Source organism: Schistocerca piceifrons, chromosome 3 (genome assembly GCF_021461385.2).
Source record: "Schistocerca piceifrons isolate TAMUIC-IGC-003096 chromosome 3, iqSchPice1.1, whole genome shotgun sequence".
NCBI lineage: Eukaryota > Metazoa > Arthropoda > Insecta > Orthoptera > Acrididae > Schistocerca > Schistocerca piceifrons.
Genome location: NC_060140.1, coordinates 134,383,705 through 134,527,883, shown reverse-complemented (window position 1 = coordinate 134,527,883; position 144,179 = coordinate 134,383,705).

Here is a 144,179-nt window from a genome sequence, read left to right as displayed (position 1 = left end):
AACTCCTAAAGAAACGGAGGCTACTGCATATGAGGTGTAAAACAAAGCTCAGGGCTAGGGCTAGGTGAAACGCGTCTGTCTATCAAGAGAGAAATAAGTGAACCTTTATAGCCACTGTAGCAGAAAGTATCGAAAGATACCTCACAAAATGCAAATAAATTCTGCTCACATTGAGACTGTTGGTAGTAACAAAGTTAATGTCCAGACACTCATGGACGAGACATGGACTGAAATTGAGGGTAGCAAAGCAAAAGCAGAAACTCTGCACATGGTTTTCAAATGTTCCTTTACAAATGAAAATCGAGGGGTATTGCCCCAGTTTAATTCTCGCACCGCTGCAAATGTGAGTGAGGCAGATATTAGTGTCAGTGATGGTGACAAAAAGCTGAAATCCTTAAAATTGAACAAAGCTCGAGGGACTGATAAAATTCCTACCAGATTCTGTAATGTATTTGCGGCTGAGGTAAACCCTCTTTTAACTTTCAACTACCTGTCCAGAAAAAAAACATGTCACAATCTTCCACAACAAGCGTAGCAGAAGTGATGCACAAAATTACCGACAATATCTTTGACAGCCATTTGTTGTAGAATTTTAGAACATACTCTGAGATCATCAAAACGAGATATCTCGAACAGAATGACCTCCTCCATCCCAACTAGAGCGGATTCCGAAAACGTCGATCACGTGAGACTCGACAGGCACTCTTCTCACAGATATTCCTAAATCCTTGGATCAAGGCAATGAGGTAAAACCAGTATTTCTTGATTTCCAAAAAGAATTTGACTCAGCACCACATTTAGACTTATTATCAGAAGTATGATTGTATGGGGTATCAAGCGAAAACTGTGACTGGATTGAGGATATTTATGTAGGAAAGAAGCAGCAAATTATTTTGGATGGAGAGTCATCGAGAGATGTAAAAGTATTTTCGGGAGTAACCAGGGAAGTGCATAGGGACCCTTGCTTTTCATGTTGTATGTTAATGTCCTCGCGGACAATATGAACAGTAACCTCAGACTGTTCGCAATTGATGCAGTTATCCGTACTGAAGTGCTATCTGAAACAAGCTGCAAAAATATTAAGTCGGATGTTGATAAGATTTATAAGTGGTGCAAATATTGGTAACTGGCTTTAAATTGTAAAAAATGTAAAATTGTGCACTTTAAAAAAGGAAGAAAAAACATCATTCGATAACTACAGTATCAAAGAGTTACAGTAAGAGTCGGTCAAACTGTGTTTACGAGTTTGTCGGGATATGAAACAGAATGATCACTAAGGCTTTGTCGCATGTAAGGCATGTGGCAGACTTCGGTTCATTGGCAGAATACTGGGAAATCTAATGGTTCTACAAAGAAGATTGCTTACAACTCGTGCAACTCATCCTAGAATGTTGCTCAGATGTGTAGGACCCGTACAAAATACGACTAACACGGGATACTGAACATCCGTAGCAAAGGGCAGCACGAATGGTCACAGGCTTCTTTAGCCCGTGGGAAACTGTGACGGACGTACTGAAGTAACTGTACCGGCAGACACCTGAAGACAGATGCAAACTATCCTGAGAAAGTTTACTTAAAAAGTTTCAACAGCCGGCTTTAAATGACGACTAGGAATCTACTACAGCCCCATACTTATCGCTCCCGTAAAGATCATTAGAACAAAATTAGACTAATTACAGTGCAAACAGAGGCATTTAAACAGAAAATTTTCCCGCGCTCCGTACGTGCAAGGAATGAGAAGAAGCTCTGATGACTGGTACAGTGGAATGTACCCTCTGCCATGCACCCCACAGTGATTTGCAGAATGTGGATGTAGATAATACGGGTTCCACGCGCGTGAACAGCGTTCAACTATGGGTAAAATTAGTGGTATGTATATGCTCAGATTTGTAGACAAATTCAGTTTCCCAGTAACATGCCAATGGACAGTAGACTTCCATTTGCTCTACTTCACAAAATAACCTTACACATTGTTATTCACAAATATTTTTATAGAGTGACTGACTCTCGTTAATCCTGTAGTCAAAGGATATCACATTTTCACATTACACGAAATGCACAGTTCTGCATTTCCCTATATAAACAGCATCTATTTAGGATTTTTGTCAAGATTTATCTCGATATAACTGCAGTCTTTACAGCATGAACTTTCCTTATAGATAACTGCATCGTTTGCGGAAAACCTGAGATTACAGCTAATCCAAACGCAATGTCATTGATATAAAACATGAACAGCAACGATCCTGTCAAAACTCTCCTTTGGAACACCAAACGTAACACCACTGTCTGTAGATGACTCCCCATCCAGCATTACGTGCTACATCCCGGCTGTCTGGAAATATTCAACCCACCCACAAACCTGGTTAGACATAGTTAAACATAATTATTATGGGAATTAATTTTTTTTAGAAGCTGTCAATGTGTTATCCAAAAGAAAGCTTTTCGAAAGACTGTAAATATATAATCACAATTGAGGGTACGGTGTGTGAAGAGCGCCAGTTCTGAAGCCGAGCTGTTTCCCAAGGAGAAGGTTTTTATTCCAGCTAGATCAAGAAGAGAGAGGATATAAAATGTAGACTGGCAATGGCAAGGAAAGCGTTTCTGAAGAAGAGAAATTTGTTAACATCGAGTATTAAGTGTCAGGAAGTCGTTTCTGAAAGTGTTTGTATGGAGTGTGGCCATGTATGGAAGTGAAACATTGACGATAAATAGTTTGGACAAGAAGAGAATAGAAGCTTTCGAAATGTGGGGCTACAGAAGAATGCTGAAGATTACATGGGTAGATCAAATAACTAATGAGGAGGTATTGAACAGAATTGGGGAGAAGAGCAGTTTGTGGCACAACTTGACTAGAGAAGGGATCGGTTGGTAGGACATATTCTGAATCATCAAGGGGTCACCAATTTAGTACTGGAGGGCAGCGTGGAGGGTAAAAATCGCAGAGGGAGACCAAGAGATGAATACACTAAGCAGATTCAGAAGGATGTAGGCTGCTGAAGGTACTGGGAGATGAAGAAGCTTGCACAGGATAGAGTAGCGTGGAGAGCTGCATCGAACCAGTCTCAGGACTGAAGACCACAACAACAACAACAGATCATATTTGTTTCATGAGATGACGTAAGGATATTTACAGTACTGTATTGAAATGATATTACATGAACTATTCAGTTGTATTTTACCACATAGTAGAGATATGTTGTGATCTTAGCATCCGTACCATCTAGCAGTGCTTTTAAATATACTCTTGGGCTGTTTGACTTGTACCTCTGACAGAATAAAACGTATCCGAAGAAGCACACGTGAAGTTTTGGTGCTGTACTGAACATAGGCAGCAGTTTTTGGAAATAATGTAGTTTTTTTTCTACTATTCTGTTTTCGTTCTAAGTTTTAGCAGAATTTCATGGTGACAATTGCCAAAACTAGTTACTAATGAATTTAAAAGTGCGATCTAGATGGAACATTGTATAAAAATCACGAAGAACATATCTAGAAAAGACTGTCACCTCTATGCTGTGGCTCCTCCGGCTGTGGACAGATAGCTTTGATTACGGACAAGCTCTGATATGAAAAAAATGCACCATTAACAACTCAGTAAGTTTCCCGAAAAAGGATTGCCGTGGAGTAGGGTACTTGCGGTTTTCCTGTTTCGACTTTATACAGCTATGTGTCACATAACGGAAGACGACCAGACGTAAAGCGCAGAAGCGTGGAGCGTGGCCCTAAAAGGCCAGCGTGACATCACGAGCGTGCGGTGCGCGGGACATCCCAGCAAGACTTCCGTTCCGCGAAGAGGAGGCGCGTTTGCTTGGCCCCTAAACTGGCTGAGGCAACTGCTGATAAGCCCGCTAAGTGGGAAATTGCTCTACACAGTGGTCGCAGAAAACACGTTTTTAGAAGATCCGTATGTCTAAACGTACAAAGATAAAAACAATAAGCGGCAGTATGGAAGAGAAAGATCTTGTAGAGGATCTAGTAAAGACGAAGACTACGAGTACTAAGGGCGATCTGAAACTCAGAATGAAAGTAGTAGAAAGCACGGATATTCTGACTTCACTGAAATGAAGGGCTTCAGTAATACATGTGCAGATAGTTATTGTTGGATGAAATCAAAGAAATTTCAAGAAACGCTGTACAACTGCGGTGCTAACCAGAAGGAGTGACTTTTACAGCTCACTATAGTACAGGGAGAGCTATGCTTCTTTCTGTAGGTACGTGAGTGAGGGCTGTTTGATTATAAGAGCTGAGCACGGCTGAATATTCGGTTTGAAACATATTGTTGAAGAAGAGTTCAAGCTCTGGACATCGAGATGATGAAATATCTTAGCTTGAGTCAGTTGATGAGAAGAGACAGCAATAATGACATATTAGTGCCAATAATAGATATTAAGCCGGCCGCTGTGGCCGAGCGGTTCTAGGCTCTTCAGTCTGGAACCGCGCTGCTGCTACGGTCGCAGGTTCGAATCCTGCCTCGGGCATGGATGTGTGTGATGTCCTTAGGTTAATTAGGTCTATGTAGTTCTAAGTCTAGGGTACTGATGACCTCAAATGTTAAGTCCCATAGTGTTTAGAGCCATTTGAACCATTTGAATAGATATTAATGGCTGCACAATAAATGAGAAATTCTGTAAAGCTCTTTAGGGCCCATCTGGATAATAAGTTAAACGGATTCTACACATAGATGTGCTAATAAAGAAGCTCAGTTTAGTGTGTCATCCATCTATCACTGTGTTGTGATAAAGACAAGAGTTTGGTTTGTTTTCAATATTTTCACTGCCTTACGGAATTTTGTGCAGTGTACATAAAGTAATTAAAGTTATTGTAATTCTGTCGAAAACTGACGTTTTGCGTCCATGGATGTGAACAAAATGTAGGTTGATTCTTTCAGAACAGAAGACAGCAACCGATCAATGTTCATAATGGTATTTATTTACACAAATAAGGCCGTAACCGATTTCGAAGCGACAGATTAATATTCAGACGGCTGTTCACGTCAAGATGCACATTTAATGTCGCAGGATTTTCAGCAGCACAACCATACCAAGATTGTTACACAGCAGGGAAGAATAAAGAGCAAAAAACTTACGCAAACTTCAACAAATGTCCATCTGACGTGAACACCCGTCTTACAAGTGAACCTCTCGGTTCGAAACCGGTTACGGCGTTATTTGTGTAAATAAATAGCATTATTAGTAATGATTAGATGCTGTCCTCTTCTTTGAAAGTGTCTACAAGTAAATAAAATTAACTGACCCTTCCGTATCTTCCTGATAGAACGGCATTGTAATAAATGGAAATCACTATATTGCTTATATTCTATAGGATTAATTTTTCAATTAACCGGTTTTCGGCCTCAAGGCCATCGTCAGACTTTAACTATCGTCGGAAAATCAGTTGTAAACAAAAGTGGAAAAAAATGTTGCTTATCTAGAGTGAGGCACAAACACACAGTAAACGCAGTTTAAAAGATAAAAAGCTGAACACTAAATAAATATAAAGGGAGCAAACCCGAAAAACATAAGCACTAAATTTGAAAACTGTGCCTATATAACAGATGGTATTAATAAACAAACCCAATAAAATAAGATAAAATTAGTACTTGACAAGACTTTTTCAAGAGATATGAAAGTCGGAAAGTGATACAGAAACCAATTAAAAGAAAGATTAACAACTGTAACAATCTAATTATGGAGTATAAAGGCAACCACAATAAAACAAAAAAAAAAAAACATTTGTCTCAGCTAAATGAATTTCCCTGCGTCGTTGTTGCAACATCACAATTGACCACTTTCGACTATTTTGGCATTATCAAGTTCATCAGAAGGAAACTTAGCGCCTTTTCTTCGGATTTGGGAGGACAGCGATTTGAAACCGCGTCTTCCCACCAAGATTTAAGTTTTCCGTGAATTCCCTAGATTGCTTAAGAAACGAATACATACATGGAAATGACGAAATAAGTAGGAATGAACAGTGAAGAAAGTAGTGGAAAACTGAGAGGTTATGTGAATTTTGTAAGAGATGAAGCATTAAGCAGGTATCGTCATTTAAGATTAAGGGAGCATTGTGGGCTAGATGTTTGTTGATTTCCAGGGCTTCGAACAGGTTGCGTTTCTCGGTTTGTTGGTTCGGTTGTCCCAATTGTAAACTCTTTTTAACCGGTGTCTGTATAATTATCTTATTTTATTTGGCTTGTTTATTTAATGTAAACTGTTATATACGCACGGTTTTCTAGTACAGCGTTAATGTTTTTCCTGGTTGCTCCCTTTATGCTGTATTATTTATTGTACAATTTTTTGTATTATAAATTGTATTACTTTCGCATTACTATGGCATTTACTATGTATTTACTATGTATGACATTTACTATGTGTTCCTTATACTCCTCCATATTCCTGTATTTATTCATTGCTTTTTATCTTATTACGATTGCCTGTGTACTTCATATATTCTGTTGTTACAGTTTTTAATTCTTTCTTTAACTGGTTTCTGTATCACTTTCTGCGTTTAATACCTTTTGGAGCAATCTTGTCAATTACTAATTCTGTTTTATGTTATTCGGTTTCTTTCTTAATATCAACTGTTGTGTTGGCACAGTTTTAGAATTTAGTGTTTGCTTCCTTTAGATTTATTTATTGTTCAACTTTTTGTCTTTTAAACTGCGTTACCACCACACTGTCGAAGATGAAGTTTACTGTGTGTTTGTGCCTCACAAACATTGTTTCTTCTTTGGCGACGATAGTAAGTTAAAGTGTGATGATGACCTTGTGAGCCGAAAACTAGTTAACTAGTCAGTAAATTAATCCTGTAGAACATACGTAGCATAGGGATTTTCATTTTTTAGTATAAAATGTGTTTATTCAGCAGACGCAAGTAATAATAATATCGTGTAAAGTTGATAATTGTACATTTTACAGTAGCCGTTTGAAAGGAACTTGGAATTCTTACACTCGTTTCCCGATACGTTTATTCCTTTATGGTTTCCGTTGCTGAAAAAAAAAATGATCATCTTAAGCTGGTAATTTATACAGTCAAAACACGCGACACAAAAACAGTTTTCAAGCAGACGTTGCTTCCATATCTTAGGTTTACATTAGAGCTACGTACCTTGAGTCCAAAATATTCAACAAACTCGCATCTAACATAGACCAATAAATGGGGAATTCCAAACAATTCAAAAGAAAATTAAAAAAATATATCTCATTAAACATTCTTTCTATAAATGATACGTGTATCTACATTCTGGGATTGCAAACCTTTGTTAGTTACATGGCAAACAGCAATTTTGATTGTAAAGCTGCATGAATACTAGTAACGTAATAGACCTCACTTTCGTTACAATATTCCATTGTTATGAAGTAATATTAAGCTACCTGCAGCAGACAAACAGCAGTTATGTAGTATAATTGAGGAGGCAACAGCTTTTTCAAAGGATCAGCCTTCTATTTAATCTATTCGATTAAACTTATGTATCATAACAATGAATAGCATTAAGCACTACAGTAATAATTTGCTGTTACTATACTATACAGAATAAGTTTCTATGACTTCCATGTCTGCTATTAATGTTTATCTTGGCTTGTTCCACACTGCTGACGGTTTCTGCTTCTTGATGGGATCTAACGAACAGGCTGAATGAATGAATGTGTGAAATAATAGATGGAGTAATTTCTCATACTCCTATCAGGTGATGGAAAAAGCAATCTATCGAGAGCGAAATTAAAAAAAAACTAGACAAAGTAGAACCTCCGTGGAAGGCAACAGGACGCTGAAAGCCTAAACATCTGGCATTCGCCAGCCTACCGGTATGGGAGAGATGGTGTTGCCTTAAAGGTCACACATGCAAGAAGCTTGCCTTATCACTAGTCCCAAATTGAAGCATTTATCTTTGCCGATGATTAGCCCCAACACAGTAACAGCATCTTATTAAACTAACGAACATAAAATGTGTAGTGGTTTCTCGCTTTACAGAGTCGAAACGGCTACGTTCGACTATACTTTTTGTATAGTATGAGAGACATAATCGCAAAAGCGAAGGAAGCCTTTTATCTGTGGACACTGATCCATGGTCCACTGCTCCTTCAATTGCAGCTCGTTCAAATAAGGGTAAAGAGCTTCGCGTTCTCCAGCTAGACAAGTTTTCAATGGCCACATGTAGGCCACTACTCACACGACTCTTCTTGTGACTTGACTGTTTTCAGAAAACCTGTAGCCCGACCGCTAGAGAGGAAATTATTGTCCACTAGTGGCCTCCATGTGGCTCGTAGCCGTTTTCGGTCGTCAGAAGAGAAAAGTCTTGGGAAACCAACTGCAATGTGTCGCACAACAATAATCACTCTAGGTTTCGTATCTCGCTCACCAATAGTCCAAAAATTGCACGTAGTGCTGTCGTTCAGAAGATACTAACTCAATTTAGAAATTGAGAACTGCAAACCACAACCAACTTCGCTCTGCGCCTTGCAGCACGTGAATTTTGCTAGCTGAACTTGGGAATACCGACTCCTCGATTTTCCGAGTACAGTGTAACTTCTCGAGTCTTTATTTCTTTATCTATAGTTTGCCTTTCTGTCATTCAGTCTTGTGGCTACAAACTGGTTAACATTTGTTTCAGTTAAATGAATTTTCCTGCGTCGATGTTGCAACATCACAATTGACCACTTTCGACTATTTTGGCATTATCAAGTACATCAGAAGGAAACTTAGCGCCTTTTTTTCAGATTTGGGAGGACAGCGATTCGAATCCGCGTCTTCCCATCAAGATTTAAGTTTTCCGTGAATTCCCTAGATTACTTAAGGTGAATGCCGGGATGCTTCCTTCAAAAGGGCACAGCCGATTTCCTTCCCCTTCCTTTCCCTTCCCTGTCCCTTCCCTTCCAAGAGTCCTCGTTCTGCAGACAACACCACAGTTTTTTTCTTTTATGTGTGAACTAAATTAAGATATTTTCGTGTCAATCAGATTGATATGTTCTTTAAATCTTGTCGTGAAATTTCCTCCAGTTTGTTCTATGTACATTTTATAACTTATAAACAATGAACGGGCAAATTTACAGGATTGGTCTATGCTGTCACAAATTTACGATCGTAATGTTTTGTGTGTTCGGAAGCTTATTTGAAGGTTGGTTTTCAGAAGAGCAAATGTAATAGCCATCGTGTGAGTGTGTGTTTCTTTTTGTATGTAAATGACTGGAGTGGGTGATTTGCACAACATGTAGTGAGTGTATGCCTATGATGTTCCCTGGTTAAATGGCAGTAGATACCAGTTACGATGTGTCAAGACAAAGGAACTGTAAAATAACTTCCCATACACTGGATATTCTAGGACCTGCCAAAACAATGATGGAAGTGTATAAATTGTTCCCATTAATTTTAACAATAAATTGAGGGGTGCTAATCCTGACAAGACGTGTACACGAAATTTGGAAGTAATAGCGTCACAAAACAAAAAGAAATCTTCTACCGAAGTTTCATCAGTATAAAATATGGTAAATTAACACATATTCGTTGATCTCTTCACTGTTTTGCACTTCAGAAAAGATTCCCGTTGTTAGCAAAACGTTGTGTAGAAAGCAAAATGAAATGTTATGCGGTGACATGCGGTTATGCGGTTATGACCAAGCATAGATAAGAGCAAGTTTCTACAATATACGAGATATATCCTGAACGCAAAGTTAAAATAACTGGAAACTTATTGATTAAATTGGCGTTGACTGCGTGTCTATTTATCTCATTTTTTGGCAGATACTACTAGAAAGAAATGTGTCAAAGAAATATGTCTACAGCGTAAAAATAATTTTTTTATTTACTTGTTTTTGAAAGAATAAGTACGCTTCGAAACCTATGGTTTCGATAATAATATCGTTCATGTTCAACTGTTTTCACACATCACCCACTTCACAGCCTCATTCCACCCCTAAGTGTCCTAGAAGCTTCTTACCGCAGCATTGTTTTATTCCAGACACTAAGTCATTCAAGTACCGCTGAATTGTTGCAGATGTTCCTTACATTTTGCGGTCTGCTGCTGCCATCCACACCCCTAGTGGTGAATTGTGATCAGGACAGTAACCATTCAGCCTAGCAATTCCGAAAACTGTTCGACACTAATATCGTTTGTTTTCATTTACTTTTACAACTCCACCGTAGCCGTCACGGATGTTTAACCCGATAGTATAGTTCTTCTCAAATAAGTCATATTCACACCAAGTTTTGTTGAAATTACACGTCAGCACTATCCCTCACTCATCCCTCCAAGTAGAGTTGCAAAGGTTATTTTACCCCGACAGCAACTGTTTCGTGCTACTAAGCCACACTTGGCTGAAATGGCTTTTTGCGTTTAAGAACTGTACTGGGCTACATATACACTTCGCTTTATAGAGTTAAATAAACGTCTTCAAAAATCAAAATAACTTTTTTCTTGGTAAAATAGAATAAAAATACAAATTAGTATGATAGAATACCGCTATGTTTTTCTTGTTCAAGAATGATATTTCCAAACAATTAAACCTTATTTTGCTATTGTTCTTCGCGTTTTAAATCATAGTCTATTATCCGGCAAATAGAAGAGACCAATTCTGCTTAGTACTGGATCCTAATAGCCCTCAGGAACTGTTACTGACTCGGAGTTATAGATACTTAACTAGACTGGGACAATACAGGTCACTACGTTAAGTGATGTCATCGTCTCGCTTAGGTTAATAATTGCTGTTTTGTTCTAATACGTCTATCAGACGCTGGTGGAGACGAGCAGGAAATTAAAATATTGTGATCAGTTCAACATGTTTTTAGTTTAAAAATATCGTTCTCCACATACACTGCATCTGTGGAGGACTCTATACCTCGCAGCCACTTCGTGGGAGCTACACGGAAGGTTCTTCCAGTGTCATAATCATTTCGTCGTTTTCTATACCATTAGCGGAGGCTGCTAGAGAAGAACATTTGTCGGTAAGCTTGCTACGAGTTTGAGTTTCTCTAATTTTGCCATCATGATCATATCGCGAGACGTATTTGGAAAGAAGTACTGTATTACCTGACTATTTTTGGACTTTCGTATTCGAAATTTCAGCCTCTCCTTAAAGCACAAAACATCTCTGTCAGCATACGTCACCGCAGTCTGTCGTGCATCGCCGATATACTATCGCATGCCAAATGTTTTGTTGATTAGGTTCAAAATTACACGACGCTAGCGTTTTTGTATTAAAATATTCTTTTTCGGGTAACTGTGAATCAATACGCTGAAATGTTGCATGAGTTAGAGAGGATGGAAGAGGCATCAATAACGCAAAATAATAAAACCGCATCTTCTGTTTATTAAAATATTCGTGGAGAATAATTATTTAGTTACTAGAAAGGAACATAAAATACCTGTACATTTTAATGGAATCCACAATATGCTTGTTCTCTTAATATTGGGTTCCTGCATAAGTTCGAAAAGTTCTTCTATAAATTTAATAAACACAACAGATACACGTAACAAAGACTTTAGTCACCTGTAACAACAGTGCTCATCACTGTTTACCAGTCTGCTAAAGCTGGGGTAACTTTTCGATTCCGCGACTGTAGATATCACGCGGTTTTGAGGCGAAGAACTCGCCGAGCCACTTCCGGAGCGCATTTTCATCCGGAAAGGAAGTTCCTTGAAGACTGTTCGATAGACAGCGGAAAAGAAAATCTGAGTGGGCAAGATCAGGTGAATAATACAAAATGAATTCCCGACCCAACTCATGTATAGTGTACCAGAAAGCGGCCCGGCGTTATCGTGGCGTAGCGTCACTTCACGGTATTCTAGGTCGTTGCTCTTGGATGGCGTCTGCAAGACGTCATTGTTGCTGACAATAAATATTAGCAGTGATGGTTACATCTAAGGGAAGCAGTTCGTAATACACCACACCATCACTGTTCCACCAGTTGCATAACATCATCTTCCGTGGACGCAAATGCAGGTGTTTTTACGGGTAGTTGCTGCTTTGTTTGGGCTCAACAATTCCCTTCTTTTCCTTATGTTAGCATAAAGACACCATTTCTGGTTACCAGTAACGATACAGCATAGGAATGGTCGGTGTTGTTCACGAGCTAATTGATGACGAACAAGCAAAGATGGACAATTGGCCACCCGCTGATTTTTGTGGTTTTGGCTTAGAGCATGCGGCAACCCTACATTTAATTTTTGAACTTTCCCCACTGCATGCAGATGTCGCATGATCGTGGAGCGAATGTCTAAACGATCCTCCTTAACACGAGAAAGCCGTTTTCTTGCCGTGCTCTGCCAGATGGCATTATTCCCATACACGGCGCAAATGTTTCTAGCTGCTGTCACCGCTCTACTGAACTCAAACAAAAGAATATGTCGAACATGTTCTAATTTCTCCACCCGGCACTCAGTTTCCTAGAGCCCACAGCTACACTAGCTCCAAATGACAAAACGACGTTGTGTATAGTCAAATAGCAACAGTGAACTACAATTAAAAATGACAATTGACAAATAAAACCATGTCAACGTGCAAAACAAAAACACTACGGACTTATGCACCAATCTAAACATGGAATATTCTGGGTGCCATGTTGGAAACTATTTCTACTGTAGCATCTGAGTCATGCGGTGCCGGGATCTAACAACAAATGTACACAGTTAATTGATAAAAACGCCGTACACGAACCTGACCATCAAATGTCTACCACCACAACTTACTGTTCTCTGTAAACCACCTAACTGTATGTGTTCGACTGACATCTGTCTCCTCTTGGATTCTATTCTCGAGTGTTGCATGCGACGAAAGATGTTGTGTACACTTGTATCAAAGTCGAATTTCCATATTATTAATGAGCAGAAATGTTGAATTCCGTCTTCAAATGGGACTTCAGAAAGGAAAATCCGTGGTTGCTTCCCACCATTAAATATCCGTATCGCTGTTACAGTCACTAGTGGTGTTGGAAAATAGCTTAGCCCTTTACCTATCATTGGGCCTCAGAGGCTCGTGATGTTTAATATCCTCTCTATTAGTAAATGTACATTTTATTTTAATGAAATTTTATGACTTTTCCTAAATTGCTAAGGTAGTCATAATTTTAGAAAAAAAAATGAAATCTTACCTATGGCTTTGTATTAAAGTGTTGGTGCACGTTTCCTCCAATACGGACCTCGCAAGCCGGTGTGATTAGAAGCAATTTTTCAACAACCTGATGTCTGTCTACGCAGCGTGTGTTACGTCATTTACCAGTTGTTATTCTTTCAGTGTTCAACAGTCCTCGTTGAGATAAACACATGTTTATTTTGATGCATTATTTGATGACAGTTGTATGTTCCACAAACTTAAAGTGTTACGGGGAGAGAACTGTCAGATGAGGAGATAAGGGAATTGTTGGAGCAGTTTTCTGATTACGAAAACCCACATAGTGAATGTGAAACTTCCAATGATGACGATGATGAGATAGATGTCGCTGAAAACTCAGAACCACACGATGATGAGCATGAAGAATCCCTTTACGAAGATGGAGAAAGACAATGTAGTACAAAATCTGCTGAGTGTGACTTATTGTTTTCTCGTAATGGGAATAAAATATAGGCCACAGCTCCTCAGGCTGGTATTTCAGGTAGGCGGAACAAAAAGGATGTATTCGATTAGGAACTGTGATAATGAAGAATCTTGTCTTATGTTGCTCTTTCGTGTTCCTCTCATTGACACATTGTGTATGTGGATCAACGTGGAAGAGCGAATCGTTTATGAGAGCTGGGTAGATATAGACATGCATGAAATGAAAAGGTTTCTTCTTTTTCTGATCCTGGCTGGATTTTACAAGTCGGGAAATGGAAATAATAGTTTGCCTTCGAGTGTTTAGAATGGTCGACCACTGTTCAATGAAATTAAGTCTCGCAACTGCTTCCGTGCTATCTTGAGAGTGTTGCCCTTTGACAATGCAGCAGCCCGACGTGAGAATAGGTCAAGTGACAAACTGAACCAGTCAGAGAAGGTTTTGAGATGTGGAAAACTATCCTTAGGGATGCCTATATTCCAGGATGGTGCATGACTGGATGAACAGTTGGTCACATTATAAGGTCACTCTCCATGTCGACAACACATCTCATCAAAATCTGGTATAAACGGAATTAAGTGCTGGACAATTTGTGACAATGCTACAAGCTACTGCTGGAAGATGAAGTGTATTTGGGGAAAGAGGATAAAACCACGCCGGCCGGTGTGGGCGAGTGGTTCTAGGCGCTTCAGTCTGGAACCGCGCGATCGCTACGGTCGCAGGTTCGAATCCTGCCTCTGGCATGGATGTGTGTGATGCCCTTAGGTTAGTTAGGTTTAAGTAGTTCTAACTTCTAGGGAACTGATGACCTCAGATGTTAAGTCCCATAGTGCTCAGAGCCATTTGGACCATATTTTGTGATAAAACCACAGCTGTGGGACTTGGAGAGAATGTTGTGAAAACCCTGGTGATTGAACTTGAAAAGTTTGGACATAATATGACTGTAATGAATTTTTTACATCTCTCCATTTAGCTCATTATTTGTTGCGAAAAGATCTGATAATAGTCGGTACTATACGAAAAAACAAAGGTGAAATGCCTGAACGATATGAAGCATACTCTACATTATTTTGTTTTCAACCAGATGTGAGGCCAGCCTCCTAAGAAAAACAAAGTTGTTACCATCCTTAGCTCTTTTCTGATCAACCAACGGTGTCATCATCACAAGTAAGGATGGCTGAAGTTATGATGACAAACAGTGCCACAAAGAGCGGCGTTGACACCGTGGACCAGAGGACGCAGCACTACAGTGTGAAGAGAAAAACAAGGCGCTGGCCACTAATGGTTTCTTTCAACATGATCGATGTATGTGTAATGAAAGCACACACAATTTGGGTGATGCTGGTACCAATAAAAATATTTCATCATCAATTTGGGAAAGCAACTATCAGGTATAAAGAAGTCAATGAATTCATTAGTAGCGCCGGATCCTGGAAGGGCAGTGAAACCACCAGCTAAGAAAAGGAGAAGATGGGCGTATTGTGTAGAGAAGAAAGATAGAAAAAGTCTGATTACATGTTACACGTGCACCAAACCTATAATCCATTGTCTGTAGACCATGCGCAAATTTGCAATAAGAATAAAAGCCACCAGAAAAAGTATAAAAATTGTGTTATTTAAAATGTAAACTTGAAATAAATAAAATTATTTTAAAATTATTTATACTTCAAAAGTACTTCACGTCATAATTAGTCAAAATAGTGTCAATATATATCAATTTAAACAATACAAGCCTGAGAGGGCCGACTGGCAGGCAGCGCTGCACAGATTTTCTGCTAAGAAGAGGATTAAATCGCTAAAAATTGGATGTTGATTGTCACAGTTTCAACTTTCAGAATTATCCTTTCTTCCACGTATTTTGAATAGCTAGCATATCGCAAGGATGTTCTGTACCAAATGATCAGGTACTGACTAGCTGGGTAGAAGCACAGTCAGCCAGTGCGTGCGTGTTCTCGTCGTTGTGATCCGTTTGAATGACTGAGCTTTCTCGTCGGTTTCTGACTGCGTTTCCGGGTAGTCTTCCACAACCAGCTCTGGTTGTTTCTTCCACGATTTTGGTATGGGCGGCAGATGTAACTGAGTAGCTTCCTTTGAAGTTGCTTTCTGATGATCATTCTCGAATAACGAGCTACGAAAGTATGATGAGATTGTGGCTAGCATTTTCAGGTCATTCATGTTCATTTACCTTTGTTCTGACTTAATGTTCATTGGTCAGTGAGGTAGTCAGTTTTAGATGCATCTAGGTCGATACAGGATCTTCGTTAATCCAGCAAAATAACATGCGTGTTGAATACATCACATTATCGTTTTTCTAACATGTCTACAATTTCTCTTTGTTCAATTCCTTCTTACGTGGTGGCCTTGTATGCTACATAGTATGGACAATTGTAATGTTTCCTGTATCCATGTATGTAGTTTCATTCTTAATAATTATACACTGAACCGAAACTTTTACGAATTATTTACATTCTCATGTCACTGATGAATTCAAGTTTAAAATTATGATTTGTTAAATGCAGTATATGAATTTTATACTCTGCGAGTAACTTCGTGTATGAACACTCATCTTTCTTCCGCTTTCGAAAAGAATGTTACTTATCACACGCAGTCAAGCTTGTTCATTGCACAAGTATCTCATACAGGGTAGATCATACACAGGGTGTTTCCGTAAAAGCGTGCAAAAATTTAACAGCACATAGAGTATGCTCCATTGAACAATTGGAGTTGGAGAAAGCAGCTTAAGGAGATAATATGAATAGAATCACATTTCTGTGTACTTTTTTATTTACATTAGTTACAGTTAACAGCTAACACCAAATTAAAAAAAAAATAAAAGCTTGTTATTCTTTGACTTCTGAGTTAACGGGTCACAACAAGAGTTAGTCATGTGGCTGAAATATCTTGGAGCAGCAACATGTAGAGATAGAGAGATGTGGTCCGGAACCTCCACAAGGAGTGAGTTGCAGGTAAAGTTAATGGCCGGTGCGATTCACTCGTAAGGTACTAGAGAAATGCAGCTTGTCTGCCGAAGTGCCTGCATACAAAACACTTATACGACCCATGCTTTAATACTGCTCAATCATATGGGACCCATAACAGGGAATACCGAGTGCATCCAGAGGAGGACGACGCGAAAAGTGACAAGCCTTTTTTTATTGGCGGGAGAGTGAAACAGAAATATCTAAAATCTTGATTGGCAGGCACTGGTGAGAAAACTACAATCTCTTAGGACAGAAACTGTAAGTGTACGTCATCTCCCTATGTATCCGCCCTGTAGCTATCGCAAAGACATAATCAGACAAATAACAGCTCGAACAAGCAGTTATACTTCACACACCACATCAGTGAGTGGACTTATATTTATTATTATTATTGTTATTATTGTATGCGTCAGTTACAACAACACACATTTAATACAAATGTATCCATGTGTATCTATTTACACGGTATAAACATTCAACAGCCCAGACTGCACACGAATGTTGAGAGACTCAATACGGTGGAGCTCCTCATCGGATGTTTCGCACTGACTCCTGATACCACCATGAAAACCTCTGTTACAGCACTCGTTTACAACGTGACTTATTGTGTGCATATCACTACAGTCAGATCGATGGCGAAATGGAGGTGACGGTGAAATTTCGATAAAGCTTTCCATAGGTGTGTTGGACAGTCTGTGTAGTATGCCCCGTCGATCGCGTCACGTCTCTCTTTCCAGTTTTGAGCGCACAGTGTGCACGAAAAGATGCCTAGAGCACTAGTGTCTCCCGCCAGATATGAGTGATTGTGACGGATTTCACCGGATTTTATGCAGTCCACACAATGCAGCTGTCATTCATTTCTTTCTTCATGAAAATTCTCGTTCGCACACGGCAAGGGCAATGAGGACGCTCCTGCAGCGTGCCTTCGACGGAAACTGTTTGATCGCCCACCATACAGTCCAGACTTGGGTCTCTCTGATTTTCATCTCTGCCCAAATGAATCGCTGACCATGAGGCAACATTTTGGTACAGACAATAAGCTGCAGAACAGCCTAGAGAAATGGCAGAAAGTACAAGCGGTTGCCTTCTATGGCGAGGATTTTGGAAATTTGGTAAAATATCACGACAAATGGCTCAGTCGGAGCGCTATATAGAGAAGTAGCTAGATGGTGGAGCTAAAAGTTGTAAATAAAACTTTTGTGATTTTCACTGTGTTTTTAGTTTCGCGACCGATCGGATCTTATTTCTGAACAGGCCTCGTATTTGCATAAACCTACTCCAGTCTGGAATCTATTAAGCTGTACTACCTCCTCCCTATAGTAATGAAAGCCTGGAGCTTTAATAGTTGGATTGTCAATAATCCGTGATTCCAGGTTTTCGTGACTTGCCACTCATGTTTCCATTCAGTATCCCCCTTGAACCACTTGGAGAGCATTTGGGCACCTCCATATGTTGCTCTTGTAAATCTGAGGCGTTTCCTACGCAGTGAGAATAAATCTTCGTGAAGAGGTATTGATTCATTTTTAGAAATTTGCTGGCAAAGGTTGTTAGAGCCGCCTTTTGGCGAAGGTGAATCATACGGATGTTCGACGTATTGGTGTATGTAGGTGTATATGTCTGTGTGCCACTAATGATTCTCATGGCTGCATTCAGATGAACATCGACTTTCTCCATGTGAGCGCTGCGGAGTCTAACTGGTGCGCAGTATTCTAACGCAAGAGATTCACCGCGGAGAACTGGTGTGTTTACTTCCTGTGTACTACATGCCAGCTTCTTCACCAGTTCTACTCGTGCTTGTAGCTTCTTAGCCGTTTTGGAAATACGTTTATCGAATATCAGAGTTCTGTATAATGTAACACCAAGGTAGTTTGGTTTATCGTTGAATTCGACTAGGGCAAGATTGCCAAACCGTGGGCTGTTCTTTGCTGGCACTAGACGATTAGAGAGATGGAAAAAAGGTCTAAGTCGCCATGTCATAAAGTATTCAGTTTGGAGCCTGTTTGTCAGGTTTTTCTCACATTCAGAAAGGCCTTTGGAGTGAAACTGCAGGGTCATCTGCATACTGGAATTTCCGGCAGGTCAAGTTCGGCAGGGCTGCTGTGTAGAGACTGAATAACACCAGAGCAAGCACAGAGCCTTGAGGCAAGCCATCGCTGAATGAACGTGATCTACCCTTCGCTTTGGTGTGATACTGCCGATTCCCCAACGTGTTAATTAAGTGGGTACCTGGTGTCTTACAGGGCATTGTTTTCATAAATTTGTATATTAGACTTTCGCGCCACACCTTGTCATGAACAGTTGAAGTTAACCAAAACCATCCTGGTCTTGAGTTTCTTCTGGTAGCCAGCGTCTGTGCGAGTAGACATGGGGAGCCTTGCTTACAGCAAGTTCTACGAGGCGTTAGTGGTATCACATAATTAATCTGGTTTTGTATTCCAATGAATGTAACTTAATATACAGTAAAGTAAAACGTACGCGTTGTCGTACGTTTCACAGTGATTCGAATAGTATGGATGTAAGTGCAAATGACTTTCATCGTTGTCAGTAACCAAGAAGACGAATGAAATTGGTCTCCTCCTGAAACTTAACAGATCAGCTTGAATAGCAAATTGAACGGTTCAGTAGCACAAGTCTTAATTCAATTAGCACATTTAACAGTATAATTATAGCGCAAATAAAATATCAGCGCCAGTAATATCTAACCTGTGAATGTTATGTGATGTATATGATCTTGAAACAACAATGCACCGAGTCTATAGAACTCGGTTAATTGAAACTGGCACATTCAGTTGTAATTATCAGAACGTGAAATCGTGTTTTTATGAGTTGTTCATTTTCAATTGTTAGGCAAAAAAGCTTAGATTAAGTTTACCTAATCTTGTGTACAGCTACTATTCATTTGTATGATCTAGATATGTAACGATATTCACTAATTTTCGGAATAATTATGAAACTCATATGAGTTATTGTCTGTCAGAAACTATAAACAAACTACTAAAACCTACTTCTTATTAAAATATCAGAACTTCTGATAATAGCTGGTAAAAAGGTCCATTCATTCAAGCGCCTCAAATATGAAACGAACCTGTACGTAATTTATTTACTGTGTGATTAACAAAACTATAAAAAGCATTATTTCTGTTGATATTTGATGTAAATTCTTGAGGTAACTTCCTTTCCGGACTAAACTTTGTGCATTGATCGAATGATAACAATTGTAACATTTCCAGTTGTATGTTAAATTAACAAGAACGGAAGTTTTTTAAATTGTAACTCGTTAAAACAACGCTATGAACAATGTTCTAGTTGTCATGAAATGTATATACACTATGTGATCAAAAGTATCCTGGCTGAAAATGACTTACAAGTTCTTGGAGCCCTCCATCGGTAATGCTAGAATTCAATATGGCGTTGGCCCACCCTTAGCCTTTATGACAGCTTCCCCACTCGCAGACATACGTTCGATCAGGTGCTGGAAGGTTTCTTGAGGAATGGCAGCCCATTCTTCACGGAGTGCTGTTCTGAGGAGAGGTATCGACGTCTGTCGGTGAGATCTGGCAAGAAGTCAGCGTTCCAAAACATCCGAAAGGTGTTCTATAGGATATAGGCCAGGTCTTTGTGCAGACAGTCCATTACAGGGATGTTACCGTCGTGTAACCACTCCGCCACAGGCCGTGCATTATGAACAGGTGCTCGATCGTGTTGAAAGAAGCAATCGCCATACCCGAATTGCTCTTCAACAGTGGGAAGCAAGAAGGTGATTAAAACATCAATGTAGGCCTGTGCTGCGAGAGTGCCACGCTAAACAACAGATGACGTTCACCGAGCATTCGTCACACCCACACTCTGCCATCGGATCGCCACATTGTGTAATGTTTTCCACTGTTCAATCGTCCTTACACCAGGCGGGGCGTCGTGTGGCATTTACTGGCGTGATGTGTGGCTTATGAGCAGCCACTCGACCATGAAATCGAAGTTTTCTCACCTCCCGCCTAACTGTCGTAGTACTTGCAGTGGATCCTGATGCAGTTTGGAATTCCTGTGTGATGGTCTGGATAGATGTTGCCTATTACACATTACGACCCTCTTCAACTGTCGGCGATCTCTGTCAGTCAACAGACGAGGTCGGCCTGTACGCTTTTGTACTGTACGTGTCCCTTCACGTTTCCACCACTATCACATCGGAAACAGTGGACCTAGGGATGTTTAGGAGTGTGGAAATCTTGAATACAAACGTTATGACACAAGTGACACCCAATCACCTGACCACGTTCGAAGTCCGTGAGTTCCGCAGAGCGCCCCATTCTGCTCTCTCACGATGTCTAATGACTACTGAGGTCGGTGATATGGAGTACCTGGCAGCACAATGCATCTAATGTTAAAAACAAAAACGTACGTTCCTGGGGGTGTCCGGATACTTTTGACCACACAGTGTAAGCAATCGAATTATGAGAGCTAGAGCCCACTCTTGTTCCAACTTCCCGGACGTAAGAATATTCAAGAGCCATCCAAACGCAAATAGAAACGTTGACTGTGAATGTCAATCTCGAAGTTTCAGGTATTTTGCTTAGTGATAGAGCCGAGTATCCGTAAATGACGAGACAACCAATAGTTTATGTGTGCCATAGCATGGCAGAGCAACTGCAGCTGTTATTTGTTGCACAGGACCTTTGGTCACAGCGGCAACCGCGTTTGATTTCCCAGCATTAACCGTGCAAGGAGCCGCAGTAGTGAGACAGTGGACTTGTATTTGGCAGCACGGCGGTTCAAATGCCCCTCTGGCCACCCAGATTTAGATTTCTTGATTTTGCTGAACGCTTCTGGTGAATTCCCTGTTGGTTCCTTTGGAAGGGCTCGATTGATTGCGTTATCTATCCTTCCGTCCTTTCCCAGTGCTTCGGGCATGGATGTGTGTGATGTCCTTAGGTTAGTTAGGTTTAAGTAGTTCTAAGTTCTAGGGGACTTATGACCTCAGCAGTTGAGTCCCATAGTGCTCAGAGCCATTTGAACCATTTGAACCTTTCCAAGTCCCGGCTTATGCTCTGTCTCTCATCAAAATGCCTGGTAAACCCTAGTCTCCCTTCCTTCTTTCTCGAACAGGCACAGTTGTCTTAACACTGGCTTTGTCTCCATGTCTAGTAAACGACAATCAATCCTTAGATGCCGTGAGGAAAAATGCAGGTATCCACGAGATGGTACATAGGTTGTGACTATCCAACAGTTTGAAGTTAACAGTGAGGATGTACACCTGAGACTTATCCTCAATGTTTCACACAAACGTGGAGAGGCCCTGGCGGACGTTACGTCTAGCCCTTACAAAGAAAGAGTATAGAATTAGTCAGTTAATATGACATGTATCCAAAGATTCTTACAAGAGAGGAAATTAAAAATCCAGTGGCTGCGGTCACAAGTAGCTTGTGTGCACATTTAAAAAACAGGGGATCTTGGTAAGCAAATTTACACCGTAATTTCAATTTTTCTCGGTATCTAGAGTCGCAGATTTGTCACTGAGGTACAGGACCATTGAATAGTGAGGTCAAAATAATTTTAATATCCGCCAAGCGTATTGTCTAAGACAGTGCAAAGATGTCGTGAACCGCTGAAGAGAAGAGCCGCTTAGTTCAGAGTGGCTTTGCAGCCATACCTCCTCATATTGGCCTGCCTAAGAGCCAGGGAATCACCCCCAGTCCACCGTCAGAAAATCCACGGGAGGGTTCAATGCAACCTCCCCAGTAACAGGAACTACTTTTCTACCACGGGCGACACACTACCTGTGGTATCGTCCAGAGATCGTGGTGCCACACCAATGTCGCCAACGTGAATCGATACCACAAACATTAGCGAGGGCCCGCTCCATTCCGCAACAACCAATGGGAGGCACCCCAGAAGACTATGTCTCCCTCTCAGGATAGCAGTGCCTTCACAGTGAGATCAATAAAGTTCGAGCCAGCACGAGCTCTAACCAGTTCATGACCTCATCTCAAGGAGTCAACATCATAGTGTTCGACCAACGAAATGCTAAAGTTTCAGATGAACTTGTACTGTTGCAAATGCTGAACTTCGCATCTCAGGAGAACAGTTTGTTACTTGGTGCATCAAGTGATGCTTTCATAATAAATGACAGTTATAAATTAAGCAACAATGCTGTGGAAAAGAAGTCTCGTCGCAACATGACCAGTGAAATAAAACTAACAGAGATATGACATTTGTTATTTACATCGTTTGTATGAATTAGTGCGGAAGATGTCGCCACCTTTGCTTAACGTTTTCTGTCTCAATTACTTTTGAGTCAGTTGTGTTTAGAATCATACTGGCAAGAATCTGGTGAAGCCAGGAGAGGATTCACACAACCACCACGACCGCACACACGTGACTGCACACCTCACACCGATGCTACTTGGGTAACATAACAGCTGCCACACACGTCGCACATGTCACAGCCAAGAAGACAGAAGGTTTTGATCTGTTATCATTTATTTGTAGATACGGGAAGAAATAGCAGTTTGTATATCGAGCCTAACAGTCACCATTTATCAGGTTACCTTCCATTCGGAAAGTGGGTGCACTCAGCGACCGTTATATGCCTTATAAATTATAGAGTGCAGCAATCAGTGGTCCTTTTTTAGATTTTATTACGCAAATCCAGATTTCAGCTAGTGGCTAGCCATTCTCAATGCACTATTTTCTATTCTCGATGCATGTCTGTTATTCGGGCGTCACTCACATTTCTTTGAATACTACTACTCAAAGAAATGTGACTGACGCCCGAACAACAGGCACTTACATACATCGAGAATAGAAAATAGTGCATTGAGAGTGGCTAGCCACTAGCCGAAATCTGGATTTATAATAAAATCTAAAAAAGGACGACTCATTGCTGCATTCTATAATTTATAATTCATCATTTAGTCTAAAAGAGGAAACCATTTAGCTTTATTATGCAAGATGTCATTACTGGACCATGAATAAGTATCACATTGCTTGCCAGTTTCGGCCTTTGACCACTTTCAAATGACTGTTAATACAAACCAAAAGAACAGTAAACAGGTAAGACACATTGGTAAACATCATTTCGCTTGCATTCGCAGTATCGTTGATCACCTGCATACAGAGCGCTGGTGATGTGTGTGTGACATTTAAAAATCTGTTTCGTGCTATTTATGAACAGATACTTCTTCCTACACACGCACATCGAACATTTACTGTATGGTCTTGCATATCACAACCTGCTTCCAAGCATGCATTATACAACACTCCTTGTTAGTAAAAACGCTGCTAACAACTCACTTCCTGGTCCTTGAAAATTCATTTAAAGGCACAATGTTTCCTTTTGCATATTATGACCGATGTGTTTACAGATGACAAAGCAAAAGGACACGTTGCGCTTACCTGTTTACCGTTCATTTTAAAACTGCCATCCTCCCGCCGTCCGGTAGATTACGAATGGCTGTCGGCATGCCGGCCAGCTTGAATGTAATTTTTTGGCGGTTTCCCACATCCCAGTAGGTGAATACCGGGCTGGTACCCATGTTCCGCTTCAGTTAAACGATTCGCAAACATTTAGAGAACGTTCGGAGTTCGGGTAGACATATTCGGTCCTTGGGGATGGGGGTTGGGAGAGGGTAATGAGGTGGCAACAGGAAGGGCGTCTTAACCATGTCAAATCAAATAGTAATCATGCAGACCCCACGTAGATTAGGAACGAAGTCACATGAAATGGAAAAGCAAATTTAAAAATAGACGTAACTGGCCAGTAACGCGATGTACGAGGTCTGTTAAAAAAAATTCCGTAACTTTGTTCACGAAATATTTCTGTGCTTACCTTTTACTTATTGTGCGTGTCTCCTTTGAAATACTCTCCTCCACAGTTGCTCCTAACATCGTTCCCACTTCCGGAAGCAGTCTTGGTACGCCTCTTGCTGCATCGCGTAAATCACCGTCTACGAATTTTCTTTTATCTCGTCAGTCGTTGCAAATCTTCGTCCTTTCCATGGGGTCTTGAACTTTGGAAATAAAAGAAAAGTCTCCAGGGGCCAGGTCTGGAGAGTACAGAGGATGTGAGGCAGCACAGTGATTTAGTTTTTTGTGCAATAATCACGTATGTACGAGTGCGTTATCGTGATGCAAGAGCCATGAACTGTCTCGCCATACTTCAGGCCGTTTCCTTCTCGCACGCCACGATAGTACCATCGTTAACTTTTGTCGCTGTGGCACAAATTCATGACGAACTAATCCTTCAAAGTTAAAGAAAACTATCAGCATGGCTTTGGCATTTGACCTGACCTGACGAGGTATTTCTTGTCTTGGAGAATCTTTCCCTACCCATTGTGAAGACTGAAACTCGGTCTCATCATCATAATCATAGACACACGTCTCATCACTGGTTATGATTCTGTTAAGGCACAACTCGTTCTCATTTGCGCGATTCAAAAGCTCTCCACAGATTGCGAGGCGCTTTCTGGTCTTGGCTCATGACCAGTGAGACGAACTTGCCGGCAACACAATACATTTCAAGATGCTGTGTTAGGATTTCCTGACATGATACCACTGATATGTTACATTCTTCTGCAATCTCTCGGGCAGCCAGTCTTCGATTAGCACGCACAGTTTCGTTCACGTTCCCGACATGAGCGCCGTCGGTAGACTTCAAAGCACGTCCTGAACGAGGACCATCTTTAACTTCCGTCCAACCATTTTTAAACCGTGTGAACCATTCGTAACACCGAGTACGGCTTAAGCACTCACCACCGTAGGTCCTCTGCATCATTTGGTATGTCTCTGTAAAGTTTTTCCCGAGTTTCACAAAAAATTTAATGCAGACGCTTTACTCCTCTAACTCTGCCATCTCGAAATTCACAAACTGTGTGATGCAACGCTCTACTCAATGCAGAATTTTTTGGACAGACGTGGTACACATAAGGTACAATAAAGGCATCTTACATAATAAAACTGACAGTCGAAGGTGATTTTTAAAATGATTGCATCATTTAGAAGTCACGTTCAGGCTTTGGACTCATTTATGAATAAATTAATAGCATTTAATCTGATTATCTCTGAGAAGTCACTCTATTGAGGCTCACTTGCCCCATGAAATATTCGTTTGATTACTCATAATAACAGACGTCCACTGGGTACAAACATTCTGTACTACAACGATAGCTAGAAGATTGTGCTTTATAACATGATGGCGTCAACAGCAAAGCATTTACTCGTAATAAACTCACAAATGTCAGGGGATATAAGCAAACAAATGTCTTGTGGTGGCTATTTTCTCAGCAGCTGTAAATAAATTGCAGTAGTTCAAAACACAAATGTCTTTTACAAGCTGTACATTTGGTTTTTTTCGTTTCGCCTTAGTTGCAATGTATCTTCAGTAAGTGTCCTGAAATATTATACGATCTTTCCGTTTGTACATATAGGTTAACGGTTGCACGTATTGGTTATAGATTTAAAACAGTTAACTGATGTTTTTAAAATGGAAAAGTACTTACAGATCGCCGGCCGAGGTGGCCCAGCGGTTCTAGGCGCTACAGTCTGGAACTACGTGACCGCTACGGTCGCAGGTTCTAATCCTGCCTCGGGCATGGATGTGTGTGATGTCCTTAGGTTAGTTAGGTTTAAGTAGTTCTAAATTCTATGAGACTGATGACCTCAGAAGTTAAGTCCCACAGTGCTCAGAGCCATTTGAACCATACTTACAGATCAGAGTCTAATTCATTATTCATTGTTAATTATAAAGAAAGTATATGTTCGCAACAAACAGTGATTTTTTAAAATCTCGTTTCTGGATGGAGGAAGAAAACCAGGCGTTTTGGCAGGGCGTAACTGAGAGAGCGTATTCCTTGAATGCGTGGGACAGTATCTCTCAGACGCTTTGTTTTTTCTTGATGAACTGGAACCGACTAACTGGCACGTGGCGGTTATCACAGTGTCTGGAAGACAGCCAGCCGATATTTTTTGAGCCTTTCACTCGAATCCTCTCGCTCAGCGGATTCCTCGACATAACATGGATGTATTCTCGGTATATTGGGTAGATCCCAAGGAAGAGACACTTGCGCGTGAAAGTCTAGTAACATTATCGCACAGCACTTCGCTCTGAACTTGCTGCTCCTGAGCCGGCTTCGCAAATAGCTTTTGAGGTCCTTGTAAGAATGAGTTCAGACAATCGCTGTGTTCTTCCTCCTGCCACGTGAGTCGCATCCTTCCCGTAGATTGAACAATTATGCTGCCTGTAGGAGAGATCGCTAACGGTGGACAATTGAAGATCCTCGATTTATCAGATACTTTTAATTTATTGCTGTGAACAGATCGCTCATGTTATCACATGCGTTTGTTACGCTAAGGGATAGAAGGCATGTGTGGTTCCTATCTGCAAATCGTCTGAATTTGTTCAATGTGAATTTCTGTTTGAACGCGCATTTTTGTTGTTGCAACTACAGAACAGAAATACCCTCTAGATCTGTTTGAAAGGTTTGTGTATTGTGCATCTTGGATACAGAGAGTGAGGGAAACTGCCTAAGAACCAAACCTAGACAGACCAACAATAGTTTATCCAGCGTACCGCTGCGACCTGAATCTGGCTTACCTGCCTGTCTCGCAAATGAGCGGACTGTGATTTACGCTACCCGTGTAATTTATCACATAGTGTGAAGAAAAATTCCTGCACCCAGAAATTTCAACATACTGACAGTACAGAAATGTTTGTAACAATATTTGGAAACGCAGCCTCCATTTCGAGCATTTTAATCCAGCACACTACCCATTTCACAAACCATATTGCGTTGGCACACTGCACTGAACGAAGATACTTGCACCTGTGACTACATAGCTGCAAAATTTCCATTCCTTGATATACGTCGTCAAAACATGTACATGATTAAATTCTGTTATAGACATTTTTGTACTGCTTGTATTTAAGGAAATCACTGTGTAGTCCGGGGTGCTAGTTTTTTTTTCGCTTTCCATAATTGTAGCGCTTCATTTTTCTTTCAGCGGCGATGAAAATCCTACTCGATAATTGTTACTGGTCGAAATAATTCACCACAAATATCGCAAATTAATATTTACAGTACTTCCACGACAAAAACTACTAACTTTCGATACAGATTTGACTGTTCAAAATGACGCCTAAAACAGAGGGGCGGATATCCCAGGAGACGAGTTCGCAATGTGCCGCAGTTTCTTTAATGGTATTCATTGCGGGTACGACATAAAACTCGGAGCTTGATTAAAGAAGAGGTCGTAAGAGTGCAAAGCAAGCGCACCAGACACCACACTGAGAACCGCAGACGACATAATCCTGCAGACTGAAAGCATGGAGAAACTTTGAAAAATCATTAAACTGAGTGGTCAGCGTACATAGAAGACAATTGGGAAAGTAATTCGAAAGTAAGCATGGTAGACCGTTCTTGAAGAGTCACAGATAATATTTTCTCTCACCTACTCGATAAACATTATTGCCTGATACAGCATTTTCATGTGACACTGGCGCTATATATCAATATTTAACACGCTGCGGCGCGTTTGTGTAGTTTAAATTACGTACACTGTTGTGTTGAAAGACTGGCTTTGTTTTGGTAGATTAATGAAATTTTGTCGTTAATTAACTTTAACACAATTATTTCGCGCAGTCGCGTTATTTATACTTTTCTACTATGAACGCAGTGCAAAATAATTTCTGAGCCAGCTTCTTAGAAATCCTCACGGAAAGAAGCTGTATGGTTCGCCGTCGAAATGTTTCCATAGTTGTCTCGCATTCAGTTATCACCTGACATCGTACGCGATACAGTATGGCTCCCAATATTGTAACGCAAACGTCAGTAATAATTAAAGAGCGGGCCTGCGCTTTAAAGTTTACTCTAAAACTTAAGATAGTGCCTGTAAGTATCTGGTTGGTATCAAAGAAATATGTATAACACTTACTTTGATATCGAAATATGCAAATCTCAGTCAAGGGCAACAGAACTCTGTGAAAATTTAGTTTTGAATGGCAATATGCGGAGCTCACGCTTCACGATGGGAAATTCAAACTAGCCGGTACATCAAACAATTTGCATGCAAGTAAGCAATCCGTTTTCAGTGAAATTTACGTATGCTGTCTCACTGCAAAACAAGTGACAGATCAAAATGTCGGCCATAAAAATTGATAATCTTTATCTTTAGTCTTGTAAGCAATCACTGTACCAGAACTGTTATTGTAATTGCAGGGCAAATGAACATAAAAATTAATTCTGATAAAACTGCTTGAAAGTTTACAAGATAGAGCTTTACTGAAATCTGTTACTAGTATTAAGCCTCAGAACTGATGTGACATTTTCACAAAAACACTCTGACAATCACTGTGCCTCACAGTGTACATGAATTTTGATGCTAATTAAACTTATTGGCCCACCTACGTGCATGTAACGCTCGTCTGCTCTGCAACCTGTCACTATTAGGAACAGACTGGAGTTGTCAAAAATCAAATTTCGTTTGCCGTAATTCCGGTGTGCGATGCAAGACGGTATCTTACCAATTTTCATTAAATGCTTCTCAGTACACAACTCACGATGTGCAACGCGAGTGTGCGAACACAGTCATGGAACTAAAGAATGAAAATTGAGGAACTAATCTTAATGACTGATAAATGAGAACAAAGACTCCAAGTGTAATTATGCTTCATTAGACCGTAACAACAATACACCTTTTCATAAGGTTCTAACATCTAGACTAGAAAGCAAAAATATTTCTTAATAACTATCTTTTGTACAACTTGTTTGACCTATAAGACAAGTCCATTTGCCTCACTATAAAATATCTACAGAAAACTAACTGAATTCAGTCGTCCATATTTGTAACTGTGTAGTTAAATATTGGCTTTATCGTTCTTACATTCATATCAACCCATTTCGTCAAAATTTTCCTCGAAACATGTTATTACAAAATACTTTTTAAATAATATTGCCTACACTATACGGCAGGCCAGCTTCCATCCCTTTCAAACCAAGTACGTAGCTAGACTGCAACATACACTACTGCTATTCTCCTCAAAAGAAGTAACCTCTCTGACGAACATCTCTGGTCTCAAGAACGGACTTAAAAAGAATATGTGTATATCGATGCTACAGAGGTTGAGTGCATTTATCAAATACACAACTTCATTCACTCTTATGGTTAAAATTCCTTGAGAATTGACGTGGCAAATACGACAGTCCCATTTCACGCCCATCCCATCAACAAAATCATGACGAACCTAAATTTCACCGGCAAAATTTCGGGGGTTCTTCGCGGATATTTCTGGGTATTTTGGTATGAGCTTACCCCATTTTTCTTTGTATCTTCACTGCTCTGAAAATATCTGCCTAATTGTGCAAATGCCGACGGTATGTGCGGGGTGCCTTGTTTGTAAACAGTTTTGTTCCACTCACTCTCGGTATTTTGCTGCTGCCGACAGTAGTGCCCAGTACACCGGGCGATCCAAAAAGAAAGAACGGATTTCAACTGTTTATTACAGACAAACTATAAAAAGATAGAAACGTATTGCGCCTGTCAATGGGTAGAAGAAGGTTTTGACACAGCTGCGCTGTTGGTTTTTCGTAACAGCTTGACGACTACATCACAAGAGAAATCAATTTGTGTGTCGGAATTAGCACGAAGTCAATCCATTGTCCAAATGCAAAGAGCATTCCGCCTTCGATTGAGCAAGAACCCGCCTCTGCACAAGGAGATTTATAACTGGCAGACAAAATTCTTGGAAATTGGTTTCATATGCAAAGGGGAGTGCAATGGTCAGCCAAACACGTCTGATGAAAACGTCGTATCCGAGATGCGTTCACACGGAGCCCTCGGAAGCCCACAAGCCGGGCAGGCCAGAAACTTGGAAGTCTCCCAAACAGCGGAGCGGCGTGTTCTGAAGTGACGTCAGCATATGAGGCCTTACAAGTTGCAGTTACAGTAGCAATTGCGTCCCTGCATAACAGAACGACTCATTGTTTAGCAAAAAAATCCTGGCGTCGTCATGAACATGAAAGAAACTCTCCGAAACTGAATCTGTTTCCTGACGTTTGTGTTTACAAAGTTTAAGACCCTTTCATTTTTGCAGAGGGAGCTATGACAGGAATTTCATGCCTGGACATGCTGCAGAATTGATTGTTCCCAGTGATTTCATTTTTATGGGTGACGGCGCACCGCCTCGCTTTCACCCTGAGGTGTGGCGTTATCTTAACAACACCATCCCCCAACGTTGGATTGCAAGAGGTGGACAACTAGATCTTATTCATTGCTTTTGGGCTCTCGGGTCACTAGACCTCACACCTTACGATTCTTTTCTGTGTGGGTGCAGAAAAGACAGAGTATTTGTCCCATATATGGCAGCTACTCTTCAAGAGTCGAGAAATCGAATTGTTGAAGCTGTCGATTCAATAAAGAGGGACCTGCTGTTTCGTGTGTAGAATGAAATGGAGAAATGGACTACCGTTTTGAAGTTTCTCGAGGAACGCATGGTGCTTATTCTGAGAGTATGGTATTGTGTCTGTGCGATAATTAAACTTGAACCTTCCTCTTTCCAGTGACGTTCGCAATGTGTTACTCTCTTCCGAAGGTTGTCTGTAATATACACTTGAAGTCTGTTCTTTCTTTTTGTATCTGTATGTATTCCTCGTCCGCAATCTTGCGTTCAGTATTGCTCTGTTCTCTATCGGCTTTGTTCTCCCGGCAGTGTTAGTTGCGCATTAAGAGTTGCACACAGCGGTACAATGGATATGTTTACTGATGAACAGTTGGCCGATATGCACCTCGTGTATGGTTTCACCGAACGTAATCGAATAGCGGTTAGCGTCGCTACGCTGAACTGTTCTCGCAGCAACGGGAACCACATCACAGTGCTTTTACGTCCGAGGATTTTGTGATGCGCGCGTTTGTGATTTCATGTTACAGGCTGCTGCCAAGGCACTTTCACAGAAACAAAGATATTTGTGGTAAAAACCGAATACATAATAATAACTACATCGTTACTCTGTAACGAGCCACGGGAGACCCATGGGCCCTTCATACCAAAATGTCACTGCACAGCGTCCGCAATTTTGTTCAGCCCACAGCGTGTTGTCGATGGTACTTCGTGTCAGATTTAGAGATTTTGTCTCCTGTGTCATTCGCGTGTTGAAGGACAGAAAAATTACTCTGTACTCACCATAACTTCTCTTGTCTTTTTCTCCGAATACGAGACACACACGGTGGCAGGAGTAGAGTTGTCGCACGGTCTTCCGTAAGTACAGGTTTCCTAATTTTGCCAAACAAGGTTTCGAGAGAACAAACACACCGTTCTCCCAGTAAATGAAATGTATTTCCAGTTGTGAATACTAACCACCATCAGCTGTATAAGGGAATGACGACAGTGAAAATTTGTGCCGGGTCGGGACTCGAAACCAAATTTCCCGGTGACGCGAGCGGTCGTCTTAGCCGCTTTGACTATCCGTGCACGAATCACGGTGAGACCAAACCTTTAATACGTTGTCGTTTCTGCGTCACAACGTGCACGCGGACACGCTTTATGGTACAGGGAAGGACATGTTTTCGGCGGCTAAATACGACATTGCAGTACCTGTGCTGTTAAAAAGAACACAGGCAGTGCAGCGTCGTAGTTTTCACACGATTACAACACCTTTGACTAGCTATACCGACCAGCTACGACCATAAAACCGCGTCTCTGAATTGCTTGGACGTACGCTGTCGTGACCACTTGATACGGACTCCAGACGTTGGACTAATATTCTAGACGAGGTCCCTCTAGCGTCTAGTAGGAGATTTACTTTGCAGATGTGAAGTTTCCCGGAACTCGTCGGGCAAATCTGAGTTTGATATCGGCATTTAAGCTTTTAATTTTTAAGTGTTCGTTCCGCTTCATTTCGCTTCACTGAATTAGCTTTAAATAGATATTTAAACAACATGAGGTGCTCTAGATGTTCTTCTAATGTAATCGGATACCAACCGACTTCGTCACTTTGTTGTCGGTGTTAACTTACATGTATTCTTATTTAAAGAGAACTTCCACTCATTAAGCCAAAAGATAATTTCGTTCCATTCTTTCAACATTCCCTCAGGATCGTCAAAAATCACGCTTATCTGTGAACAACGTCGTCAGCGAACTGCCCACTAGCTCTGCTGACTGTCAGAAGAAGCCTTTATTTATACTGAGAACATCAGAGATCCTCTTACGATTTCTTCGGGAGCACTCGGTGTTACTATCATTTCTCTTAGAAAATCGTCTTCCGATATGATTCATGTCTGAGCTTATAATATGCTCTATGATGCTACGACAGAAATGCATCAGCGAGATTGGTCTGTAATTCTATTTTTTTTTTTTTTTTTTCTTTTGCCAACCTCAGTACGCAAAGTATTGAGAGATGGGCATTTGCCTTTCTTTGTGCCCATATTTCTTTCATCCTCTTCCTGTGGACCTCCTTTCTCTCTTTACACTATGTTGTGTCAGTTTACTTCTTTGGTGTTTCCTCTTGGGTCAACTTGCCATTTGCGAATTTTGGGCCTGAAGTTTCGCGGTTTTGAACGGACATCCTCTGGAGTAATCTCTGCCAATGTCAGATCAGTTTTGATCTTGCCAACTCATTTCACCGTTTCCGTTTTGGCTTTGCTCCTCTTATCAAAAACATATATATATTTTTCAAATTTTGTTTGTGACAGAAGAACATCAGGGCTTCTGCTTTCAACAGTTCAGAGTAAGGCATAAATTTCAATTTTGTTACGAAAATAAATTAATAGTGTTTGTTCCTAGAAAAGCAATTACGAGGTACCTTCAACAAATTCCAGAAGTTGACATAGCTAATATTTCTATTTTTACTGATCGAAAAAACTGCAGTCAAATTTGGAACATTTTGAATAAATGTCATAGAGAAAGATCTCCTTCAAATACCTTTCGTGAAAATGATCAAAATATGAATATAACCGAAATCGTTCATGATATAATCTGGAAAAAATGTGATGAAGTTTGTAAATTCAGTTACGTAGGTGAAGTTATTGTGATTATTGAACTAGAGAAAGGGACCAACGTATTAAATGCTGACGGTTGTTACAGCAGCCACCACAATTAGAAAAAATATTTGCTTTTGTCTACAGTCGCACTTTTGTTTTGTATACCTGTGGTGTTTTTTTTAATTTCGTATTTTTTCCAACCGGTTTCGGTCTTAAACTATCATCCTGGGAAAAATAAAAACAAAAACTCCCACCACATGTCGTACATGATAAAGCACAAGGGTACCATCCCTATTGCAATTTCTACTGAGAACCGGTTTCGGTACCAAGTACCGTCATCAGGTAATCCTACCTTCAATACAACGCAGTACATTGTTAACATACTTCCGTAACATTATGAATTAAACACATACGACACTGTTGTAATGTTCTTTAAGTAACGTTCACAAAGTATTCATGCTTCGTGATAGCAAGCAAATGGAACACAACATTCCCGTACTGATCGCTAAAAAATCTAGTAGCATGCCTGTGAATTGCTTCGATGTTCTCTTTAACTGGATCTACTAGAGATCACAAACACCCGAGCAGTATTCTAGGATTGTTTGCACAGTAGATTGTTGGCTGGTTTGGGGGAGAGGACTAGACAGCGTGGTCATCGGTCCCATTGGATTAGGGAAGGACGGGGAAGGAAATCGGCCGTGCCCTTTCCAAGGAACCATACCGGCATTTGCCTGGAGTGATTTAGGGAAATCACGGAAAACCTAAATCAGGATGGCCGGACGCGGGATTGAACCGTCGTCCTCCCGAATGTGAGTCCAGTGTGCTAATCACAACGCTACCTCGCTCGGTGATTTTTCGTACAGGCATTCTGAAAGCGTTCTCCTTCGCAGGAGTCTATTATATCCCCTCTTCGTTGCAACAGGAAATGTCTGTAAGGTGATAATGTTATCTGGCTTGGATAATATAACGTCACGAGTCTCACGTCTACTATTTTTAGAACACTTAATTAGCATGTCGCCTCTTTGCGTGAGGCAAGAGAATATAATAGAACATTACTTGACTTCGTCCCTCCGTAGCCACTTTATCTGGGACACACAAAATTTTGAATGGATTAATAAACGGAAAAATAACGGAAGAAGAATTGTTTTCACCTTTCTGGTTTTGTATTGCTTCCGGCACAAAATTTAACGCAGCTCCAGGCATGCATTTTTTTAAAGTTCTAAATAAGTTTGACGTTAATTTCTGTTTCCACCATAATATTCAAATGGTTATTCCTCTTGTAATGGAGGCTAATTATATATGGTGTAACTCGTCATAAAAAGGTCATAAAGACGAGTTGATGAACGTACACTGTCGTCTCGGGTGTCATCTTCGCGTCGGTAAAGAGGAAGGCAAGTGAGCATTGCGAGAGCAGAAATACGTCTGTGCCTCAATCAACAGCGTGGAGGACAGTGTCTTTAAAATTACCTCGTAAAAACTCGAAACTGTCTACGCTACAGGCGTGAAATGAAGCTGAGATACCACCTGCGCTCATTCCATGTCACATCGTTTCGCAACTATACTCTTAGATTTTTAACTGACGTGGCTGAGTGAAGTAGCATATCAGAAATACTGTACTCCAACATTACAGGAATGTTTCCCCTAGCCATCCGTATTAACTTACATTTATGAACATTTAAAGCAGGCTGCCATTCATAACGCCCAATAGAAATTCTGCCCAAGCCATTCTGAATCCCCATGTGCTCAACGATGACACTTTCCCGCACTCGACACTGTCAGTAGCAATCTGTGTCAGAGCTCGACAAATCGTTCATGTACATGGAAAAGAGGAAGAGGAGCGGTCGTATCACCCTTCCCTTGTTAACATATATTTCTTTATGTCTGTAACTGTTTTAACTTATGGAGAAACGGGAAAACTTGTTATCTTTTCTTTATATTGAAAGCATTCGATTTATTGGAGAGATGTTCAGATGTGTGTGAAATCTTATGGGACTTAACTGCTAAGGTTATCAGTCCCTAAGCTTACACACTACATAACCTAAATTATCCTAAGGACAAACACACACACCCATGCCCGAGGGAGGACTCGAATCTCCGCCGGGATCAGCCGCACAGTCCATGACTGCAGCGCCTTAGACCGCTCAGCTAATATTGGAGAGAAAACACTTTTTGGAAAGATATATTTAATCCACGAAGAAATGTGGTGGAATATCCCAGTTGATATTAAAACTTATAATGACTGTTTTCTTCATTTGTCAGTAAATTTGAGAAAGATGAAAATGATTTAAAAAATACAATTTAGCGAGAGAGTGCGGAATAAATTCGCGGACTCTCGCAATCTGACAAACACGCGGTTACGATGCAGATTTGCTCACAGATGCCGCCCCGGATGCGCGATCTGCAGAGTCACCGAGATGACGCGTCAGACTTGGTCGCGCCGCATCACACTGACTCTGCGTCTGACCTCCCTCCCTCCCCCCTCCCCCCTCCCCGTGCTGCTGTGACGAGAAACACGCGGCCGCGTCCAAGGCTACGAAGATCACTCCCAGATAATCCGCGCGCTCAGAGTACACATTGACTCACATTGTACTTTCTCTATCATATTGTGTTGTCTTAATCTAGAGGCGTGCAACTTTCCTGATACAACCGCATCGGATTATCATTCCGTGACGTCTCTCGACTAGCTGTGAGCGCGGAATTTGCCGAATCATTGCCGCTTCCAAACCTCGTGCTAGAGACCTGCATGGTTGCTCTTAAATTTTATTATACCCGTCTTGAATCCTGCGTCCTTATGCCGTGACGCACAGAAACACGCAAATATTGCGATTTTGATTGTTTTAAATATATTGTTAGATATATAATAACATTACAACAATTTTTTCATTTTCTGCAACTAATGAAATTGACAAAAAGTCGCCATTTCAGATAAAGGCAATAGAAAAAGAAAAGAAAATGGAAAAATTGTTGTAATGTTTAAACGTGTGTTATCGCTGGTATTACACAAGTTTAAATAATAACTATAGTCACAGTTTGTAAATATTTTGTCGTAGTTTGCCATTCTGGAACATGATGCGTACAGCCGGCCAGAATTAGGGATAGTTCGGATGGTATCAGACAAAAAGACAAAAATGATATGATCGCATGGCATTGTTGGCTGGGAGGCCCCATCTGGGGAAGTTCGGAATGCAAGTCTTGTTGCAGTCGACGCCACATTGGTCGACTTCCGTGTCGGTGATGACAACACAACACCCAGTCCATGAGCGGAGAAAATCTCCAACCCGGCCGGGAATGGAACCCAGGCCCCCTGCGTGGAAACAAGCACGTTACCACCTTTTCAGCTAAGTAGGCGGACGGTATTAGGCACCTAAGCTTTTTCGAAATATTTTTTTAAGGTTGTACTGGAACATTCTTTGCGCTAATCAATACTATGATACTTTAGTTAATAGAACTTTCGTAGTTAGCCATTTTAATGCATTAAGTGTTCAGCTGGTTAGAATTAGGGATAGGTCGGGTAGTATCAGACATGTAAGCGTTTCCGAAATAATAATTTTTTAAAGGTTGTAGTGGAACATTCTTCAAGCTAAACAATACTGCGGTACGTTACCTAATATAAATTTAAATTAATAAAAAATAAAATAGATTAAAATTTTAAAAAACAACTCAGTGTCGTAAGTATACGTTCGTTGGTTTCTTTTTAGTATTTCTTTCACCTTCCGTAGTTTGATAGTTTGCTTTTTTGTAGGGTTGTATCGGACATAAATTTATAATGCGTAAGAGAAATTCATTTTTGTTACGAAAAAGCTTTATTTGGACGGTAAACATTAAGCTGAAGTAAATAGAACCTATACATGTTAGTACAAAAGTGTCTACTTCGGGGTAAAGTTGACTCAAATAAACAAAAATTTCTAATAACATCGTTAAGTTAAACATTTGAACAGAATAGGCCTAAATCAAAATATTAGCTTAATCTAGGAAAAAAGTCTCTTCAGCTCTATATAAGTACAATTTTCATGGGTGAACCCTCACAAATATAGCACTGAATCTATTCTTCTTCGAAGGTATCATTGCAAATTATGCAGATGTTCATCTTCTTGGCTTTTTTTTATCAAATTTCAGTTTTCTTTTGGTTTTTTCTTTGAGAACTTGTATCATTTTTCTTTCGTCTCTGGGTCACTGGTTTGGTTTGGTTGTTTGGGGGAAGAGACCAGACAGTGAGGTCATCGGTTCCATCGGATTATGGAAAGAAGGGGAAGATAGTCGGCCGTGCCCTTTCAAAGGAACCATCCCGGCATTTGCCTGGAGCGATTTAGGGAAATCACGGAAAACCTGAATCAGGATGGCCGGACGCGGGATTGAACCGTTGTCCTCCCAAAGGCGAGTCCAGTGTGCTAACCACTGCGCCACCTCGCTCGGTTCTCTGGATGAGCTTTAGCTTTCTTCTCTTAGTAGTCTTTTTCCATTCTCCTTTTCTTGTTTTTCTGCTCAGACTGGACTTTCAACAGTGCTGAAGTGAGGAGTTCACTTTTTTCTATAAGATTTTTGCTGCTTATAGATTTTGTGATCTACCGGCTAGGAAGTGATGAAATCGTCTCTAAAATTTGTTTTACTGCAATCGTTTCATAAAAAGTCAGCTACAGGGCTCTTTACTCCTTCAGCACAACCTCCTAATTCTTCATCCTGTGGCTCTTCCATCTGTTCAGCTGTTCCTGGTTCTGAAGACACATCTGTGGTGATAAACTAGAGGATCAAAATAGTTCAAATGGTTCTGAGCACTATGGGACTGAACATCTGAGGTCATCAGTCCCTTAGAACTTGGAACTACTTAAACCTAACTAACCTAAGGACATCACACACATCCATGCCTGAGGCAGGATTCGAACCTGCGACCGTAGCAGTCGCGCGGTGATAAACTAGAGGGACCAGAGAAACTAAACGTTGTCTCAGACGGCTGTGTATGGTCGGCCTATCTTGATCATATGTAGTCCTATTGTGGTGGGTGCGTAGGGAACAAGATAGACAAAGCTCACTCGTTCATTGACAGAGCATAGTCCATTTCGCTGAAAACAGTTTTGTCTAATGACGAAGTGCCCATGTACCTGAAACCTGGCTGTGCCAGTTTTATTCGACATGTTACAGAAAACGTGATATTTGCCATTCCAAATGTGTCCTTTACGCCAATTTTCAAGTTTGGATATTCTTGCAACTAGAGTGAGCATGTCTCATGGTACACATACTTGAAGGAGTTCACAATAGTCCTATCAGGTGGCTGCAACTTGTGTGAAGTATGAGGAAATCAGACTTCACAAGTGGATATTGTTGTTGGGCAAAGGTTATCACTGCAAGATCTTTGTGGCTTGAACAACCATCGCAATAATTAGAGCAGGTGCTTTCTCTGTTGGATTAACCCGATCTTTAAATAGTTTCAGCTTCAGAAAAGCCTCAGCAGTTATCAAAACATTTGGTTGGGTATCCAGCTCTCTTCCTTATGATGCATCCATGTTCAAAAATGAGGTATAAACAAGTCGCCAGAAGATTCGGTAAAAGCAAAAGTGTGGTGTTTTGGCCTCATCGATCGAAATTAGTTTTTCTACTTGGTTTTGGTTTTGCGTTTACACCTGTTGGTATAAAGACAAGTTACATTAGTTTCATGGCATTAAAATTCTTTACAGGATTGAATTTGAACTTATCTGTCAGATCACCTTTTTTGTCAAAAAATATCAATCAACTTGCCCCTTGCTGGAACCTGCTGCTCGTTGCAGACTTGTGGATTCAGCTGTTCTTAGCGTTGAGTTTGCATGACTTTTCATAAAATCATAGTAAAGGTCTTTACCGCTTTCTTTTTTCTCTTAATGAAACAGTACTTTATTTTCAGTTGCTCTGCAAATTTGTACTCTTGAGTTAAGAATTCATCGTTACTTAGGCATAAGATAGCTATCTAAATTTAAGCTACGTTCGCGTAGCGAAAACCACAGTAGAATCAGTTACCTTCTTGCCATTGCGGAACGCCCTGTCGCTTTGATTCAAAATCGCTTGAATGATCTTGTTTCTCCATAGTTGACACTAAAGTGGCGTGACAGGTGCTGCCCCTAGCGTCAGAGTTTAGAAACAGCTCTCCTCCGGTACATTTAGCTGCTCAATGTTACGTAACCTCCTCCTGCCTAGTGTGGAGAATATTGGATGTTGTGATCTTTAGTCTGAAGACTGAGTTGATACAGCTCTCCACGCCGGCATATCCTGTGCAAGTTTTCCCCCTGCGTAGTTATTGCAGCCTGAATCTATTTGAAGCCCCTTACTGTATTCGAACCATGGTCTCCTCCTATAACTTTACTGTCCACACTGCGCTCGTTTACCAAAGTTGGGAGTAGCTTGATGCCTTGGGGTGTGTACTATCAACCGAACCCTCTTTTAGTCAGATTGTGCTACATATTTCTTTTTTTCCCAATTCGATTCAGCACCACATTAGTTATTTTATCAACAGTCGCTTAACGTGCAACATTACGTGAGTGCTTATTATAGTATATTGTGAGGCGAATATGAAGTACATGTTGAAGGGTAAAGAAATGCGGATTCGCTAACATAAACAGTCAGGTACAAAAATTAACGAACCGAAAGGAATCCGCTATTTTTGGTAGAGAAGATCCAAAATCATTTAGCAACCGAATGAAGGCAATGAGGTTAAGAAAACTGAACTTATAATTGTGAAGCGATGCTCAACACGTCAATGGAAACTAAAACAGTAACTGCTCCGTTAATAATAAATTTTCAGTTGATCGAATTGCAGATTGCCTATTTATAAACCTTCTCGGAAAGACGCTGCTCTCTTAATACTTCCCAAGCCGTTTACTTGGCACTATAATTTCAAAGGATCATTATCGCAAGAAAAAATAGTGAATTATTTATGTACAGAGTATGATTAAATATAATAATAACAATAATTCTGTGTCGCACAATGGCGTAATGCAACTCTTTCAAATGGACGCTACCTCGGCGACTTGCGTGTCCCTAGTTGATCAGGTCTGACATATCATTAAAAACGTCGCGTGCAGTGTGTTGGGCCTTGCCCTCGTGGCTTCGGTATTCCAGGAAATGCAAGACGTCGACTAAGCGTTATATATAATTTATGCCGAACAACGATTACAGCTGAGGTAGACGAAAAACGTTATCATTTTTCTAACGTTATGTAACCTCAGAAACGTCTCCGTCGTTCAGATTAAACATGAGAACTTTAAAATTAAAAATTCATTAGATGGCAGTGTTCACGGGAACGTTTCTGATAGGAATCAGGTTGGGAGAGACCAGGAAGATAAGAGGAGAAAGCTTTTTTTTCTATATTATTGTCTTATCGCTTACTGTAAATTGTACACAGGAATAGGAACCAGCTGGATCATCTGCAACTTGCATCGGATAAAAAAAGACCAAGTTTGCCACGCAAAAAGGTCTCTTTCACCACTATAATACACCATCCGACACTTCAGCGATAACAATGGCGAAAGCGCATGAACTAAGCTTTGAATTGGTTTTTCATCCATCCTATTCACAAGACTTTGCCCTAAATGACTGCTTCCTGTCCCCAACTTGAAACTCTGGCTCGCTGGAAAGAAATTTTCATGAAATGAGGAAGTGATAGCTGAAGTGAACACCTATTTTGCAGAGTTTGACAGAACCTATTTTTCCGATATGGTGATAAAGCTGGAGCGTCACTGGACCAAGCGTATATCACTCAACGGAGACTATTACGAGAAGTAATGTTAGCTATGTAGGAAACAAACATTTTTTCTTGCTTTTTCACAAGGCGTATCAACCCACCATTGTATCAGGTTTACTTTAGGAATTTTATACACTCTATTAGACTTGTTAATGCTTATTTTTCCATTTAAAATTTGTATGTGACGCAGTTCTAAAACATTCAGTCTATATTTCTTCATTTTTATCATTGTGCTCTGTGCAATATTCTACCAGGCGGTTTCCTCTTTTATTCCGTAGCCCCAGTCCGCATTCACCTACTACTTTTCCTTCTCTTCCTTTTCATACTCTCGAATTCCGGCACCCATGACTATCAAATTTTCTTCTCCCTTAACTATATGAATAATTTCTTTTATCGCATCGTACATTTCTTCAATATCTTCAGCTGCGGAACTAGTTCGCATATATACTTGTGCTACTGTGGTAGATGTAGGCTTTGTGTCTATCTTGGCTACAATAATGCGTTCACTGTGCTGTTCGTAGTAGCTTATCCGCGTTCCTATTTTTTATTCATTACTAAATCTACTCCTGCATTACCCATATTTCACTTTTTATTTATTACCGTGTATTCAATTGAACAGAAGTCTTATTCCTTCAGCCACTGAACTTCACTAATTCCTACTATATCTAACTTTAATCCACCTATTTCCCTTTTTAAATTTTCTAACCTACCTGCCCGATTAAGGGATCCGGACCGCGCCCGGAGATCCGAATGGGGGACTATTTTACCTCCGGAATATTTTACCCAAGAGGACGCCATCATCACTTAACCATACAGTAAAGCTGCATGCCCTCGGGAAAAATTACGGCTGTAGTTTCCTCTTGCTTTCAGCCGTTCGCAGTACCGGCACACCAAGGCCGTTTTGGTTGATGTTACGCGGCCAGATCAATCAATCATCCAGATTATTGGCTCTGCAAGTACTGAAAAGGCTGCTGCCCCTCTTCAGGAACCACACATTTGTCTGGCCTCTCAACAGACACCCCTCCATTATGGTTGCACCTATGGTACGGCTATGTACATCGCTGAGGCATGCAAGCCTCCCCACCAACGACAAGTTCCACGCTTCTTGGAGCAGGGTACTTTATCATTTTGTAAATACAAATTTGGTGTTATTGCTAACGCTACCCCAGCGTCTATATGATTAGCTGAATAATAATTGCTATCACTTGTCTACGTACGAATTTTGTAAGCACTAATTTAGATATTTTTTTGCTTGCATTTCAACATATTTTCAGTTAATGATTAAATATCACAGTATATTGATGATATTTCATGTTAGTTATTCTTCAGACGAGTTAATTTGGTCAATACAGTTAATTAACAATATTACGATGCATGCTCATACATTTAGATGATTTTGTGTAAACTTTGCGATGTAGTATACACACGTCAAAATAGCCGGACTCGCAATTTTCGTTGAATGTCATTCTATTCCACTACTTCACATTATCACCATATATAAACGTACAAGATGCATTTAATAAGAATAATAATAGCACAAAAGTGTTAGACAGAACTGGAACACTCTGAAAACAGTGGCCAGACCAGAAATACCCTATGCAATGGAAACTTAAGCTGACTACGAAGAGACTGCCGGAAAAATTAGAGAAAGCTGAAATGCGAACCCTCAGGAAAATTACTGGCCATTAAAATTGCTACACCAAGAAGAAATGCAGATGATAAATGGGTATTCATTGGACAAACATATTATACTAGAACTGACATTTGATCACATTTTCACCCAATTTGGGTGCATCGTCCTGAGAAATCAGTACCCAGAACAACCACCTCTGGCCGTAATAACTGTAAGTAGGCTGTTTATGTTTTCTCTATGTAAGTAGGCTGTTTATGTTTTCTTATTGGCAACGTTACGTAGCGCTCAATATGAAAATCACTGGCTGTGCTGTGTGCAGTCTGTGGCTAGTTTGCATTGTTGTCTGCCATTGTAGTGTTGGGCAGCGGCAGTTGGAGGTGAGCCGCCAGCAGTGGTGGATGTGGGGAGAGAGATGGCGGAGGTTTGCAATTTGTCATGAACTGATATATATATTATGACTTGTGATGATATTAAGGTAAATACATTGTTTGCTCTCTATTAATATCTTTCATTTGCTAACTACCCCTATCAGTAGTTAGTGCCTTCAGTAGTTTGAATCTTTTATTTAGCTGGCAGTAGTGGCGCTCGCTGTATTGCAGTAGCTTGAGCAGCGAAGATTTTTGTGAGGTAAGTGATTTGTGAAAGGTATAGTTTAATGTTAGTCAGGGCCATTCTTTTGTAGGGAATTTGGTAATATTTCTTTTACAATAAGTTGTTGTGGTGCACCACTTTAATTACATAGATATTAAGATGTGAATATACATTTCCCTTATCTGCATTGTTGTTTTTACTGTATTATTTTTTCTGCTTGAGCTATGTCATGTTTAGATATAAGTTATTGCATTTGCTGTTGCTGTTTGCCAGGCATAGTGCTACTAAATTTCACATTACATTACTCTGTTAAGCCAGTTTTACAATTGATTTTTTTTTGTTGCTGCTCATTGGCTCATATTAGTTGTAATTTTGCATTTTATCTGTTAATTTAGATTTACTGTAGCTTGCTTTGCAATTTTCCAATTTTTTGGTCATTGCTGTTTGTGTTACTTATTTTGCGCTGCTGCATTGCCTCGTCCCTTAGTTTAGCATCTGAGCTCAGTAGATTTAAGTTAGCTTAAGAGGGGGTAGCCTCTAAGAGAATGGGTTGCGATGAATTGGAAGAAATGCATTGAGAAAACAGGTTTAGGTAGGATTTTCTTGGAAATAAATGTTGAGGTAAGAAATGTGTGAACATATAAATACAGAAAGCATGCTTAGATAGAATTTTTTTTGGTGGAAACAAAGGATGAAATAAGAGGAAAGATATATGAAGTTTTGGGTTGGACTGCAGTACCAAATGTTACACTGAAAACGAACCCTGTCCTTTCCTATTGGTGTTATCCCACTATGTGTTTGTGTACCCTTGAGTATTTGTTTTCTTCCTGTCTCTGTACTGTTTCATAGAATTTTTTTCTCTTCTAATACTAAGCTATATTCACTATGAGGAGGAATACTGTTATCCTCAAATATAAGTTGCATTAATAATATGTTATTTTCTTTGTAAAGTTGTTTACAATTCTGTTCTGTTTCAATGTTCATGTGTGAAATTAATGTTTCGAAAACTATTCTCATTATTTTATGTATGTACTTATGTCACTATTTTTGTAACACTGATGTATATGTTTATTTCTATTCTTTTGTAAAGCCTGTACTACAAATGTTATCTGTATTATTATGTTTTTAATGATGTATTTTGTACCTTTGTAATTGTATTCTTATGTTATAAAATTGTAATTGTCACCAGTTCATGACATTATTAACTTGTAAGTTACATTTCACTGCACACGTTTCTGTTGGTCATAGTATATGGATAATATGTGAGAAGTTGGGACTGTGAGTGTTTGCACGTGTGTTAATAACTCAGCAAGGGACTGGATAACAGCATTGCTGGATCTAAGGACAATTCCAGAAACTTTGTGAGTGCACAAGTGGTGGTTTATGGACTTGCTATATTGTCCACAAGACTCTTCGATGGTGATTGTGCACCTGCACATTTGCAACAGATGGCTGCTGGCCGTCTCTACCAGGACTACAGTGGGTCTGCATCTTTGATGGCCCACCAATTGCTACAAGGACTGCAGTGGGTCTGCACCTCTGGTGGCCCACCAGTACCGTAATTTCTACCAGGACTACAGTGGGTCTGCTCTGTGATGACCTAACTACCAATATTCTTCAAAACGTCGACTGACTCTTCTGTGGGTTTACTCTGTTGTGGCCCATTACCTGTCTGCATGTCGAGTCAGCACTGTCTTTCCGTTGGAAGGACGACACTACTTCTTCAAGACTGCATGGAAATCCACTACTTCTGTGTGCATTTTCTTTTACTGCTCAGACTTTGAGAAAAACTCTGCATTTTTACTGTGATGAACAATCTGGACTGTCTTTATGGACTGTGAGAAACTTTTAGCTTTTGACCAACATTGTATCAATAAGTGTGTGCATTTGATATCTTTGTTATTGTAATTATGAAAAATTTTATCAAATCATTATTGGCCACTGCCCAAAAAAAATTTGTAAAATTTTTTGTGGGGAGCATGGGGGCTATGTAAGTAGGCTGTTTATGTTTTCTCTATGTAAGTAGGCTGTTTATGTTTTCTTATTGGCAACGTTACGTAGCGCTCAATATGAAAATCACTGGCTGTGCTGTGTGCAGTCTGTGGCTAGTTTGCATTGTTGTCTGCCATTGTAGTGTTGGGCAGCGGCAGTTGGAGGTGAGCCGCCAGCAGTTGTGGATGTGGGGAGAGAGATGGCGGAGGTTTGCAATTTGTCATGAACTGATATATATATTATGACTTGTGATGATATTAAGGTAAATACATTGTTTGCTCTCTATTAATATCTTTCATTTGCTAACTACCCCTATCAGTAGTTAGTGCCTTCAGTAGTTTGAATCTTTTATTTAGCTGGCAGTAGTGGCGCTCGCTGTATTGCAGTAGCTTGAGCAGCGAAGATTTTTGTGAGGTAAGTGATTTGTGAAAGGTATAGTTTAATGTTAGTCAGGGCCATTCTTTTGTAGGGAATTTTGAAAGTCAGATTGCGTTGCGCTAAAAAAATATTGTGTGTCAGGTTAAGCACAGCCATATATAAATTGTTCAAAGGGGACGTTTCATAACGGCCTTGATACGGCTGGGCATTGAGTCAAACAGAGCTTGGATGGCGTGTACAGGTACAGCTGCCCATGCAGCTTCAACACGATACCACAGTTCATCAAGAGTAGTGACTGGCGTATTGTGACGAGCCAGTTGTTCGGCCACCATTGAACAGACGCTTTCAGTTGGTGAGAGATCTGGAGAATGTGCAGGCCAGGGCAGCAGTCGAACATTTTCTGTATCGAGAAAGGCCCGTATAGGACCTGCAACATGCGGTCGTGCATTATCCTGCTGAAATGTAGGGTTTTGCAGGGATCGAATGAAGGGTAGAGGCACGGGTCGTAACAGATCTGAAACGTAACGACCACTGTTCAAAGTGCCGTCAATGCGAACAAGAAGTGACAGAGACGTGTAACCAATGGCACCCCATACCATCACGCCGGGTGATACGCCAGTATGGCGAAGACGAATACACGCTTCCAATGTGCGTTCACCGCGATGTCGCCAAACACGGATGCGACCATCATGATGCTGTAAACAGAACCTGGATTCATCCGAAAAAATGACGTTTTGCCATTCGTGCACCCAGGTTCGTCGTTGAGTACACCATCGCAGGCGCTCCTGTCTGTGATACAGCGTCAAGGGTAACCGTAGCCATGGTCTCCGAGCTGATAGTCCATGCTGCTACAAACGTCGTCGAACTGTTCGTGCAGATGGTTGTTGTCTTGCAAACGTCCCCATCTGTTGACTCAGGGATCGAGACGTGGCTGCACGATTCGTTACAGCCACGCGGATAAGATGCCTGTCATCTCGACTGCTAGTGATTCGAGGCCGTTGGGATCCAGCACGGCGTTCCGTATTACCCTCCTGAACCCACCGATTCCATATTCTGCTAACAGTCATTTGATCCCGACCAACGCGAGCAGCAATGTCGCGATACGATAAATCGCAATCGCGATAGGCTACAATCCGACCTTTATCAAAGTCGGAAACGATATGGTACGCATTTCTCCTCCTTACACGAGGCATCACAACAACGTTTCACCAGACAACGCCGGTCAACTGCTGTTTGTGCATGAGAAATCGGTTGGAAACTTTCCTCATGTCAGCACGTTGTAGGTGTCGCCACCGGCGCCAACCTTGTGTGAATGCTCTGAAAAGCTAATCATTTGCATATCACAGCATCTTCTTCCTGTCGGTTAAATTTCGTGTCTGTAGCACGGTATCTTCGTGGTGTAGCAATTTTAATAGCCAGTAGTGTAGTAGTACCTTAAAGCAACAGTGAATCAGAACACAGATGATGTAGTGCAGAACTGTATCTGAAGGTTGAAAAGCTAACAGATGTAATAAGAAAAAGGAGATTAGTATACTATGGGCTCGTATGCAGGATGAATAATGACAGAAAACTAAACAAATCTTTGCCTTAGCCAGCAACTGAAAATCCAAAATTACAGCTGACTGAAAAAGGGTGAGATATCGAAAATGTGGAGGCCGACATGGACTCAATAAGGAACAGAATATGTTTTAAACAGTTAGTAAAAGAGGCAGACTTTAAGCGCAGGAAATGATCGAGAACTGGCAGAAAGTGGACTCAAGAAGAGAAGGGACAAAATGGTTCAAATGGAACTTAACATCTGAGGTCATCAGTCCCGTAGACTTAGAACTACGTAAACCTAACTAACTTAAGGACATCACACATTCATACGCGAGGCAGGATTCGAACCTGAGACCGTAGCAGCCGTGTGGTTCCGGACTGAAGCGCCTAGAGCCGCTCGGCCACAGCGGCCGGCAGATAATGGACAACGTTCTCGAAGAATGAAAGCAGTATGGATCCGAACGAAAGTGCATTTGAAAACGAAGAAGTAGAAACAATATATATTTGCCATAGCCTTTAAAAGTGTTTTTCGAAATTTAAAAAATAGTAGCAACAATAGTTCATTGTGACTCAACTGCCCGGATCATGTGTTTCTATTGGATGCCACTTCGGCGACTTGTGTGTCCCTAACCTACCTCAGTGAAAGGGAACCTACAGTTTAATGTGCATTGCGAACCTCGTGTCGTTCCCTGTGAATGAAGGGTACGCTAACGTCACGCTGAAATATGCCGCAACCTTTTGATATCCAGGCACGCGCTCAACACTAGACCGACATCAGTAGAAACCGTACGAAGTCAGCTGAGGCCACACTGCAAACCTATTGAAAAAGGTAGAAAACAGCCGTGCTTCTCAGTGCACTAAACAGTAATATTATCTCCTAGATAACACTAACGGACAGCTTTTTTAGCCGTGTTCCCTCGATGCAGAAGATTGGGCGCGCCGTTATGGTTTTCGAATGAGCAGCTTCCCGTGTCGGTGGCGGTCCTCAGGTAGCTAACGAGACGCGCCGTTTTTCGTGAGGAGAAAAGGACAGTGAGCGGGCAGAGCAGCGAGTCGCTAATCCGCCACGGCGCGGCACCGCACACCTCGTCGCTTTCACCGCTCCGAGGCCGGCCGCAGAGCTTTCGACCAGCAGCCGCGAAACACGAAAAACACGAGGGGCAGCAGAGAGGGCTCCGGGCCCCTGCCTGCGCCGTGCTGGCTGACACGTTGCGTCTGCCGGCCCACGGTCGCAGTTCTGCACTTCCGCCTCTACGTCTCTACTGCACAAGCCACGGCATACTGTGTGGCGGAACAGGGACGGCTGTTATCGCTGAAACTAGACTGCTTACAAATCAATCGTGGGACCGGTTTTAAAATGTTGCTCAACTGGGTGGGACCCGTACTAACAGGGGATAGTGAACGTGTACAGAGAAGGGCGTCACGAATGATCACAGGTTTGTTTGATCCTGCGAGAGTGTCTCAGAGGTACTAAAGGAATTGAATTGGAAGACTCTTAAAGATAGACGTTACCCATACCGAGAAAGTCTATTAACAAAGTTTCAAGGACCGGCTTTAAAATAATGACTCTAGGAATATACACACATCACAAAAAGTTTTGCATTGGCCTGGTTCCCAGAACTCCAGAAGATAGACGTTAAACTGTGAGTATTGTATCACAGACACAGTCCCTTTGACTGTTCAGAAAGCCGCCCAGGGTGGCCGAGCGGTTCTAAGCGCTACAGCCTGGAACCGCGCTGTTGCTACGGTCGCAGGTTCGAATCCTGCATCGGGCATGGATGTTGTGATGTCCTTAGGTCAGTTAGGTTTAAGTAGTTCTAATTTCTAGGGGACTGATGACCTCAGAAGTTAAGTCCCATAGTGCTTAGAGCCATTTGAACTGTTCAGAAATGTAACTACATCCGCCCAAAGATCTAAACAACCATGCATGAGCAACACCTATTAGACAGACGGGGTCCGACAGCCGATCAGTTCCAGTCATTCCACCAGGAAGCAGGTACACGGCTCGTGTTGTCTGTAGTTCAGCCATGCGTAGACGGTCAATACCGCGGTTCGATCGCGTCCGCATTGTTACTTTGTGCCAGGAAGGGCTCTCAACAAGAGAAGTGTCCAGGTGTCTCGGAATGAACCACAGCGATGTTGTTCGGACATGGAGGAGATACAGAGAGACAGGTCGATAACATGCCTCGTTCAGGCCGCCCAAGGGCTACTACTGCAGTGGATGACCGCTATCTACGGACCACCATGTTGAATAAAGCTTTTCGTGCAGCCACAGGACGTCGTGTTACGACTCAAACCGTGTGCAACTTCACTCCCGACGTCCACGACGAGGTCCATCTTTGCAAACACGACATAATGCAGCGCGGTACAGATGGGCGAAACAACTTGCCGAATGGACCGCTCAGGATTGGTATCACGTTCTCTTCACCGATGAGTGTCGCATATGCCTCCAACCAGACAATTGTCGGAGACGTGTTAGGAGGCAACCCGGTCAGGCTGAACACCTTAGACACACTGTTCAGCGAGTGCAGCAATGTGGAGGTTCCCTGATGTTTTGGAGCGTCATCATCTGGGACGACGTACGCCCCTGGTGGTTGTGGAAGGCGCCGTAACGGCTGTACGATACGTGAATGTCATCCTCCGACCTATAGTGCAACCATATCGGCAACCTATTGGCGCGGCATCTGTCTTCATGAACAACAAGTTGCACCCTCATCGTGCACCTCTTGTGAATGACTTCCTTCAGATTAACGACATTGGTCGACTTGAGTCGCCAGCATGTTATCTAGACATAAACCCTATCGAACATGCCTGGGATGGATTGAGAAGGGCTGTTTATGGACGACGTGACTCACCAGCCACTCTGAGGGATCTACACCAAGTCGCCGTTGTGGAGTAGGACAATGTGCACCAACAGTGCCTTGATGAACATGTGGATAGTATGCCATGACGAATACAGACATGCATCAATGCAAGACGACGTGCCACTGGATATTAGAGGCACCGGTGTGTACGGCAACCTGGACCACCACCTCTGAAAGTCTCGCTGTATGGCTGTACAACATGCAATGTGTGTTTTTCCTGAGCAATAAAAAGGGCGGAAATGATGTTTATCTTGATCTCTATTCCAATTTTCTGTACAGGTTCCGGAACTCTCGGAACCGAGGTGATGCAAAACTCTTTTTTGATGTGTGTACTACAGTCCCCTACATATCCCTCACAAGGAGATCTTGAGAGTAAGACTATATAATTACTGCACGCATAGAGGCATTCGAACAATCATTCTTCCCGCGCTCCATACGTGAATGGAGCAGAAAGAAACCCTACTAACTGGTACAATGGGACGTACCCTCTGCCATGTACCTCACGGTGGTTTTCAGAGTATAGATGCTGATGAATAACAAATTCTTTTCGGCTATATCATTTTTTCCTCGAAGCCGGTAACCTGATCGTTATAGCCGCTCAATAAACCAGTTTCCCAAATGACCGATTTTCGGTCTTTTATTCCTATTATTTCCTGCAGTAAACGCAGAAATTGAACTAACGTTGAGAAATTTTGACTATCTTAGTTTCAAGATATACAAAATCAAAATATTAGATTAATAGGCAAATAAATGAAAAGTTAGTCCGTCCAACGTTCGGCGCGTTTCTGGAAAAGTGCTAAGTGGCTGAATACGACAGAAAACATCATCAGTATTCTACGACTGATTCTAATTTTTTCAAACTCTGTTCAAAAATCATGTTGTAATCGGGAATCACGCCACTGTTTGAGGATTGCGAATACTCAGTGATAAAGGGTAAAAACTGAGGTTGAAGAGCACTGTTTTTCGGGTTAATTTGTCCGTTTTCAAAGGCTACAGGCAGATAAAGTCATATTATGTAGACACAAAATTCATATCTGCTACTTTCTATTTCTGTTGTGAACAATGTTTATAATTTATTACTTTTATCATAATTTCCTTCCTTTTGTATTATTCTTCTTAAGAATGTTTCCAGACTAGTGTTGCTGCTATTCTACAGTCAATGAATGTCCGCCGACGACAGGGAGAAATTATTATACAGGCCAGGTGGGGGGCAAGTCCTGCACATTGCACGTACACGCGTACCCTAAGCCACGCCAAAACACTTGGGACAGGAACATTAATGTCTCAGCACTGCTGTACCAATCGTTATGCCACGTGTTCCTTGCTCGTTTCTAACTGTTGGTTGATTGGTTTTCTCTATAACGACGCAATATTTCAAACCAATGCAAATTTTACTAATAAAAATTACTCTTTTTCATAACAGGTTACTCTAAAAACAAAAATAAATTAGCACTGCTGCAATGGCCATTTGATATCTCGGTTTTTCTTATTCGGCTATTAGTATAAATAAAAAACGCCTATTATACCCCACCCCAAACAAATACCGAAAAGTACCGGTTATTCAGAACTGATGTACCGGTATCAGCTTTAACCTGTCGGTTTTTCCCATCCGTAGCCGGAAGACATTCTGTGTAACGGGTACCACTCTCACTTCCTGTGGCGAATGGCGCACGGGACGGCCGATTGTTGGAACTCGCCCATTTAAACTTAAATCTCTCTTCTTTTATCTTCATGATCTTTCCTCGAGACATACGTATGAGGAAGCTTCTAGGGGGACGTGCGCACTCGGAATTTTAACAGCAAACCACGCCGTGATACACAGCGGCTTACTTGTAGCATCTGTAGCTGTAGATTGTAATGGAAATTACAATTAATGAACAACTCAATACGATCTATACATTCACAGTACTACCCATTAAAGCTCAAATGGTAATTTCACATTTCTTTTATCACGAATGCCACAATTACAATGGTTACGTATAGTTATACAGGGTGTAAATATTAAGTTGACAAACCAGAATAACTCGAAAAATAAGCTTGACACGAAAAGATGTGTAGAATCCAAAGTTGATTATTTTCGAGGGGACATCTGCTGGTGCTAAAATTAGCCCGCCAGTCCCCTGGGGGTGGGTCGGGAGGCAACTTAAAAATTCCAAATGGGAAACCCCATTTTTTATTGCAGAATCACATTCTACATAAAAAACAACCTACATTTTGCCTTAAACATTTGTTTCGATTCTTGGTATTTGGCGCTGCAATTCAAGAAAATCTATGTTCTCATTTTTCCGTGGAAATGGTTACGGATAAATAAAAAAATACTAATTCACTTCCTAAATTTTGATTCGCTAAAACTAAAACTCTCCCTCTCTCCGCATAGAGTGGGGTTTAAGAGAGAGGAATTAGAGTTATGCAAATGTTAACCAAATAGTAATTTTTTATGCAGATATTTGGGTCAACATTTGTAAAACTCTAATTCCTCTCTCTCAAACCCCATCCTATGGGGATAGAGGGAGAGTTTTAGTTTTAGCGAATCAAAATTTAGGAAGTAAATAAGCATTTTTATTTCAAGGACTTCACTTTGACAGTGATGAAGCGGTCAAGGCAGAGTTGAAGTTGTGGTTCCCTCAACAAAGTCAAACATACTACAGTGACGATAATAATGAACTGGTCTCTCGTTGGGGGAAATTAGAGTAGTGGGAACATGGTGGTATGAGGACACTTTTGATATCAAATTAATTATGTAAATTAATTAAATTGATCAGTTAATTACACTCATCCCATGATGCTGTCATCAGTTTCCCCGACCTGCATGTGTCCCTGCTCCCACCACCATTCTTCGAAATACCCTCCCCTCCCCCATGCCAAAAAAGGTTGGAAATTACAGTTTTTGTGAGAAATTAAAAAATGGCAGGAGATTCAGAATTTCAAGGTAAATTCAACTGCTAATTGCATTGTATAGCAGAGAACATAATAATAATAATATACAAACATAAGGATGGGTAATAATAATATTAAAACAGCGACCCAATGTCCCATTGCAAATATATTTTTTTCTTTGCTGTGATTTCATTCTCCTGCCCCATATGGCAGGGCTGGTAGCAGCACAATCCACCACTCTTCAGCCAAGGGACATTACAGACAAAAAAAACGAAAAAAAAGAAACGATATACATGTACATAGAAGGCAAAAAAAGGGCAATACACATTATAAGGGGGAGACAATAGGGATTAAAATAAACACTTACAGTTAAAAAAAACACAAAAGCCACATAAAGATAAAAACACAGTTTGAGATATGTGTAGCACACTGAAGTCACAAGCACAATATAAAAGTTGGCCACAGTATTAAAAATCCAGCCAGAACGATGACACTATTAAAATTGCTCCATGAGACTGAGCACACACGTCAATGAGTAAAAAAAAGAAAAAACAGCCTGAAGGGACTTGCAGAGGGAGGGCCGGCCTAAGAAGAGGGAAGAGATGGGAAAGGAGGGGGCAGCATTGGGGGTGGGGTGACTGGAGAGGGTGGGATGAAAAGAGGAGTTGAGTGGCAAGGGGGAGGTAATATGTGTGGTGGGAGAAGGAGAGGGAAAGTAAGCCAAGAGGGAGCGCAGAGATGCAGAAGGCGTGCACTGGATAAGGGGTGTAGGAGGGGGAAAAACCTCTCAGGTGAAGGGAGAAGGAGTGGAGAGGGAACCCTGAGGATGAGGCAGGAAGGTGGGGTTAGAGTTGGTAGGAGGGGTAGACTTCAGCGCGAAACTCATCATCCGGTAGGGGTAGGCACTGGAAGGTACATTGGTAAATGACGTGGAGGGTGTGGAAATGTAGAGAGAGAGGGTGGGACACAATGGGAAAGGTGTGGCAATGGGTGGAGGGTAGAGAGGATAGGAGAAACCAGGGTGAGAGGGAGATTGAATCTGCAGACAAGGTTTCAGATGTGTTCAAGGAACAGGGGAAGGTGTGTGAGGTTATACAGGATCTGGGTGGAGGACGGGAGGCAGATACAGACAGTGAGGCAGAGTGCATGGTGTTTGAGGATTTGGAGGGCCTCGTAGAATCTGGGTGTGGTGGACATCCAGGCAACTCTAGTAAAGCAAAAGATGGGAAGATGAAGGATTTGTAGGTGTGATGGATGGTGGAAGGATGCAGGTCCCATGTCTGGCCAGACAACAGTTTCAGGAAGTGGAGTCTATTGTGGGCTTTGTGTTGGATTGAAAGGAGATGGGGAGCCCAGGTGAGGCGACGGTCGAGGGTGAGGCCAAGGTATTTCAGGGTAGGAGTGAGGTGGATAGGACGACTATAAATGATAAGGTAAAATTCATGGAGCCGGAAGGAGGGGGTGGTATGACCTATGATGATTGCCTGGGTCTTGGAAGGGTTGATGCCAAGGAGGCACTGATTGCAACAAACAGTGAAGTAGTCAAGGTGGGTTTGAAGGGTTCATTGCGAATGTAAATCCCTACTCCTATTAACAAGACCCCTGCATCAACATCATTGCGGAATGAAACACACTTACACCTATTTACGAGTCACAAGTAGCATCCTAGAAAACAGAAACATGGGAAAAACATCTTACAATATTTGTTACGAATGTAGTTCTCATTATCTTGCTTGAACACGGCATCTCAAGATGAAGAAAAAGACTGACCAGCCATCTCTAGTGTAGTCCACCACCATCTACTGAGTGTATTCTGTACCTGAAAACCCGGCCAGCTAGGCAGCTGCTGCTTGCAACAGCCTTAAGCAACAATATCCGATGGCCGACACCTCTTGACCACTCCTACTACTGCCCTGGCAATGCGAAACAAGCAAGCGCAACTTGGACTAACTGCAGTTCCACTCTAGACATAGACTGCTCAGTTTAAAAAAAATTCATTATCCGAAACAGGGATGTCGTTTTGTCAACATAATTCGAATTTCTCGCGGGAAATGTGGATTCCTCCTTCTTATACGAGTTATTTTCGAAGACAGAGAAAATCGGATCAAACACGCTTTTTCTCGTCGCTAAGGTAGCATTACTTGTTGCGGAAATCCTTTGCAAGACTATGACATACGTTTCATTTCCTCTAAGTATTCTCACACCTCGTAGAAAAATCTGTTACCACTAGCTTAATATCTGTTGTGGCCTGCATCACAGGAGTAGAATATTAAGCTCATTTGGCTCATGATGGAGTGCTAACAGCATTATTCTACGAGTACGTCTCTCACAGGATGCCTCCTCACTTTCAGACAATCTCAGAGTAACCTAATGTCTCATGACCTACAAAGTCTTTCATGGTAGCAGCATAAAGGAGTTGTAAACATCAGTTTTATACTACGTATCTCTTTATAAATTCGGTAATGTAGCTGATTTTATTACAATGTTCACCTCTCTAAATGTAGGTGGAAGATTGAAATTTCGTTATAAGATCTTGTTGCAACGAGAAACTCCTGATAACCAACTGTCGATCATATCAGTGGTACTCTCACCCTCGCTTTGAGCTGTCTGGCGGCAAGTCATTGCTTTCAAATTGGTATGCTAATTACTTGCATTTATTTTTGCATGGTGAGTAATTTTTTTTCCTGCAGTGGGATTAACTCGCCAAGAACCATTACCGACACTTCCATGATGTCTCTGGAGGCTCCCCACTGGCTACATTGACACTGCTTCCTATACCAAAATGGGTAGTAACCGTCGTCAAACAGCTGAAGGCAATCAATGCTAACTGTGTTCTATCTCTCGGTTGCCTTGTCATGCTGATGGAAGTAGGTCACTCAGGATCCTGGTATACTGCCCCCGAACTAATGCTGCTGAGACCTGTCAGTTTATGGGGGGCTGGAAGGATGTTTCATTCTCTTCTCCACTTTTGCGACAACGCCGCCACTGGGCCACATGTGAACAGCTGCCACTGCTGCCACCTGCCGGCCAGAGTGGCCGAGCGGTTCTAGACGCTACAGTCTGGAACCGCGCGATCGCTACGGTCGCAGGTTCGAATCCTGCCTCGGGCATGGGTGTGTGTGATGTCCTTAGGTTAGTTAGCTTTAAGTAGTTCTAAGTTCTAGGGGACTGATGACCTCAGAAGTTAAGTCCCATAGACATTTGAACATTTGAACTGCTGCCACCGGGCCACCGGGCTCATGCATCAAGACTGTACCAGTCATGGCCGACAACTCACCGCTCGCGGCGACAGACAGCTGTTAATGATTCCAGATACGCAAAAGTTGTCCTGTCTTTCTCAGTAGGAATGGACACTTAATTGTCGGCTGTGGGTAAATACCAGGATATTGAACAATGTGCTTCCCTCATCCGTCCTTCAAAACGAAACGTTCTGAGATGTGTTTTGGAAACATACTGGAAAGGTTGACACAGTGAGCAATAACAAAATATCTGCCTACTGACAGCCATATCCTAAACATATACGAGTCTGCAGACCTATATTTCCCTCAGAAAACACCCCTCTAGAAGCGCTGCTATTGGTTCCCGCCATTTTAGTGGGCGGATCCCTGGAAGGAGTGCTATGTTCTTTTCATGGAATACTAATGAGAACCGACATTTGAAGCTGACTGCAGAAGGATTCTTCGTACGTTTCGCGTACGGACCACGAAAATAAATTACGAGGATTCACGCTTATGCGGAGACGTGTAGATAGTCTTTTTCTCCAACGCTCTATTTGCGAGCAGAATAGGAAGTAAATGACTAGTATTGGTGTAGGGTACCCTCTGCATGCACTGTACGGTGGCTTGTGATGTACGCATATAGGTGTAGATGCAAATTTGGTCTACTTATTAAGATGTCACTCCATCCATTTGTAGGGAGACAAAGCTCATAGAGGAATAGTGTCTCTTATTTATCGAAAAAACAGAAGAATGAACTGCTGCTCACTATCTCTGTGTGGAAACCTTCGCATTATCCCCTAGTTTTCTCATTTCAGATACTTTGCAAGACATATGTGAGACGTTGTATATGTTTGTCTACAATACTAAGAATAGACGGTATACATCTCACATCTCAAGTCCGCTTTCGTTAGGGTATCACTTACTTGTCTTATTCTCTCGAATCCTCCAGTTTCGGTGTACAGAATTTGAATCTACTTGATTTCAACGAATACGAGATGTCTCCCACCAAGTTACAGGCACCTGCTAATTATCTCGAAACCTTATACCGTTCTGACAGCACTGTTCCATTAGTTAGAAGATGGTGTGGTCCACTACCTGTCATTGACTAGTTTGAGAGCTATCACAATGAGAAAAATAGCACACTAAGTACAGGAGGAAATTCACAAGCATGCAGAGTAAAAAAAAATTCAAATGGCTCGATACACTATGGGACTTAACATCTGAGGTCATTAGTCTCCTAGACTTAGAACTACTTAAACCTAACTAAGGACATTACACACATCCATGCCCGAGGCAGGATGCGAACCTGGCAGTGCGGTTCCGGAATGAAGCGACTAGAACCCATCGGCCACAGCGGCCGACCATGAAGAGTATACATGGACTGCACAAAGCAGTTCAGAAGCATAATACTTACAATTCATCGATCTCGAATGACTGTTTAACAATATGCCCCTGTACATGACCTAATTTCCTTTATGATATTCGTATGATTAGCGCGCTAGAAGTACGACAGGGTAACTGAGTGCAAGTCTTCATTGACAGCACAGTGGGTTTTTCTCTCTCTCTCTCTCTCTTCTCGTAGTTTTTGTAACATCCAACAGAGTAAAACTATGAACTTCAAACACGTCACCTGGTAGAGAACTCATTAAGATTTTACTGCATTTCTCCTGACATCAGGCAACTAATACCGCCATGGTGATCCCATTAAATATACTTATACTGGTCCACAGGAGCAGGCGACCAGTGGTCCAAGTCGCTTCCATGGGGCTATGTAAAGTTTTGTCGGCTGTGCTGAAGGAAGACCATATCAACTTCAGTCACAAGGAGAGGGTTCTTTTGTTGATGTTTCATGGGCAGTTTTATTCACTGTTTCTTGCTGTAACACATCGAAGCAGTATATGACTACAGATGTGTACACAGCCATGCACTTTAATTTTCTACCATGACTCCAATTATGATGATGATGATGACATTTGATTTGGGGGGCGCTCAACTGCGTGGTTATCGCCACCAGTACAAATTCCCAATCTGCCACTGTCCAGTCTCAGCACTTCCATGAATGATGGTGAAATAATGAGGCAACACAATCACCCAGTACCCTGGCAGAGAAATTCCCTGCCCTGGCCAGGAATAGAATCCAGGGTTCCATGATCCAGACACTGCAATATTAGTCACTAGTCCACGAGCTGTGGACATGACTTTGAAGTCTGTGTCAGGTGCTGAACCAATATTGACACGAAATGATCTACCGGCTCTCACAGAAAGCTTGATATCTCATTGTGTGAACTATGGTTCTATCACAACATACAGGATGGTTGAAATAAAAGACAGAGGCGGTGTTGCTTAGTGACAAAAGTGTGGAAGACAATGTAACATATGGAAACTGGAAGAGTTTGAGCTATTGTAGAGCACTCCCAATCAGCTGTCCATTTAATCTCACCTGCCACAGTGACTGAGTGGCAGATGTCTTGATGTTCTGTTTCGAATAGACCAAGAGCATTGAGTCTTCATACTGGAGCCACGTACACGATCACTATTTCGGTGTGGGCCATCCCCAGAAGGTGTTGCTCCCACAAAGACTCTCTCCATCTCAAACAATTGGTGTTAGTTAATCATTATATGGTAAGTAACAGTGTACCAGTGTTCGGATGGGGTGGAAAAGACACCATCGATATGGGATGATGTATTGCAATAAGCACCACAGTTCACAGTGTGATCAACTTTAGCATTTTTACCAGTTTTTCGCCGGTCGAAGTGGCCGTGCGGTTCTAGGCGCTGCAGTCTGGAACCGCGAGAAGGCTACGGTCGCAGGTTCGAATCCTGCCTCGGGCATGGATGTGTGTGATGTCCTTAGGTTAGTTAGGTTTAACTAGTTCTAAGTTCTAGGGGACTAATGACCTGAGAAGTTGAGTCCCACAGTGCTCAGAGCCATTTGAACCATTTTTGAACCAGTTTTTCCATAATTTGAGGAACGCCAGCCAGTGACACGACAGCATGCTTGGTAGTTTCTGTATCATCACCGAACCACCCTTCCACTACTTTGCAAGTACCGTACACTAGATTGCAAATTTAGATAGACGACTGTGCAATACGTCCATTCTTGGTTAATTATCTGACACTTACAGCAAAGTATACCAGACTGCATCCTATACTGATACAGTTAGGTTATCTACATATTTGTAGCACTTCGATCACAGTGCGGAATTTACGATTACGATTGGTCATCTTTCCTTATGTGGATGGGAGTCACAGAGCATTCTCGCATTCATACGATAAAGTTGGAGATTGAAAGATCCCCCTGCGTTGTCTTTGATCAAACCTCCCTGCAACACTGTTGCCAGTTTCACTTGCAACTAACTAGAAGTAGGAGGGAAGGCTACTCGCTACTAGATAGTTGAAAGTATAGTAGCCCTCGTTCTGTAGCTATATGAGACTCTGTGAGTGCTGCATGCAAAGGATATAGTGGACACTCAAAGTCTGGAAAAAAATCAATGTCTCACACCAATGCGTCAGAGAACGTGACTGCAAACTCGTGTAGCGGTGCAGTTGATGGAAACTCAAAGTCTGGAAACAGTTCTGCGTATTGACTTGATTCCCACTCCAAAGAGCTACATATGCATGCTAACGAGTGTTTAATGGATGTAACTGCTTCCAGGTGGGCCATCCACCGATTTATGTGTCACATTTGTTTATTTGAAGAAGTAGTAGGACAAAGTGGGCACCACCACACTCCACACTTTCGCCAAATTTATTCAAGATGGCGGATCCAATATGTCGGCCATAGATGTGGCAACATTGCAGTGAATCCATGGTGTGAAGATCAAATTTTGGTAGGAAAATGGGTCAACTGCGCTACCTCGACTTACCTAACTCCAGCCCCCTCCCCCTCCCCTCCCCTCCCCCCATCTGTAAATTGGTGGAAAAGGACTCAATCAGTGCTGAGCTACTGGATAGGATGGATATGAGTCTTTATTTTGTATGCATTGTTTATTTAAACAATTTGAGTTGTCATAATTAGTGTGTTCACCTTCAGGTCCAGAGCCCAACTGACCTAGTTCACAACACCATCATCACTAGAGGGCGCTGTTGACCCTCCCCCCACCCCAAAGATGTAATCCAAGATTGTGGACTGGGGGAACAAATGGCAGAAGAAAGACTCAGTCTGTGTGTAGCTGTGGGACTGAAGGGCAGATGTAATTGTTTCTATAGATGAGATGTCTGTGCTGGAGAAGAAGTAGTTCAATGGGTATATTGCATGTAATCATGCAGCTGAGGACTGTGTCCATAGCCTCCTGCAACATTGTTTGGAAAGCTATGATATTTGGTGAAGATGAATATGCTTCACCAACTGTGACATGGTCGCATATACGATGCCATTATGGCCTCATCACTTTAGGACATGGTGTAAAAAAGATCTGAGGATGGTCATTATGGACTGAAACCAGTCATCATCTAAAGAAATCATATTGTGATCAAAGACTGAAATAAAAAACATATGAATATGCTTGATCAAATAATGAAGATGCAGCAGTTTGCGACTAAGTTACACTTCGCAACTCATGCTGATAAATGCATGTACTGTAGCTGTAGATCATTTGATAAAAGGCAAATCAGTCTTCCAAAGTGCAAGAGGCAAGATGTTCACCCATTCCAGTGCTAGCATCTACGTGTACAATTGAGAAAATGTCGGTGATGAGCTAGGATGAATTTAATGTGTACTACATGCAAGCACACAGCTGAGGACTGTATCATAGCCTCCCATGCAATGAATGGAAAGAAAAGATAATGAATAGGTGTGTGTGAATACTTTTCGACAAATAACAGCAATGCAGTGAGATGTCATGAAGATGCATTTCAGTACTCATACTGATAGGTGCTTGTGCTGGAACTACCTACCTTTTTTGATATTTCCTAACACCTATTTCACAATGAACCATAGGTGTTTACCTTGAAGTTTGGAGACCAACTGGACTAATTCACAACTCCGCCACCAGAGTGCGCTGGTGGCTCTCTCCCACTCCCCCCTGTGACCTAATCCAAGATGGCTGTTCAGAAAAAAAGGGCAGGAACCAATAGGAGTCCTGAATCCGGTCATGTGATAGGCTTTGGCCAATAGGATGGATGTATCTGGTGATGACATTGGAATGGATGTAGGGTAGGCTTAGCAGCTTCGTGGCCTCAGTCTCAGCCAGCAGCAGCAGCAGAAGAAGAAGAAGAAGAAGAAGGAGAAGAAGAACCATGAATCATCAGCAGCAGTCGAGATCCAGCACAGTCCTGCAGAACATCAAGAAATGGAAAAGTAAGTATCCAGTGTCACATATCTGTCTGCAGTTAGCGTTATTATTATTGGTTGTTTTGTGCCATGTCTGTGAGTAACACTTCCTCCTCCTCTCTGTTCAGCAGTAGCCTTCGACATGTTCAAGCCTGCAGGGGCAAGTGCTAACATGTCGACCTCTGCCACATTTGGACCTGCAGCAACCTCAGCCGCCATCTTGTCGATACCTGCACCAACCTCTGCACCTGTGGCAACAACCTCCAGCATATCCAAACCTGTAGTATGTGTGGAGTCTATGGTCAGCAACCAATGACTCAGTCTCTTCAATGCAAGGTGTAGTGGAGTATCCACACTGTATAAGTTCGTAACTGTGGCATGCTGTAGATAAATACTTTTGTCACCTGATTTCATGCATAGTGAAGAGTCATCATACATTGTTGTAATAGATAGTGTCGCACCAGTAAGGCGAATGTCCAGGGAGGTACGAGTTGGATAATATTTTGTGGTCATCTACTGATTGATGAAGCACTCTGCACCACATATTTCGTCCCAGTCGAACTCAGAAATAGGTACTTTAACACCCTTTGATGCATTTTCAGTTTCTATTCTCACAGCAAGTCTCAGTCATTATATGCTTCTATATTCACATTTACACGTTTCATTCCACTAGGAGATAAATTGTAAGTAGAACTGAAAAGCATGGGCACACTTGCTACCTTCTTATCCACAGCATCTGCACTCTGTCCCTGCACTAGCACAGGGATGGGTCATAAGTCAGTGACCAGTACTGACCTCAATGTTGCTATTGCTTAAGACCAGCAGCAGCAGCATTCGAAATGTTAGGAACAGACCTGGCATCCTCATTGCCCAAATCGATGAGTGGCGCAGAGGATAACAACTTGTTTTTCTGCTCCAGTAAGTGGGCTATGAGTGTTACAGGACCCAATGTGGTCACTGCAGGTTCGGAAATTCTGGAGGTTGTTGCTGCTATAGGCCCAGAGGTCGGTGCAGGTCTCAACAAGATGCTGGCTGAGGTTGCTGCAGCTCCAAACATGGCAGAGGTCGACATGCTGATGCTTGCCTCTGCAGGCTTCGACATGTCGAAGGAAACTGCTGAACAAAGAGGAGTAGGAAGCGTTACATACAGACCAACACATGAAAGCACGCAATACTAATAATAATAATGCTAACTAATTAAAAGTAAAATTTGTGACACTGGATACTTACTTTTCTATTTCTTATTGTTCTGCACGTGTGCTGGAACTTGGCTGCTGCTGATGGTTCATGGTACTTCTTCTTGTTCTTCTCCTGCTACGGCTACTGCTGGCTGACTGAATGAGACGGAGGCTGTGGAGCTGCTGAGCCTACCCTACTTCCCCTCCGGTGAAGTCACCGGATACTGCCATTCTATTGGCCGAAGCCTATCACACGACCGGATTCAGGGCTTCTATTGGTTTATCCATTTTATTTTCTGGCCGTCTTCTTGGATTACGTCATTGGAGAGGAGTGAGGGAGGGCCGACAGTGCACTCTGGTGGTGGAGTTGTGAACTTGGCTACTTGATTTCCAAACCTCAAGATAAGCACTTATGATTCATTGTGCAATAGAGTGAAGTTGATGTGCGCTGTTGGGCAATTTAAACAAGGTATGCAGTTCCAGCACAAGCATCTATCTGTGTGAGTACTGAAATGCATTTTCATGACGTCCCAGTACATTTCCATTGCAAACTAGCCTATAATGGCGGCAGGTCTCCATCTGCCAAATAACTAAAAGTCGTAACAACCATACCGTTTTACATGACCAAAAAAGAGAACATAAAAAAACGGAACACAAAACAAAAACTATGCATAGCTAAGAACACTGAATAATATTGGACTCTCAAATATACTAAACCAAAACACACAATTACCCCACCAAATAGGAGTTTTTGGCAATGCAGGCAGCAATGCTGAGCTGCCAAATTCGTGGATGTGGTACAGAACCCACAAAACCAAAACATGAGCCCAAATAAATGTGTTACATAGTAAGAGAGAAATTTTGTTTCACGTTCGCGCCAGCTTTAAGTACTACCGCGGAAATAAAAAATAGGATTGAAACACATAAACACGAATGTAATGACGTACTGATTGCTGTTATCAGAGGGAACCGGGGGGAAAATTCGATCAATGGAGGGTCCCCGATAAGCAGGCCAGCCTATGGTGGTGGCAATTCTCCATATGCCAACCGACGAAAAAGTCGTAACCACCGTACCCAATAGATGCCACATTTATCGATAGCGCAAGGAAATCTGACATTAAACAGTGGCCCCTGTGTGGATCATCCCTGAGTTGGCTAACTGGACATGAAATTAATTTAATTACTTCAAACCCACAACAAACTAAATGACATTGTAGGGAATGAGAATGAGCGTCGTTGAAAAATTAATAACAAGGAACTACAGTATCACAATGAGATTTATTAACTGATATCGTGGCCAAGAGAGAACAAACATATAAACAGAAACTTCAACTATGTAACATTTCGTTAACACGAACTCAGGTTGGTTAGGTATAGACTTGAGGAACCTAACTGGAATTTACGTGTAAATGAGACTGGCTGCTGTGAGTGGAATGATGCCAATCTAGGCAAGCACACTCTGCTGAATCATTCCACTGATTGGTCTCTTGCGTCAAGATACACTGGCAGTGACTACTGCGAGTATAAGGCTGGTATGAAAAAAGATGGTCGTGAAATTGATTGATAGGCTTCTGAATTTGCCGAAGCTGCGCAACGTTACCGATATAGCTGGTGAAAGCCGGGGCACTGTCGTGTGCGTGCAGGTGCTGATGAAGAGTCGTACTGCAGGAGATGACCCTGCGTCCTCTGGTGATTGCCTGACGTCCGTGAAAATATAAAGTTTCGCCCGGATGTCCGGACATCTTAACAACTAACTGCTGTATCCATATAAACGGAAGAGCTCTTAGCGACTGTACTTCATGACCGTTGAGACGCCATTCCCCACCTCTCCCTTTTGCTCAAAACCTTCTGAAAAACAGCCGTTCCCCCTGGTGTTCTTGAGTAAACCTACCATGGCCTAGCAGTGGTTACCATGCCAATCATACTTCTAACCATGAGACCCGATCTTCCTGAACCAATCACTGCAGTACAGTACACATTCTGTTCTCTGAAAAAGCAGCATACAATGCTGGAGGTCCTGCAGCCAAACCCGCGGCGCATTTCACAAGGTGAGGGAAGCTTCCTAGTGAAAACAAGCTTCGTCTCGTCTATAAACGATTTAGTGCGCGTCGTTTTGGCAGGGCGCGGTGGCATTTAAGAAACGCGACATCCGGAGAAATTCGTCATCCCATCTCACAGGGTACACTGTTCTTGTAATAAACACATTAGCCAGATGCGGACGCTGTTTTACCTGGACCTGCACACGGGGTATGGAGACCAGGCTCCCGCATCATGTCCACTTGTTAATAAAGCGGTTAGGCTGGCACCAGGATGCCCAGCGTCGCCAATTTCTAAAGAACTGCGCATTCAACCACACCATTCCCACCCTCTTGCTTGGCCGACCACCAGAATGGCAGCCCATAAACCCCTGGCCTGCCGTGCCCATGGCCCACTTCGGTGACTACAAAGGCATTCTCGAACCTGCTTGCTGCTTGAGGAAAGTTCTAAAGCTCTCCCTAATGCAATGGTCACCGCCAGCGTCCAAAGGTCTGTCTCTATAACCGAATTTAATTCTACTTCTGCTACTCAAGTCATGCAAGTACTGTGAGATCAATCAGTGGTTAAAAAAGACTAGACTCCATCCAAACAGGCCTTGGAAGACCCAACGGTATCGACCGGCCGCCGTGTCATCCTCAGCCCACAAGTGTCACTGGATGCGGATATTGAGGGGCATGTGGCCAGCACACCGCTCTCCCTGCCAGTTTACAAGACTGGAGCTGCTACTTTTCAATCAAGTAGCTCCTCAGTTCGCTTCACAAGGGCTGAGTGCACCCCACTTGCCAACAGTGCTCGGCAGCACTTAACTTCGGTGATCTGACGGGAACCAGTGTTACCACTGCGGCAAGGCTGTTAGCAATCAGTGGTTCACCCTAATTTTAATAATCCATCAGATTAATATCAATCAGGGAAAATTTAGATACCCCAAAGGCGAATGAAATTGTATGATAATCACTGAAACAAAATGAAAGGGGTGGTGCCTGATGGGTATTACCACAGCCGTGTTTTACCATTATTTTTCAAAAAGCATTCATTATCATTCATTATCTTTTCTTACCACTAATTCTGCAGGAGGCTGTGAATACAGTCCTCAGCTGTGTGCTTGCATGTAGTACACTTATTAAATTCATCCCATCTCATCACCAGCATTTCTTCAATTGTACACGTGGATGCTTGCACTGGAGCGGATGAACGTCTTGCCTCTTTTGCTTTAGAAGACTGACTGGACATTTATCAAACGAACTACAGTTACAGCACACACATTTATCAGTATGAGTTGCGAAGTGTAACTTAGCCCCATCCTGCTGGATCTTCATTATTGACTGTCAGAAGGTCTGACTCAGCATATTGGAAAATCAAAACGATCTTCCGTGTAATTAAATGCAAGGGTGGTAACATTAAGAGTGCAGTGGGAATTCCACTGTTAAATGCAGAGGAGAGAGTGGAAAGGTGAAAGAGTACATTGAAGGTTTCTGTGAGGCGGAAGCTTTGTCTGATGTGATAGAAGGAGAAACAGAAGTCGATTTAGAAGAGACAGGGGATCCAGCATTAGAACCAGAATTTAATAGAGCTTTGAAGGACTTAGAATCAAATAAGGCAGAAGGGATAGATAACATTCCATTAGAATTTCTAAAATCATTGGGGGAACTGGCAACAAAACAACTACTCACGTTAGTATGTAGAATGTATGTGTCTGGCGACATACCATCTGACTTTCGGAAAAATATCATCCACACAATTCTGAAGATTGCAAGTCCTAATAAGTGCGAGAATTATCGCACAATCAGATTAACAGCTCATGCATCGAAGCTGTTGACAAAAATAATACACAGAAGAATGGAAAAGAAAACTGAAGATGTGTTTAGACGACGATTAGTTTGGTTTCAGGAAAGGTAAAGGCTCCAGAGAGGCAATTCTGATGTTAGAGTTGATAATGAAAGCAAGACGAAACAAAAATCAAGACACATTAATAGGCTTTGTCAACCTGGAAAATGTGTTTGACATTGTAAAATGGTGCAAGATGTTGGAAATCCTAAGAAAAATAGGGATAAGCTATAGGGAGAGAAAGATAATATGGAACATGTATAAATGCCAAGAGGGAATAATAAGAGTAAATGACCAAGAACCAAGTGCTTGAACGAAAATGTGTGTAAGACAGGGATGTAGTCTTTTTCCCTTACTGTTCAATCTGTACATCGAAAAAGCAATGCTGGAAATATAAGAAAGGTTCAGGAGTGGAATTAAAATTCAAGGTGAAAAGATATCGGTGACAAGATTCGCTGATGACATTGCTACCCTGAGTGAAAGTGAAGAATAATTACCTGATCTGCTCAAAGGAATGAACAATCTAATGAGTACAGAATGTGGATTGAGAGTTAATCGAAGAAAGACGGAAGTAATGAGAAGTAGCAGAAACGAGAACAGCGGAAAACTTAAAATCAGGATTAATGGTCCTGAAGTAGATGAAGTTAAGGAATTCTACTACCTAGTAAGCCAATGATGGACACAGCAAGCAGGACATCAAAAACAGACTAGCACTGGCGAAAAGGGCATTCCTGGTCAGGAGACGCCCACTAATATCTAACATAGGCCTTAATTTGAGGAAGAAATTTCTGAGAATGTAATGTTTGAGCACAGCATAGTATGGTAGTGAAACATGGACTGTGGGAAAGCCGGAACAGAAGAGAATCGAAGAATTTGAGATGTGGTGCTACAGATGAATGTTGAAAATTAGGTGGGTTGATAAGATAAGGAACGAGAAAGTTCTGGGCAGAGTAGGGAAGGAAAGGAATATGTGGGAAACACTAACAAGGAGAAGGGACAGGATAATAGGGCATCTATTAAGACATCAGGGAATGACTTCCATGGTACCAGAGGTAGCTATAGAGGGCAAGTGCTACTCTGAGATGATGAGGTTGGCATACGAGAGGAATTCATGTCGGGCCATATCAAACCAGTCAGAAGACTGACAAAAAAAAAATATCTTTAAAGTACTCCTTCACCACCACAGATATCTCATCCATACCACACAGTAAACAATTATGTCCATCCTCCAACTCCAGGAGACACAGACTGAGTCCTTTCCCCACTATTTTTCCCCAAGAACGCCATCTTGGATTACATCATTGGAGGGGGGGGGGAGGGCCAACAGCGACCTCTGGTGGTGGTGCTGTAAACTAGGTCAATTATACTCTGGACCGCAAGGTGAATGCACTCGATGAAGCTACTACCTATGCCAATACAATTTGTGTACATAAATTATGCATACAAAATAAAGACTTATGTCCATCTTATCTGGCAGCCCAGCAGGGACTGAGTCCTTTTCCCACCAATTTACAGACAGGGGACGCGAGGGGAAGGTGCGGGAAGAGGAGAAATGAAGGCAGAAAGAGGTGGGCTGTAGTTAGGTCTTTGGAGGTATCCCAACTGACGTATTTTCCTGCTAAAATCAGTACTTTCCACCATGATGTCAAGGCAACATTGCCACATCTAGAGCTGCCATCTTGGATCCGCCATCTTGAATAAATCTGTCAATAATATCAGAGTGGGTTGGTGCCCAATTTGCCCTACTGCAACATAGTAGTAGAACAAAGAATGAATCAACACACACTGTGTGTTGCCTACATCAGGTCCAAGTACGCATTCAGGGACAAATCTATTGTTTTCTTTTGATTGACAGGGCCTTAATCTATACTTCTGTTAAGAGGATTATCACCCTCTGGTGATAATCCGTCCTTTTGATTGACAGATCCTTACTTACTGCTCGGTTAAGTGGTTTTCCAGGAAACCCCTGCCCCTCCTCCCCCCCCCTCTCCCCCTCCTCCTCCCTAATCCATCTGGGATCTCCCCTCAATGATACAAGCACACTTTTAATATCAACTTGATTGACTAGTTAATTAAATCGATCAATTAATTAACCCCTTCCTCTCTGAAAAACCCTCTAGCGCTCCCCTTCCCCTCCCTCATCTTGGAATTGAAAAAGGCTCAGTTGATTGACCATTTGGTGGGGAATCGATTGAAGTGTATGGGATACTGTTCAAACAATTTAGATAATGTGTGGAATATTATTTGTTCAACCAATTTGTGGGATACAAGGCAGTGTATGAAATACAGTTTATTCAAAGAATTTGGTGGGGAATTGATTGCAGTGTGTGGAATATGTACACAATTGTGACGCTTTTTTCGTTCCAAACACTTGAGTAAATCACAGATGGGGTAAACATAAACTTTCTCACATCTCTCAACCCACGCAGGCTGCCCCAGCCGCGCACCCAGGGCCCACGATTGCTGTCGGCGGCTCCACAGCTACGTGAAGTGCTGCGCTAATGCCTGAACGAAAGCGTCTGGTGGCGGCACCACTTTGATATTGATACCTGAGGAATTCCGGTCGCCGTGCCCCACTACCTCAAGTGGTCTGTGTGCATGAACCAACCTGTCAGATACCAAAGCATGCGAGAGGTACCTTCCTTCCAAAGCAAATACCTGACTGGAATCCTGAAATACTGCTGAGGTTAGTAAATAATTAATTTCTGGACACATGATCGTGATGTAGAGAATATAAGGCGGATGCGATAGTTATGTCACATACACACACACACACACACACACACACACACACACACACACACACACACACATTGATGATGTCGCAAATCTAGTAGTTGGTGGACTCGAAATACACTTCAAAAAAGATCGATGCACACAAAGAAAGAGAGAGAGAAAGGGGAGGGGGGGGGAGCTTCAGTTTGCTCTGGAGATGACACAGGAACTATCATACGATATTTCGTTCCGCCATGTGCTCTAAGCTGCCCCCCAACCATCCTGGCGCCTTTCACGAACTGCTTCAGGAGTCATCAAATCAGGTGCAGAATACTACATCTTCAAGATGTCATAAATGTTGCTTCAGAAGATGTGCCACGAGAAATATTAATTAAATCATAAATGTAGCCATTGAAACCATTTGCTTCACACAGTTTAAAACTGCTCAAAATAAAAAAAGACCGACAGTGCACAGTTGTTTGTGTGTATAAGTAGCATTGTTATGTTTTTGACGAGAAATTGCATTAAATAATCAAGACGTATTATTATTTGATCTCACGACTGGAAGCAGTTATGTATGAAACAATAGTTGGAATTTCAAATTTCGATGTGAATTTATACTGTTATGGTTGTTATGTCCTAGCCAGTAATGCCACCCGAGCCCGCTGCCAAAAGGTTGGCAGCATCAAAGTCCGGACGCCATAAGCAGCGCCAGCGAGACAGCAAATCGCCGCAAGTCTCCGCGCGCCACCGCTGGCTTCTGGCTTCTTAAGCGCTGGAGTCGCGAGCGCTAGGACAGTTCTGTATTCGCCGCTCAGTTGTATACTCGCCTCCGAATTGTGTACTTGGTAGTCAGTTGTGTGTTCATCGCAGCAGAGTTGTTGTTTGTCGTCAGCCGACGCTGACCTAGCCGCTCCGACTCGAACTAGACAGATTTCTGTAGACACCGAGTTCACTACTGTGTTACTGTATCTTCATTAATAAAAGTTAAGTACCGACTTTTATTTAATATGAGTGTTTGGGCTTTCATCTTTCTGTTCACTGTTCCAGCGGACCGGTCGGCCCGCTATTAAAAGTGTGGCGGTGACTTCGTAAGCCATTTCTACAGCCAAGTGTTTGTCGCTACGAAAACCGCCACAAAACTGGCGACGAGGTCTTCCGAACTCGTGTGCAGGGCTGGTTTAATTTGTGTTCACTATGTCTGCCGAATTACAACAGTTGATCTTGTTACAGAGTCAGCAAATACAAAGTCTGGTGGAAGCAATCGCCAAACAAGCGGCTAATCCTCCAACGCAAAAGGACCAAGCACAGGCAGCACCACCGTTCCGGGCTTTTGATGAATCCAGAGAAGAATGGCGAGAATATTTCGCGCAGTTGCAGGCGCACATGACAGTCTACAAAATCACAGGTACTGAGCGGCAGCTTTATTTAATTTCCACTGCAGGCGTGGAAATCTATCGACTACTTTGTAAGTTGTTCCCGGAATCCCAGCCAGAAGCTTTAGACTATGACGTTGTTGTTAACAAGCTTGCTGAGTATTTCGAGTCGCGAGTTCATGTGGCAGCAGCCAGATTCAAGTTCTTCAGATTAAAGAAACTGCCACATCAATCTAATAAACAGTGGTTAACAGATTTACGGGGCCTCACCAGTCAGTGCCGATTTAATTGTGTGTGTGGAGCTTCCTACAGTGATGTCATGTTACGCGACGCTATTACTCAAAACATTGCAGATTCTCGTATTCGTGCTGCTATCTTAAAGTTGCCTGACCCGTCATTAGAGACTGTGATGAACATCATTGAAGCCCAAGATACTTTTGACTATGCTGAGTGTGAGTTAGGTCAGCCATGTGTTTCTCAAATTGCCTGTGCTACGCAAGTTATGTCACGCCCGCGGCCCCACCGGCGGAGTCAGACTGTAAACACTAGCCGGCCGCATCATGTTAAACACATTCGTCAGCCGCGTGTGCAAAATGATAGTTAAGTCTTGCCCTAAGTGTGTTCTTGCTCATCCTCGTGAACGTTGCCCGTTAAGAAACGCGGTTTGTCACTTTTGTCAAAGGAAAGGACACATCCAGACTGTTTGTTTGCGTAAACGCAAGAACAATTCTAGTGCTGCCCAGCCCATGGATATTCATGTTCTTCAAAGCCAGCCCGCCCAGCAGGTCGCGTTTACAGACTCTTCCACGGTTCATGTGGGTAATAAACTTGTTCGCAATAAGCCACCCACCCAGCCCTCTGCTATGCGACCCAAGCGTAATTCAAACGCTGTAAAAAGAAATGTACAGACTGCAAGTGAAGCGGGAGTTGTTGTTCCACCCGCCCAACCCACGAGTTGTCGTAAGCAGCGGACACGCGCTAAACGCGCTGATTTTGTGTCTTCCGCCTCCACTACACCGATCCAGAGACAGTGTAATAAACTATTTGTGAAACTACGCATCCAGGATAAGACCTTCAATTTTCAATTAGACACTGGTGCGTCTGTGACTCTCATAAATAGTGCTACGTATGCGGCTATCGGCCGCCCTAAACTTTCAGCGGCAAAACATTCTTTGGCTACTTATAGTGGAGAACAGATTCCTGTGTTAGGTGTATGTAGCGTGCCAGCCACATTCCGTGGCAATACAAAAACAGTTTCATTCACAGTGCTCCGCGCTACAGACAGTGTAAACATTTTCGGATTAGACTGTTTTGACTTGTTTGGCCTGTCTATCCAAGACAATGTGTTGCAAATTAATTCTGTTGTTGTTCCTCAAGACAGCATAACCGATTTGTGTAAACGATACAGTGACATATTTAAAGACGAACTAGGTTGTGCTGCGAACTTTGCCGCTCATATTACGTTAAAAGATAATGCTCAGCCTCGATTTTGTCGTGCTCGTCCAGTGCCTCACGCCCTCCGGGCACCTGTAGAAGATGAACTTCGTCGTTGGCAAAACAACGGTGTTATTCAACCCGTTTCAGCGAGCCAGTGGGCTTCTCCCTTAGTTATTATAAAGAAACCGTCTGGCAAGTTACGTTTGTGTGCTGATTTTAAGTCGACAGTTAATCCTCAGACTGTCATTGATTCTTTTCCTTTGCCTCGACCGGACGAGCTGATGGATAAGTTAGGGGAGGCTCGTTTCTTTTCCAAAATTGATCTCCGTGAAGCATATTTGCAATTGCCCCTCGACGAGCAATCACAACAGTATTTTGTCATAAACACGTCGTTGGGGTTGTTCCGTTTTCTGCGTTTGCCTTTTGGTTGTGCGTCAGCTCCAGCTGTTTTTCAGCGTTTTTTGTCACAACTTCTGGCTAATGTGCCATCGTGTTGCAACTATTTAGACGATATTGTTGTGTCCGGTCGGACGCCTGCTGAACATTTCCGTAATTTGGAGTGTTTAAAGTGTTGTCTCAGGCAGGCCTACGTTGCAACATCGATAAATGTTCATTTTTCCTTACGGAGATGGAGTATCTGGGACATGTTATTAATGCTCAAGGCATTCATCCCTCCCAGTCACATTTAGCAGCTATTCGTGATTTGCCCGCCCCTCGCAATCTGCATGAATTGCAAGCAGTTCTTGGCAAATTGACGTATTATATTAGGTTTATACCTAATGCATCACAGATTGCTGCACCGTTGCATCGTCTCCGCCGTAAGAATGTTCCGTTTGTGTGGTCAGCTGATTGCCAATCAGCCTTTCAGCAGCTTAAAGAGGCTTTATTGAATGATCGTTGTCTGGTCCATTACGACCCTAACAAGCCTCTGGTGTTAGCTTGTGATGCCTCCTCTTTCGGCCTCGGTGCTGTGTTGTCTCACCGAGTCGGTAACACCGAACGTCCTATTGCGTTCGCATCCAAATTGCTAAACAAAGCTCAGTGTAATTATAGCCAATTGGACAAGGAAGCGTTGGCTATTGTGTTCGGTGTCACAAAATTCCATCACTACCTCTATGGTAGACCATTCTATTTAGTAACAGATCACAAGCCCCTGACGTCGCTGTTTCATCCGTCTAAACCAGTTCCTCAGCGGACAGCTCAGAGACTACAACGTTGGGCTCTTTTGTTATCACAATACCAGTATGAGATACTGTATCGCCCTACAGCTCAGCATGCAAACGCTGACGCGCTTTCTAGATTGCCGATTGCTGCGGATGATGTCTTCGATTCCTCTGAAGACTCTTGCCATCAGATTGACGCCGATGAGCATCAATCCCTCCGGGATTTTCCGATTGATTATCGTCAGGTGGCACGTGAGACAGCTACGGATCCTCATCTGAGTTTACTATTACGTTTTGTTCAACGTGGTTGGCCGTCCAAGGCAAAGGACATATCGGATCCTGTGGTTCGTCGCTATTATCCGCAACGTCATCTGTTGTCTGTTTCGCACGGAGTTTTGCTGTTACGCACCGAGAATGACCAGCTTCGTGTAGTGGTTCCCCAAGTGCTCCAATCCAAGGTCCTCGACTTGTTGCATCAAGGTCATTGGGGAGTGGTCCGCACCAAGCAGCTTGCCCGCCTTCATTGTACATGGATCGGCATTGATAAGCAGATTACGCAGATGTCTACAGATTGTTCGACGTGTGCCGAACACCAAGCTGCTCCGCCTCAACGCTATTTTGAGTGGGCACGCCCTGCCGGTCCCTGGCAGCGAGTACATATTGATTTCGCTGGTCCATATTGGAATTCTCGTTGGCTCATCGTGATAGATGCATTTAGTAATTTTCCGTTTGTTGTGCCCATGCAGTCTACAACGTCTGCACAAACTATACAGGCGTTGACTTCAATTTTTTGTATTGAGGGTCTTCCAGAAGTTTTAGTGTCTGACAATGGTCCACAATTTACCTCTGCTGAATTTGAAAGTTTTTGTTCTGCCAATGGCATTCGCCATGTTCTTACTCCGCCGTTCCACCCTCAATCGAATGGTGCAGCGGAACGTTTTGTACGCACGTTCAAGGATCATATGGACCGCCTTCGTGCTACGCACTCTCGTCAGCAGGCCCTCATCACGTTCCTGTCGTCGTACCGGACCACGCCACGCGACGGCCCTTCGCCTGCGGAGCTTCTCCACGGCCGTCGTCATCGCACCCTACTACGGTTGTTGCACCCCCCGGATCGACCCGCCGCTTCTGAGCATCGCACGCGTTTTCAGCGCGACGACGCCGTTTTTTTCAGAGTTTATCACGGTCGCCGTCGTTGGGAACGTGGTACCGTGATACGTGTCCAGGGTCGCGGTTTTTATACTGTTCAAGGTGCTACTGGGGTGCACAGGAGGCATCAGAACCAGTTGCGCCGCGCTGGCCGCCCGGATTCTGCCGCTCGTTCTTTGTCCACAGATTTGGTCCGCGGCGGGTTCCAGCCGCGCCTTCCGACTTCGCTGCCGCCCCCAGGGCAGCAGCAGCAGCCGTCGCCGCTACCACGCCGACGGCCCGTCCCGTTGATGCCTCCCGCGCAGCTTCAGCCGGGAGCGCCCCGGGTGGTCGCTCCGGCGCCTGCGGTCCCTCTTCAGTCGCCACCGCCTTCGGAGCTGATGGACGTCGACCCCTCAGCCGGGCCGCCTTCCCAAGCGGTGGCTGTGCAGCCTGTCCTGCAGCCGCTTTCCTTGGGCACCCCCAAGGAGTCTGACACCGCAGCGCCTTGTCCGGCGCCCACTCAGCAGCCGTCGACGCAGCGTCAGGAGACGTTGCCTCTCTTCGTGGGTCCCGACGCCCCGTCGCGTCCAGTACCAGAAGCTGCGCCCGTGGTCACAGGCGTGCACCCTGACCTCGGTTTTCAGTCGGTGTTTCCCGAGGCCCCTCGCAGCCAATGCTGGGGTGCGGACCGGGGACTGCCACCGACAAGAGTCTCCGCCCCGGTCTCTTCTGCTACGCCTGCGGCCAGACCCCTCCCCCGCCGTCGACGCTCGCCACGTCATTATTCAACGACGGTGCGGCGATTTGGGGGGGAGGAGTGTTATGTCCTAGCCAGTAATGCCACCCGAGCCCGCTGCCAAAAGGTTGGCAGCATCAAAGTCCGGACGCCATAAGCAGCGCCAGCGAGACAGCAAATCGCCGCAAGTCTGCGCGCGCCACCGCTGGCTTCTGGCTTCTTAAGCGCTGGAGTCGCGAGCGCTAGGACAGTTCTGTATTCGCCGCTCAGTTGTATACTCGCCTCCGAATTGTGTACTTGGTAGTCAGTTGTGTGTTCATCGCAGCAGAGTTGTTGTTTGTCGTCAGCCGACGCTGACCTAGCCGCTCCGACTCGAACTAGACAGATTTCTGTAGACACCGAGTTCACTACTGTGTTACTGTATCTTCATTAATAAAAGTTAAGTACCGACTTTTATTTAATATGAGTGTTTGGGCTTTCATCTTTCTGTTCACTGTTCCAGCGGACCGGTCGGCCCGCTATTAAAAGTGTGGCGGTGACTTCGTAAGCCATTTCTACAGCCAAGTGTTTGTCGCTACGAAAACCGCCACAAAAATGGTTACAGAGTTGCCGACCACTACAGGTCTGCCAAGTGTATTTTCTTTTTTAAAAGTATTATGGAATTCCTAAGTTGACTGCTTCTCCCAGCTACATCAGGACGAAGAAGGAGGGAGGAAAGGGTCTACCATGTGATGGGATAGTAACAACAATTAATACCAGAGAGATGTATTGAGGTACATGATCCACTCATACTGAGAAGAAAAGGGACTACACTTTCAACTATCTACTTTCAACTTTTCAAGGTCAACCTGGTAGGAAATGAGGGTTGCTATACATTCAACTACCTAATTTCTTATTTATTTCACCCTGAAAAGAAGTTGAAACTAGGCAGTTGGAAGTGTATCTACCCCCTTTTCTTACCGATATGAAAGGATCATGTTTCTCAATATATCGCAGCAGTATTTGTTGTTTGTTACTGTCCTGTCACCTGGTACACCCTTTCCTTCGTCCTTCTTCATCCTGGTGTACCTGAGAGAATCAGTCATAAATTCTGTAGTACTTTCGAAAAAGAAAATACACTTAGCAGACATGTGGTGTTGGGACCTTTATAACCATAGCGGTATAAATTTACGTGGAAATTTGAAATTCCAACGATCATTTCATACGTCATTGCTTCAAATCGTGATGTCGAATAATAATACGTTTGGATTATTTAATGAAGTTTCTCATCAAAAAATAACACTTTTGTGTATGCCTGCAAACTACTGTGCAGTGTTTAAATGCGCAAATTAACGATTTAATTAATATTTCCTGTGGCACATCTTCTGAAGCAAGATTTGTGACTTCTTCAGGACGTAATATTCTGCACCATATTTAATAACTCCTGAAGCAATTCGTGAAAGTGCACCAGAAAGGCTGGGGGCAGCTTAGAGCCCTTGGCAGATTGAAATATCCCATGCTAGTTCCTCTGTCATCTGCAAAGCAAACTACAGCTCTCCCACGCCCTCCCTCCCCCCCCCCCCCCTCTCACTCTCTCTTTCTTTCTATGCAGCGATCTTTGTTAAAGTGTATTTCGAGACAGCCAGCTACTAGTTTTGTGAGATCATCAACTTGTGTATGTGTGAAATAGCTGCCGTGTCCACCTTATATTCCCTACATCACTATCGTGTGACTGGAAATCAATTATTTATTAACTTTAGCAGTATTTAAGAATCAAGTGCCAGTAAGGTATTTGCTTTGGAAGGAACTTGTACCTTGCATGCGCTGGTAGCTGACAGGTTGGATCATGCGTACAGACCACTTGAGATAGAGAAGCACATCGATCAGAATTTCTCAGGTGTCAATATCAAAATGGTGTCACCACTAGACACTTTTGTTCAGACGAAAGTGCAGCACTTCACGTGTCTGAGAGCCGTCGTGGGCCGTGGGGTGCGCGGGTGGGGACAGTCAAGGAAGTTTTACAGGCAGGTTTTTAGTGATCTGTGACGGAGTAATTAAGTGTTTCCTTACACGATTGGAATGAATAAATCTCCGCAATTGTTTCTATATTCCACACAGTGCAATCGATTTCGCGTCAAATCCTTTGAATAAACTATATTCCATACACCGCCTCATATCCCATAAATTGTTTAAACAATGTTACACACATTGCCTAAATTGTTTAAACAGTATTCCATACGCTGCAATCTATTTCCCACCAATGTTCCACTGAACTTCAGTTTCTTGGAAGCTATGTTGAAACGATATGAGAAGCACTTATGGAGACAAATTATTATTGTTATAATATTGAGATATCTGAAATATTTATTTACTATTAAAAACAGTCTTGATCACAATTTATTCAGTACGGTGACCGGTTTCGACCACTTCTGTGGTCATCTTCAGACCAATGAGTAAGAACTGCCTTCTGCTGATTCTCTAGCAGAAGGAGGTTCTTACTCATTGGTGTGAAGATGACCACAGTAGTGGTCAAAACCGGTCACTGTACTAAATAAATTGTGATCAACACTGTTTTTAATAGTAAATATTTGTAACCTATTGATCACTGTCACTCCCATAATGTATTCAAAAGTAATCTGAAATATTTTATTGTAATAATTATTGAAATCCTAGGCACCTGTGTATGGTTAAATGAGTGGGAGGTAGACACAGAGGCATAGCTACAGGAGTTGCTTGTCATTGTTCGAGCTGTTACTTTGGCACTGGGAATGTACGTTGAGAGGTTCTATGCCCTCTTTTGTATGTCGCCTCTCATTTTCATCAGTTTTATTAATCTTTCATGTCGTTGCACAGTGGTAACAGGCCGAATAAGATTATTCTAATGAGAGTATTTGTACTGAGAGCTCAAAATACTTTTCACTTGATTGCTATGCATGTTGGGAACTGTATGTGGTCTTGCTTTTAGTTTCCTCTGTTACTTCTCTTGCTGGCCTGTGCAAGAACAGCACTGGAAGATGTGGTACACTGCGTTTCCAGTGGGGACTGCCCTTCCGCGAATACTGAGAGGGTCGTACATCAATGGGCTTGAGTGACTGGCAGGACGACTGACCTCAGCCGAGTTTCGTCTATTGAAGGCAGGGCGAAACGACATGACAGCCATATGAGTGTATATGCAGTTTATGTGTTTACCGTCCTGGCATGTCTGGAACGAAGACTGCTGGCGCCAACTGACTGCATTGTCCTCAGGATTCTGAGAATACTTGTGGACTGTGCCGTGCTGGGCAGGACTGTCTGGCGCTGGATGGCTGGTGGCCTAGACATGTTGTTTTTGTAGCCGGTCAAACGGCAAGTCCAGTGCCCCGAGCTAAATAGCAGTGGCATGATTGGTCAGCTTGAAGTGAGGCCAGTTGACGTCATAAAGCCCTGCTCGAAATAGGAGGGAATGGTCGCTAATGGCACGAATGATGTTCTGAGATAGTGTGGGGGAATTTTGGAATCAGCACTGAATGCAGATTCGCGGTATTCGAGGGTATTGGGGAGTTGAATATCGTTAGTGTCGCTTTTACGTTACGCCGGCGCAGGGCAGTCAGGATCTGATCTTCATCGGAGTCAGACGATCTTGCGACTTAGTCGCACATTTTCGGTAGAACTTAGAATTCTCGGACAGCCTTCGAGGCCAGGGGTTGAAACAGAGTTGCTGCACAGCAGAAGTCGGCGCCTACATCATCAGAACGCTGCCTACCGACGACGTCCTGAAGGTTTCAGGACTGTTAAAGAATTTTGCGGCTCCAGTGTTGTAGGACCTATCAATTTTATACTGAAGTCCTCAGCAGCACGCGCGCTCTCTTTGCTACAAGTCCACCTTGCTTGTTTCTCCATGTGATCCCATTTGAGCTCTCACTGCTAATCGCAATATTGCATTATAGTCGGGGGAGTAATATTTGATTCATTAGGACCTCCAGTCATTATCGTCAATCTATTGCATCACAAAGAGTAGGAGCCACTTGTTCTCGAGCCAACTCTTATTCTCATAATAGTTCTGTATAACCTACTTTGTTATTTTTGAAAATATTTGCAATCTTCTGTGATACATTGCCAATGTATGGGATACTAGATATGCATTCGTTTTCTCTTTTTCTTCTGTGGTGCAGTTTGTACCGTGGTCTTGCTTCAGTTTGTCTAGGATTGTGTCAACCATGGAAGCATTGTTGACACAATCTTTTTTATTGTTTATTTCTTGTTGCATGTTTTCTTGGTTCAATGGTATTTTAGTTGCCCTATGTAGCGTTGACCTGTATGCTGCCTGTATGTTACGCGTGTTTTCTTATATATTGCAGTAAAGTCAACTAAATGAAGCAGAATCTCACACATAGACATCACGTAGAAATGACATAACAAACACAAAAAACGCACTTGAAAATGGGAATCATGTCCCGAAAAGCATCGTGCGAAAAATGAAATAAAGAAAATCTTGGCTGGTAGCAGATGAGTTATTTATAAACAAACCTATTGTTTTCAGAGTCGCAGGCTTTCAGAACCGTTTATAATGGATCAGATCAGGCTTCTTTGCTGAATCCAATGACACGTTAGTATTCAGTGACAGTATCAAATATACGTAGACAGCCCGGCGGACATGGATTCTTTCGAAGTTAAGTATTCCATCTTGTCCACGTTATAATAAAGTGATCAAGTAATATTTCGCATACATTGTAGTATCCAACTGGTCTCCTCCAGAAGTAAATCTAAGAAACCATTACAGTGCCGACGAGTGTTTTCATGCGGCACAACAGTTTATTTGTGTTACCAAAAGAACAATAAGAATTACAGTGGTAGTAATCTTTGTTCCGTGTCTATATGTACAAAATCAGTCTTTGGTCTGGGTTATAGTGCTGGCTTGCTATAATATGAGGGTGCGAACTTAAATAGCGGCAACTATTTATTCACAACCGATACAAAAGAGTTACATGTTTGCATCTGTTGCTGTCCTTCAAAGTAGTCACCAGCGTTGTGTAGAACCCGTTCCCAGCGATGTGGAAGGCGTAGTGTACCGTTAGCAGAGCCTGCTCTGTTGACGGTACGAATGGAGCGGTCTACTGTCTGTCGAATATCTGGAACAGTTCTGAAGTGAATGCCACGAAGTGGTTCCTTCATCTTCGGAATCAAATCAAAGTCACAAGGTCGTAAGTCCGGGGAGTATGGTGGATGGTACAGTACTTTCCAGTCCCATCGACCAAACAGAGCAGCCACAGCTTGCGCTGTATGCGCCCGCGCATTGTCGTGCAAAATTATGGGTGGGTTGTGCAGAAAGTGTCGCCGCTTCTTTCACAAAGCTGGTCGCAGGTGATGCTCCAAAAACGAACAGTAATACTGCGCATTGACATTCTGCTGTGGAGAAACGTAATGCTTTAGGATAACACCATCACACTCGTACATGAGAATCACCATAAATTTAGACTTCTCCATTTGCACCATCAACAGAACAGGCTCTGCTAACTGTATATTACGCCTTCCACATTGCTGGCAACGGGTTCTTCACATCGCTTGTGACTACTTTGAAGGACAGTAACAGGTGCGTCCGTAGCTCGTGGTCGTGCGATAGCGTTCTCGCTTCCGCGCCCGGGGTCCCGGGTTCGATTCCCGGCGGGGTCAGGGATTTTCTCTGCCTCGTGATGACTGGGTGTTGTGTGATGTTCTTAGGATAGTTAGGTTTAAGTAGTTCTAAGTTCTAGGGGACTGATGACCATAGATGTTAAGTCCCATAGTGCTCAGAGCCAGTAACAAGTGCAAACATGTAACTCTTTTGAATCGGTTATGAAGAAATAGTTCCAATCCTCGTAAATAAGAATTATAAAAACATCGGGATATTGTGCTCATACCTATAGTTGTTTCATAATAATTAAGTTTGTCTTATCAGTTTGACTGAAGAAAAGGATCTGAGAAAAATTAATTACTCGAGACGAATCTAGTCACTATGACAGTGAATGGTGCGTTGCATTATTATTATTATCTTTATTTTGACTGCCATATTTGTTTGTGTAAAAAATATATGCGTGTGCACATTCCTTATCGTTATCCAACCAAACAAAATGAGTACATAAAAGTGTCTATTCACAAACATATGTTGTCTCTTCTTGTGCTCAACGTGTGTATTCAAGCTGGAAACGTTTATGGTGTCGCTCCTAACGACTCTTCTGGTGAATGGATTGCAACCTCAGTAGCTGTGAGTTCACCTCACTTGTTGCTCATTGACAGCCAGTCTGTTAGCACGTGCCAACCGCCCTCGGTGCTTCAGCACGTGCCGACCGCTGAGCCATTTAATCCCTTTGGAAGGTCGGCCGTGTCTGCCAGCCGATCCTCTTATTACGCCTCCTCGCATCTCGCCTGTTTCTGAAACAGTGGAAACTTCCATGAGCAGAGAGTCGCCACTCCATACAACCTCAGCACACCACATCATACGCTACTTTTCTTTTCCTTTTTTTAAAGAATGAGAAGGTGCAGCCATGACGAATTCAGCAAAACATTTTAGTTCTGAATATTCCATCACATATTAATGAAAAACAAGTCACGATTACTGCTTCAAAGTTAGTTTCGAATCCTAATTGAAGAAGTTACTCGGAAAACTATTAAAATTTCGTTGTCTCTAAAAGTTTTAGCTTTAACAAATTATTGTTGATGTCAAGTATAGTTCTGTCCATAAGGTGACCAGATTTGTATTCAGTGTTAAGTTCCGAGATGGTAGCGTAAATTTACATTAACAACGTCTTCTAGTCGCACATACCGGTGAACATACTAAAGAAATGACGTTGCCGAGTATCCAATGGTCAAGATCGATCATTGCTTTACAGGCAAGCTGGCATCCGACAAATCCAAAAATCAATTCTGAAAGCAAAGCAGGGCATTCTTGGCAGTTACCGGTGGACCGAAAAACTCACAATAACATCTACAGAGTGTCCTATAACCACACAGAAAACAAAATCCATTAATCCTCCTCACACCACACACGAAAAGCACATTCTATGTTGAACCCTTGGTCTAGGGGTAGTGTCGTTGACTAGTAATCAAAACGTCCTGGGTCCTGAGTCCCAACCGAGCCACTGCTTTAATTTTGAATAAAAATCATCAGCACCGAAGTTTGAAAGCTCTCAACATAAGTGATTATCCTGTTTCTCCTAACTGCCTTGGCAAAGAGAGCAGAGCAGTGCACAGGTTTAGTCAAAGGCATGAGGAGGCAGAAGGCAATGGAAACCACTGCTTTAAAGACACATAAGACGTATCCCTAGGACATGTAGTCTGTAACTGAAAATGTGTCACCACGATCACTGCATAGGAGAAAGGTTCTTGATTAGTCCCCCATTCTGATGTCCGGAAGGGGACTGGCAAGGGAGAGGTGACAATGAGAAGAAGATGGAATAATTAACGAAAGTGGAACAGTCTTCGAATCGGAGGGTGGAATGTCTGTGGTAAATTTGGACATTTGTGGTAAGGTCTTATGGGACCAGACTTCTGAGGTCATCGGTCCCTGGAATGTCAGTAATCTGAATGTGGTGCTCAAGTTAGAAAATCTGAAAAGGGGAATGCAAAGATGGTTCAAATGGCTCTGAGCACTATGGGACTTAACATCTGTGGTCATCAGTCCCCTAGAACTTAGAACTACTTAAACCTAACTAACCTAATGACATCACACACATCCATGCCCGAGGCAGGATTCGAACCTGCGACCGTAGCAGTCGCGCGGTTCCGGACTGCGCGCCTAGAACCGCTAGACCACCGCGGCCGGCGGGAATGCAAAGGCTGAACCATGACATAGAGAGGGTCGGTGAAGTGAAACGGAAAGAAAGTAGGATTTTCTGGTCAGGCGAATATAGTGTAATATCCACAGCAGCAGAAAATGGTGTTCATTATGAGTTGGAAGATAGGGCAGATAGTGAGTTACCATGAAAAATTAAATGATAGGCTAGTTCTTATCAAATTCGAAGCCAAATCAACACCTGTAACAATAGTTAAGCTCCAGGTGCCAACGACGCAAGCAGAAAATGAAGAGATAGAGAAAGAATACATGGAACGGATAATTCAGTATGTAAACTGAGATGACAATCTAATAGCCACGAGGGATTGTAGTATGGTAGGTGAAGAAGTAGACGACTGTGTTGCAGGAGTAGGGCTTGGTAGTAGGAATGAGAGGGGAGAAAGCCTAATTGAGGTCTGCAATAAATTCCAGCTAATAATAACGAATACATAGTTTAAGAATCACGAAAGAAGGAAGTATACTTGGAAGGGCCCCAGAAACAATGCTCAGACAGAGATTCCGCAATTAGGTATTGGATTGTAAGTGATACAGAGGCCCAGATATGCTATGCAGTCAGATCTCAATTTTGTAATGTTGAAGAGAAAATTAAATTTTAAGAGAATAGTCTGACAGAAACATTGTTGAAGTAAGTGGGATACTAAAGCACTAGGGAATGATGAGACGCGTTTGAAGTTGGCTAAAGATGTGGATGATGCAATAAGGAATACCACAGTAGGCAGTTCACTGCGAGGAAACCATAGGTAACCGGAGAAATGCTTTAACTGACCAACGGAAGAACAGAGAACAAAAATATTCACGAAATACGGAAATATAAGTCACTTAGAAATGAAACAAATAGTAACTGCAGGGAAATCAAGGCGAAATGCTAGCAGGAAAAGTGTGAAGAAATCGAAAAAGAAATTATCGTCAGAAAGAGTCATTCAGCATCTAGAAAAGCCAGAACAAACCCTTGATGAACTGAAAAGGAAGGGTGTCATCATTAAGAGTGCAATGGGAATGCCACTGTTAAACGCAGAGGAGGAAAAGCGGGTACGCTGAAGGCCTCAATGAGGAGGAGGGACTGTCTGACGGCGTGCTGAAATTGCAGCTGACGAGGAAAAGACCAAAGAACCAAAGAACTGAAAGAGCAATGAAAGACTTGAGATTAAATAAGGAATAGATAACATTCCATTAATAGGAATTTCTAAAATCCCTTATCCCTGGGGCGGGTACTGGGGGGGGGGGGGGGGGGCTGGAGGGGAGGGAGTGGCAACGAAACAACTGTTCACCTCGGTACGCAAAATGTATGAGACAGATGACATACCATCAGCCTTTCGGAAAAATTTCCTCCACGCAATTCCGAAGATACCAAGAGCATACAAGAGCGAGAACTATCGCACAATCAGCTTAACAGCTCATGCATCCTAGTTGCTCAGATGAATAATATAAAGAAGAAATGAAAAGAAAATTGAGGAACTGTTAGAGGATTACCTGTCTGGCTTTAGGAAAGGTAAGGCACTAGACACGCTGTTCTGATGTTGTGGTCCGTAATGGAAGCAATACTGAAGAAAAATAAAGACAAGTTCATAGGATCTGTCGATCAAGGAAAAGCGTTTGATAATGTAAAATGGTGCAATAAGTTTGAAATTCTACGAAAAATAAAAGTAAGCTATGGTGAACCATGGTCAGTATACCGTACGTACAAGAACCAAGGGGGACAACGAGACTGCAAGGTCAAGAGTGAAGAACTCAGTTTAGAAAGGATGAGGGACAGGAAAGAAAGAAGAGTGGGCTTAAACTTTAGGGTGAAAGGATGAGAATGATCAAATTCTCTGATGAATTATGTATCCTCAGTGGAAGTGAAGAAGAATTATATAATCTGTTGAATGAAATGAACTGAGTACAGGTTACTGGCTGAGAGTAAGCTGAAGAAACGCAAAAGTAATGGGAAGTAGCAGAAATGAGAATAGTGAGAAACTTAACAACAAAATTTGTGATCACGAAGTAGACAATTCTGGTACCTTTGAAGCAAAATGTCCCATGATGTATGAAACAAGGAGGACACAAAAAGCAGATTAGCAGGGGCAAAGATGGCGTTGTTGGTCTATTACTATCAAACATAGGCCTTATTTTGCTGAAGAAAATTCTGAGAATGTATGTTTAGAGCACAGCATTGTATGCTAGTGAGTAATGAAATGTGGAAAAATCGGAACAGAAGTGAAGCGAAGCCTGTGATGTTTGGTGCTACAGAAGAATGTTGAAAATTAGGTAGACTGATAAAGTGAGGAATGAGAAGATTCTCCTCAAACTCGACGTAGAAAGCAACATATGGAAAACAATGACAAGAGAAAGGGACAATATGACAGAACATGTGTTAAGACAGCGAATAACTTCCTTGGTACTGGAGGGAGTGCAGAGGGTATAAACAGGAGGGGAAGACAGATACTGGAATACACCCAGCATATAAGTGAGGACATTGGCTGCAAGCGCTACTCCGAGATGAGAAGGTTGTCGCAGAAGAAGACTTCTTGTCTTGGTGGTCCGCATAAAACCAGCGGAGAAGACTGATGAGCCGGAAAAACAAAAAGGGCACTGCACGCTTCAAAACACTACGACCCTGGCACAGGGCCCAGAAACTAATAGGTTCTCCAAAGAATAAGTCACTACCTCACCAGAAAACGTATCTCATACAACAAAGAACTCAGCGTAAAGTAGCACAACAATCAAGCGAGGCACCATAACAAAAACAATCTTAGAAGAATGATATCATACCATATCTTCTTGGTAGTTCTGAAGGAAGACTGTAACATTGACGTCAGGATTCACAAATAGTTCTCACTGATTGTGGCAGTACTACAATCTGAAACGTTTGCAAAACAGTCATTATGTTTCTGCAATAAAGAGCTTTCGCACCATGCAATTTTGCAACCATCACACCTAGGTCTGTGCACATATTTTTTTTTTTTAAAAAAAAAAAAAAAAAAAAAGAGGAGCTTCGCGAGGTAGATCTATGTCTGATACCCTTCGTATCTGGTGATTTGTAACTCTCCTCAAAAGATAACAACATATAAGGGATAAATTCAATGCTAGTCAGTAATAAAACTTAGGGGTAGTAGCATCTAACTAATTTACTTACATAGTAAATCAGAACATATGATACCCTGCTGTACGAGAACTTTCATGTTTAAACAGTGCTTTTCTGCTTACTGCATAATCAAGCTTGATGACTGTGATCTGGGAAAATGTTTCTCATCTCAATAACTTCCAGTCGGTTTTCCCGCTCCCGCTGTAGGCCTTGAATGATGTCTCCCAAACGTGGTTTCTCCTCATAATAGCCGGGTCTATGGCTGTGTTATCTGTTTTCTGATTTTGGGGCTGGCCGCTGTCGCTATCTTCCCCGACACTGCCACGCATCCCTTCGTTGTGAGTTACTGCATGGATTTCGTTAAGATGCAGAGCTCATTCTCTTGTACTCTCGAGCACAGTCATTAAGATCTGTTGAAACTAGCTTAAGTGCCTCCTGGTCGCTCTTCTCAACACAGAGGAGAGATGTTTTGCGTTAAGTTGCCATCGTGTTAAAGCAGCTCGACATTACTGTACGGATGGTCGAGATGCTGCTGCCGTTTTAAAATTTCCTTTAGACTACATATAAGACTGGATGCGTGTTTCCGCTGGTGGAGGGGCTTTTGGGATACTTCATCATAACCTATTTTTCTTGGCAGTATACCAGTACCATTTCATTCTAATTCCACAAATGTCTCTAAGCACTATAGGACTTAACATCTGAGGTCATCAGTCCCCTAGAACTTTAACTACTTAAACCTAACTAACATCAGGACATCACACACATCCATGCCCGAGGCAGGATTCGAACCTGCGACCGTAGCAGCAGCGCGACAGTATGTAGAGGCTTTCGCGATGACGTCTCCACTCATCTGACTACTCATAAATTTTAGCCTCCTTTGGATTGGCCAGAAGATAGGCGGACGGCCTTTAAATTGCCCTGTCTGAGTCTTCATATGCACGTCTCTATATGCAGTGTAGGTGAGAAATTTCCACAGTAAAAGTAAGTGTTTGCCATCAAAGTCTCTAGCCGTTGATGGATACAGGCCTCAGTGACGTACACGTCTCCCTCACAACATCCCTATATTGCACTGTTGGACAATGTGCCGCAAGACATCGGATTATCACACATGGCACTCATTATTATATATTACCCTACTCTCTGTCGAGGATAGTAGTGGCTCAGTAACTTGTGGTTGCTCAGTCTATTTCCTCAGGTTTTCAGGACGTTGTTTCTAAGTGAGGCAACCTCCTCATTTTATGGGAATCGCACTGGTTCCGTGATCTCAGAATTCGTTCACTCTTACAGAGTCTGTAGTCTTTACGAAAACGATTTGTTCGTCTCCTCCACTTTCTTCAGGCAAGTCTCAGCCTGGACCGGCTTGTTCATGCTGATTTCGAGTGTTTTAGAGACCTCAGTCACTTTCCGTACACCGATTTAATAATATAAACCCCCCCCCCCCCGATCTTTTTCTTAAACTATCTTCTCTGGCTCGTTTCGTATCTCCATCGGCTTTTATATCTCTTTCCTTGGCTTTTTTTGTCTGCACCAGTTGTGAAAATTACAAGCCACACCACTTTGGTGACAGAAGCTATATGATGGGAACCATGGTCGTGGACGCGAACCTTGGCTGAATGTCCTCAGTTAGGATGGTTGCGACTGGATGGGAGATATAAAATTCAAATGTATTTTTTCATAGGTTTCTTTTTCACTGGTGTCTTATGTGCCTCTCCTCATACATCAAATACATATCGTCATTCCACAAATGCAATACAAGATATGATAAGTCCTTCATCTGAGCTGTGTCTCTGCGTAACGCTATATCTCTCTCCATCTCCACTGCCATTTCCGCCATGCGTCTCTGGAACAAACTACGTAGTAACCTGAGCTTCATTTAAAACCACTCTGCATTCAAGAGGAGATTAAAATTTTATCTGTTATCACTGGCGTAGCTTCCTTAACGTTACGTCCATGCGGTTTTTCTATTGTCGGCCAACGATCCTTTATCTGTGTCTAATCATGAACACTACCCTAGCTTTCCTCATTTGCATCCATCCCCATTTTTTACCTTTCATCTTATCTGTAAACTTTATCTTTCGATATTTCTCATTCTTCCCCCATCAGTCCTTCTCCAGATTCCATTCCTTACAACTTTTGCTAAGTACTTCTGTTAGCATTTTATTACTCTCATTCGACACGAAGATTGTGTTTCGAGAAAATATTACTTAGAACAACCTTAATGACACTGATATCACCGTAATATCACATCTTCATCACTGTGACTACTATATAATCATTATTATTGGTGCACATGATATTATTACTGTTGTAACCTCCCCACCGTAATTTTAAAAGAAAAAAAAAAGACAATACTTAATAGAAATGGGAGCCAAGTGTAACCTCCCCACAAAAAAATTTTTAAAAGAAAAGGACGATACTAATTAGAAATGCTGATGGACATGGCTCTATGCGTAACCTGCCCACAATGAAATGTACTGACAATGGCAACAAAAATGTGAAATTCGCAATCTGACTCAAATATAACTCCTTCAAAAAATTAAAGTCCATTCAGTGACAAGAAAATTCAATTAAACCTAAATATCGGTCTTTGGCCCTGTGTAAAACAATCAGATTTAAAGTCTTACCTCAGAATAAATGGATGTCACATATCTGCTCTTGTTGTTGCGCACCGCTTGGAGGAACTGCATTGCAAATAATAATATTCTGTCTTTTTTTTGATTCTAGTGAAATTTTTCTTCAAAAGAAGTGGAATGAAATGGGAAGTGCAACGAGATCTTTAGTTCAATAAAAAATTAAATTTTTAAAAAAATGCTTTTGAAATAAAAATTATTATTGGGGAACTTGTTGGAGAATAATTACAATAAATAAATTTTTACATTATCTAATGATTATATTAATTAATGGTATACCTTATTCACCATCTTGACCAGTGTTGCCGACCGCCTACATCACACAACCGCACTGGGCTGCTACTACTGACCGACCGCTCTGCATGACGACTAGACCGAGCTACAGACTCGCAACGACTACTGTACTGCACTGGCCTATAGCTACTAACAGACTCGCAACGACAGACTAACTGCTACTGACTGAGAACCGCTCGCAACACTCGCGCGGTCAAGCGCATACTCTCTGGTCACAGATGCTACAATGCCTCGCCATCGCTGCTATGTTACATACGTGTTTCATAACCCTCCACTGGGGGGGCAAAAATTTGGCAGCGATGGTGAGTCATTTGGACTTGCCAAGCGCGGCAAAATTTTTCTTTAATTAACAAAATTCTACAACTTACAGAGTATTTAAATGTTGTGCACACGCACTAAGTACAAAATATATCAGACAAAGACAAAATGTGAGTACAAAACATAGTAGCAAATCAGAAAAGTATATACAAATTATTTGACAGATAAAGTGCACAGGCACTGAAAAAATTCTTTAGCATATTCAGAACAAATAAACAGACTGGCAAGAATAATTAGATGTAGTACATAAAGTATATGTTGTGCACACGCACTAAGTACAAAATATATCAGACAAAGACAAAATGTGAGTACAAAACATAGTAGCAAATCAGAAAGGTATATACAAATTATTTGACAGATAAAGTGCACAGGCACTGAAAAAATTCTTTAGCATATTCAGAACAAATAAACAGACTGGCAAGAATAATTAGATGTAGTACATAAAGTATATGTTGTGCACACGCACTAAGTACAAAATATATCAGACAAAGACAAAATGTGAGTACAAAACATAGTAGCAAATCAGAAAAGTATATACAAATTATTTGACAGATAAAGTGCACAGGCACTGAAAAAATTCTTTAGCATATTCAGAACAAATAAACAGACTGGCAAGAATAATTAGATGTAGTACATAAAGTATATGTTGTGCACACGCACTAAGTACAAAATATATCAGACAAAGACAAAATGTGAGTACAAAACATAGTAGCAAATCAGAAAAGTATATACAAATTATTTGACAGATAACAAAGTGCACAGGCACTGAAAAAATTCTTTAGCATATTCAGAACAAATGAACAGACTGGCAAAAATATTATATTGACAAGTGACATAAGTGTATTCGCATTGGAGTTCAGCGAATCGAAAAATGTATAACCTATGAACTATGTGGCAAGAATCAGGATAGGAAAGGGAAGGATTGCATCATGGTTGTAGCACTTTAGATTGCACACAGCTGCTCTGAAAGTCCATATCTTTCCACAGAAGTACAACACCAAGTGACACAACTTGAAGTTCTTTTCCCATCAGAATTTATCAGTGTAGCCAAGACACTGAACTGTCGTAGTAATGTTCCATGTTTTCATTTTGGCAGTACATTAGGTACACCAAACAGTGGGACCATAATAACGTCTTCATTGCTCACGGTGGTGGACAGCATGTCGTGTCAACACCACACTCTTACAAGGCACACCAACGTAGAATTAGTGCAAAACCAAAGATAGTGCTCCATGATCACTAGGATAAACAGGACAAATGGACATTGCAGTAATTCAGGGTAGTCAGCTTATGAGGTGAAGGACATCAAGTCACATAATATTGACAATTACAGACTTAATTAGTAGTTTGTGGCATTCATAGCCCAGTTATTGAACATTTCTGTACCAAGTATGTAGTATTACAGAAAAATGTTCATTAATTGTTGTACATAGAATCAGTAATCTTCTTTTCCTAGTTACAAAGCATTATTAAATAATCGCATTCTTTTCCAGTTACAGAGTATAATTAAGAATTATTAGCCTTTTCCTAATTACAGTTAATTAATCATTTGTCATTAATTAATCATTTGTCTAATTACAGTTAATTAATCATTTGTATAATTACAGTTAATTAATCATTTGTCGTTAATTAATCATTTGTCTAATTACAGTTAATTAATCATTTGTCGTTAATTAATCATTTGTCTAATTACAGTTAATTAATTAATCATTTGTCATTTCAATATACTAAGAATTATTAGCCTTAATTAATTACAAAGCATTATTAAACAGTACCATAGTTAATTAATTATGTCATTCCAATCTATTAAGAATCATTAGTCTTTTCCTAATTACAAAGCATTATGAAACAGTCACATTCATTTCCAACAACAAAGTATCAACATTGGAAACAAGAGCTAATCAATGGCATAATTAATAACAATTCGTGGAGTGACATTAATTATTGGCACTCAGTGGCCAGCAAGTATTGAATAAAATCATCATTCAGTATTATTCAGATTATTACGAAGTCATTATTAAAAATCAGTTAATTACAGTCATAGCATTAATAATCATGGGCATTACAAGTACTCATTACAATAAACAGTGTTCCTCATTCAGTAGTATTCAGATCATTACAAAGGCATTATTAAAATCAGTTAATTACGGTCAAATCATTAGTAATCACAAGCATTATAAGTGGTAACATTACAATAAACAGTGTTCCTCCTTCAGTAGAATTCAGACCATTACAAAGTCATTATTAAAATCAGTTAATTACAGGCAAATCATTAATAATCACAGGCATTATACGTAGTATCATTATAATAGACAGTGGCAGTTATTAGCTAGTGACAAAGCATTATTTTGAATATAGTCTCATTAAGAGGTCATTACTCAAGTGACATGCTATTCAAAGTTGATCAGTATTATTCAGAATTATCATAAACTAGTGACATTATGTGGGACTGGTAATACATTTTTTTGGTAGCAATGCATTGCGTTGGGATCGATAATTAATTGCTGAAACATAACACTATTTGCTTTTGACCTATTGCAGCAAATGAGGATAGGTAACGTCATTCGTCATGAGTCAGCTGTAGCAAGATTATGTAACAAGGCAGTACATGTGATCACATTTAGAAGTGATAAACACAAATGGGTAAAAATAAAAATGCAAGTACTAGAACAGGTATAATAACTAACAGGTTTAGTAAGTGTCATGAAAAACGTCTCCTGGAAAAAATACAAAAACGGATTATTGACCTGAAAGAAGAAACGCACACTATGCTGAAAAGTAGTGAACTTCGAATTAACAGGCAGTGAAGTGTGTATAAAAATGTATTCCATAGCTGTCCTTTCCAAAACTTTCAGTCATCCTACTATGCAATGTAACACCTGCTGTCAAAGCAAACTGCAACAAATACTTAAATAACTACGTAGCATAAATACATAACTTCAACATTATCTTCATCTGTAAAGAAAAAAAAAACTTCATTATCCATATCATCATAACTTCACCATTATCATCACCTGTAAAGAAAAACTTCATTATTCATAATACCATTTCCTTCATCATTATTCATCAGTATTCACTATCATCTGCAAAAAAATCACTTCATTACTCATTACATAACTATTCCTTATCTCTAGCATATTTCATCACTAAAACTAAGATGTGTAGTTCTCTCTGACAGCCTGCATCAATCACCTTGTATTCTGAAAGAAAAAATTAGTTAAGACTGCTATTCTGTGATGAGTATAGTATATTCGTGTTAATGTTTGTTAATCCTGATCCATTTACTCTTCCTCATAAAGTTATCGCATCTCCTTTCGTTTATTCCGTAGGTGAAATTCCCATTTCTGTTGAATTTATTTCTTACATACATCATTTCTTTCTGAAATTGATGAACAGAGATTAATGTCTTGCATTTAAATCATATACCCACTAAATAATGACTGGTTTATGGTGACACAATTAACCATACAGCATAACATGACAGAAAACGTAATATGTTAAAGACGTTGACAGTGTTCAGATGCAAAAATGTACACAGAATAATACAATGCAGTAGCAAAAAAAAAAAATGTGAAACAGTCACGATGTTGAGATGTCATAAGGCAAAAAAATGTCAAAGTCGACTGGTGTGTGTTATTTCTTAACTATTTCATAGTCCATACAAACAAAACTGGAGTACAGTCACATACACAAAAAAATGGAAAATGTGCACGGTCTGATGTGTAACGACAAGAAAAGCGACCTGCTAACCTTACCTTGCCGGGCACTTGCCAAGAAAAAATACGATAATCATCAATAAGTAGTCACATAAATATAATTGCAAAAATAGTCATAAATGTGTAAATTCATCTGGAAAAATATGCACGGTCTGATGTGTAACGACAAGAAGAGCGACCTGCTAACCTTACCTTGCCGGGCACTTGCCAAGAAAAAATACGATAATCATCAGTAATTAGTCACGTGAAATAATTGCATTAGTAAATGGCATCATAGTGTGTTGAATCATACAGTGGTTTCACTCAATAAACGGTTTAATGTTTGATATATGGTGATTGCCTTTCGATTTTCTGGTTCTCAAAGTTTCGACGTGTACAACATTGGGGTGAGGGATGCTGCGAATCCGATATGGACCTGCGTATAGAAGTTCAAATTTACTGCACTTACCTTTTAATTTGCTGGATAAATAGTGTGTACGTACTAGTATCTTCTGTCCAACGTGAAAGTCGCGGCGTGTACAAACCTGTTTTTGCTGTCTTCTCCGGCGCTCTGCGGCACGTTTGATGTTCTTCAGCGCAATGTCAATTATTTCGTGGTGTCGTAGGCGACGACTTTTGGGAAATTCTATTAATTCTTTAATTTTGTTCGGTGGTTCAACGTTTTTCAGTATAACAGTCGGAGATAGCATAGTGGATTCATTTGGAATGGAATTAATTACATCTTGGAATGAGAGTATGTGTGTATCCCAATCAATATGTCTTTTGTGGCAGTATATTCGGCACAGCTTACCAATTTCTTTCATTAATCTTTCACAGGGGTTCGAAGAAGCGTGGTACTTGGATATATAAATCGGAGAAATGTTTCTAGCTCGTAACATGCGTGTCCATATACTACTACGAAATTGTGATCCATTGTCGGAAATTACTTTCATTACATGCCCTACATGAGATAGAAAATGTTTTATAAATGCATTTGAAACAGTTTTAGCAGTAGCTTTGCGTAATGGAGTGAAAGTAACAAATTTTGAAGTGAGCTCAACAGCGACAAATATGTAGCAAAAACCTCTGTTAGTTCTGGGAATCGGACCAAAAATATCTACAGCGGCCATGTGTCTTAATTTAACAGGTATAATGGGATATAACGGAGGAATATGTGAAGTGGTGTCTGATTTAGCTTTCTGGCAAATTTTACAAGACGCTAAAACTCGTCGTATACGTTTTTCCATGTTAGTAAAATAACAGTTCTGTCTCAGTATAAGAAAACATTTTCGTGCTCCGTAATGTGCGTAACTTAAATGAGTGTACCAAATTAGTTTGTTAACCAGTTCGTCAGGAATGCATAATAACCAATTGTTGCTGTCAGGATGAGAGCGGCGAAACAGAATGTCATTGCGTACAGTGTAGTGGTTCCTAATCGTAACATTTTTCCTATCTTGCCAAAGGTGTTTAATTTCTTTCCACACATTGTCTTTGTTTTGTTCTTGTGCTATGTCCTGTAATGACGATGAAATAAAATTTTCAAATGCAACTTGCTGAATGTACATGACACTGAAATTTGTTTTACAGAAGTTGGTTGCTACGTCTTGCTGATTGTTGCCGAGAGAACGCGATAGTGCGTCTGCTATAACATTTTGTGTGCCGGGAATGTGAACAATCGTAAAATTAAATTCTTGCAAATAAAGTTTCCATCTGCTTAATCTGTCGTGAGTAAATTTAGCTGAAAGTAAAAATTGTATTGCTCTGTGGTCTGTGTAAACTGTGGTATGTCTGCCATAAAGAAAATGCCTAAATCTCGTGAAAGCCCATACAACACATAATGTTTCAAGTTCTGTGACGGAATAATTTCGTTCAGCAGGTGACAGAATGCGGCTTGCAAATGCGATGTTTTTAATAACTGTTGAACCATCTTCTTCAATTTCCTGCAAAATGTGTACGCCTAAAGCGGTGTTGGAACTGTCAGTGGCAATGGAAAAATTTCTAGTAAGATCGGGGTGCGATAAAAGTGGAGCATTCAACAAAGCATGTTTCAAATAACATTCTCGTGGACAAAATTCTGCGTGTCAAAAGTAATGTTTGCGTTACTGTAATATGCAATCTGTGCTGTGTCTGGTCAAATTCTGTCGTACGTGCTGTTATTTACGGGAGAATATTGTGGCATATCCACTATATGAACTGCTTTGTTATTTCTTATTGACGTGTTACGCTATGGATGACACCTATTGTCTGTTTCATTCATGATTATTCGTTGTTGCTGATGTTGTTGCTGCTCATAAGATCGACTGTTATTAAATGTACACCGAGAATTGTGCTCATCATTATTTTTTATGTCTGTCATGATAGTAATTTCTATACGGCGAATTGCGATAGGAATTAAAAATGGTGTGTTGTCTGTACGTAGTTATTTCTTTGCTGCCATGCGTTACTGTTTGTTGGAGCTGGGACTATACGTGCACGCGGCGAAACATAAAAGTTTGGTTGACCTTGTAGACTGCATTGTTGGTTAGGTATGCTAAGCGGCTGACTTTCATGCTATTGTGGTGGAAAACGTCTATTGTTACCAAAAATGCGTTTGCTGTTAATTTTACACATACTGATGATTACGATTTGATCCGATATTAAAATTACGGCGGTAGTTGTCATTACGGGAGTGCCTACTGAAAATTGTCACATTCGGTAAAAGATTTGTCATATCGGGTTTTCAGTACAATATTTCTTAATTCTACATAGAGCAATAGTTAAAGAGCAGTTTTGATAGATATAAAGGATAGTAGAAGAGAAGGCAGCAGTGCAGAAAACTAAAGATGAAACAGCACTACTACAGCTCGGGGCCCTATGCTCGCTACGGCACATATTCATTAAAGCGTAATGAATCCCCTGAGGTCTATTACGCACTGCAAATAATTTTTAACTTTTGCGTTGCAAGCAATAGCGGTAAAATTCCAAAAGTAAATCGCAGTATTCTTGCTAATTCCAGTTTCTGCATAATACGTAATGCTGATGAAAATACAATAGCAAATTGTCGCATCTGGTTCAAAGCTAGCTTCTGCATTACAGGTAATAGCGGTGAATGTACAAAGATAAATTGTCGTATACAGTGCAAAGCGTGTGCCTGTACGCTGTCATTATTACATTCCTTAGATTTTCTTACAAATGCAAATTGCTCGAAATCTACGTTCTCGTCATTCAGTTTGATAACACGTTCAGGTTTGTGTGTGGATCTGTTCGTCTGTGTCATTTCGGATTTCAAGTTGCGTAGCTTTTCAGATTTTAAGTCGCGTGGCTTTTCGGATTTTAAGTCGCGTAGTTGCTGTAAATTGTTCACATTATACACGCTGCGTAAGTCTGACACATGTTCATAAAGTGGCGTCTGTTGTGGTATGTTATTAACTGACATGTTTTTCATCTCTGTTACTTCTTGTTGTAAATTTGATAACTTCCGACGTAACGTGTTGTTAGATGAATCGATCTCATTAATTGTCTGCTGTAAATTTTGAAATTCAGGCGTTTGGATAAATGAAACCGGTGCAGTATCGTCTGATTTATTGTCATTAGCATTTTCGATAACATCAATACGACTGGCCAATTCATCACATTTTTCAGTCAATATCTTAACCTGATCATCGGTTTTAGAATCAGACGCATTAATCTGTTTTTGCAACTTGCGCGTAGTTTCGCTCAGTTTTTTAACATCAGCTTTGATAACATCACAATCCTGTGTTAGATCTAACTGTTCGAATCTATCTGTCACTGTTTGAATATTTACTGTGTGTGTATCTGTTTTTGATTTAAGGTCAGAAATTTCATCCCGTAATTCCGCGTTCAATTGTTCTATGGTATTAATTTTGTCGGACACTGTGGTAATATTATTGTCTACATACGTCTTCGCTTTCGCGAATATTTTACGTTTGTCCTCTTGTCTTTGTGCAGTGATTGTTTCCATGACTTGTCGTTTTACTTTGTTTTGATCCTGAATAAATCTGCGGAAACGCGTATCACTGTTCTGTATGTGCTGATTAAAGCGCTCGTTAATCTGAGTGTTCTGCTGTTCGAATTTCGCGTCTATCTTTGCGTCCATAGTGCGCGAAAGTTCTACCGTCATTGCTTTAAACTCGTCGCGTAATTGTGTAGCCTTTTCAGAGCATTGTTTAGCGACTCCGCTAATTTCGTCTCTGAGTGTTTCTGTTGCGGCTGTTTGCATTTCTCTTAATTCTTGCGAAACAGATTTAATTTCTTCGCTATTTTTTTGTGAACAAGCCTCAATTTCCGCACGCAGCTGTTCCTTAGTGTCATGGCACTGCGCGGCAACGGCTGTAATTTGTTCACTAAGTTGTTTGAAATTTTCGTCATTATTGTCAAGTTTTTCATTTAAGTGTTTGTTATCTTCCCTAAGTTGTTTGACCTGTTCATTGAGTTGTTGTTTGAGATTTTCGTTATCTTGTTTGTTATCTTCCCTAAGTTGTTTGACCTGTTCATTAAGTTGTTGTTTGAGATCCGCATTATCATTGTCTATTTTCTCAAATTTTTCATTAAACTGTTTGAAATTTTGCCGCAAAAATGCCATAATTAGATCCGATTCAAAATTAGCATTTCTATTCTCTGTGCTGTTCAATGGTCGATCTGGAATTGTCTCTTTTTGCGTGACCATTTGGTCATTCTGTAATTTACCAAAAGGTTTGCCAGTTAAACATACACTGTCAGTCCCTATTTCGGAATTAAATAAATCCGTCGTACTTTCACTACACTGACCATTTTCATTCGAAAAATTTGTTTGTATGTTACTTGAATTTTCCAGATCGGGTGTGTTAAGCTCGGCAGCGCTCATTGCAATAGATCGTCCCGCGTCATCAATTGTCGTCAAATTAACAGACGAGGCAATTGGGTTCGTTTGTTCATCATTAAGGTAAAAGTCATCATTAATGGTTGGAATGCACTGATTGTTAGTGAACGCAGGATTGTCATCATCACACTGCGTGTCACATGTCCTATCGGTAAAGTTGTTTGCGTCGGTAATTTCATTCATAATACCTCGCGATACACTATTCACAGTCTTTCGCGGCATTTTAACAATAGTCAAAATTATTCACAAAACAATTAAGCACATATGCAAAAGCAACACACAAATACAACAAAGCAACAATTGCCGTTGACCTGTAGAGAGAAGGTCACAAGATTAATAAAAGCGTAGCGCCAAATCCTAATTATACTTAAGCAAATAAGAGCAGATATGTGCCTGTTTTTCAAAAGACTCTCAACGAAATTCGATCCTGGACTGGGTGTCGCCAAGTGTAACCTCCCCACCGTAATTTTAAAAGAAAAAAAAAAGACAATACTTAATAGAAATGGGAGCCAAGTGTAACCTCCCCACAAAAAAATTTTTAAAAGAAAAGGACGATACTAATTAGAAATGCTGATGGACATGGCTCTATGCGTAACCTGCCCACAATGAAATGTACTGACAATGGCAACAAAAATGTGAAATTCGCAATCTGACTCAAATATAACTCCTTCAAAAAATTAAAGTCCATTCAGTGACAAGAAAATTCAATTAAACCTAAATATCGGTCTTTGGCCCTGTGTAAAACAATCAGATTTAAAGTCTTACCTCAGAATAAATGGATGTCACATATCTGCTCTTGTTGTTGCGCACCGCTTGGAGGAACTGCATTGCAAATAATAATATTCTGTCTTTTTTTTGATTCTAGTGAAATTTTTCTTCAAAAGAAGTGGAATGAAATGGGAAGTGCAACGAGATCTTTAGTTCAATAAAAAATTAAATTTTTAAAAAAATGCTTTTGAAATAAAAATTATTATTGGGGAACTTGTTGGAGAATAATTACAATAAATAAATTTTTACATTATCTAATGATTATATTAATTAATGGTATACCTTATTCACCATCTTGACCAGTGTTGCCGACCGCCTACATCACACAACCGCACTGGGCTGCTACTACTGACCGACCGCTCTGCATGACGACTAGACCGAGCTACAGACTCGCAACGACTACTGTACTGCACTGGCCTATAGCTACTAACAGACTCGCAACGACAGACTAACTGCTACTGACTGAGAACCGCTCGCAACACTCGCGCGGTCAAGCGCATACTCTCTGGTCACAGATGCTACAATGCCTCGCCATCGCTGCTATGTTACATACGTGTTTCACTGTGTATAGCGCATGTACTGCGCATGATACAGTGTCGAGTCCCTAATTGTAAATGTCTGAAATTTTTTGATGCTGTAACAGCAGCAGTATTTACAGAACAAATGATGGGAATCTGGTTCTGCCTGTTTATGAACACAACAAAATCGATTATATTACTTTTCTTCCCCAAAACTGTTGTGGAATGTCTGTGTCATCATCTGCGGGGTCATATTTTTTTTTATTTAAACTTAATTACTTTTCGGCTAGGATTTGCAGCGGGGTCGTATTTTTTATTTAAACTTATTTACTAGTTGGTTCGGGTTAGTAACAGCTTCATTAACTAGTAAGATAAATTTTTATAGTCTCTACGTACAAGCTTTTGCCTTCGACTGTCGATGAAACAGAGAGAAGCCAACACCACAGCAAGAGCAGTAGGCAGCAGTAGACTTTTGCTGTTGATGATTCTAGGAATAAACCAGAATCCGCTACGTGTCGCTCCCATAGGATCGTGACAAGATCAAATTAGCCACAGCGCAGAGGCATTTAAACGTTCTTCCCACTTTCCATACGAGAATAGATACACAAGAGAACCACCACCCGTTGCATACGATACTCCCGATGTAATCTCAGGAAAAAAAATCCGGCATTACGAGTCAAGGCAACGATCACCATTACCACCACAAGATCCGCCTGCTGACACACATCTGTCAAAGAAGACGAAACCAAGAGAAAGGCATAGTAATAATATCGTAGTGAACTTCGATGTGATCGATACTGCAGATAATGACTCCAATGTACATCTTGTAGACAAAGTAATTTGTGTGCTTCATCAGTAGACAGAAATTGTATTGGGCAGCCCACTTCAAACAAATGCCTGGTAGTTGTACCATCTTGGACAACTCAGTGAGCACAGCTGCAGCTCCTGCAGGAAGTAACATCTTTCCTAGTAACAGAAAACATAGAACATACGAGGGTCATTCCAAAAGAAATGCACACTATCTTTTTTTTAAATCCATCTTTTATTCTACGTGTTTGAAAGTTTTGCAGTTTGTAGATACATCCTTTAGGAACAATATTTTCATTTCTCCACATAATTTCCATCCCTCTGAACTGCCTTATGCCATCTTGGAACCAGCGCCTGTATACCAGCACGGTAAAATTCTGGACCAACCTGTTGGAGCCACTGTTTGGTAGCGTGCACAAGGGAGTCATCATCTTCAAATCTTGATCCACGAAGAGAGTCTTTCATTTTCCCAAAGAGATGATAGTCACATGGAGCCAGGTCAGGACTGTAAGGCGGGTGTTTCAGTGTTGTCCATCCTAGTTTTGTGATCGCTTCCATGGTTTTTTGACTGACATGTGGCCGTACATTGTCGTGCAACAGCAAAACATCCTGCTTTTGCTGATGTGGCCCAATACGACTCAGTCGAGCTTGAAGTTTCTTCAGTGTCGTCACATATGCTTCAGAATTTATGGTGATTCCACTTGGCATGATGTCCACAAGCGAGAGTCCTTCGGAATCGAAAAACACCGTAGCCATAACTTTTCCAGCAGAAGGTGTGGTTTTGAATTTTTTTTTTCTTGGATGAATTTGCATGATGCCACTCCATTGATTGCCTCTTCGTCTCTGGTGAATAATGATGGAGCCATGTTTCATCACCTGTCACAATTCTTCCAAGAAATTCATCTCCATCATTCTCGTACTGTTCCAAAAGTTCGCTGCATACGGTTTTTCTTGTTTCTTTGTGAGCCACTGTCAACATCCTGGGAACCCACCTGGCACAAACCTTTTTTAACGGCGACACTTTCAGTATTCTGCAAACACTTCCTTCCCCTGTCGCAACGTAGCGTGACAATTTGTTCTCTGTGATGCGTCTGTCAGCAGTCACCAATTCGTTAACTCTCTGCAGCCTGCCGCTGCGAGGACAATCCTTAATATTGCCGTGCCCGCTTTGATACGTAACCTGCTTGCCGACCGACTAACTGTACTGCGATCGACAGCATCATCTCCAAACACCTTTTTCAACCTCTTGTGGATTTTCCCACTGTCTCGTTTTCAGAGCACAGAAATTCTATGACAGCACGTTGCTTCTGACGAACGTCAAGTGTAGCAGCCATGTTGAAGACGCGCTGTGACGGCGCCACTCACGTTGACAGGTTGAACTAAGTTTGAAAACATGCGGGAAGGATGTATCTACACACTGTAAAACTTGCACACATGCAGAATGAAAACTGAATTTTTACAAAAATAGTGTTCATTTCTTTTGGAGTGACCCTTGTAGATAACACAGTAAACAGACATAGGTCCATATGTTGTTTTTCTACGGGGAAAAAACCGGCAGCGTGGGAAGCACATTGTTTAAAGGAAGTAGCCACTTACGACATGAAATTATTACAAGGTACTGTTACGTTAATGTGACCACCGCCTATGTTCGACGTCAACGTGCAGCAACCATTCACAACGGCAGGTGGCGGCACTGGCTGTGGCGGATATTTAAAACATGTCAGGGGGACGCTGAAAACAGTGCAGTCGTTGTCGTAATGCGGAAACGGAAAGATTTATCTGACGTCCATAAGGACAAAGGGGAAAACATTTTCGAAATATTAGGTTTTTAAACCGTTCATGTGACGCCACGGTTAACGTATACCGTGCATGGAAAAATAGTGCTATCCAAAACTGGCGCCGAGGCAGCTGTATTGTTCCATGTGCCGTAGATGACAGGAGAGAATTAAGGTTGGGGATACGTGTACGGGCGAATAGACTTGCAACTGTTGAACAACTGACAACCCAGATGTACCTAGGGACAGCCAACAGTGACTGTTCAACCACAGTCCAGCGAACGTCGCTGCGTAAGTGCCTCTTAAGCAGGCGTCCAGTTCGCGCTCCTATGTTGACTGCTGTTCGTCGACGACGAAGATACGAATTTGCGCGCCAACAGCCCAATTAGATGTCCACTGAGTGGCGACAGGTGCCCTTATGCTCCATCAGACAGTTGGCCAGCGGCGTGTACAGCGTGAAAGTTCTGAAAGAAAACACCCTGCAATACTCGTTGGCAGGGTCCAAGTCAGAGGATCGGAGGAGACAGCTTTGTGGGTTGGGGTGCGTCTTTGTGGCATCCCGTGGGTGATCTAGACATTTTGGAATACACAGTGAATCAACACAAATATTCATCTGTCCTTCGGGATCGTGTCCAACCCTACATCCATTTTGTTTTTCCTCAGCTTCATGGCATCTACCAGCAGGCCATGCAATGTGTCACAAAGCTTGCATTGTATGTGTGTGGTTCAAAGAACTCCAGGATGAGTTTGCCATACTATGATGGCCGCGAAACTTCTCGGATTAAAACTCAGTCGAGAATCTGTGGGACCACTCCAATCGGATTGTTCACGCCAAGGATCCTCATCTGAGAGACCTAGGGCATCTGGCTATCAAATTGAGGGGGAAAGGGCTATTTGAATAACTCAGACCTGAAAGTATACTTGTATCAGCGAGGCGGAGTGGGGGATGGGGGAGAGGGGGTGGAGGGAGAGAGGGAGTGTTATGGATGGGGGAGCTTTCTCAGAAGGACAGAATGTCCCCAGGGGGTCATAAACTGATTCGCAGAAGAATAGTTTAAGGGGGCGGGGATGGGATCATAAATCAGTCAAGTTTGACACTGAAGTATGCTTGCCCCTCAATGTAACTAACCCACACTAACAAACGCCCTGATATGGTATATGTGATCGGCCTTGATCACATACCCTCATCAGAATCAGCTGTCATACCGCTGATTTTTCCACCTAATTCCTTGTATTCGTGTTCAGGCAACCATCGAAACTCACCAATCGGCCTCTCCAGCACAGGCGCATCAATTTGCTCTTGGGGAGACGAGGGGAAGGCTGGGGGATCTTCCAGATGGGGGTGTTCTGGCCTAAAGTCAACTGCTGGCCTGCCAGTCGGAAACGAGAGAGCAGAGAGAGCTGTGATGAAGACTTCAGCCAGTTGCACACAGACTGACCCCACTCCAGGACGACAATGCTATGACAGAGCCCTCTGTGTGAATCGGACATGCCGGCCGGTGTGGCCGAGCGGTTCTAGGCACTTCAGTCTGGAGCCTCACGACTGCTACGGTCACAGGTTCGAATCATGTCTCGGGCTTGAATGTGTGTGATGTCCTTAGGTTAGTTAGGTATAAGTAGTTCTAAGTCTAGGGGACTGATGACCGCAGATGCTAAGTCCCATAGTGCTCAGAGCCATTTGAAACATTTTTTTTTAATCGGACATAAGCAACGTGCCGACTGGCCGAGGCCAGATCTACGGAAGCATCAAGAGTAGCGACCAGGATAGAAGCATCCACTGTATTACTTCACTGGTACTGGAATCATTATACTGAAGGACGCTGATTATATTGCAAGTCAGCCTTTGCTTGCGACACATGTATTTATTTCTCAAAGTTAAGTATTGTCATTGATTCATTTTGTAATAAAACTCGTTAATGTTATTTGCTTGAATAGTTGCCTAGCGATCCGAGAAGCAGGTTTCATAGACACCCAATCTTTGACAACTAAGGAGGATACAACAAGGGAGTGGGAGTCACAAATCAGTCAAGTTTGCCTTGCAATGTATGCAACCTGCACTAACAAAATGCCGTCAATCCGGCTTTATCCCATTATTAAAGAATGCTGGTCTGTCCATACTTGTAGCTGCCCATGAGGTCACCAGTTTCCCACTGGAGTTCCTTAAACCACATGCTACAACTAATTTGCCACCACAACACCTTTCATTTAAAGTGAATTTTCAATTATTTTACTATGGAACATCGGTCAATCAATACTTTGTAATGCTACAAATCGGTAAGGGTAATAATGGGCAAAGTATTTTGGGACACTATCATAACAGCATAGGGAGAGAGCGGAACAGTCTCCCTTGCACAGATAACACTCATTCCACTGCATCTTCCAAGTGAAAAGGCGCACTGCTCAAGAGACTGAACATACGTTCGTAATGACAGTTGTCCAGATCTTCGTCCAGCCACTGTAGATCGCTTGAGGCAAAAGAAGGGATGGTGCTTTGCGAAAGACACAGGCGATTTCCTTCTCCATCGTTAACCAATTCCAAGCATTTTCTCCATCTCTATCTAGTAGTCTGTGAGACTTTAAACCTTAATCTTTCTCCTCTTTCGTTCTAGCATTAAGAACTTACTGCGAGTATTACGTTGTCGATCTAGATTAACCACTCACTGTAGCAGTCTCGTTAGTATTGGGGAGCGAATTCTAGATCCCCATGTTTCTATGACAAACAAATGTATTTTTCTTGCTCAGCAGTAGGATAAGACAAGAATTTATCTAAACTTGCTCGTGGAAGAGAAGCTGAAAATGTCGTTTGCACTTGGGTTTTGTGTAAAACTAACGTTATAGTGATTTGTTGAGGATTTTACTTGGACGTAGCCTAGCAGCATGTAGGAAGAACAACGAGAGCTTGCTTGAACGTTTGTTTGCATCAGTGAGGACGTCAGGTGAGTACGTACGCCGGTAAGGGCTGAGGAAACAAGGGCACTGACGCGTAGGGAAGAGTACGTCATCGAGCAGGTGACGCACGTGGTCATTTGTGTGAGCGACTTGTTTGAGCGGCGATAGCGGGGCGCTGTTGTTCCAGTGCTTGATAGCGCGAGGGAGAAGCAGGCTCCTGTAGCCAATAAGCCAGGACTTACTTGTGTAGCATACCGTATTGTAAAGTGTTTAATCAGTCGTATGTCAAATTCACTTTCTTTGAGTTGGACTAAAGTGTGTAGATGCAAGAGCGACACTTCTTGACGCTTCTAGTTCCACAAATTACGTGGTTCAAAACTTGAAAAATCCTTAAATGAATTTTTGTGCAAGCTACCTCTACGTCGCAGCTCATCTGTCCATCAGCACCTGTTTTTCTGTGGAACTGAATCAAAGATTTCACCCTAGAATTACTGACGGCCGTGACGATGAAATGAATGTATTTTGATCTTTAGGTTTACCGAGTTATCTTCCTGTCCTGTTAGTTCTTAATGAATTCACGGAGAAGATACGGACAATACCCGCTTAACAGTCTACACATCACTCAACCAAGAAGTGAAGTCATGCACTGTATCGAACAGGAAGGGTCAATCCCTCTGCAAACAAAAGCACACTTCCTGTAGTGCGAGAAATACCGCAGCCTTCCTCCTTTGTAACACATTGTTCAGTGTGGAGCTGACAGCAGACCTGAAAAACTGGTAAAATTCCTAAAATTGAATGCACTATCAACTGTGATGCTTATTACAGTGCATTGAGGGTGCCTTTCCCTTCTCATCCATCCAATGGTGTGCTGTTGATTACCACATAATGATTGACTGACACCACTTGTTTGAGAGAGTCTTGGTGGAGGGGCAGCACCTTCCAGGTATGGCTAGCACTGAAGCCATGATGATGTACATGACCACAATACGAATCAGTTGAAACGGAACACCGAGACATCTGATACATAGTCACTGTGAAAGATGCGTTTAAATGTAGAGGTCATCAATCACCCTTGGACAGCTGTTTGGAAACGCTCCACAATATCGCAAAACTCTTCCAGTTTCCATATACTGTAATGTCTTTTATTTCAATCATCATGTGTGTGCTGTGGGAACAGCAGCATAATTTATACCATGCAATGTCCAGTTTTATGTGAGAGCCAATGGACCGAAACGTTTTAATATCGGTTTAGGATCTGACACAAACCTTGAAGTGATGGTGCAGAAAGCAGAACGTACGGTGGTGTACAAAGCTGTAGTCATACACTGCTGTGTTACAGCAGAAAAAGACTATATCAAACAACAAGACAGGGACCCTCTCTTGCGACTGATAGTCTGTGCGATATGATCCTTAATTTATTATCTAGCGACAAAATTGAAATCAAAAATTACTGAACAGAGATTGGGAAGCAGGCTCCTGGAGATTAGTGTTCATGCAGCTATGGGCAGAACACCAAAATTCATAAACAAACGTTGCAGAAAACAAAAAGGGGCTTTGCATATTTCAGGATTTGCAGGAGCGCTTCTTGTGCGAGGAACCTACGGTTTTACAAGATTTTGCAGTACGCGGGTTTGCTGTGCTTCGAAGAAACTGCAGGAAAACAGCAAGTGGCTGACATCGCCTTGTTCTTTTTTCTGACAGTCACAGAAGCGATCATCCTTGACGTGTATGCAATGTAAGTACAAGGAACTGAATCATAGTTGGTACACATTCGTACCAAACTTCTTGCTCGCTTAAAAATGAATCTTTACACTGGTCTGTGCAGGTTACTTCAATCACTGGTCACTTGCTCCAGTGGGTCAATATCTTTATATTTAATAGCATCACCACATATGTTTGATGCCAGCAGACAAATGGTAGTTGTTTTCAATATATATATCGAGTTCTCTGTCAGATGACATTAGCACAGTTTTTATAGTTTGCTGTTTTGTTCTCTGTTGGATGATACATAAGAGAGAATGTTTGGGTAACAGATGTGAATGCACACTGAGAGGCGCAGACCTCCTTCAGACTGGAGTACCTATATGTAGTTTGGAGACACATCACAATGCAGTAGCAAAAACCTTGTCCTTCTCTCAGTTCCAGCAACTGTATGTACTGTCTTTTCTACTACCTCGTGTTACAGGAGAAAGCTTCACTTTCGCGCTGGCGTTACACATCGTACATAGTTGGCAGAGCTACGACAACATGTTCTCATCTTCCACTGAGAGGTCAAAAGACGATCCTGTCACATTGAATCAGCTCACAATGTTTCTACATGGGTAGCAGAAGGTGGTAGATATAACACTCTCTGACTTCGGCTCAGTTCTGATTGAAATTGGGGAAATCACTGGACAAAGCTGCAGAGACTGAGGAACAGTTACAAGATGCGAAGGGGCTGTCTAAAAACCTTGCTGGAGTTTTACTATAGCAGATAGGTTCACAAAAGGTAACTTGTTTCGAGATACGAGAGAGTTGTTGTTGTTGTGGTCTTCAGTCCTGAGACTGGTTTGATGCAGCTCTCCATGCTACTCTATCCTGTGCAAGCTTTTTCATCTCCCAGTACCTACTGCAACCTACATCCTTCTGAATCTGCTTAGTGTATTCATCTCTTGGTCTCCCTCTACGATTTTTACCCTCCACGCTGCCCTCCAACACTAAATTGGTGATCCCTTGATGCCTCAGAACATGTCCTACCAACCGATCCCTTCTTCTGGTCAAGTTGTGCCACAAACTTCTCTTCTCCCCAATCCTATTCAATACTTCCTCATTAGTCATGTGATCTACCCATCTAATCTTCAGCATTCTTCTGTAGCACCACATTTCGAAAGCTTCTATTCTCTTCTTGTCCAAACTATTTATCGTCCATGTTTCACTTCCATACATGGCTACACTCCATACGAATACTTTCAGAAATGACTTCCTGACACTTAAATCAATACAAGATGTTAACAAATTTCTCTTCTTCAGAAACGCTTTCCTTGCCATTGCCTGCCTACATTTTATATCCTCTCTACTTCGACCATCATCAGTTATTTTGCTCCCCAAATAGCAAAACTCCTTTACTACTTTAAGTGCCTCATTTCCTAATCTAATTCCCTCAGCATCACCCGACTTAATTACACTACATTCCATTATCCTTGTTTTGCTTTTGTTGATGTTCATCTTATATCCTCCTTTCAAGATACTGTCCATTCCATTCAACTGCTCTTCCAAGTCCTTTGCTGTCTCTGACAGAATTACAATGTCATCAGCGAACCTCAAAGTTTTTATTTCTTCTCCATGGATTTTAATACCTACTCCGAATTTTTCTTTTGTTTCCTTTACTGCTTGCTCAATATACAGATTGAACAACATCGGGGAGAGGCTACAACCCTGTCTTACTCCCTTCCCAACCACTGCTTCCCTTTCATGTCCCTCGACTCTTATAACTGCCATCTGGTTTCTGTACAAATTGTAAATAGCCTTTCGCTCCCTGTATTTTACCCCTGCCACCTTTAGAATTTGAAAGAGAGTATTCCAGTCAACATTGTCAAAAGCTTTCTCTAAGTCTACAAATGCTAGAAACGTAGGTTTGCCTTTCCTTAATCTTTCTTCTAAGATAAGTCGTAAGGTCAGTATTGCCTCACGTGTTCCAGTGTTTCTACGGAATCCAAACTGATCTTCCCCGAGGTTGGCTTCTACTAGTTTTTCCATTCGTCTGTAAAGAATTCGTGTTAGTATTTTGCAGCTGTGACTTATTAAACTGATAGTTCGGTAATTTTCACATCTGTCAACACCTGCTTTCTTTGGGATTGGAATTATTATATTCTTCTTGAAGTCTGAGGGTATTTCGCCTGTTTCATGCATCTTGCTCACCAGATGGTAGAGTTTTGTCAGGACTGGCTCTCCCACGGCCGTCAGTAGTTCCAATGGAATATTGTCTACTCCGGGGGCCTTGTTTCGACTCAGGTCTTTCAGTGCTCTGTCAAACTCTTCACGCAGTATCATATCTCCCATTTCATCTTCATCTACATCCTCTTCCATTTCCATAATATTGTCCTCAAGTACATCGCCCTTGTATAGACCCTCTATATACTCCTTCCACCTTTCTGCTTTCCCTTCTTTGCTTAGAACTGGGTTTCCATCTGAGCTCTTGATATTCATACAAGTCGTTCTCTTATCTCCAAAGGTCTCTTTAATTTTCCTGTAGGCGGTATCTATCTTACCCCTAGTGAGATAGGCCTCTACATCCTTACATTTGTCCTCTAGCCATCCCTGCTTAGCCATTTTGCACTTCCTGTCGATCTCATTTTTGAGACGTTTGTATTCCTTTTTGCCTGTTTCACTTACTGCATTTTTATATTTTCTCCTTTCATCAGTTAAATTCAATATTTCCTCTGTTACCCAAGGATTTCTACTAGCCCTCGTCTTTTTACCTACTTGATCCTCTGCTGCCTTCACTACTTCATCCCTCAAAGCTACCCATTCTTCTTCTACTGTATTTATTTCCCCCATTCCTGTCAATTGCTCCCTTATGCTCTCCCTGAATCTCTGTACAACCTCTGGTTCTTTTAGTTTATCCAGGTCCCATCTCCTTAAATTCCCACCTTTTTGCAGTTTCTTCAGTTTTAATCTACAGGTCATAACCAATAGATTGTGGTCAGAGTCCACATCTGCCCCTGGAAATGTCTTGCAATTTAAAACCTGGTTCCTAAATCTCTGTCTTACCATTATATAATCTATCTGATACCTTTTAGTATCTCCAGGGTTCTTCCATGTATACAACCTTCTTTCATGATTCTTAAACCAAGTGTTAGTTATGATTATGTTGTGCTCTGTGCAAAATTCTACCAGGCGGCTTCCTCTTTCATTTCTGTCCCCCAATCCATATTCACCTACTATGTTTCCTTCTCTCCCTTTTCCTACACTCGAATTCCAGTCACCCATGACTATTAAATTTTCGTCTCCCTTCACAATCTGAATAATTTCTTTTATTTCATCATACATTTCTTCAATTTCTTTGTCATCTGCAGAGCTAGTTGGCATATAAACTTGTACTACTGTAGTAGGTGTGGGCTTCGTATCTATCTTGGCCACAATAATGCGTTCACTATGCTGTTTGTAGTAGCTTACCCGCATTCCTATTTTCCTATTCATTATTAAACCTACTCCCACATTACCCCTATTTGATTTTGTGTTTATAACCCTGTAGTCACCTGACCAGAAGTCTTGTTCCTCCTGCCACCGAACTTCACTAATTCCCACTATATCTAACCTCAACCTATCCATTTCCCTTTTTAAATTTTCTAACCTACCTGCCCGATTAAGGGATCTGACATTCCACGCTCCGATCCGTAGAACGCCAGTTTTCTTTCTCCTGATAACGACATCCTCTTGAGTAGTCCCCGCCCGGAGATCCGAATGGGGGACTATTTTACCTCCGGAATATTTTACCCAAGAGGACGCCATCATCATGTAATCATACAGTAAAGCTGCATGCCCTCGGGAAAAATTACGGCTGTAGTTTCCCCTTGCTTTCAGCCGTTCGCAGTACCAGCACAGCAAGGCCGTTTTGCTTATTGTTACAAGTCCAGATCAGTCAATCATCCAGACTGTTGCCCTTGCAACTACTGAAAAGGCTGCTGCCCCTCTTCAGGAACCACACGTTTGTCTGGCCTCTCAACAGATACCCCTCCGTTGTGGTTGCACCTACGGTACGGCTATCTGTATCGCTGAGGCACGCAAGCCTCCCCACCAACGGCAAGGTCCATGGTTCATGGGGGGGTAACGAATGTGATTCACTGGTGGCAAGACATCTGCAGAGAATCCAATAGAGGTATGTGGTTGAATGGATGACTTGATTCCAAACCGCAGACAGCGTTTCTACCAAAAGCACAACACTATATATCTGAAAATTCAATGTCTTTAGTAAATTTCTTACGATCTCTGTATAACGTTGAATTTTTTAAGTGATTTGTTGCACATCACTCCATCTACTGTCAATGATCATTCTCAAGCAAAAATTATCTTCCCTTGCCTATAACAGAGTGGATATAACGCAGAATCTCTGACACGGTGGCGGGGTAGAACGTGTTATAAATATTGGGCAATATCTAGCGGCAGCATGAGGGAGTTGCAAATACTGGCTTCATAGCCCATTCCCTATCTGAATCACTTTCTAAACTCGAGCTTACACCGCCGGCAACGTGCAGCCGCGCTTTCGATACGTTAATACACAACCCAGCTATCACTGTCTGTATTCAATATCGCGATACTTGTGTGGGAAACCATTTCGTTTGGAACCAATGCTATATCCAGATTTATAAAGCTTTTATAGTTTTTAACATGGATATCGTTAGTGATACTTGTGTGCGCCGATAGAATCAAGACTGGTTGTGATAGTAACATAGCTGTTGCTATCCTGTTGTTTTAATAGCTTGTCGGTTGCAATACGATTACGTCTCTCGTCCTGAGAAACATTGGCACCAGTCGCAAGGAAAGTAAATGAGACATGTCCATTTATAGCGGTTTTCACTCAATATTGGTTGCTGTCACTAGCATTCAATTATTGGTTAAGTATTCTAAAGAAGGAGGTTTCGGACTCTCTCATGTCGTTGAAATCGGTATTCGTTAAAAAATACGAGTGGAACTACCAGTTTCCTCTATTTTTTCGAGTTTTCACGTAAAGGTTTTTGCACAAGAAATAAGTTTCTAGTTACCCAGTAGTTTGCAGCATATTCCACCTCACTTCACCTCGCTAAAGTTTTGGGTTTCTAGAGATATAATTTCCACTCCTTATCTTCGGAATTATACTGTGCAAGCGATCGGTAGCATACTGATACTGTGGCAATCCACGTGATTTTTTTGTTTTGTTTTTTGTTGGAATACCGGAGTCTGGAGATGGCTGGTGGTCTAACTAGCTATATGTAGGACGCAGAGGTGATGATTTTTTGTGGTGCAGGATATGAATTGTGTGTTTACTACATCGACATGTTATATGGTGATATAGTCCGGTTGGAGATCGATTTCACGCTGAAAAATTGAAGCTTTCCTCAGCAATAGCATAGCAATGGAATTGAGAAAGTGCCTTTGGCAATAGTTTCCATATTTCATGATCTGTAGATCATTTTTGCAGGTTTCAACTATCAGTGGAATACGACTGCTGTATGTTCTTTTTCGAACTGTACAAAATAAGTTTCCCACAGAAAGTTTCGTCAATTGTCTGTCTGCAGAAGATGGTGGACAGTGCTCCCATCTGGCAGCAGCAGCAGTTTGACGGGTAAATCCAGTAAGAACCATTCAGAATGCTCCATTTACAAGAAGTTCCTTGACGTCAGAGAGTCACAAGACATCATTTGCTGTGTGTATGGGAGCATATACAGACTGGTTCGAACAAAATGAGCGCAAGCTATGAACGGAAAGTTCTGTGACGTCTTAGAGTCATATGATGTCTTCTTTGTTCGAGTCTTCAGAGATAAGTCCAGGCAGACCATCCTCCTCTAGTTCGGTCAGGCGGGATGTTGTCCCTCACCCGCCATTGCTGCTGTAGAGGATCTCCAGAACAGCAGCTGTTGGAAAGCGAAAATTCATCGAAACTTCCGGGAATTATTCTCATCTGTAGGACAGTGCTTCGAATTCTGTTTGTGTAACTGTTCCGATTTTCTCTTCTGTGCTTAGACACCAGTGTATGCATCGAGAAGTTTGGAAATTAATGTCCCTGACTCCAGTAGCAGCAAATATAAACTAAGCCCACTCACCGTTTTAGAAAAGTGACGAACATCATAGCAGCTGTAGGACTCAGAAATCTTTCTCTCTGGCAGTGCCTTCAAACAAGCAGCTAAAACCCGAAAAGTGGTGAGCACCTCATTTGGAGTTACAGAGATATTTATTGCGACTTCGTTATGGCGTGTAAAAATTAGATATTGCAGCTGATATCTGTTTCAGGATGTGTCTCCCACAAAACTGTGTGAAGTGTCTCATGGAGGTTACACTAGGGTGCAGCGATCTCTTTACGGTCTGTGTTCGAGTGTGGCGGTATGCATCGCAGAATTGAAGCAAACTACTATGCAGTGATCTTTTTGAGGCCGGTCGCGGTGGCCATGCGGTTCTAGGCGCTTCAGTCTGGAACCGCGCGACCGCTACGGTCGCAGGTTCGAATCCTGCCTCGGACATGGATGTGTGTGACGTCCTTAGGTTAGTTAGGTTTAATTAGTTCTAAGTTCTAGGGGACTGATGACCTCAGATGTTAAGTCCCATAGTGCTCAGAGCCATTTTTTATCTTTTTGAAAGTGCATTTAGAGACGTATTCGACTGGATTTAGTAACTCCTGAAGCAGCTCGTACTCAAAGACAAGGGTATTTCTCACAAAAGGTCGCGAAGTGTCAAAGGAATGGTTTCACAAGTGTACCGCGATACTTTGTTTTAGAGTCTGTGTTCAAATGTGGTATTTGCTTTCTTTGGAACAAAATTTGTAATTACATCGAAAATTGTTTAAATATTCTTGCGTTATCTACAAAGCTCTCTCACTACCTTTGTGCAGCGGTTCATTTAGTTCTTGTGTCATCTTCAAGTTATGTGTGTGAGAATATTCCGCACATTGCTTAAACACCTAATAAATCCTGAAGCAGTTCATGTTCAACGGTAAAGGTTATTCGTGTGCCAGGGATGGGAAGGAGGAAGGCCGCAGTTACTTCCAATGCGACAGGAAGTACGTGGCTGCTGCTGCGGCTACCATGTGACGATGCCGTGAGGCTTGTGGGGGTGGGAGCGAGTGCATAGGAGTCCGTGAACATCTTGCCTCTTCCAGTTTGGAAGACTGTCTGGATGTCCATCCTACCCAGTAGCCTAGCACAGACAGAGTCCTTACCCCACCAATTTCTAGATTGGTGGTGAGGGGAGTGGGGGGAGGAGTGGGGTATCGGGGGATGCGGTTAAGATAGTGGAGGTAGCCCAATTGACCTACTTTCCCGCCAAAACTTGAACTTCCTGCCATGACGTCACAGTGACGCTGCCACAGCTATGGCCGCCATTTTGTATCCACCGTCTTGATTAAATTACGCAACAATGCAGTGCTCTCTTTGCCCTATTACTTCTGTGTATTATACCGTTGATCATCCGATATTTATTCACTTTACTCTATATGTTATTTTCAACCTGGTAGCTTCTGTCGCAGGTTAAGTGAAATGTTTAAACCATCGTCAACACAAAGGTGGTTTGACAAATGCAGTGCTGTAATGGGGATGGTCCTACTGGAGGAGGTATGCGGTTGCTTCCCTCTGACCTAAATATCCCACTCAGCAAATTTTAGGGAACGTTACAGTTAAATGTGGACGCTGAACCGCGATGCAGCTTCGCATTTTTTTACATTGACAAACCATTTCCAGAGGTGAAAGAAGCATTAAGCATTGACGTATGATCAGACCCCAAACATTTCAACGTGTAGTCAGCAATTTACCCTCTGAGACTCCGAGCAATTGCGACACTTGATCTTAGGCGTGACTGGTTTGGAAGATACGAGTATCTTTGTTTAAAAGCGGTAAACATAGACTTTTTGTGAGAAGTATTAAATTTGTAATACTTACATATGCGTTCAAGGCTATATGTTGCCCTTTCCAGATCGCCGACACTCTCTTATAAAATTATTTGTTCATCAGCAAATGTGATTATCCAGTTCTCTGGTCTTATTTTAATGTCTTGCGTGAACTTTTGTAACACTGTTATCAACATAGACATAGAAAAGTGTGGACGATGAGCTACACTGTGTTTGTGGCTACTATCTTCCGATTTCAAGTTAATGATGAACAAGGAAGAATGGCAGAGGTTTGGAGCCTTTCAGTTTGCCACAAAGGTCATGATTATGCTGCGATCCAACCAGTAATTACAAGCACCAAAAAGAGGAAAATTTTTAAGCGAGCAAGAAGTTTAGTACGAATGTGTACCAACTATGATTGAGTTCCTTGTACTTACATTGCATACACGTCAAGGATGATCGCTTCTGTGACTGTCAGAAAAAAGAACAAGGCGATGTCAGCCACTTGCTGTTTTCCTGCAGTTTCTTCGAAGCACAGCAAACCCGCGTACTGCAAAATCTTGTAAAACCGTAGGTTCCTCGCACAAGAAGCGCTCCTGCAAATCCTGAAATATGCAAAGCCCCTTTTTGTTTTCTGCAACGTTTGTTTATGAATTTTGGTGTTCTGCCCATAGCTGCATGAACACTAATCTCCAGGAGCCTGCTTCCCAATCTCTGTTCAGTAATTTTTGATTTCAATTTTGTCGCTAGATAATTAATTAAGGATCATTAGTTATATGTATCGTACCTATGTGGGCACTGTAAAATAATTTTAAATCATTGTTCAAACTTTTATACAGTAATTTCTCTGTGTATATGTTATACCAAGCTGTCAGGAGTATGGCTCAATAAACCAAAGCCAAATAATGATAAAAAAGTTGCACCACTACCGAAACTGTGGGCAACGGTCATCCATAGTGTCAGCTGTGGCCATCGGAAAACGTATGCTGTAATTGGGCTGTTCGCGAGGTACACGCTCAACAGGCATCCTCACTCACTTCACCTCAACACAGCAAAGAAATGCAGCAAACGTTGTCTCAGACTCTGGCTTGTCGTCAGTGACGGTCGTTTGCGTGTGCCTATAATGATTGCAGTAATTCTGTTTATATTGAAGGATATTAGCCTATAAAGCCAATTGTGTTGGTTTATCAATAGCTCAAGGGGATACCTGCTCCTTCATGAACACAGATCCCAGCCATCAACTTCTTGCATTTCTCTACATGTTCTCCGAGAATCGCATCTGCCTTGGCCAGTACGATCACCATATCTGCCCTTCAGGGAGCATCTGTTAGACATGATGGGACAGTCTATGCTGCGAATTACATCCACTTCTACATAAACATTTTGCAAGCCACTGCACATGGTGGAAAGAGTTTGTACTGCTGGCAGTCGTTGTCTATCTTATTCTACACGTAAATGTTGTAAGAGAAAAGGACTGACTGCCTTGCTTTGCACGAGCCCAAAGTTGTATTTTTTTTGTCCTTAACGTCCACTGCAAGATAACGTTGGAGGCAACGCAGTCGTTCTGTAGTGGCTCGCGAATGTTTATTCTCAAAGTACACTTGCCTCACGAAAACTTATGTAAAAACGAATATAGGTGCGAAAACATCGAGACAAACTAAATTACATTCTAGAAGATAAGTTAACTCCCAGCAAAAAACTTTCTCGTCGACATCGTGTGGTTGCAGATGACAAGCTACCTGTAGTAATTAACACACAAGTGGTCCGGTAAATTCATGCACACCAAATGTAAAGGTATTTACAAAAAGAAACGATCTATTGTTTGAACTAAACATCAACATAATTTTATAATCATTTAACAAAAATGTTCACATTACAATATAAATAAAAACGAAAACCCACTGATGATGGCACAGTGGTGCCGAAACATGTTAGGATACTGAGAAGAAACGGTGTTTTGCATAACTGATGGACCTCACATCCAACAATTTTAACTGCAACTACGGCCAACCAAGGAGATGCAAAACAAAATGATGAATACATCCTCAGTATCGTTCGCGAAAAGATTGCTTCTTCCTTCCGAGGATTCCCAAGATTGGGAAACAGTTTCGTAACAATCACGTATAGTGATCGAACACTTCTACAGCAGGTGAAAATAGCACGGAATACTATCTCTCAAGATGACATCCGATAACTTCAAGATCGTCTGTGAGTAATTAACTGCCGGCCAAAGTGGCCGTGCGGTTAAAGGCGCTGCAGTCTGGAACCGCAAGACCGCTACGGTCGCAGGTTCGAATCCTGCCTCGGGCATGGATGTTTGTGATGTCCTTGGGTTAGTTAGGTTTAACTAGTTCTAAGTTCTAGGGGACTAATGACCTCAGCAGTTGAGTCCCATAGTGCTCAGAGCCATTTGAACCATTTTTTTTTTTTTTGAGTAATTAACTAGCTATAGAATATACTGAAACAACCATCTCAGAAAACCTATTGAAAATGGTATAGCCCTGTGGTTATTGTTGTGTACAACTTTCTGCACAATGGTAATGCGAGGTGGGCTATTGACTGGTGTGGCATGTGTCGTCGTAGAAAGATGGACAGGAGCAGAAGTGATTAGCGAACAAGTTAACACAGTAAACTGATGATTTACTAAACATGTGTTTCTCAAAGCTCAGGAGGACTGTTTACAAATAAAACAGCAAGACATAGAGTTCAGCTAATACAATAGAAACAATGATGAGGCTCTCTGAACGAAAGAACAAACGACGGAGTCGGAGCCACGACTAGGCGCTGTCTGCAAAGACTCACATAGCCAAGTAGCTCCCAGTGCGAGTGGGCTGTGTGGCTGCAGCCAGCTGTCCTATATTGAGGTGGCAGAGTGCGCTCGTGGTACAGAGCTGTGGGAGATGTGGCTCAGCAGGCGTGCTCCATTGGGTCCGCCGGATCCCCCACGATTGCAGTCTGTGTCTGATGGAAACCTGAAATTCCATTGCCGACTCTGAGATACCTGTGGGGTGGAATCGATAAGTAATATCACAGTTCTTGTAATACACGAGTACACTTCATAACTTGTAGCGGGCTGGAGTGGCCGTGCGGTACTAGGCGCTACAGTCTGGAACCGAGCGACCGCTATGTCGCAGGTTCGAATGCCTCGGGCATGGATGTGTGTGATGTCCTTAGGTTAGTTAGGTTTAATTAGTTCGAAGTTCTAGGCGACTGATGACCTCAGAAGTTAAGTCGCATAGTGCTCAGAGCCATTTGAACCATAGCTTGTATAAGTTGCATATGAAAACTCCTCCACATGTGGTCATTGTTTCGTGGTCTTCACTAATCATTTTTCACTTCTATATTAGTTTTATAATGTTTCTTTATTCTTTTCCAACTACGGCATGAAGTGCAACATTTAGTCTGTTCCTGAACGTGGGAAAGGTGAATTCTGAACGCTACACATCCAACAAGACTGTCACGTATGTATATCGAAGTTCCAACAACATAAGGACGTACCCACAATACAGAAAAGAATATCGTTGATATTCTTGGCTCAAATTCGAACGCGGCGGCAGAAAAATTTTCAGTCAGAGTTTCCGTGGTGAAAAGTTAAAGTAGCGACTGTCGTATACTAATAGCTTCTCAGTGTTGGAGAGGTTTACTATTGAAATTCTGAGAAAGTACGTCCTGCGAAGAATGACACACCGTATTACTGACTCCCACATACGTGTCACGGTATATCCACAACGAAAAAATTCGAAAAGTTAGACCCAGCACTGAGGTTTATGGAAAATCATTCTTCGCATGTGCCATTTGCAAATGGAGCAGGGAGGGGGATGAGATAGTACTACCAGAAGTACACTCAGCCACACATTGTCAGCTGGCTTGCGATGTATGTAGATGTAGGTTCGCATTTGGAAATCCGAGTTGCAGTTTGATAATGTTGTTGTGCACTTGTTGGCAAGAGCGAATGACTACAATAATTTGATTATTTTCTTCTTTAATTATGTTGTATAAGAAAGCCTCGGTAATTCAGTTGATAGGCGTAGGAATACAAATCCAGATGTTAGGGGTTAAATTCTCAGTCGATTACAGGTTTTTCTTTTTCTGTCATTGATCGCTTCTTTTACCTCCGCTAGTTTGTGGGTGTGAAAACTGCCAATCTGGTTCGCAGTCTACATTGAACAATAGGATTCCCTGTAACTAATTAGGTAAGACAGTTCAGTGGCCAGAGGAAGATGGGCGAATACCATCTCCATGAGGAACTCACGCAGTAAAGCACTAAAGTGTTCAAACGAACCACTGGGTTGAGGACAGTTTTACGAGTAGTTTTACATGGTACTAGTGTGCACAGTTCAAGCGACTACGCAGGGCTTGTCATGGACCCACGGCAGAGGGATGTTAACGGCCGTAAGGGCGACAACGGTGCAGTTACAGTCCAGCCGTGTATCATTTAAACTGTGAGGTCACAGAGAAGAACTTGACCCGTACGCGTCTTTCACCTCTAGCAATTACTCCGACCACCGAGTACAATTTATTGCTTTCGTGGGTTCCTTGGGTAGAAAAGAAGAAAACAATATAATTTCTAGCAGCCGTTTTTATAAGGCGTCCTCTCTCTTAGTGGCCCTGGGCAAAGCAAGAGGCACTCAGCTGAAGCACAGTAAGGAGCTGCAGGGTGACATGGCACATCTCTTGTGATTCAGACAGGCTCCCTGCTGCCTCGAGACGATTGTCGAAGAGACGCCAGGTAAGCATTATTTCGCAGTGATAATTCCTCAAAAGCAAGGATGGAAGCGCAAAACACTTTCCGTCACCCTTCTGAGAGGTTCTCAGATTGATGGCTTTCTAACTATTGTTGAGTCGGCGAAACAACAAAACAGCACGAATTTTGTTTGTAACGTGGCTGGATGCCCAAAGAAAGAGGGGAATCCATAAAGATCGTACATTGCACAACACATAGGGTGAAAATTTGAATGGTTTGTATTTTACTGAGCATGTATGCGTTGGAAACGCTAATTTTTTCCGTTTGATTATGAAGTTCTTTCCAAATCGCCCTACCTGGTGGCGTTTCTGTAGTGGAAACAAGGAATATTGCAGCTGTGCTGAGTAATCTGTCAGTGATTAGTCATTATCATTTGCAAAGGAAATTTAAAATCTTTTTTTATTGGAATAAAGTACCGGGATAATAGATTGCGAAAAAGAGGAGAAGGACGTTCATCGTAGTCACACAAATGTGGAAGCAGCACAAAGAAGCGGCTGGCTGACTCTGGAGGAGATTGGAAACGTAAAAGCTTTGTTGTTGCCTAGTAGGTCAATTACCTTATGTACAAGTTTTTGAGAGGCTGGTATTAGTGTAGGATCAGTGCTCGAGAGCCTGCATCCTGCCCGCTTATAAGTCTCGGCCTGAAGTTTCCGTCGTTTTATTAACACCCATTCAAATAGAATAGAATATAATATCTGCAGTGGGATGGTGAGAATGTGCAATGAGAAGGAAGAAGTGTTTTTTGCTGTCTGGTCAGAGTGGGTAATTGATCGGTTCACCATTACGACTTAGGAATTAAAAGGAGCCAGCAATTGAAATATATCTATTTTCCTCCTCCAGAAAAGTGAAAGATGCAATTCCTCTTAGGAAGGCTATGCCGTTGGCCTTTTTTTTTCAATTATCAACGAGTCACCACAACAATCTAAGAAAGGGAATGAGCTTAACAAGGCAATATTAACGAAATATTCTGCGCAGTCTGCAGTCTAAGATCAAGCAGAACAGGCGTGAAAGAAATACTGAAGGTGGCTAACTCCAGCACGACAGTGCACCATCTCAACTTGAAGTGGTAAAGATGTGGGGTTCTAGGAGTTGTAAAGGACTGATCCCACACTCAGCACAAAAATTTCGAAAACTTTGTTTCACCCAAACAATTTACATAAGGTACACGCTGCTACCCTGAGCATATTTATGAAAGTTCCAACAAATAATCAGATGGTATAATGTGAAATTAGCTTAAAAGTGCTGATGAGAAAAGAGGTCACTAGGCCATATAGCGCACAAAAAGTTATTGAAAAATGGCCAACAATTAAGACATATCAATCATGGAGGTAGTTTATAGGCGCCAGTAAGATAATGCATAAAAAACCTTGAAGCACCAATAAATAAACGGCAAAATATTTAAACGGCGCCTATGAGCAAATCAGTAAACTTAATAACTCACAAAGTTCAAATAACAAAAGTTAAATTAAAACCTAGACTTCGTTTACAAAACCAAAATCAGGGGTGTAAAGATGAAGAATGTCAAAACGTCATCTTGAAGAACCTTGTTTAGTGGCTGGTATGGAGATATTTACCTTCAGCACAGGTCCCAACAGACTGTCCCATCAGATTTAGGTTTCAGACCTTAGAAACAGAAAAAACGAAACTGAATAATCAGCCAATCAGTTGCAAACAAAGATTTATCAGCCCTTAACCTAAGTTTCAATATTTTTAAAAATATCTTCTTCAGAAGGAGTGGGTCTTGTTGCATCACATGATGGTACGTTAGATTAGATGAACCGGAGAGGCAGTTTTTATATATAAAATTGACAAAACAAGAAACATCCCAAGCCATGACTGTAGATTGCAGCCAGACTACATATATCGTACTTCAGAATGAATGTTCACTAGTAGATGCCCGCAGGTAGAGGCTCTCGTCAACATAAAACTGTTACAGGATAAAATATCGGCGTAAGTTACATGTAAATCGTGCAAGAGACTAGGCCAACTCTAGTCCGTTGATAACCACTTGAGGGCGGATAAGAATACACAACAACATGTAGGGCCGCTAGTCCTGCATCACATTAGGGAAAACACGGAAAACCGCAGGCATTTCAATTTTCTTAAGAGTCCTGGTACGTCGTAACTTGTCTCCGTGCTTGCCGAGACAGAAAGCCAATATGACGTTGAAGCGGATGGATTACGGTTTTTGAATAATGAATGGAATACTATTCGAGATACTGAAAATGGATCGAATGTGAAAGAGGAAACGATACAATAAAAAGAACCACTCTGCAAAAAAGTGAGTGAGTGACTATAATAACATACAGATGAAGTGAAACAGGAGAGCCAATACAACTCTACGTACGGGAAAATACCATATCCACACCTATATTGTGAAAGTGTGTTCGTCTGTTATCTTCTCAGGACTGGATTGCTGAACCGATTTTGATGAAATATGATATGGAGTACAATATATTTACTAATTTGAAGATTATAACGCAAATTAGGGGGAAATATTTACCGTTTGAAAGAGCTATTTACTCTGGCTTTTGAATTTCATCATATTTCTGAAAATTCTTTTGTTGGTTGATTTGTTCTACGTTATACGTCTTAACGCAGTGAATACAATACTTACACAATCCTTAACATATTTAATATATACTTACTTCCATAATAATATTATAAATGGGAAAATAACTTTGTTTCGTTTTTACTGAACTGAGTTTGATGAAATTTGGTATGGAGACAGCTTGAACCCTGAAGAGGAACATAGGCTACTTTCTAAAGCAAAAATTTGACTCCTAAGAGGATGAAGTAGGGAATGGAACATATTTTCCTGTATCAGTGAACATAAACCATGATAAAAAATGAATAGCTTACCCACTCGTCATCATTCATCATAGCAAAACTACTGATATGCTATCGCAGCTTCGGGTAAAAACTAGTTAATTACAAACTGTGGAGTTGACATGGGGCCCTCTTAGGACGTCATCCATATTATTATGACCTGACACACGGATGCTTTTACTCACGTTACTCTCTATTTAAAAGTTTATAAAATGTTCTAGATTTAAAACATAACATGAAAAAGGAAATAGCAAAATTTCTGTTTATGGAAACTCTACCAGCACCCGCCACCCCTATGCAGGAGGCACTTCATCTGTCCCAAAACCGAAGAGAGTATTTCAGCTCCCTTTTACACCACGCGCACAAATCGATGCCATTAAAACAATTCCCTACAATAATGACTATGATTCCAAAAAAAAGACTACAGGCCGAAAACAAAAACGGAAAATGTGTAGAATAACAAATATCTGTAGAGTAGTGCCCCTAACTTTAATAAAAATTGCTCTGCAATACAACTCACGTAACCACAGAAGCTAGGCATCTAGTGGTAAAGCACCAGGCTGGAAACCGGAAGAGCGCTCGGTCCACAGAAAATTTTAGTCGAGCTTTAACCCAGTTTTCACCCCTCGATGACGTTAAGGTTCTCCGTGTACGAGACACGGTTGGGATTCCACGTTAAATTATTGGTCGTCTTTCCCCGGTAGTTTTCCTGTGGTACCTTAGGGACCCGCAAGTAATCCAAGTGGCCCCCAAACGAAAGACTTGCACAGGGCCATTCAACTCCATGCAGGTATTATTATTATTATTATGTATCGATCAAAAACAAGGGCACCATACCGTCTAAGAGAGAAAATTTGAAGAAGAGTGTAAAAATCATTTTCTCGGCTGGTACTAAGCTGCCAGGAAAAGATATTTACAATGAATATCTTGTACTGCTCACTGTTAAAAATTATGGATGTACAAGCTGATGCGTGATTCGTAGCCAAAGAACTGCATGGGTCAGTCCTGTAGACGCTTAGATGTGGGATACAAAGAGCACCTTTTAGCATTAGGGCTGAGAACCGCTTTAAATCCACATTCACAGCTCAATTTGTTGAAGAAAAATCACTCAATGAACTAACTTAGAGAAAAATGAAAATCATGCACGTTACAGACAAGGGAACTAGTACGATTCCGGTACAGGAAATACAGGCCCACTCACAAAAACATTTTCCACGGGTATTTTCTCAATGAAAACTTCCAAACTACACTGCAAATAAGGCTTCCCCAGTTATCTGCAAATCGCTTTAGTAATCCTAAAGCTTTGTATGTGTCAAATCTTTATTTATTTATGCATTCATTTCACTTGGCAATATTAGCAGCGTTTAATGTGAAATTTAAAATTTTCCTGTCGAATTAAATTTTTGAAGAGTTTTCGGGATTGCAGCCGGTCGTCGCAAACTCCACTCCACGATATTTCAACTGGACAATTGCCAGTCAGTCATTTTCAGCTGAGCCGTCGAAGACTGACTGACGACTCACCTGTAGGTGACTGGCAATTGTCCAGTGGAGTGGAGTTTACGACGACCGGCTGCAATCCCGAAATCTCTTCGAACAATATTAGCGCCTCATGTTCGCTCTTCTATCTAAAGAGACTTTCTTAATAAGTAAAGATTACGTTTGTATACACAGAAACTGGTATAGGCATGCGTATTCAAGTACATACGTAAATAGGCAGAATACGGCGCTGCGGTCGGCAACGGCTATGCAAGACAACAAGTGTCTGGCGCAGTTGTTAGATGGGTTTCTCCTGCTACAATGGTGGGTTATCAATGTTGAAGTGAGTTTGAACGTGTTGTTATAGTCGGCGCACGAGCGATGGGACACAGTATCTCCGAGGTAGCAATAAAATGGAGATTTTCCTGTACGATCATTTAAAGAGTGTACCGTGAATATCAGGAATCCGGTAAAACATCAAATCTCCTGCATCACTGCGGCCGGAAAAAGATTCTGCAAGAACAGGACCAACGACTTCTGAAGAGAATCATTCAACGTGACGGAAGTGCAGCCCTTCAGAAAATTTCTGCAGATCTCAGTGCTGGGCCAGCAACAAGTGTCAGCGTGCGAACCATTCAACGAAACATCATCGATATGGGCTTTTGGAGCCGAAGGCCCACTCGTGTACCCTCGATGACTGCACGACACAAAGCTATACGCCTCGCCTGAGCCCGTCAGCAGCGATGTTGGACTGTTGATGACTGGAAACATGTTGCCTTGTAGGGCGAAATTCGTTTCAAATTGTATCGAGCAGGTGAGCTTGTACGGTTATGGAGACAACCTCATGAATCCGTGGACTCTGCGTGTCAGCAGGGGATTGCTCATGCTGGTGGAGGCTCTGTAATGGTGTGGGGCGCGTGCAGTTGGAGAGATATGGGACCTCTGATAAGTCTAGATACGACTCTGACAAGTGAGACGTATGTAAGCATCCTGTCTGGTCATATTCGTCCATACAAGTCCATTGTGCGTCCAGATTGACTTGAGCAATTACTGCAGGACAATGCTACACCCTACACGTCCAGAATTGCTACAGAGTGGTTCCAGAAACACTCTTCTGAGTTTAAACACTTCTGCTGGCCACCAAACTCCCCAGACATGAAGAATATTGAGCATATCTGGGATGCCTTGCAACGTGCTTTTCAGAAGAGATCTCCACCCTGACCTGCTCTTACTGATTTTATAGACAGCCCTGCAGGATTCATTGTGTCAATTCCCTTCAGCACTACTTCAGACACTAGTCGAGACCATGCCACGTCTTGTTGTAGCACTTCTGCGTGCTCGCGGGGGACCTACACGATATTTGGCAGGTGTATGAGTTTCTTTGGCTCTTCGGTGCAATAATAGTAATAATAATAATAATAATGAGAATATGTATAGTAATGAATGCGTGCAACTTAGTAAATGTCAGTTTTACTGACATGAAGCAATTTTTTCATTTAGTTCTTGGCAAATATGAGTAGTCATATCTGACAGAAAAGTATAGCGTATTGAAGGATCAATGTGGAGACTAATTTCACTGGTCAAGGGAAGAGCGAGTAACAACAGGTGAGATGAACAGATAAGATGGAAAGAAGAAAGCAGTAATAGAAATGGATGAGAAAAACATTGAGAGGAAAGCTACACTGATGATAAGAGACAAAGCTTTAATCTCCTCTAGAATGTAAAGAGCTTTTGGATAAGACGAAGGTTACAGTGTAAATTGTTTGAAAGTAGTTGCTCAATTCCATACCAGCGCGCAAGGAGCATATTTGAAATACAGATTCAGGTTCTCCGTGGTTTGCCAGATCGCTCAAGCCCCGAGGTGGTTCCGCTGAAAAGAACTCGGTCGACTTCCTTGCCCATCCTTCCACATTCCGAGTTCTATGACGGCACGTTAATCCTGTTTCCTTGCTTTACTACGAGGGTCACTCCAAAAGAAATGCACACTATTTTTGTAAAAATAGAGTTTTCATTCCGCATGTGTGAAAGTTTTACAGTGTGTAAATACAGTCTTCCCGCTTGTTTTCATAGTTCAACCTGTTCCCGTGAGTGGAGCCGTCACAGCATGTCTTCAAGATGGCTGCTACACTTGACGTTCGTCAGAATCAACGTGCTGTCATAGAATTCCTGTACTGTGAAAACGAGACAGTGGGAAACATCCACAAGAGGTTGAAAAAGGTGTATGGAGATGCTGCTGTCGATCGCAGTACAGTTAGTCGGTGGGCAAGCAGGTTACGTGACGAAAGCGGGCACGGAAATATTGAGGATTGTCCTCGCAGCGGCAGGCCTCGTACTGCACACACTCCAGACAATGTGCAGAGAGTTAACAAATTGGTGACTGCTGACAGACGCATCACAGTGAACGAATTGTTCGCTTGAGTGGGAATAGGGATAGGGGAAGGAAGTGTTTGCAGAATACTGAAAGTGTTGGCGTTAAAAAAGGTTTGTGTCAGGTGGGTTCCCAGGATGCTGACAGTGGCTCACAAAGAAACAAGAAAAACGGTATGCAGCGAACTTTTGGAACAGTACGAGAATGGTGGAGATGAATTTCTTGGAAGAATTGGGACAGGTGATGAAACATGGCTCCATCGTTTTTCACCAGAGACGAAGAAAAAGTTATGGCTACGGTGTTTTTCGATTCCGAAGGACTCTTGCTTCTGGACAGCATGCCAAGTGGAACCACCATAAATTCTGATGCATATGTGACGACACTGAAGAAACTACAAGCTCGACTGAGTCGTGTTCGACCACATCGACAAAAGCAGGATGTTTTGCTGTTGCACGACAATGCACGGCCATTGTCAGTCAAAAAACAATGGAAGCGATCACAAAACTCGGATGGACAACACTGGAACACCCGCCTTACAGTCCTGACCTGGCTCCATGTGACTATCATCTCTTTGGGAAACTGAAAGACTCTCTTTGTGGAACAAGGTTTGAAGATGATGACTCCCTTGTGCAGGCTGCCAAACAGTGGCTCCAACAGGTTGGTCCAGAATTTTACCGTGCGGTTATACAGGCGTTGGTTCCAAGATTGCGTAAGGCAGTTGAGAGGGATGGAAATTATGTGGAGAAATGAAAATATTGTTCCTAAAGGATGTATCTACACACTGTAAAACTTTCAAATATGTAGAATAAAAGATGGATTAAAAAAAAATAGTGTGCATTTCTTTTGGGGTGACCCTCGTATTTACGCCATTCCTATCCACAATTGCCCTTTGAACACCCGACACGAGAGGAGTTGAATAAGTAAATTGCATATTATTAGTGCAGGCCTAGGAACTATTATTGGGTGGTGCACTTAACTTCACACTGACATTGATACAATGAACTATTTTTCAGCATAGTTACAGAGTCTCTGTAAACAACGGTCACAGCGTTCTACCAATCGTTCAATTCTTTTCCGACAGATATTCGTTCCTTGGTCACAGACCCATTCGAGAATCGCTTTGTGGGCATCCTCGTCGTTGAAAAATGTCATATCTTACTCTCCCTCCTTCCTCCCAGATTGTCTTTCAGTTTGCTGAAAACATTGCCTGGACAGTGTCGTCTGTGGACGAGGTCAATGGTCTTCCTTCACGATCACCACCACTCACTTCTCTGCTGCTTTGGTCAAATTGTTGCCACCATTTTACTACGACTGAATGCGAATGGTCCATATACTCGCAGAATTTCATTATGAATCTGTGCGCCGTTTTCCTACAAGAATCGTACTGCTCAGCATACTTCAACTTTAGGGCACGTTTTCGGTTACCGCGTCATTTCACTTGCACCCTATGATGAACCTCTTATCCGTACTGTAGCAGAACTTGAATAGTGATGACAAAATCAGCGAATGTATTTGAATATAACGTCGTTTATTATTTTTAAAACATGCTACCAGTTTCGACACCACATGGTGTCATTTTCAGGCCCCGAACGTAACCTGCTTCCTTAACCACGGGCTTTGTTATTGCCACAGAAGATATGGAATCCAGTTACTTTCAGCCCGCTGCATACGATTCTGTTCACTGCACATAGAAACGGTTGTGGATGACAGATTGTTTTCGGGGCCTGAAGATGACACCATGTGGTGTCGAAACTGGTAGCATGTTTTAAAAAGAATAAGCGACGTTAGTTTCAAATATAGCCGCTGGTTTTTTCATCATTATTCAAGTACCTACTCCGTGTCCGTCTGCAGTCTCACTTGATGGATTACCAGAGATAGCAAAACCTCGCAGGAATCTCAGAACACACACTCTCTTCCAACAACGCGCTGTGCCTGTTACACAATGGTTTTACCGTGGGGCGGCATTTATAACTTACTTTCTCAAGTCACTGCGTAGTTTGTGACGCAATTATGAAATGTTTATTTTTTGTTTATTTATTTTCAGTCTGCTCTATTAAAATTATTTTAATATAAGATGTATGTAATCTGTGTGTGTGTGTGTGTGTGTGTGTGTGTGTGTGTGTGTGTGCAGTGTGGTGGAGTGTAATGTAATGTTTGTGTTTGATGAAAGAATAGCACCTACCGAATGGCACCATGGGGGATATTCCCATTCAACAGTGTCACATGCCCTTGCTGCAGGAGACACTGCGGAGAGGTTTGTGATTTAAATGAGGACATTGGCGTAATGTCAAGTGACGAAAATCTTTACGCCAATAGATATCCTCCCCTTGCTGGCCAAACACTGGCAGTAAAAATTTTTTACACCACCAGGATTCGAATCTGCTTACCCCAGGGTCGAGCGCCAGCGCACAAGCATATGTTAGTGAACCCCTTCTCTCTTTTTGAATATATAAACGGAGGACTTTTTGTATTTATTTATTAAGGAACAGGACATGAAGACAAGTGGTAATGGTAAATAATATACATAAACTGTTTCGTGCAGTACAAAACAATAATGGACTGCATGCCTCTTCGCGACCGCGTTCCTCGCCTGTAACGCTTTACCTCATGCTGCAGCCAGTCACGTCTTCGGATTCAGTTTACTTTGTTTTATTTATTTATTTTTTCTACAGCTCGTAAGTAGGAGAGCATCCAAAACACTCTGAAAAGGAAATAATTCAAAGGAAACAAAATACACTTTTTTTTATTTTACGATATCATCCACCGGGTGTCCTTCAATAAGGAAATGACACGTGTTCCTGAATGAAAAGAAAGGGAAAAAGAAAATACCCTCCGATGGACGAGTATAAGAGCGGTCCTCTCTGGCGCTTCTGTCTTCGGGCTCGTCGTCTTGTAGAACTGAAGGAGATAACGGTTTCGTCACGGTCAGTGTATGCCCCTTCATCGTGTTCAACAACAGCTTCTCATACCTGCGACATTCCAGCTACGCGGGGGATCTCGTAACGCACTTCCCGGAAAATTAGAAAAGTACTGGTCTTATTTCGGGTTTCATAAAATCGCCATATGTCGTTCATGCGTGTGGTTCCAGAAGTCCAGCACATTCTCCGGGCCGTCGTGAAGCACGTAATGCACTGCCTGGGCTCCTATCCGTTAGAAAATGAACATTCGTAGGGCCAATGGCTTGTCCTACACGTCGCTAGATGCCACATTCCTGCAGAGGAGCTACACATAAGACAGTGGAAGTTGTCGTTTCTAACCTGACACGCTTGAAATAACGGGGAGTTCAGCATATTGATGCCGTGGAGGCGGAATACGATGACTTGTTTACCGTTGACTACCAGGTACCATGTCGTTGGTGTTTCTGTGTCAAGGATGGTATGGTGAATTTTCCACCATATTACCTGCCAGTGGATTGTGGGGTGCCATGTTTCCACATGGGTGGCGGGGTGTCTGCTCATGAATATTCGCTATACGTCGCGCGCTGTCGGCGGGCTATTGGCCCATAGATCTGTCATAAGGAAGTAGATCTGTCTCAAGGAAAAAATCTCTGATGTCATGAAATGGTTGAGAAATGTTCTTCACCATCACCGGCGCAATTCGAGAAGCTGGGACCAGTTCGTCTGGCAGAGTCCCAAGAGTGTCGGCTGTTGTTTACATTTTCAGCAATGTAGGCTACTGACAAAGGGCCACTGTGCGATTGTGAACATGTACGAGCCCGAGGTCTCCTCTACGAATGGGTAGGGTCAGTATATCATATCGAGTCTTGAAGGAAATCCTGCGCTGACGAAGTATCCGATTGCTGCCAGTATGCGTCGAGCGATCGTGTTCAGCATCGGAAGAATCTGTGCGTATTGGGGGATACGTGACGCCAAATAGGTATTTATGTAGGCGACCTGTTGGATCATGTCTACGGTGCGCAAGTCGTTCGCTGTGACACCATTCCAGATGGCTTGCACCAACCTCTTGATCACCGCTGTGCGTCTTACATCATTTGTAAAGACGATACCCAGACACTTTACTGTACCGTATGTAGAATGGTGCAACACAGTCACTAGGCAGTCCAGTACCAATATTCAGGGCGATCGCTTTGTCTACGTTCATGCGGCTACCTGTAGCAGCGCCATATCTATTGATCCAGTCCAACGCCGCATTTGTGTCTTTGACAGTCCGCACCACCAGTAATAGGTCTTCTGCATACGCCTTGCACTGAAAAGTAGATCCTGTCAAGCATTGGCGAAGGCCGCTGAGAAGTGGTTCAAGGGCCAGTGCTTATATGATCATGGATAAGGGACAACCTTGTCGTAACCACCTCGTATTAGTAAGGGGTCGCACCAATCGGCCATTAAAGAGCACTTTAGTGACCAGATCACTGTGGCGATATAGAGCTATGGAACTTCGTTTGTGCCAACACTTCCGTAAAGTAGGTATGGCTGACGCTGTCGAAGTCAATGGATATCAACAGCTCCGCGTAGTCGACATGCTTTTTCCAGTGCCATCGAACCGCGGTATCCGCGAGTGCCGTCTGGATGTTGCTGTCTCCGCCTAGGGATGTATGGTCAAGTGACATCATGCAATGCAGTGTTCTTGTAAGATGTGCCGCCAACAACCAGGTAAAAATCTTATAACCACAGTTGAGTGGTGTTAGTGGACCGTAGCCTCTAAGTCGTGTGCCTTGTGAAGGTTTTGGTATTGGTATGATCATCCCCTCTACAAAGACAGACGAAAGTGGCACGTCGGGAGATATTAGCTCGTGGCAGATTTCAGTCCAATAGGGAGCCATGAAGATCTGATAAAAGTCCTAGGGTATTCCGTCGGGACCCGACGGCATTGGGCGCCCCCTTGCCTCATTAGTTTTCTCCAGTAGCGTGGTTCTTCTTCTTGATCGAGCATTCCAAAGAGCATCTAACGTCTTGTAGGGTCGTTCTGTCGTGTTATTCTTCGGTGTATAAGCGGGTATAGCAGTTATCGAAGGCATTTTCTATGTCATTTTGTGTCGTCAGATGTGCGCCATCCTCTGTGTCAATGGTAGGTTCTAGGGCTCCGCTACGCGACTTATGTTCATTAATGACATGGTGAATCGATGGGCATTCACCGGCACCCCAATCTAGTGTCCTTTCGCGAACCGCCGCTCCTACCAGATGGGAACGCATAACAGCAATGATTCTTTCTATTGTCTCGTTGTACCACTACCTGTTCAAGGAGACGGTGTCTGGCTGGTACGATCTCGTAATATCGTGAAACAAAAATTTAAAGTCTGCTGCCTCCATTGTGAGTGTTCTCGTCCCAAAGCAATCAATGCACGCCGTACCGCCGGTTTGGTACAGTCCAATCACCAACATAACGTCGTAGCGTATATCAGTAGACGCCTGTCAGAATGCCACACTTGTTCAGTAACTTGATGACAATTTGGAGCTTTAAGATGGGCTGCAATCATTTTCCACAGACCGCGGCTTTACCACACCTGCTGCTTTGGAGGGTGATCGTGCAGATTTATACTGAGTGGTCGGTGACGTCTGCTGACTGTATTTCTGCATCATGGATGTCAGGTTGGAGGCGGCGCATGATGGAGAAGCGATCGATAAGGCTGGCGTAGTGGCTAGTTGCATACGTATATCCAATTCGGTCTCCATGGATATGTTCCCACGAGGTTACCAAATGCAGATCCCGTACCAATGATTTCAGTTCTTGCACGGGCAAAAATGGAAATGAGCGTATGGCATCGTTGGCCGGGAGGCTTCATTCGGGGAAGTTCGGCCGCCAACTGCAAGTCTTATTTCAGTCGATGCCACATTGGGCGACTTGCGCGCCGGTGATGAGGAGGAAATGATAAGCACAAGACCCAGTCCCCGAGCGGAGAAAATCTCCAACCCGCCCGGGAATCGAACCCGGGCCCGCCTGCGTGGGAGGCGAGCACGTTACCACCCAGCTAAGCAGGCGGACTAGGCACAGGTAACACGTGGGAACTGATCCTTCGGTGCCAGTACACAACTGAAGTCGCCGCTAAGGATACAATGAGTGTGCCGTCCTGAAAAAAACGGAGCCATTTCTTCTGCGAAGAAGAACGCATAGACGTTGGTGAGCAACAGTCCAAGTGGAGTCACAGCCATTCAGCGTGCCGATGGTAGGCAGGTGACGTCCTTCGCTACGATGCCTTCCTTAAGTCATATCACTACGCCACTGTCGGTTTCTGAAGCTGGTGACATCAAGTTTTCGTAGCCACAGAGGAACGGGAATTCCCGTAAAAGAGCGATACCTATATCCGTTGCATGTAGCAGATCTTAGAGTAATATAGCCTTGATCCGTGATCGTATGGTATTAGTATTAATGGATGCGATGCAGAACGCCTGTTGACGTCCTTTGTGGTATGGGGCGTGCTTGTTAGGCCCACATTGTTCTTGTTAATGCGCTCTCAGTCGTTCACGTGAGCCGGTCATCGTCAGTTATAAAGTGGGGCGTGGGGGGGGGGGGGGGGGGGAGTGTTGCTTCATCCGTGATATTCGCGGTTTCAGGCGTCCGGACCTTTTTGCTCTCCCGTTCCCATACTATCATGGTATGTAATTCTTGGATGGGCTATACTGATGAGAAATATTGCACAAATCAAATATATCAGTATGGTCAGTACATAACAAATTCTATAACTTTCTAAAAATATTGAAAGTAAAGTGAAATCTTTATAATATTACTTAGGACAGCTACTATAAATTAGTTTTAGTATGATACATAATGGAGACAAAATTTTGTTTGCCCCTCACAAATTATTAATAGCCTATAAGATATTAATCAGGAACGAAGGAAAAACGCTATACTTGACAAAAAATTCCCTTCGGTCAACTGTGTTTTTATTAAAATTTTGCCCCACATTGTTCGTTTGAATGAAGCAAACTCACTGATTGTGTTACTGAATGGAGTTTGGCTGTTGTGCTGTATTCTATCGACAAGAGGGTGAATTTGACAGCCTGCTTTCACATATATTCGACATTAAGAAGGTTTTGATCTTGACTTCACTGAAACAGCAATCACAAGGTGCTCCAGTTCCTGGGATTGCTATAAAAATCCTCCAAGCTAATTAAGATTCTCTTAACCCATTATTGAAAAAAAGACCTACGAAATATCCAGAGGGGAAGCCTGTAATTTGAAATCTGCTGTATCGGTATCCCTCTTATAATGGGACCAAGATCAACTGGACGCATGTTTCAAAGTAAGATCCAGATCTTTCATTTAAGGCATTTCCTGACAGGAAGTTAAGAGTGAAACGAAATGGTGTGGGTGATATATATCAGATTAGATGCTTGAGCAATGCAGCTGATGACCAATGGCAGAGGATACAAGGGTTCGACTTAGATTAACATTGTATAGATTAACAGCAGCTTATGGGAACAACGGCTAACCCATAATACTATAAATCAGCGACAGAAGGCTTGTTCTTTAATTCTTCTTCATTTCCACAGCAGATCATACCAACCGAAACGCCGAGCGGTTCTAGTCGCTATTGTCTGGAACCGCGCGACCGCTACGGTCGCAGGTTCGAATCCTGCCTTGCGCATGGATGTTTGTGATGTTCTTAGGTTAGTTAGGTTTAAGTAGTTCTAAGTTCTAGGGGACTGATGACTTCAGATGTTAAGTCCCATAGTGCTCGGAGCCATTTGAACCATTTTTGAACCAACCGAAACTTGGGAGCAACAAAAGTAGTGGCAGCAGCTGAAACCGGTAATAGCGAAGTATAAAAGTTTGTGTGATCAAGACGGACCTGTAAAATAAAGTGCCAAATTTAAAAATATTGTCATGTATCTGTGTCACTATGAAGGATAGCGCGGAATTCAGTGATAGTTATTTGGCGAGGCATAACATTGTTTAACTTATTGTTTGAACTCCCTTTGTGTTTCTTGAAGCTTAGAAAAAGTAGAGAAAAATGAAGAAGAATGCGTTGGGAAAATAGCAATGTACTGTATATGAAAATTTATGTTTCTCAAAAAATGGCTCGAATGGCTGTGAGCACTATGGGACTTAACATCTGAGGTCATCAGTCCCCTAGAACTTAGAATAACTTAAACCTAACTAATCTAAGGACATCACACACACCCATGCCCGAGGCAGCATTCGAACATGCGACCAGAGCGGTCTCGTGGTTCTAGACTGAAGCACACATGGGCCGGCTGAATTTATGTTTCATCGAAATCAATATCATTATTGTTAAAGACAGAGCGTGAGCTCAAATGATGTAGCAAACTGGAAGGAACTATCATGGAATCAATATGAAGTGGTTTATGGAGTGGCAGAAATGCTGATTGTGACTGGAGAGCTGTACGCCGTCCCTCCAGGATACACGCCCACACTAAACCTCACTCTGTAAATGTGGTTTGCTACATGAGTCGCGTGCATCTATGAGAAAAGAGATTCGGTACCATAACGGGCCGAGTTTCTGCTGAGGCGGATTCTCTGAAGGCTTGCCGGCTATACAAGGCCAGCAAGTGGCAGTCAAACCTCGCCAGAATTCTGAGAATCCAGCCCCCAATGGGTCAGACTCCTGGCGCCTACTTGTTACTTCGGCCTGGAACAAAGTGGAGGGCGCTCTGTAACGGTTCTCCAGTAGACTACAAAAGAAAGGCTGGAACGTCAAAGCCGCCCGACCAGCTCAGCAAACCGGCCGGAAAGCGGCAGTCACCCTCGCCGGAATTATACGGACCCAACCCAGGGGTTCGACTCGTGGCGCAGACAAGTTACCTCCACCCAGCACCAAGTGGAGGGCACTCTGTAATGGCGAGTGAGAAATAATTCTGAAAGTTCAAAACAGTCCCAGCAACACAGCAAGCAAAAGGGAATTAACGTTTCTGAAATTGAATTATAGCTATTAATAATTCAATGGAAACAGCTACCTGAGATCGAGACGCATGGAAATAGGAAATTGGTGATCTAAACGATAAGAGAAGAGCATGAAAGGTAATGGTAGTCTTGCATTGGGACGGCACTTATTCGTAGAGTGTTACCCTAATGGGGCACATGTTTTGCCCACGAGCATGTTCCACGCACAAATTTCTTTGTCTTCCGTAGGAGTTGTTCGAGAGTACAGACGGAATGGAAGGCCGCCTTTGCAATTAAGAAGCGAGGTTAGACTTTAGTTCTAATTACGTAACTAATCTCACTTTCTTTTCAGCTTTGGTTGAAAAGACAAAAAATGGTTCAAATGGCTCTGAGCACTGTGGGATTTCTGAGGTCATCAGTCCCCTAGAACTTAGAACTACTTAAATCTAACTAACCTAAAGAGATCACACACAACCATGCCCGAGGCAAGATTCAAAACTGCGACGTAGCGGTCGCGTGGTTCCAGACTGTAGCGCCTAGAACCGCTCGGCCACTCCGGCCGGCGGTTGAAAAGACATATTACCTTTTTTAGTAATGTATAGAGCTTCACCAGATCCTATACAAGTAAAGGTGTTGTTATAAGTAAAATATTAAAAATGCTGTAAATACGTACCCTGGACTCAAGCAGTGGCTATTTAATATGTTGATGACGGCTGAATTATGAAACCAAATATTTATTTCGCATAGTACTTTTACGGAAGAACGACTGTGCACACAATACAGGGTAATTTCAAGGATCTTCTCCTCTCACACCACGAAATCATTTCTGAAATCTACCCATCTTGTTAATCGTAACGCAACCCACCTCTATGACTAATGGTGGCTCCAAACCACCCTTTCCCTGCATAACTGTGATCCTGTCCTCTTCCCGGCCTGAGTGGCCGAGCGGTTCTAGGCGCTACAGTCTGCGTCGGGCGTGGATAGGTGTGAGGTTCTTAGGTTAGTTAGGTTTAAGTGGTTCTATGTTCTAGGGGACTGATGACCTCAGAAGTTAAGTCCCATAGTGCTCAGAGCCATTTGAACCATTTGAACCTGTCCTCTTACAGTCTGTAAACTGCCTCTGGACTCCAAACTCATCCCACATCCGTTTCCATATAATTTCATGGACGGTGGTTCGGCGTTGTCTGCTAGCGTCGAACTGGTGTATAGGTTTGCCCTAAGTCGCAAAAAAATATAGGGAATAAACATTACATACTGAAGGTTGTCGTCCACGTCTGCTAGAACGCCATAAGAGACGAGACTTTCCCATGATGTTGGTATTTTTTTTCCAGCCCTATTTCAGTTGTTCGAAGTACTGACAGCACCCAATACTTTCCAGAGAAGTGCTGGTAGTGGGAGAATGGGATGCCTCTAAAGGAGTGCTTGCATTTGAGCGAAAAGTCACTCATTCCTCTCCAAAAGCCTGCTAGGCTGAAATACTTCAATGTTTAAAACAGTTTGCGAGTGCCTTGGAGCTCAGAAATCCGTTGTCTATGGGTGGCTCTTCCTAGGGTAAAGGGCACGTCGTTCCATGGGTCTGTTCAAATGTGTTACAACTTGTATTTCAAGATGTGAAGATGTGTGCTCTGCCAGTGCGGAAAGCTCAAAATAATACACTAGTGCCGGCCCCTGTGTGGGCGTGGCGTCCTGATTTAGTTATTTACTACTCGAATTTACCATTAAGTGCATATGCACGTGACTGATCGGAACACGTTTCGTATCAAATAGTGGGTCTGTTAGGTGGTGTTTAAAAGAAGAAATGGACTTGGTGGAGGTTAAAGGTGATAAATTGCATTTGATTCCCTGAACGTGTGTGACTCCCTGCCCACATGACTTTGGGCATTATCCTGTTCTATCTTCGTGGAGATTTCTGCAGAAGCTCCAACAAATCAGCGTGAGGGCGGTCGAGTGACTGTTGACAATGTACTCTGTCCAGTAGTCCAGTACAGTGGCAGGGCCTCGGAATCTGTATGAAGACAGTTACATTAAGCCTGGAGTAGTGGCGACTTTAATACTGTCAAGGGAAGCTGGCGACTGTACGGCAAGTGCACTGGATATACAATGAGAGACAAAAACGCTGACCGGCCCGAATAATTTCTAACACAAGAACAGAGCATTGCGCATGCCGAATTTCAGAAGTGCCAGTATTCACAGCTCTAGCGGTCTGTGGAGCTTCAGCTTGGTGTTTGCATCGTCAAATAGAAGTAATGTAATAGTTAGGGTACAGCATATGTCGAGATTCATTGCGGTTTAAGTCATCGTATCATTTCGTTTGAAAATCATTATTCGAGCACGTAGAAACGATTGAAATGTAAGAACTCCACGTCGGTAGAATTACTACAACGACGAGCATTTCACGTCTGTTTCAGTGGCTGACTGGATGTTGGCACGGTAGCTCAGCGTATTCAGAGGGCTGGCTATCCTCTGTAACAATAATAATAAAAAAAAATGAGTGAAAGTATCAACAATGAACTTGAACAGGCGTCGTATGACCTCCACCCCGACCAACTGCAGAGAGAGAGGGATCAATTGATAGGATGATTGTTTACGAAACTATAGTAGGAGCGTTCGAATCAGGAGTTCGTTGTCGTATTTATTTATATCTATGCAGATAATATTTTATATGATTGCACATTTACTTGATTGCTCTCCAGCTCACTTTTAAGTGTTTGGCAGACGGTTTATAGAATCATTTCCAGACTATTTGTGGACGTTCCACTCTTGAAAAGCACGTGGGAAAATGGACATATAAATCTTCCCGAGAGAACTCTGATTTCTGATATTTTATAAACAATCATATTTTTTTGGGAGTCAGCAAAAAAATTCGTATTTGGAGGAGAAAGCTGGTGGTTGTAATGTCCCAATAAGAGCTCGCCGCAACGAAACACGCCTTTGTTTAATGACTGCCATCCCAACTCTCTGCATGTATCCGTGACCCTCCCTACCTCATTACGCGGTAGTAGGCAACCACCTTCAAAGTGTTCTGTCAGCAAAATACAATCTTTCCTCATGACATTTTGTGTGTTCGTTTCGTATTTAAGTTGTTCTTAACTGTAATCTCTAGGTATTTAACTGAATCTATCACGTTTAAATTTGTGTAATTTATTGTGTAAACAAATTTTAACGCATTTCCATGTTACGTAGACTTCACGACAGCATTAGCTCCAGATAATCTAGAAAACTCTGCAGAATTGCTCCTAAAGCAAGCACAGCATGTGGACCGGAACATTTCCTTGCAAAGCCCAATTACCACATTGGTTCCACTAGATGACTTTCCCTCAATTACTACGAACTGTGACATTTCTGGCAGGAAATCACGAGTCTAGTCGAACAACTGAGACGATATTCTATAGGTACTCCGTCTTCAGGCCACGAGTGGTCTACTGGTACCAACCGACCGCCGTGTCATCCTCAGTGGAGGATGCGGATAGGAGGGGCGTGGGGTCAGCACGTCGCTCTCCCGGTCGTTAGGATGGTATTCTTGAACGAAGCCGCTACTATTCGGTCGAGTAGCTCCTCAATTGGCATCACGAGGCTGAGTGCATCCCGAAAAAATGGCAACAGCGCATGGCGACCTGGATGGTCACCCATCCAAGTGCCCACCACGCCCGACAGCGCTTAACTTCGGTGATCTCACGGGGTCCGGCGTATCCACTGCGGCAAGGCCGTTGCCCATACTCTATAGGTACGCAATATTATTAGACTCTAGAATCCACTTGAGAGGACCTGTGGAAAAAGCCTTCTGTAAATCTGGAAACTTAAGTAAATGCACCAACAAAATGGCTAATCATGCTTATCACGTAATGTACACAGTATAACATATTTACGTTTCTGAAGTTTTTTTCACATGTAATCTCACTGGCACATATAGCAAAGGAAACTAACCTCACTTCATGTTAATTACAATGAAAAAGTAACTGTAAATGTACCTGATGACAGCAGTATGCTGCGGAAACGCGCCGTGCTAATAAAATGCTAATAACAAGTGAATGTTGCAGTATACAATATTATTTCATAAAAATCTTACAGTACAATCGTAGCCCCACAAATAACGTCCGTAAAACATGGATAAATTTGAGTTGAAGTAAATACGAAATTAACGTGTGATCTTGCATTTGCCTGTTAATTTACACGAGTTCATACAGTTAACTACAACTGAGTCATCCAGGACCTTTGGAGCACGTATGCTGGTAGCATTTCTATCAGTAACATGAATCTATTTACTATATAGTTATGTAGTGTGTACTTTACATGACGGTTTGATTTCTGTTTTACTCTCTATCGTTTTAACTGACCTAATGCCTTACAGCATACAGCCTAATTCTGAATTGCTCTCTGTTCGTTTAAATGAACTTGAAATGTGAAAATACAGCCTTTTAATTTGGGCAGGAAGGAAAACGAGGAAGGACTAGACCAATGGGAATTTGGCAGTTCATTCACACGTTCAACATATGAATTTATTTTCCACAGACTGAATTACATTAAACGTGATTAAGAATTTAATTAAACAACAATTAATCAGAGGCGAGACTTCAGTAAACAGAGCCAGAGCATCCAGAAATTCCGGTAAATACGCCTCAGACTGCTCGGTGTGTTTTCAATAATCCACTCCTGAGGGTCGTTGGCACTGCGAGCCACACACAGACCGACATGACCCCTGCAGATCCTTCCCAGTTTACAGAGACCAATGGGTAGCGGCAAAAGGCCTCCTTTCCGCTTGGTTGCTCCACTGCAGCTTCCCTCACCACACTGTCGTACTGCTATTGCGGGCCCAGCAAGTCGGCCCTCCAGACCACGCCAGAGGGTGCTGCGCTCGCTGGCCAACATCTTAGAGCCAAAAATAAGATTATATCGATATCAATACAGCACGACAAGCCGCCACGGCTAAAGCAATTCCACACACTGCCTAATTCCGAAACTTCTTTCTAACTGCGTCGTATCAATTGTCTCACATGCCGCACACCTCTATGGGAGTGTGGATTCTGGCTAGGAGGTGAAGATTCTGGTCGCGGTAGCGATGGATCATGGCCAGACGAGTCGCTGTGGCATATCTGAGGACGAAACGAAAATGAAAGAGCACCCGAGGTTCCCTCGTTCCCATCCCTTCAGCAACTGAGCATATGTTCCGTCTGTGAGGATATAGATGTCGATATGAGGTTTAAAGCCCAGCATTTCCTCGCTCAGCACACGTACTTTCGCATGTCGCAACTTATCCGCTGGTGTTGTCTTACTTTTGCTGGTGTCGGTAGATTTCGAGGCTGAGGGGAAACCCGTCTCTACACCTGAAGAGCTACCATATCGTAAATACGATCCGGAGACCCAGTTCGCGGCTCGTTAAGAAAATTCCATAGGAGCGAAGGAAGAATGAGATTTAGCGTCCTACCGCCGGCGGGTATGTTAAAGACGAAGAACAAGTTCCAGCATTTTAGGCATGGGGAAGGACGCTGGCCGTGTCCTTGTCAAACGATCCGTGCTAGCATTCAGCTTGACGGATTTAGCAAAACCGTGGAAAACCTAGGACTGAAAGGCTCTGATCCACACGAACGGAAGTCCGACGTGTTAACCACTGTGCCCAGTCTCTCGATAGGGAATTCCCCGTCTTTACCATCAATCCCGAGAAGACATTAATTGTGCAAAGTTGTGGCCGTGCGGGTTTAGCCGAGCGGTCTGAAGCGCTGCAGTCATGGACAGTGTGGGTGGTCCCGGCGGAGGTTCGAGTCCTCCCTCGGGCATGGTTGTGTGTGTTTGTCCTTAGGCTAATTTAGGTTAAGTAGTGTGTAAGCTTAGGGACTGATGACCTTAGCAGTTGAGTCCCATAAGATTTTACACACATTTGAACATTTTTAGTAAATTTGTGTGACTGAAAGAAATATCAAAAATACATCAACTGCGGTCATCGTATTCTTTACATATTATTTACTTCTTTTGGCACAGTACTTCATTAATAGTCGGTTCTGTATGTGGATATGCCGGGGTTATTGGACAATGTGCATTCCAAGACCCCAAAGTGGCACAGTATCATAACTTACGTAATAGTGATCTGTAAATAAGTCTACATTTCTCGCCGGCCGGGGTGGCCGAGCGGTTCTAGGCGCTACAGTCTGGAACCGTGCGACCGCTACGATCGCAGGTTCGAATGCTGCCTCGGGCATGGATGTGTGTGATGTCCTTAGGTCAGTTAGGTTTAAGTAGTTCTAAGTTGTAGGGAACTGATGACCTCAGAAGTTAAGTCCCATAGTGCTCAGAGCCATTTTTTTTCTAAATTTCTCCTTCCTTCTCTCTCTCTCTCTCTCTCTCTCTCTCTCTCTCTCTCTCTCTCTCTCTCTCTACACACCCACTCACCCACACACACACACACACACACACACACACACACACACACAAAGACAGAAATTTTTAGCTATTACATACTCAGAAAATGTTTTGAGCCATCAAAGAGACATTGCTCCTAGAACTAAGTGTAATTCACGATACTAAAAGAAAAGTGGAGGTAGCTTAAATTGCTGTAAAAGACAATCGCGTCTTCATTCACTGTGGATCTCGTCAATTCACAAGAGCCATGTAACGTGGAAACGTGTTGTTATAACCTTCACCCAGAAAATGTGTTACACCTGTATAGTAACTGACAAGTTCCGTAATACAATGAGAGATCAAAGCTATAGAACTTCCAAATAATTAACTAGCTTCGGAGTGGAACATGAGGACTGAGGCAGCTGGTTACCCATATTTCTCTCAGAGTCTTTTAAAGAGGAACATATCCGTTTTTTTTTGTGCTCAGACATGAGCATTTTTCCGCTGGCTCCATTCTTTTCTCTGCAACAGCGGTGTGTGATGCTTATGCAAAGCGAATTCTATTGGCGAGTAAAGTTTTCACTGTATGCATACATACTTCGACTCATTTATACAATTTGACACATATACACAATAATTAAGTACGCATATAAAGATAACACAAAATCGTTTGCTTTACATTTTTCTTGCATATTTTGCTCACTGATAGCAATTCACATAAGACGCTCGGCTTATGTTTGTATCTTAAAAGAGTGAAAATGTCCTTAGAAATATTTTATGAATTTACCGTCTTTCCAATTTTACATAATTTTTGGCAGTTATTTTAAGTTGTTTTCAGTCATGTTAAGACCCGTTTAGCCCATTGCTTGTCCATATAGTACCACATTGGCCGTATTTGTAAAGGCGTGAAGTGCCCATTACACAGATACAACGCGTCATAAAGTTTTAGTGAAGAAAAAATGCTGAATAAGTCATAGTTTGGTGATCTCAGAATCCTTGCAGTGATCCTAGAACGCTTGCCACTGACGTCTCAGACCGGATATTACGTGCATATTTTACGTGCGTAACTTTTGATTTCGGTAACGGATAATGACATCAAAAAGTTTCAAGCTTCCTGGAGAACATCATCTTAAGAATATACATTAAAAATTTCGACGATTTGCCATGAATAGAAATTATGGAAGTGGCAGTCCTCGCAATTGGTACTTTTCGTACCCAAAAATTATGGTTTCTCGGAGTTTTCTTAGAAACAGCCCACGAACAAACAAATGGTACTTTTACAAGCCGCTAAAGGAACACACTAAATGACACTTATGCAAAAGAAACAACCAATTTGCTGAAGTCGCCTGGCTGGAGGAAGTGTGTAAGGTTCAAGTTTTGACTCTGCACTGTTGGCCCTTTCTTTCGATAGAAACACAAATGGTCTCTAGACCAGGAGCTGTCCAAAGCAGTTGACTCTTAACTCTGGGTTCAATACGACCTAAGATATGGCCTGCTGAAAAGTCGAATTTTCGCGCACGGCTTTTTGGAACGTGTTGCTATCGTACATTATGATTATTTCATTCTCTAGGTAGAGCAGGCTGGTCGAGTGGTGACCCATTTGGGGTGTTAGTGGTACTTAAGATAGGTAAATAAATTAGTGAAAGCAATGTGAAATGAAGTAGAAATTAGAAAATAAATGAAAAACTTAGTTTAGTTTAACACTGGCAAACAGCGGGCAGAGCAGCAGTGACAGAAGAGCCAATGACCGTGAAGTCAGCACGTTCAGGAAAAGCCATCGCCCTCCCCACATAAGCGGACGCTGTCGATTCAGCCGTCAGAGCATCGCCCGACCGGCTCACGTGCTTCTCAGTTGTCACATGCCCTCGCCTACATTCCAAGAGCCAATGACCGACGTTAAGAAGATTCTTCGTGAAGCTTTTAAACGTGACAGAAGAGGCAATGACCGTGAAGTCGTTCACCTCCAGTGAACTGGAGTGAATAAATACGCGAGACGCAGTGCACCCGAAAAGAGTAGTAGTAGTTTTCAGTCAGTTTCGGTGCTGAAGACTGTCATGCAAGAATAGACTACATCATACACAGACGCACCAAGTCCGCTGCTGTAATGGAATAGCAAGCAGCAGCCTCGACGCCAGAAGACAGAAGTTAAAAGGTATTTGAAGTCTGATTTTTACGTACCCGTGTGACTCGTGAGGACGGGAAGGAGATGGCCTCACATCAGCAGTCACCTGTGAGCTGGGATGAAGATCTGACAGCCGAAGACTGGCAAGCGGAAGTCCGTTGTTCGAGTCCGGGACACTGGCCTTCCCCCGCCGCGCCGCTCCCCTGGCCGACGCACAACACATGCGGCTGCTTAGAGAAGAGAAACACTGGGACGCCACGTCCAAGGTATCACCATCCGATTCACGACTTCGTTCTCAATAACTAAACGGGCCACAGCACGATGCGCGTCTCCAGTCAACTGGGCGAGACGGCGACACGAGATACACACCGCCAGGCGTAATCAGACGCCGCCGCTGCCGCAGCAGAAGGCTTCGCAAACGACACAGCTGCCGCTCTCCGAGCCAGAACGTCCAGTAAGGAAACAGTTGTACCAAACTTTCAATAAAGGTTATCTTATATAAAAATGCTGTTTCATTCTACCTGCCCACATGTTGATAAGAGAGAAAAATTAATTTATTTAGTATTTTTCACCCTGACATGATGCTTTATAATCAAACGCCCTTTGCAGTAATGCTCATCCTGACAATTGACTAGCATCAAAAGAGAAAGTTACGTTTAGTGCCCAAACCCAGTTACATTTAGTGCCAGAAGTGTTACAGGGGAGTCCGTGACTTTTCAGGCAAATATCAGGCGAGCTCTTAGTGGGGAAGAGGGAATCCCATTTGGGACTATTTGGGAAGGGCCTCCAATCCAGGCATTTCTCCTGCAACCAAGGGAAACCTCCCGATAACCTTGGTTGGAAACGAGGAATGGAAACTGTTATTAATTTAATTCCAGAGAAATTTGTCCCAGTCAAGAAAATGAGTGACCCACTTGTCTCAAATGTATTTGTTTCTGATTAAAATCGTTTACTTGCTGAACATATACCTATGCCGCTATCGTACTTTTTCATATACAGCCCACGGGCTCATGTTACCCAACGTGAACACAGCACCTGCAGAGAAAGGAAACAACGTCGTATACTGTATGAGGTAGACAACATGCTGCTGGAATGCCAAAGCAAACGTTAGGGACAACAGAGCTGAGACAGATGACGCAAATTACTACGTCAAGGAGAGCCCGGCGTACTGCGCAGTCGTTCCTATCAGGCGGAAGTGTCGGCAAAGTGCAGGGGCGCCGAGGGAACGGGAAAGGGCCGCCTGTATTTATCAACATTCCCGATGATACGCGGGAAAGCACCGGATCCAGGATGTCCAGACTTAGGCGGCTATCACGTCTGCGTTCGGACATTTTAACTTATAGACAATACGTAGCAGACGGCAGACAGTGCTAGATATCTGAAAACGAACTACACAGGTTAATTATAAGCTTAAGAAGGACAGTATTTGTTC